Consider the following 144,179-nt stretch of genomic DNA (forward strand, 5'->3'; position numbering starts at 1 on the left):
GTATTGTATTAGTGTAGTTAGCTTGCTTTCTTTACATTTTCATTGTAAGTGACCACTCGCCCTTTTGCATATGCAAGGGCGCCGTTGGCTTTTTGTTCAGAATGCACTATATGGGGATAAGGACTAACCATCATTTCATATCCCGGAGTGTACTCTATATAACCGTTGTTTGTTGCCTATTGCTTTCTAGTCTACTACAATCTTTCTTTCTTTATTCACACCTCACAAATCTTCTTACGAAAACCTTTTCTCCAAACCCGTTTTAAACCGTTTTCCCTAAAACGGGGGTGGAGGTTGCAAGAGGCACTCGGTGTGCCATCGGCAGTCCGTAATCGAGTTGGCTGGCTTGTTCGTGAGCGGGAACAAGTGCCGCACAATCGCTAAGAGAAGCTTCCGAAAGAGCGATTGTGACACCAAGCATATAGACGATGTTGGTATTAACTTGTTTGCCTTGGGGTCTTATATCCACCTTGACTAATTCGATCAAGGAAGGATATACCATCCTCGGATATTGTTTGTTTCTTTTCTATTCATCAGACCTCCACAATTGACACCAACACCACATCATAATTGGTTAGTAATATCAATTGATAATTTTTAGTTAGGATTTTCACACTCTAATATAAATCGATTTCTTTCTTCACAATTATTTAGATAAAGTTTTTATTAGTCCAGCTCTCACTTTTTAAACTAATATTTTGATCTAGAACCAAGAAAAAAATATTGTTACAAAATTTTGGATAAGTTCAACAACGATGTAGATGGTTTGGTTGAGTGATTTTCAATTGCCATATATATCTCATTGGAAATATCGCCAAAAAATTTCAATAGACCTTTTGATGACTACAAAACCTTCATCCGAATTACAGTGTAATTAATTTTTCTTTAACACTAAAATGCTCTCACCTGGATTTTCAAAATTTTGAGTAAAGTGGAGGAAATTATGGTTGCGATGATAGATTCAGAGATAGTGATTCTATTCACGACCACATCAATACATCAATGTTGGCAGATGAGTCGATTCGGAGAGAAAAATGGTGGCAACTTGGTTAGAGAAGAGGTTGGGGCAGTAATTAGAGCCTAGCCTACCGATAGTCTCTAGATGTTAGTTTTAATTACAATATAACTATGAATATTTCTTAATAAGTCAATTGCAATCTCATTTGTATGGTTGAGGGTAGTTTAGACTTTTATAAATTTGTTTATTTTTTATTTGTTTTGCCATTTTTGGTAATGAGATGATGATTTGCTATTTTTACAAATGAAAAGTTAAAATTTATTATTCTTCTCGTTAGCCCTATAATTTAAAGTCACTTAGGTCTATAGCCCACACTCAATTCAAGCTCATGGAAAAAACTTGGGCCAAAGGAAAGACTAGGCCTAATCCCAACAACTTGGGGGAGGGGTTTGAAGCTCTGAAGAAATGAGACCCTAAAGATTAAAAGCTCTGAAGATTGAAGTTTGAAAAATTGAAGCTCGAAGCTCCTAAGGTTTCAAGTTCTAAAGACTCAAGCTTCCTAAGTTCTCAAGCTCCCAAATTCTCAAGCTCCAAAATCTAAAGCTCCCAAGTCTTGAAGACCAAAACTCTTAAGTTCTCAAGTGCTAAAGATTGAAGCTTCTTAAGTTCCAAAGACTGAAGCATTTAAATTCTGGAGATATGAAGAATACAACTTCTCTTAAAGTCTTAATATCTAAATAATACAACTCCCTACAAGCTTTGAAGATTTAAAGAATATAACTCTTTCTCAAGTTCTAAAGACCAAAGCCATGAAACTATCAGATCTTGAAGACTGAAGCTCTCAAGCCTAAAGATTGAAGCTTCAAAGGCTAATGCAAGAAGATCAATATGTTCAAAGGTCAATTCTCCAATAAGATCATCAAGTTCAAAGGTTGGTTCTCTAAGAAGATCATCGAGCTCAAAGGCCGATCCTCTAGTATATCAACAAGCCCAAAGGTTGATCCCTCCACGAAGATCATTAAGCCCAAAGGTCGATCATCCAAGAAGATCAACTAACTTAAAGATTAAAGTTTATCTTTTTTTTTAGAGAAAGCATCGAAGGATAGCGTATTAGAGATTGTACTCACTATATTAAAAAAATTAATACAAATACAAAGTTCCAATTCCATGAATTAAATTTCTCCTAAAATCTCATGTGAACAAATTGACACGCCCGGTGGGACCTCTCTATCTTTCATTTCTTTCTTTCATACAATATCAAATGTTGTCCAAAGGCAATGCTCCCAAAACTTCAGATGATGCTATGAAGGGATTTGATTTCTCGCAACGGAAGCGAGCGATCACTTGTCTTTGAAATACGTTTTACATAAGCTTAAATTAATAGAGCAAACAGAAACAATGATAAATATAAGATCTTAAGCATACTTCTACTAGCATTTGGAGAGGAAAAAGGATAAGATAAATACATACCCTCGAAAAAACAATTTCTTCACTTTTCCTCTCCACAACAATAGATCATGAATTGTGATAGCTCTTCTGCTTCTCCCAAAATCAGCAACACCGAATACCACCACAAAAGAGTCTTCCTTATTATTCTCAAGGAGATAACCAACGACATAGTGGTGGGCTTGCCTATGGACTTTGGTAAGAGAAGAATAATAGAGATCTTGAGAGGGAATTTTTCATAGATGAATGTTATAGAGGAAGAGATCTTACAAAGAGAACCATTCTTCTGCTTTTTCATTTCACATAAAAAACCAACTCATTTGTTTTTCTTCTCTACCACGCATTTAATTGAGAGAATGAAGTTAAAAAATAACTACTTCAATAACTCCCAAGGAGTTATACTTAATTTTAATTTCAAGACATTTAAATTTTAATTATATTACATTAATATAATTAAATACCATATCTTATATCTTATATAATATATAACCTATAGCTTATTATATCATATATAATATAACATATAGTTTATATTCTCTCATATAACTGTAGTATTAATATGAATCATATTCTTATTAGTTTTAACCTATAGTTTCTATATGAATCATATTCATATAATAATATTTGAATCATATTCAAATAATAATCTCTCTCATCAAACTATATAGATTTAATATGAATCATATTCAAATTAATTTTAACATATAGTTTTTATATGGATCTCATTCATGTAATAAATACTTGAATCATATTCAAATACTTATCTCTTTCATATAATGTATCAACATACGTTACATTTTATAATATATCAACATACATTATATTAATTATATCTTATACAATTAATTTCCTTTAATTAATTCAAATTAAACCAAAATTAATTTAATTCTCTTTAGTTCTTATCGAGCTAAGAATGAGACCTTTTGGACCTACAGATTGAAGCTATAATGATACGAGATTAATTGATTAATCTCTTCAATCAAATTAATCAACGTTCATTAACTGTTTATCATTCCACTAAAGACCGGTAGTTGCACTCTCTGCGCCGTAGATATATTTATGTGTATGTTGGATATAACCAATCAATAGTGTGTTGACTCTTCACAAATTGCTCGTAAGTATAGTTTGGTCAAAATTACCATTTTACCTCTGTAGTTACATTTAACTCTTTAAGTACCACGTATCCCTCTAATGAACTAGTCATAGTCCCACTATAACTCGACCTCTCTCTAGCCAGTGAGAGGGTGAGGGCCCTCATTATTCAAGACTCGGAATCAACCTTTAAGGGAGCAATTCATATACTTACCCCAGGGAATGAGTGAATTACATATTGTGTAGCTGAGTTTTCAGCTCCCCACTCAGAAGAATCCCCAAAATGGTAGACATATCGAGTTAGTGAATCTGACCACTCTCACTCATACAAATCAAAGGACCGCCATCATAGGTAAGGGTTTACAACTCACTCAGGATTAAGGTCAAGTCACCTATGGTCATCCTAGTGAAATGTAAGTCTCTTCTAGCAATGGTGTTATAAAGAGAGACTTAACATTTCATGGTTTGGTCTTATACAAACTATTTGTATAGGATACCCCACTCACATGTCTTCACATGAATGACTAGAATCAGATCATTTGTAACACTTTACAACAATGGTAACATTTACAAAGCAGGCCATATCAGTGGTATTACCAGCATAAGGCACCCAATCTTATCCATATACTACAGACCATTTAAGTTACTACTTAAATATGATCCACTTGTATGTCTACCACATACATGTTTAAGTTACATAAAATAACCTTGGATTTTTTCTTCAATAGATTATTGCATATAAAATAATCAACCATTGATTCAATTAACATAAAACTACAAGGCTTTAGGGCATACATTCCAACAACTTACATGGGACCAATTACTCGTGGTCGCTCCAAAGAGATCCAGCAATTTGAAGAGCAACCTGTTGAAAACGTCTTAAAACTCGCAATTCGTATTGTTTAAATATAATATATTTTTTTGTAATAAATGTATTATTGAAACTGTATTCAATAAAAGTGTTATTGAAATTTTATTCTGTTTATAAAATCCAATAAATGAACCCATGGCTATAGTATTAATACTTTAACTTTATGTAGATACATAAAAGAGGATCAAATATTAGTTTATAGCAAAAAAGGTCTATAAGTATATGGATGAGATTGGATACCTCATCCTGGAGACATTACGGATGCGGCCCACTTTGTATTATTGATACAAACGACATGATCCTGAAATTATTTATGTGGAGACATGCGAGTGGGGGACATCTTATACAAAAGACGTTTGCATAAGACCAGACCGCGAAATAGTCTCTTTTTCTTTATAACAATCATATACTGTTAAAACTGACTATTTCAAATCGATAACCCAAGGTAACTTGATCTTAATCCTAAATTAACTATAAACTCTTGTTTATTCGGGATTATCCTTTGATCTGCATAGGTGAGAGTGGTTCAACATCACCGCTCAATAACTCTCCTATTTTGGGGATAAAACCAGATAGATAGTTGGGACATAGTCTTGCAGGAAGGAACTCACTCCTACCCCTCTTAAGGTTAGCAAATAGGTTGTTCCCTTAAGTATTGATTCCTGAAATTGAACAAATGGGCCCCGCCCTCTCGTGACATAGAGGGATATGATTTATTAGTTAAACTACAAACCAATTGTTCAATAGGGGATTAGTGGAGACTTAAGAAACAAGATGTATTTACAAGGGTAAAACAGTAATTTTGACATAGTTGTAAATAAGAACGGCCTATGGTTAAATCAAGTGGACAAAAATATATCTACAGTGAGGAGAGTGCAACTAATGAGTTATAATAGTATGTCTCAGTAGTTAACGAATATTGATTATTTCGGTTTAAAGAGTTTAACCAATTAATCTCAAATCCTTGGAGCTTATGATCTGTTGGTCCAAAGGTCCCTCAATTAGCTCGTAAAAGATTAAACCTTGGATTTAAATATTGAATGAATTTTCAAATTCAATTTTAGGGTTTGGATAATTATATTTAATATAATTAACGTTTAAATTTATTGAAATTGATTGTATTTGGAGAGTTTAATATGTTTAAATAATGATTTAAATATTGATTACATGAATGAGGATTCATATTTGAACTAGGTGTTTTATTAATTTAATATTTGATATTAAATCACGATTAATCAATTAATTAATTGAATTTGTTTAATTAGTTATTTAAATTAAATCAATTTCAAATTGAAAAGTTCAATTTTCTGAAATTGAATTTATTTTTAATTAAATTAAATTAAAGATTAAATTAAATAAAACTTGAAAAAAATGATTCAAAGTGGATTTGTCCCAAATTTTGAATTTGAGTGTATTTTTCCAACATCTTGAAGGAAATCAAACATGAGGATTTCCATGAGCAGCGAAAGAATCGTTCCAAATTCCATTCGAGTTGAACATAAACAATTACAGTACAAGAACGAAAACTAACAGGTCATGCACAACAAGAAATTATAGCATGCTAACAAAAATATCAATGGATAGAGTATGCGCACCTTTGAAGAAATATTCTTCAAACTCCCTCGATCAATCTCCAATAGTCCAAGAACAGCAACACTCGAACACAATGATCGGAACAACACGATCACCAACACGAACGACTCCTCCACGAGACCAATTGAGTCCAACTCGATTCATAAAGTGAGTGAGGACACCACCACAATGATTAGCTTGGTATTCTCAGTGTGAGAATCTAGGAGTTGTGAGCTCTATATGATCTTGGCTCGAGGAAGAGACTGGAGGACAACGATCACGCAGACGATCGAGCAAGTGGAGGGGATAAAAAGCTCTATCGTATAGACGATGTGCTTGATCGTTTAGTAAATGGAAGCCCATCGTATAGACTTAGTCACTCGATCGTTTAGCTACGATCAACTAATGAATTATCGTATAGTTAAAGCTCTATGATCGTTTAGTCTCTGTGAGCTATCGCTTAGTGAAACACTTTCACTTGATAGCTTTCTTCGTGAGTTATTTTTCCGAAAGTGGCAACTCTCTAATTTTTAGGAAAACAATTTTCCTTTTTATCTCACGGTTACCATAAAACCACCAATAACCTCCCACTCAATTTGATAAACAAAAAATAATTAATTATCAAATAATTAATATATTATAAATAAAAATGATAACCAACTTATCATATTATTATTTATAACCTATAGTTTTAATATTTCATCTCATGAAACATACAAACCATAATTCCTTTCTTATTTTATGGTACTTAATGTAAATTATATTTACATTAATCTCCATTTGATGTATCTCATACATCACACCAATTATATCATATATAATTGAATTTCCTTTTGTTAATTTGAACACTTCAAACTAACACCAAGAACTGCAACTTGAATCCATTGAGCTACCAAGGGGACCTTATAGACATGTAGCTTGAAGCTCCAATGGTACGTGAATAATTAACTAAACTCTTTAGTCATAGGATCCACCATCCGTTAAGTGCTGGACACTTCATTAAAGACCAACAGCTACACTCTCCTCACTACAAATATATTTTTGTGTCCATATCAAACAATCAACAGTGTGATAACCCTTCACAGATAGCTCGTAAGTACAACTGAGCCTATATATCATTTTGCCCCTATAGTTACATCTAACTCCTTAAGTACCACTGATTTCTCTAATGAACAATAAGTCATAGTCCTACTATGACTGGGTCCTCTCTTCCAAAGAGAGAATGTGGCCACTATGTTCAAGACCCGGAATCAGCCCTTAAGGAGCAATCTATCTACTTACCCCTGCTTTGGGGAAGGAGTGAATTTCATCTTGTGTAACTGAGTTTTCAGCTCCTCAATCAGACAAATCCCTAAAAATGTAGGCTTGTTGAGTTGGCAATCTGGCCATTCTCACCCATACTAATCAAAGGACCGCCCTCAAAGGCAGGAGTTCCTAAAACACTCAGGATTAAATTCATGTCACCTATGGTCATTTAAGTGAGATATATGTCTCAAGTATCAACGACGTTATATAAAGAGACGAATCATCTCGTGGTCCGGTCTTATATAAACTCTTTGTATAGGACACACCCGCTCACATGTCTTCACATGAATGGTCAGAATCCGACCAATAGTTCACAACACTTGTAAACCTTTACAAAGCGGGTCGTATCCGTAGTGTCATAAAGATAAGCTATCCCTCATTTATCCTTATACTACGACCTTTTTAGGTTATTACTTAAGGCATGATCCATTTGTATATCTCATATACATGCTTAAGTTTATATATAATAACTATAGATCTTTGTTTATTGGATATGAGTAAATGTAAATAAAATAACTCTTATTTTATTAATAACAATGTGTACAAAGTTTACAAATTACGAGACTCCGGGAGAATTATGACACCAATCCCAACACATCTAATACCTAGCCCATTAATTAAGTGTTAGTTGAAGTGTCAAATAGCTGATTGAATTAGTATTTTCATGGTTAAGTTGAATATATACTTCAATTTGATACGTTTGAAGGGCATGTAAACAAAATTTTAGAGAAAATTCTTCAGAAAATTATTTTCCTCTCAAACCCTCTCCAATCCACTTCGATTTCCCTCTCAATTCAAAGTTTTACCACTCAATCCAAGGCTAAGAATAGTAGAGAAGATACTCTTGGTGGTCTACTGAAGAAATTGAAGGTCAATTTCGTGGAGATTGCAAGCGTCAAATGGATTTTTATAAAGGTTGTAAAACTGAAACCCTCTTTATTTTGAAATTTTATTCTTAACATGCTTGTTACTTAAATTAATGTCATTAAAGTACTTAAAGATTCTATTAGCTTCCACCTTTTGCGTGTTTACTACATCAATTGGTATCAGAGCATGATTTAAGCACTCAATTAACGTTAATTTGAGTTTGGTGGGTGAATTTCTTGAGATGCATGTTATGTGACAGATGTGGATGTTCTTACAGTTTTGGCATTAGATTCTTCTTTGATTATGATGTTGTAATTGTAATTGGTTTTTGATTGATGGGTCTTAATGTGTGTTTAAGGGTATGTAATTTTATTGGAGTCAATAGAGTTAAAATTAGGTTGTAATTTAAGATTCAAGCAAGTAAGGTCAGTTGGAGAAAACTAAAAAAGACGCCACTGCCATGCAGCATCGCGACACTGCCCATACAGTGTTGCGATACTGTTCTTTCTGAAGACCGAGGCATTGCAGCATTGGGATGAAGCATCGTAACGCTACTTATCCCAGCCTAATGTGCGCGCAAGAAGTTGGCTCTCAGGTTTGGACCGGTTTGATCGATTCGATTGGCTTGAAGTTCGATTCAACCCGTTTTGGTCTGGTTCAACATCTTTTGGAGCATTGGAGGGTCAGTTCAGGCGATTCGGGTCTGGTTCGGGTTACGTCGAGTGGTCCAGAGGCTTTTTTTTTTTTGTAATATTTTGCCTAATTACTTACTTACGATGCCAAAGTTGGTCCATATCAATGTTGTTTTTTTAAAAATATTTATGCATGCGATGTATGTTATATTTAATTCAAACATGTATGCACATATTGTATGTAATGTTGATTTGAAATCTCACCATAGGAAAGCACATTTCATGCATTAACATATGTTATAAATTAGTTATAATATATATTATGCATGTTTAGAGTTTCATAAGTTTAATATAATTGTTATATTAAAGTATGGGATGCTTAAGTGTATGTTATAGTATGTCTATAGTTTTATAAGTGTTATAAAATGAATTAGACATTTAAAATCTATAACAAAGATAAGATGCATGCTCATTTAAGTTTAATAACAACTTGTTTTAATAGTTATCTTATAAAACACGGTTACAAACTCAATCGGTCTATAATCTTGTCTAAGGCTTGAGGTACTTAAGTTGACGGTTTACATAACACTTGCTACCTGGGGATTATAGCCAAGATATTGAGCGTTGTTAACTGGTTTTATGAGTGTGCATGAGCGGTGTGAGGTAATAAAATGGTTTTATCACTTAGACATCATAGGTTAAATCCAAATATAAACGTTATACTTGGATAAACTACATAGATTTAGGGTGTTTATAAGCCGAAATATACCTAAGTACAAGAAATACCCAAACAATTAGAATACTTCAATGGGAGCTTAATAATATATACTATATTAAATGCATCGTTAGTATGATAGAGTTGACAAACACTAAGTAGCGAAAAAGAGAGCCAATCATCGATTACGTCAATAGATGGAGAGGTCTTGAATATGTGTGTATTCTTATCTCTTGGATGAAAGATTTCGTTTGAGTTGCCTTCTTTCAAGATTTCACTTGAGTTGACGTTTTTCATAAATGAGGTGTTTTTTTGTGGAGAGTTTGAATTGAAGAGAATTGAAGGCACGTACACACAATGGAGAGGTGTGATGAGGGTAAAATGAAAATTCTTTAACAAAAAACTAAGGACTAATTGGGAACCTAAAGATTCTCCTTTATCCTGCCTTTTATATATGGTAAGATAAGATAGTATTTTTTTAAAATAAATCTTTTTAATAGATAAAAAATTACACCTTTGAAGCTTTCTCAATAAATGAATTTGTGTTGTACATTTGAAGAGCACAATGGGAACACGTATACCAATAAAATATAATACTAAAATAAATACAATATGATATAAACATTAAAATAAATTAAATATGATACATAAATTAACAAAATATGAAATAAAGAAATTTCTTTAAATTCTCCACTTTCTCTAATTTTTATGGATTTTGCCCAATGTGTGTCTTCTAAAATCCACCAAATGTCACTATTTATAGACAATTTTGCAAGTAGAAGGTGGATTACATGGACACTAATAATGTGTAATGTTGAGACACATGGACAACATTTTAGGAAATGAGAGCATGACACATAGTTAATGGACACTAAGGATGAGCATCTAATAGGCATCTATTATATATCATAATATTTATAATACTCCCTCTTACATGCCCATTATATATATGAAATATGTCTCGTTAAAACCTTATTAGGAGAAAACTCAATGGGGAAAAAAATCCTGGTGAAAGGAAAAGAATACATATTTCATATAATTTATACTCCTAAAAAGTATATTTACTCCCTTCATGGAAATATCACTTGAGATTTCTGAGTCGCCGCATTTCAATGTTATGCACCAGTTTTTCAAATATTACAGTAGGTAATGCCATTATAAATATGTCTATTAGGTTATCTTTCGAACAAATTTGTTGTGCAATGATGTCACTGTTTTCTTTAAGATCATGAGTGTGGAAAAAGTTTGGTGAAATATGTTTTTTCTATCTTCTTTAATATATCCTCCTTTGATTTGGGATGTGCATGTTGTGTTGTCTTTGTATGATATTGTTGGAAGATTTTTATTATATGACAAATCACATGTTTTATGAATGTGTTGAATCATTGATCTCAGTCATACACGTTCTCGATTAGCCTCGTGTGTTACAAGAATTTCAGCATGATTTGAGAAAGTATCCGTTGTGATCTGTTTCATTGACCGCCATGATATAATAGTTCCTCCGCATGTGAATAGATAACCTATTTGACATCTAGCTTTGTGTGGATCAGATAAATATCCAGAATCTGCATAACCAACTAGATCAAAGTTTGATTTATTTGAATAGAACAAACTCACATCAATCATTCATCGGAGATACGGAGTATATGTTTAATTTCGTTTCAATGTCTTTTTTTATGGAGAAGAACAATATCTTGCTAATAAATTTACTAAAAATACAATATCAGATATTGTATTATTAGCAAGATACACAAGTGCACAAATTGTACTAAGATATGGTACTTCGGGACCAAGAAGTTCTTCATTATCATCTCGAGGTCGAAATATATCTTTCTTCGCATCCAGTGAATGAACTTCCATTGGTATGTTCAATAAATGTGTTTTGTCCATATAAAATCTTTTCAAAACTTTTTCCTGTATAAGTTGATTGATGAACAAATATCTTATCTGCTAAATGTTCAATTTGCAAACCCAAGTAAGACTTTGTTTTTCCAATATCTTTTATCTCAAATTCTTTCTTAAGATATTCTATTGCCTTTGAAACCTCTTCAGGAATCCCAATTATATTTAAGTAATCAACATATACAATTATAATAGCAAATCCTAACCGTGATTTCTTTATAAAAATACATGGACATATTGGATTGTTTTGATATCATTCTTTCAACAAATATCCACTTAGGCGATTGTACCACGTTCTTCCTCATTGTTTCAATCTATATAGTGATCTCTTAACTTTAATGAATACAATTCCTGAGAACTTGATTTATATATTTTAGATAACTTAAATCTTTATGGGATTCTCATATAAATATCATTATCAAGAGATCCATATAAATATGTTGTGACTACATCCATAAGATGCATGTCCAGCTTTTTACATATAGTCAGACCAATTAAATATCTTAGTGTAATTGCATCCACCACCGGATAATACGTTTCCTCATAATTGATACCATGTCTTTATGAAAAACCTCGTGCAACTAGTTTTACTTTATATCTTGTGACCTCATTGTTTTCATCTCTTTTCCTCACGAATACCCATTTGTATCCCACAAGGTTGACACCTTATGGTTTTCGAACTACTGGTAAAAAAAACTTGACGTTTTGAAAGTGAGTTTAATTCTTCCTCGATTGCTTATTTCCACCGAAGCCAATCTTTTCTTTGTCGAAATTTTTCAACAGATTTTGGTTCAGAATCCTCATTTTCGGATATAATATCAAAAGCAACATTATACGCAAAAATATTGTCAATAACTACACAAGTCCAATTCCATCTCTTTCCTGTCATGACATAGTTTATTGAAATCTCATTATTATCTTTATGTATTTCACCTTCCTCGTTAGTTATGTCACGAATTTATTCATGGGTATTTATATCCTCAACCAAGTGTTTTTTTATTTTAATTATATCTTTGGAACCCACTGGTCTACCACGCTTCTAACGTGTTTGAGACTCATTAGTGATATTTATTGTATTGGGATATCAATTTTTTATGGAACATTTGCAACTGGTATATGTAATTTTGTTACTCTCTTTGCATCTATTAAATGCATCTGGTAACTGGTTTGCTATATTTTGCAAATGAATTATCTTCTGAACTTCAAGTTCACATTGATCTGTACGAGAATCTAAATGAGACAATAACGATGCATTCCATGTAATTTTTTTTCCAACTTCTTAATTCCTCTCCCTAATGTTGGAAAATTTGTCTCATTAAAATGACAATCAGAAAATCGTGTAGTAAATACATCACCCGTTAGAGGTTTGAGATATTTGATAATTGACAGGGAATCATATCCAAGATATTTTCCTAACCTCCTTTGAGGACCTATCTTACTATGTTGTGGTAGGACAATTGAAACATATATTGCACATCCAAATTCTTCACTTTCTCCAATTTTCATGGACTTTGCCCAATGTTTGTCTTTTAAAACCCACCAAATGCCACTTTCATGTGTCCCAATATTACACATTATTAATGTCCATGTAATCTACCTCTTACTGTCAAATTGCCTATAAATAAATAGTGACATTTGGTGGGTTTTGAAAGATACGCATTGGGCAAAATAAAAATGGAGAATTTAGAGAAATTTCTTGTTTTATATTTTGTTAATTTACATATTATGTTTAATTTATTTTATTGATATCTATATTCTCAATTGTGCTCAATAAATTATTATTTTTAAGTTTAATGGTAAAAAATCAAATGATTATGGTGCGAAGTTTTTTTCTCTTTTCTTTTTTCCTTTAATTGAAAATTCAAACATGGTCACATGTTTTTGTTTTTCATTTTCGTAATCTAAGGGGATATTTCTGGGCCCAAGGAGAGAGATACCGAAAGCCCAAATGAGGCTTGAAAGACTACACTACACAACTTAAGTCCATGTCAGTTAAAAAAAAAAAAAATCATGTATAATTGTTCACATTAGCTATTAAATTGAGAATATTACCTAATGAACTTTGTCCATCTATAACATTTTGTCTATTTTGTTTTGATCGCGAGACTTTAAAAATATTTTATTTTAGCCCATAATATTTTGATATAAAATTATATCTTAGTTATTGCCAACAAAATTTGTAATTTTAAAACGGCAATAATTTTTGTCGTGTTTAACCCTACTCTCAAACATATAATTGATCACTTAAAACTAACTTAATAATGAATTTCATATTTTTAAATGAAATTTTCACATCATCAATTTTTTTTAAAAAAAGATCATAATAAACATGACTCAATTGACATGTGAATGTGTCAGCGACCAAGAGGTTTTGGTTCAAATCACAGGGAAAAAACAGTCTATAAATGATCAATTTTTTAATAAAAGTTTGAAGACTAAGATAAAATGAACATGGATGAACACATAAAAAAAATTAGGATCATTAGTATGATTTAAACCAAATGTCAAGCAACCACAATATGACTAGTTAAGGTTAGAAGTGTATCAATTAAAACCTAAAATTGTTAATGGTATAAATTTTAAACCCTAAGTTTTTATAAGTGAGTCAATTTAGACCATTCATTAAAATTTCGTTTTAAAAATCACCGATGCATAACTTTCCCATGTGTATGAGCGTTCTTTAAATGCAAGATTAACGTAAATGAGAGAATACTTGAATTAAGTACGTAGATCATAGTGTGACAAAGGACATACTATTGCAACTTTGACATCCTCTCAAAGGTGTTCTTTGATCGAGACTAATATTTTTCCATGTAGTATTCTTCTCTTTATCCTAGATGGAATTTTGAGAAAATAGTAGTTGTTTGTTTGTTTATTTGTTTTTTACTCCCTTACTTTTTAAAAAAAAACAATGATTTTTAATTAAAAAGTTATTAAAGAACTCTATTATCATTTTTTATTATCAAAGTACTAAAAAAAACAACAACATATGTTTATTAAAAAAATAAATGAAACAATACCTACCTTAGAAAAAAATTAATAACCAGAAGCTCCCTTCTTGGTATTCTCAAGTCTTGAAGGTCCACAATCCCACTAAGCAAACATATCTTTAAGTTTCACTTTCTACAACCAAGGTGTCTATGCCAATTGTCTTGCAAGTGGAAGACAAGGGGAAAAGGAGAAAGAGAAGGGAGGATGTATTAAGAATATAGTATAATTATTCTAGTGTTGGTCTCTAAAAGCCACAACCTTGAGAATAATAAAAACCCTAAATCCCCCCTTTTTCTTCCCACTAAAGATGGACACACACCCCATTTCACCCTCAATCTTTCTTTACTATTTCTTTTCATAAACTTTACTTTAACCCTTTGTCTTTTAGGGTTTTATCAAGATTTAGGTTAGAATCTATGTATCTATCTATCCTAAATCCCCTTCTCTCTCACTAATCCTTGTATTAGATTGACTAATATATATATTAAATTACTAAGAAATGTCTTTTTACAATTATATTCTTTATACCATTTATAGATTTGTGAACTAGAGAATCATATATCAAATTGGATACAATGTTTAACTTGATAATATTCTGAATTTTGAAACTTAAGAATAGTGTTAAAAAGTCTTGACATCTCCCATTAGTTGGAAGGCTTGATACGCTAGCCTTACGAAAATGGATTTTATTTTGACTCTTCAAAAAAGTTTAATGTTTCTCTTAATTATATATATTTTTTTTCCAACTTAGTGTCCAAACTATATTTTGGCGTTTAAACTTTCAAATGATCATTTTTATCATTACAACATTCAACGTTCGCTCTTTAAATATCTATTTTTAACTAACATACATAAATAGATACATGCTCATGTTATTACATTAAACTACATATTTGAAACCTTATTATCTATCATTTAAATAAGGAACTAATAGAATGACAATACATAAGCATATCTCAATCGATAAAGACACTTATATAAAGATCCGAATTTAGATTATCCCATCCTAGTTGAAACCCGAAAGAAGAAAGGAAAAAAAGAGCAAACAAACAAGAAAAGAACAACACACATTACTAAAATATTTAAGTTTAAGAGACCGAGAAATTTAAAATTTAAAACTAATCTTTATTTGATTGGTAACTATTTGATTTTTTATTTTAATTTTTGAAAATCAAACATATAAACACCCATTTGGCCACTTCTATTTTTTTTTTCTTTTATTATCTACTTTTACCAATGTTGTAATATCCCAAGTCAAGTTTTAAAAACTATAAAAAAACACTTTTAATTTGTAACTTATAGAAATCGTGTTTGTTTCTCCACAATTTATTTACTATGTTCTCTCCATTTATCAGGAAACATTTGAATTATCACCAAAATTAAAAGAAAACATATTAAAAAAATATCTTTTCATCTCCATTTCCCTTCCACGTTCTTTAAAAATAACCAACGACCTTTTTCTTAAAATTTAAGGGATTAAAAGATTTTATTTTAAAGTCTTAGGCATGTTTGATAATAGAAGTTGAAAGCAACAGTATTACTAACTTCACTTGTTGTTTGGTTCAAGAAGACAATTTAATTCACGATCTTCAATGTCATTCTGAAAGACCAAACATACTAAAATCTTATGGCCTATTCGAAATTTCATAACTTTGAGAAATTTTAACTTAAACGAATTTAAATAAATTCCATTATTTGTGTTACATGAAATACGATGATTTTGAAATCATACAAATTATTTGGACTAAAATGGTTAATTTCACATAATTTAAAAGTAAATTATTTATTTAATCTTATCCTATTTTAATTTAGGACTAATCACAGTTCTTTCGCTAGAACTAACAAAATCACAGCTAAAAAGCATATATTATTAAACTTAATTATTTTTTTACAATTAAAATACAAAAGTTTAAATAAATTTATTTAAATCTTTTTTTGTTCCAAACAAAAAGTAATAATATATAAAATCATCTATCAAATATCAAATCATTTATCAAACTTTCTTGAATGCAAATAGAGTGCTAGGGGCAAAAACGTAACTTCAGCTAATATTTAGTGGCAATTTTCAAAATTATGTCCTCGAGTTTGAAATATAAAATAATATTATTTTAGAAAAAGATTGAATGTGTAGAATTCCAATGGCAGTACAGCTACAGACTACAGAGAGGAGACAGAGAGAAAGAGAAAGAGAGAGAGAGATCCGTGAAGGAGACATGAATCGTGTTGAGATTCAGCTCAAAAGGGAAATTCTTGTCGACAACAATGGAGAACCATGGTGGGTAACTGCTATCACCGGTAGCCGCACTACCAGACATCTGGGTCCCATCATCATCACACCCACCTCCTCCTCTTCCTCACACTCATTCCATCTTCTTCCTCAAACAATCCTTCTTCCTTTCAATCCAACCATTTCTCTATTCCCCCTGTTTTACTCCATCTCCATTCCCTCTCCATGGAACCGCCTCTAGGTTTACTGGGTAGCACCGGCATTGCCAGTGCCGACGGCTCTTCTGGGGCCTCCAACGATGAGAATTCTGTTTCCAAGGCTAAGGAGTTGAACAACCACCAGACGGATTTGTCATCCGAGGAATTTTCTTCCCCTGTTGAGGCTGAGCTCGAATTAGGGTTAGGGCTCAGTCTTGGAAATGGGGTTTCTGCCGGTAAGGGTAAACATGGTGTTTGGGGTGAGCGCGGCCGGATACTGACTGCGAAAGATTTTCCCTCGGCGATCTCTCCTGGTGGGTCGTCTTCTTCTTCTTCTTCTTCGGCTAGATTCTCTGGCAGACCTGTTGCTGTTTCTGGTGTCAAGAGGGCGGCGGAACCTGTTTCCCACGACGGCGGTTCTCCTCCTCCGGCTGTCAAGTTAGTGGGATGCTCTGTTTATAATTGATTGTTGGATGTTTTGGTTGTTGATCAAACAGGATGGGAATGGAACGTGTTAGGTGAATAAGCACTGTGAAGAGCAATGAACTTTTCTCTTTATAGTAATGAGGAATATTTAGAATCTCCGATTCTTAATTCCTCCAGCTGAAATCCTGAACTGTTTGTTAGCTTTGTATATTTAATCCTAATAGTTAACAGTAGAAAAGAGAATGTCTCCTCGTTGCACTGTTAGAGTAGAAATAGTAATCGATGAACTGTTGCCTTTTAATAGGATCTTCCATAACATGCATATGTTACAAGTGTGTGGTGTGTGTGATCCTGTTAAAGTATAAATGGTAATCGATGAACTGTTGGCTTGTAATAGGATCTTCCATAACATGCATATAAGAAAGTTACATTTTGGTTCCTATATTTGGTTAAATCTCACAAAATTCATCTATAGACTGGCTGTGCAAATTCATGGCAGTACCAACTAAGTCTTGATCGTCTTGATGTGGGGAGGTGGGATGTTGATCTAAGCATTCCCTGATGCTTACTCATTAATCATGAAACTGGATACCCCCTTTTTATGTTCATCGAAGCTTGTCTTTCCAATTGATTACCACGACTTATTCTATTGTTCTTTTCAAGTCATATTCTGATGCTTTGCATGTTTTCTATTTGTTTTCTTTTTTACTTTTGGATGAACCGGAAGCAGTCAGGTGGTGGGATGGCCGCCCTTAAGAGCTTACAGAATTAACAGCCTGGTTAACCAAGCTAAAAATCAAAGGGCTGGAGATGAGAAGGAGCTGCTTTCTCTCAAGAACAGGTCCAATGGTGTTTCAGAGAAGATCCATGATGGCAAAAATACAAGTGCCACTGATACTGAAAAGGGGCCTCTAGGTTTTGTGAAAGTGTATATGGACGGAGTTCTAATTGGCAGGAAAGTGGATTTGAATGCCCATTCTTGCTATGAGACCTTGGCACTGATGCTCGAGGATATGTTTTTTAAGTCCCCAGGAAGCATCCCGTCCACTGGTTAGCTGCTTCTAAAGATCATCATGCCCATCTATCTATTCACACACACACGTACACCCATCTATCTATGGATAGTTGATAACTGAGATTGTTTGTGCTGACAAAGAGGTGTCTTTCTTTTATGGTTAGGCTTAAGTGGAGGCCAGGATGAACAATCACCAAAACTCTCAAAACTTCTTACTGGCTCCTCTGAGTTTGTACTCACCTATGAAGATAAAGAGGGAGACTGGTTGTTGGTTGGGGATGTTCCTTGGAGGTATGCACTTACTCATGAAAAAACAAGCGTGTAGTTCATGGTTCCCTTATTTACCTTTTATGTCTGTTTTCATTTTCATTGATTAGGATGTTCCTTGGCTCGGTTAAGAAACTTCGAATCATGAGGACATCAGATGCAAAGGGACTCGGTATGTTTAATCATAATCCAAGCTTGTAGTTGAATTTGATATTGTCGTTTTAGTATCTAGTTACTCCATGTTGTAGTCTAATTAATAAAACCATCCACAGCTCCAAGATGTCAAGGAAGAAGTGAGAGAAATGGAATCAAGCCCATTTAGAACCATTATTTTAACCCTGGCCATGTGAAGATAATGTGAAGTGAAGTTGGTCCACATGAGTAGAGAGAGAAAAAGAAAGAGTGCTTTTTGATGATCTTATTCTTTTTTGCTTGTTTTTTTTGTTTGATTCTCATTTATGGTTCTTGATTTTTTTGAATGGTTTTCTGAACCATTAACAAACCCCTCATCCCAAAGAAAGAAAGAAATCATCTTATACAATGCTACCCTACAGGCTTATGAACTCGGCTATGATTTACGACTCTCTTCGCTTAAATCGACTAAAGTTGTTTTCTTCTCAAGGGAAAGCTGGTATCAGTTTCAAACCTGTGATACTTTACTGTGTTGGTCGACTATCTTTTACAAATATGCATTTCTAATGTTTGTGAATTGAGTCCTAATGTATTTTTCTGTTTCTATGATTAACATGTTAAGAAGGTGAAGATGGTTTCATCTTTTGCTTTATGTTTGTCCTTTTCAATTTAAAACTTCATTTTGGAGTAATGCTAATATGCTCTCTTATACTTTTGAAGACCTTTACCCGTGACCCTGACTTGATTAGTTCTTTCTCATTGATTGTTTAAGTCTGTTGTGCTAACACTTGATGTGATTTGATTCCATTTTGATGACCAGATTAAGATCCAACGATTTGGATCTTATGAACGACTTCACTCAACGTGGTCTTTTTGATCAAAATGGAATGATTTTCATCTTATGAAGTAATACCAACTTGAAAGACTTTGAATGTGTGTTTTGAATGACTTTTCACGTGTTTAACCAAGTTTTGAAAAAATCTTCTGAACTGACGACTGTGTGAGTTGTCAAATAAACTTTTTTTTAAAGGAAAAATGTAATAGGATTTGAGGTGTTTACTTCTGCCAATATCCATAAAATATCAATATGGATCCATATTTCTAGAAACAAATATTATTATTTTTAGTTAAGTCGTTTCTTAGTATATCTATGGATATATCTTGTTATTAGGGTATATCTTTATGTTGAGATTAGTAGATGATTTTCTTTATTATTTTATAGGTATATATAAAAGATATTAGAGATGTCGTTCTATTCTTAATATTGATGTCGAACACCTCTATTTACAAATATAAAACATGAGAGAGATGGATTGCATATTTCTTTAAGTAAATATGTTGAATTCTTAATTAAATTTCAAACACAAAGCATGTTTTTAGCAATTTTTTTTTTTTAAATTTTCAAATTTTGCCTTGGTTTTTTTAAAGTATTAATAAAAATGTTGAATAGATTGATATTTCTTTAAGTAAAAATATTTAATTCTTAATTAAATTTCAGACATAAAGCAAATTTTTAGAAACTTCTTTTTCTAGTTTCAAATTTTTTGGACTCGTTACTAGTATTTATTGGTCAATTTACAACTTAAAATATTAGTACAATAAGTATGGAGATGAATGATTAATCCCAAGACTTCCAGGAAAGAAACTCAAGTTAAGTAGACAAATATTTTATGGTATTCTAATATTTATACTTGATTGCTAACTTAAGTATTAATTCTTTTTAAGTCTTATACTTGATTTTGAATGTGAACATAGTTCTAAGAAAATAATACGTTTTCTTTAGAGGGTGAAATTTTAAATCCATGCATTACATTGTATTAACAAGAATATTTATTTAATTATACTTTATCCCACCATATCCGACGAGAGATTTCATGTTTACTTATTTTTGCTAAACAATAATCACTTTGACGACGTGGCTTCAAGTTAATCCGGGCATGATTCAAGTGGGCTAGACATATATATTCGTTTATAATGTTTTAATTACCCTGACTCCACGTATAGTCGCAGTTAGAGAAAGAAAAAAAATATATATTTTTAATAATAATTATATTTTTTTTCAAGGCTGAATTCAAGGTTTTCGGGACAAAAAAATAAAATAAAATAATAAATAATAAATAATGTCTCAAAATATAAAATAAACTAAATTTTGACCGTAACATGCATTATGAACTCCATAATGTGCACTCATTGGTGTGACACTTTTGTCAACTAAAACAAAGTCTAGTGCTTTTTTAATTTGAGTTTCTACTGAAATCTATATATTCTATGTGGTACCAAAATGAAGGGTTATTCATTTTGATTTAGGGGTATTAATATGCTCTTCAATTCAAGAGGTTGGAGACTCAATCTTTTACCTTGATAATTGTACTAAAAAAGAATGGTTATTCAAAGAAAAAACCATTAACGTGAATGGTCTTCACACGCATACGTTGAAATATCGCTCTAAATCATATGATTAGATATTAGTATTAAGAAAAATTCAACATATTTTATAAATAAAACTACAAATTATACCATATAACAATATCTATCCGATATAGATTAATTTATAAGTAAAACACAACCAAATGTGAACTTAAATAATTTGTTTAAATTTATTTATGATTAAATTACAAAAATCACACATAAAGTATAGTGGTATTTGCAATTGCATCCTTAAACTCGATTATATGGACCTTTAAATTTAAAATAATTATAAAAATTGGATCTACTATCTTAAATTGAATTCAATTCTGAAACTCACATAATTATATATTTATATAAATTTAAGGGCTCAACTTTTAAAATTAAAAATTAAAAATATAATTGCAACTACAACCCGATTTTTGCAATTTACCCTTTATTTATTTATTTATCAAAATTCAAATGAAAATTGAAAATCTCCATCCACGCGGATTAATGCTGGCGTGTACAGTGGTAGCATTGTGGCGGGAAGTATCGGAAACCAGGGTTTTCGGTTCCGGCAACGAGGAGTACAGCTTCCTCATTTGAAACACGAAACGCTACAAGTCTTCCAATTACAACAAGATTGAAGCTCACGAAGCATCATTTTCATCCACAGCCATGTACCGGGTGGCTACACGAAACGTCGTTTCTATCCCTCGGTGGCGTTTTTTGGCTCTTTTGATTGGCTTCCCTCCGCGCAACTTCACCTCATTTACTCACTCACCGACGTTTTTGTAATGCCCCATTTTCTCTTCATCTGGTTATCTCTTCCATACATTCTGGACTCTCATTAATCGTCTTTTGTGTCATTTCTGTTTTGGGTCTCTGTTTCTTCATTTATTTGGTTGTGGTGGGTTTGGTGTGCTGTTCGTAATTTCTGCTCCTGCTTTAATCCATGGAGAGTCTGAAAGTTTCTTGTACCTTGTTTTTTTTTTTTAAGAGATCGAGAAATGTGATATGGCGGTTGTGCATATTTGACATGTTTAGAAATACCCTTTGTCACAGTTTGGAGATTTTTGTTTGGTGGGCGGGGGTGGGGGTTGTTCTACTCCTAAGTAGGACAAGTCTTTTGCAATTTTCAACATTTTATGAGTAGTCGTTGAGCAATGGTGTGAAAACTTTCCTTGGGAGAAGCTCTCTGTTTGCTTTTTGAATTCTTGTTTTGGACGACGTTTGAATTTGTTGAATTGAGAGTCTGAATAAAAGGTTGGGTTGACTATCATCAAAATTTAACATCCCTAGTGGTAACGTTGAAAAATGAGCCCCAGACTCAGTGTTTTCCCAACGTGGTTTCCCCTGGCTGTTTTGGGGTTCCATGTTTGTTTTTGGGCGATAGGGCCTTTTTACTTGAGGAACGTGTGTCTAGAAATTTGGTAAAGCTACTTTTCTGACTGTAAACATCTTCGTGGTGGTATCATTCTATGCGGTGGACTTCTTTGGTTGGTAGAAGTAATTTTGGAATGCCACTGGCACTGAGTGAAGTCACTATGACTTCTACATTGGTTATTCTAATGCGTGGAATTTTTTCATACGTGAAAACAGTGAAAGGCAACAGCTTGAAAAGTTGCACATTGGGAAAGTGAGAAAATATTCGGGAGGAACCATCAATGCTGCTAAGAAGGTTAAGGATATTAATAATGTCCAAGACGATAAGTTCCTTTCTCACATTTTATGGTGGAAAGAGGTGAACCACTAGCCTATATTAAGAACTATCTTTTGCCATTATCTTGATGCATTAATTATCATTCAGATGCTGTGTCTCATGGTACTTCGTTCCTTGAATTTGCAGATGGTAGAATCATGCAAGAAGCCGTCATCTGTCCAGCTGGTTAAGAGGCTTGACTTTTCCAATTTGCTAGGTTTAGATATTAACCTGAAAAATGGGAGGTGAGCTTGTATGATAAGCTTTTCTTTGTTGTAGCATGTGCATACTGAGAATCAATTTTCTGTTGGTGGGCTTAAAGGCCGTCGTTTGATTATATGGACTTATGGAAATATTATGTCATATTATTTAGATAATTAGCAGCTATGATTACTGTTTTGCAGTCTTAAAGAAGGAACTCTTAACTGTGAGATTCTACAGTTCAAGGCAAAGTTTCCTCGAGAAGTTTTGCTCTGTAGAGTATGATATTTCCCTTCTTGATTCTTGATTTTATCATGTCAATTGCCTATTTAGATGTTTATTCTAACTAGAATTATCTTATAATCATTTTGAACTTGTGGTCGGCAGTTAATGACTATGCTATTTGTTTCTCTCTTTCTCTACAGGTAGGAGACTTTTATGAAGCAATTGGAATAGATGCTTGCATACTTGTGGAATATGCTGGTTTAAATCCTTTTGGAGGTCAGCGTATGGATAGTATTCCAAAAGCTGGTTGCCCCGTTGTGGTATTGGATTTCTTCCCATTTGATCTTTCTGTGTTTAAATAATTGAAAGCATCAGTATTCTTTTCTTTAGCAACGTGTTTTCAGTGTCTGCATTGTTGTGTACTTTTCAACACTGTCAAATTGATGAAAGCATTATTATGATTGACACTCGCACATGGCCATATATTTTCAGCGTTTATGTTCCTTTCTTTAGCTAATTGAAATCATTATATTGCCAATTTCCATTTTTCTTTTGACAATGAAATGATGCAAGTGTGGGATTAATATCCTTTTTTTGAGTTTACATACTTGCAACGAGTCAATGACTGTACTGTGGTACAGTCTGCAAGACTACAGTCTTTTCTCTTTCCCCTTTTTTGATTCATTAGGTTTCAAACATCTGCTCGTGTTTAAGTTTCAGCATCAGGTTCCTTTTGAGCTTGGTAATGATGTGTTTCATTTCTGGCTGTTAAGCTGGGAATCTTGTCCGGCGATCCTTCATTAAAAATATGGAAGTTAAATGTCAATGGGTGCATTTTCATGCCTCTCCGGGATCCATTTCACCACCCACCCCCCCACACCCCCCCCTTTTCATTTGTTTGCGTTGATCTTACTTTTCCAAGTTACCCACACTACAAGCGGGGTGCCTAATAATAATATTGTTTTTTCTGACCCCTTTTAGTGCCTTTTTTGTGGTCACATTTTGTGCTGCCAATTGTTTTATTTGTGACCTCATTCATTGATAACAAAATTTTCATGATTTTTAATCTTGGACATTGAAATCTAATCCTTGTTGTTCTAATAAAGAATTACTTTGCAGAATCTTCGTCAAACCTTGGATGATCTGACAAATAATGGGTTCTCAGTGGTGAGCAACTATGATGATTTGATACTTATCTTCTGGTATTTTTTTGGAAAAATTATAGCATATGATTGTGCTTTTTCCATAGGGTGATTTTTTTTACCTAATGGCATAAGTCAATGTGGATAACCCACCGAGTATACTCAAGAATAATAATTCATGTTGCAGATCAACAAGCCAGTAGGGAAGACAACTGTCTTCTATTTTTCCAATCATGAAATATATGGCCTTATTTTTATCTGATTATACCAGTGACATTCGCCATTAGAGGCCGTTTTCACAATTTGTGTTTTGGACCTTTTTTTCCTAAAAGATGAAGCTCACAATCTGTGGGAAATATTGTGACACTAAGACCAGGGATTTTCCTACCTTTTTCTTTCTCGGGACTCCATGAAGTTTGCTTTGTATCTTTTGAGAAGTATATCTTTTAGTTATTCTTAACAGAAGTATATCTTTTAGTTATTCATAATAGTTTGTTTAATTTGGTCATGTAGTGCATAGTGGAAGAAGTTCAGGGCCCAATGCAAGCTCGTTCTCGCAAAGGACGCTTTATATCTGGGTAAATTCATGTAATAACTTGGTATCGTTTACCAAGACTTCATATTTTATGATCTAATGGTTTGTGCAATCCAGTAATTGTTGTAAAATGGTGTTCAAGCACCTGTTCATAAGGAAGTTTCAATTGTGAATGAAAGAGGAAGAAGAATAAGAAGATTTAATGACTGAGTTCGTCTGTATGTGCAGGCATGCACACCCAGGCAGTCCTTATGTCTTTGGGCTTGTTGGGGTTGATCACGATCTTGACTTTCCAGAACCAATGCCTGTGGTTGGTAGGTGATTTAGTACATTCAATTGTTATTTAGTAAGATATTTTGTATGTATCAATATTCTTTCCTGTGATTAATATGATGTACTCGTTCATATGTTATTTTGTGATTTATTTTTTCTTGTATGGTCAGTACTTCCTGATGTATATATTCTCGCTTTTGGATTTTTAATAATTTGACTCTTCTCAGCTTATTGTTACTTACAATATTGAATGGAACATGTGTAGGAATATCTCGATCTGCAAGGGGCTATTGCATAAACCTCGTCATAGAGACCATGAAGACATATTCGTCAGAGGATGGTTTGACAGAAGAGGCCTTGGTTACTAAATTGCGCACTTGTCGGTACCATCATTTATTTCTTCACACTTCATTGAGGAACAACTCCTCAGGTTTGTATGGTTTGATTGTTTGAATATGTAGAACTTTTTTATCTTTTTTTTTTTTTTTATAAGAACAACAACTTTCATTGAGAAAAAAATGAAAGAATATACGGGCATACAAAAAACAAGCTCACGAACAAGGGGAATCCCTCTACAAGAAGCGACTCCAACTATACAAGATCAAGTTCATAGGATAATTACAAAAAACTTTAGAAACCGAAGCCCAATGAGAAACGTGAAAACGAATAAGAGACCACAAATCTCTAGCATCCCTCTCAATTCCCCTAAACACCCTTCTTTTCCTCTCATCCCACAACACCCATACAATGGCACAAACACTAGCCAACCAGAGAAAACGACCTCTCTCCCTAAACGGTGGATTGAGGATGGCCTCCTCGACCATATCTCTAACGACTTGTTGACAAGCACACATCAAATCAATGTTTGGAAAAAAGAATCCTAGATAAAGCTCACAAACTCGCAGTGACAAACAATATTGTCCAAGTCTTCCTTCGCCTTCCTGTAAAGAATGCAACAAAAAGGACCAACCAACGACGACATCCTCCTAACAAGCCTATTCAGTGTGCTAATATGGTCGTGGAGAACCTGCCATATGAAGAAGCTCACCTTTTTAGGAATCTTGATCCTTCACAATGAGGAGAAGATAGACTCACCCACAAGAGCAGGGTTAATCAAACAGTAAAAAAAGGATTTACACGAGAATCCTTCCGAAGAATTAGGGCTCCAAACTCTCACATCTCTCCTCCCAAGGTGAAAGGGATAACTCTCAAGAATAGAAAGGAGGCAACTACATCCATCGTTTCCCTATCGGACAAAGCACGACGGAACCCGAAGGAGAAAGAGCAAGAGCTCCCTGTCCAAACAAGAAAATCTGTCACAAAATGATTTTTAAGAGAAGACAAATGATACAATCGGGGGAAAGAACCACAAAGAGGTCTCTCCCCACCCAGTGATCTTCTAAAAAATACGTCTCTCTCCCCTCCCTCACCATACAACGGACCCAAGGAACAAAAGCAAGGAGCTCTTTCACGATATCTTTCCAAAGATTCCGGTAAGTGCCATTACTCCCTTCAACCAATCACTCGAAAGGATGGGGACCATATTTACGAGCAATAACCCTACGCCACAGGGAATTGGGTTTAGGGGAAAAGCACCACAACCATTTGGCTAAAAGGGCTTTGTTTCGAGTCCTTAGGTTCCCAATTTCAAGACCAACCCCCCAAAAGACACTGGTTTCACAATGATCTCCCAATCAATAATATGCAAATCAATACCTTTCCCTTTATCAACCCCTTCCCAGAGGAAGTCTTGCATTAACCTCTCCAAACAATTACACACCTCTCTCGGAGCTCTAGAGAGAGAAAAAAAATAAATCGGAATGCCACTCAAGACGAACTTAATGAAAGTAAGATGACCCATTTTAGAAAAGGAACTCTTTTTCCAAGAGGTTAACCTAATTCGAACTTTGTCAATCACATGGTCCCATAATGAAATACACTTCGGACTATTCCCAAGAGGTAGACCAAGATAAGAAGAGGGAAGACTTTTCACCTCACAACCAATCCACTCTGCCCACCTTTTAATCTTATCATTCTCGCTATTGATACCCATGATACAACACTTACCCCTATTTATCTTCATGCTCGACATCTCCTCAAAGGTAATTCAACATCGAAAAGGAATTAACACTACCCGAGCAGAAGAAAAGGGTGTCATATGCAAATTGAAGATGAGAGAGGGGAGCCCTATCCTTGCCCACCTCAAAGGGCTCAATAAGGTTACCATCGACACATTTAGTCACCGATCTGTTAAGCACATCCACAACAAGAAGGCAAAGAAAAGGAGAGAGAGGGTTACCCTAATTCCTGTCTCTTATACACATCTAGATGTGTATAAGAGACAGTCTCGACGCCGTCACATTACCTCTAGGACTCCCATTGATAAGAAAGGATTAGCTGACATTCTTCAAGCAACCCCAGATCCACGTACTTCACTTATAACCAAACCCTTTCTTATCCAGAATCTTATCCAGAAAGTTCCAGTCCACATGGTCATAAGCTTTTTCAAAATCGATCTTAAACAACACCTTTTCTTTTTTTCTAGCTCTGTAGTTCTCAATTGCCTTGTTGGCAACAAGGGCTTGATCCAGAATTTGCCTCCCTGTCATGAAGGCCCCTTGCTCATCAGATATAGTCGATGAGAGCACCCTCTTCAGACGATTCGCCCGAACCTTCGCCAAAATTTTATACACACTTGTGATGAGACTAATTGGACGTAAGTTTTTGACATGGATCTATTTAAAATCCCCCTTTCATAAAACTCTTGGAACACTTTGACCAGGTCCTCCTTCACAAGGGACCAATTCTCTTGATAAAAAGTCATTGTATACCCGTCCGGCCTTGGGGATTTTGAACTATCGCTTCCAAAAACCGCTCTTTTGATCACCTCGACAGTAAAAGGCTCGGACAAATTGTCCTTGTTTTCATCAGAAATAGGATTCCACTTAATCCTTTGAACAAAGGGTTTGGCTGACACCTCCGGACCATATAACCTAGAGAAGAAGCTAATAACTTCCTCCTCGATCTTCTTATCCTCCATAATGACCTCCCTTGAATCAGAGACCAGGGGGCCAATTCTATTCCTACTCTTTCGGCCACTCGCCACCCGGCGGAAAAGAGGGGAGTTGCAATTCCCAACCTTAGCCCACTCCGACTTCACTTTTTGCCTCCAATTACAAGTCTCCTTACAGATCACCTCCGCAAAAAGGCCTTTAGAGCGTCCCCTTCCGTTTTAATGCCCTTATCCAAGAGGCCCTCTAATTTCCAAGTCATCAAACCCCTTAATCTTAGCCAAAAGCTCCCGTTTCTGAACTCTAATGTCACCAAAGACCTCTTTGTTCCACTTTCTTAGCTTCCTTACAACGCCCTCAACTTGCCCATCCTTCCCAACACCCCACAACTGGCTCAGGCCACCGGCTAGGTACCTGGGACTTAAAAAAAGAAGGGTGGTGCAGCCACATGTTCTCAAACCTAAAAGGACACAACCCCCATTTTTGACAACCCGACGTCAGGATAACAGGCCAGTGATCGAAGTGACTCTAGGCTCCACCACCTGCCTATACTCCCTGAACAAACGGATCCAATCCAAAGAAAGCAAGACTCTATCGATCCTACTTCTAGCTCTTCTATTAGCCCAAGTGAACAACCCATTCAAGAGAGGAGGATCAACCCACTGCCCACCTTTGTTGTCAAAGGGAATATTTTTTGTTAATAATCCTCATTTCGAACCTCTTTTTACTGTTTTCTGGTCAATATGCTTTATGTTTTCACCCTCCCAGATTCTTGTGTTTAAAGGAAAATTGATGTGAGGATGAAAAAAATGTGTTGTTATTTCATCTTATCAATGAAATTATAGTTGTATCTCTCTCTCAAAAAAGAAAAGAAAAATAAATAAATAAATAACTAACTAAAAAGGTATTGATGAAAAAAGATGCATGGGGAGAAGGAAGGGACATGAAAAGGAAGATTATCTCATACCAGAATAGCTGCTTTTCTTGTCCCAAAAAGTTCGTACAACTGTTCCTTAATCATTACAGAATTGGAACATTAAAGAAAAGTTTAAGAATTCCACGTTGTTACTTTGTTACAATGTTAACGATTGTCAACTTAAACCTGCTTGGGATTGTTTCCAAGGGCAAATAACGAATGAGGATACTTTAACTATGAAATGTGGTGGTTTGATTTGTGTATTAAATGTTCAGGACATGCAAACTCTCACAAGGAGAGAGAGAAAAGATACAATCAACATATATAACCAAATAGAGATAAACTATCAAACAACTTTGACCTGCAAACCTCTTTTAGCTATTGAAAAAATGAAAGCTACTACAAAACTACCAAAGAATCTCAAAAACAAACACCAACCAACAATAGACCAACAGAGAGCAAACTGAGAATTCTTTAACAATGCGCAAACTAAAAATCTGATGAAAGAAGCTTTTGATGAACCAACACCAACAGACTTGAAAAGAAAACCTTCTCCTAATGCTCTAAAATCTTCCAACAGAAGAACAGAACAGACAGACAACGATTTGATTTGTGTAATTATTTGATGAAATAACCTCAAATTAGTTTTTCAATTAAGAAAATTATTATGGAGACATGAATAAGAAACAATGGAAAATGTCATATAAGAAATTTATTGACTGTGTACTTTGTAGCATAATTTTGATTAAAGGTTCTTGGTTATTGATGTTTGGAAGAAGTATGCTGCTATATCTGTGCCATTTGAAGATTTTTTTCCCTTCCTTTTGATGCCATGCGCAAACTTATCACTTCATGAGAGGCTTCTTTTAGGCACTTGTCGCTGGGGTGAATTTGGTGAGGGTGGCCGGCTATGGGGGGAATGTAATTCCAGACATTTTGAGTGGTTCGATGGAAATCCGCTTGATAATCTTTTGTTTAAGGTCTGTGTTGCACCTGCATCTCTTCTATTTCTATCGATAGCATAGCCTGACTTTTTATTTGTATTGATGTCAGTTTATTTATTTTCTGATCATTCCCAGGTTAAAGAGCTTTATGGTCTTGATGATGAAGTTAAATTTAGGAATGTAACAATATCGTCAGAGAATAAGCCACAGCCATTAACATTAGGAACTGCAACACAGATTGGTTAGTTTTATTTCACTTGGATCCCATAGAAATAAAAGCAATTTTAAATGATATTAAGCTGCATTTTCATCCATCAAATGCATATAGGTGCCATACCAACAGAGGGAATACCTTGTTTATTGAAGGTGTTGCTTCCATCAAATTGTGCTGGCCTTCCTGCATTGTGAGTCGGAATGATTTTTAATTGATGTTGAGATAGTTGTCTTCTATTAACTTTGCTAGATTGCTTCTTCGTTGTTTTTTGAACATTTGAAGTTGCAACTGATATTTTTTTTCCTCTCTAATTTCTTGTCTGTTAATTCTGAGACATTATCAACCATAATCACTGTCACCATTTCATTCTTTGGAACCGTGATTTCATGCACACTTATGCACCTATATTTTCATGACAAACATGGTTTTTTATTTTTTATTTTATTATTATAAGAAACATAAGTTACATAACTTTCATTATCAAAGAGAGATTCAAAAAGAGGGGAAGATGAGATATCTCCACAGAAAAACAACTTACAAAAAAGGAGCCTCACTAGTATAAATTTAGGTTAGGCTATAATTACAAAAGAATTTAGGCTTAGTTTGAGATCGTTGTAGCTTTTAAACTAATTGCTAGTAGTTGTGCTTTCAGAAAAATCAACTGTGAAGAGGAAGTAAAATAGTGTTTGGTGATTTTTAATTTAAATTAGAAAAAAACTAGTTAAGGTGGTTGGTAAGTTAACACTAAATTTGTGTAATTTAGTTATATGAACTAAACTAGATTGTCATTTCAGTTATTTTTTTATAGTGATATTCAATTTATAATTTTATTATAATATAATTATTTAAAAATCTATATGATCTGAATTGCAACTAAGTTTGTTTGATCTAAATTGTTTGATAGAAGTTTCTTAAAAAATAATTGTCATAAGAAATTGAATCAATTAAAATTTGAGATTAGATGTGAGAAAATAAATTAATATGGAATGATAAATTTGATATTAGTAAACGGTTAAAGTTGGTATCCAATAGCTTTTGCACGCTAGAGCAAATTAAAAAGTGATTTTGCGTAGATTAATAAATAATTTATTTTACCAAACAGCCTATACGATTGAGATTTTCCTATAGTTGGTGTTTGCAAACACAATCCCAAACGGGGCCTTAGAAGTAGAGGACCAACTAGAATAAAAAAGAGATCAAATTCCAAAAAAAAGTCACTATTAGTTTCTTGACCACAAAAGATTCTAGAGTTTCTTTCAAGCCACAACCTCCAAAGGAGGGTGAAGATCCCATTGGACCAAGGAATTTTGCCGTAGCATTTACTGAGGACCTTCTACTAACGGTAGAAGGGCATTTGGAGCTTTTCTTTGGCCAACACCACAATATTTTGAACAAGCTAAATGGTCTCCCTCGACAATCAGCAACAAAGGGACAATAGAAACAAAGGTGCATCAAAGATTCTTCACTGTTTTTACAAAGAACACACAAATTAGAAAATAAAGCATAATTTTGAAGGAATTTTTAGATTCTACAGTAGGTGTTTAGCCTTTTGAAAGTGAAGATCCTCAAGAAAACTGTGACTTTTTAAGACAATAAGCCTTCCAAATAAGATGAGATTTTTGCATTTCCAAAGCTATTTGTTTCACAATGAGCTTGGGGGAGATGACAAACATGGATTTAACTCGGGGTATGCTGAAGTGGTGATATAATTTAATTTACCATAACCTATCAGCTTAAGCTTTTGGGTCAATTGGTGTTTTGACATGATATCAGAGTAGGAGGTATTCTGTGTTCGAATCCCTGCAATATCATTTCCTCCCTAATTAATTAATATTGGTTTCCGCTTGTTGGGTCTTCTACAAATTTTCAAGTCCACGAGTGAGAGGGAGTGTTATTTAACTCATCTACTTAAACTTTTGGATCAATTGGTGAATTAACAAGAGAGGAAGAACAAAGTTTTGTATATCTCAAGAGATCACGAGAGGAAGTGTGGTTGCTGGCTAGGTTTACATTTGGGCGTCTGTTTCTAATTCTAATGACTTTTGTAATCATCCACTAGGTATTATTATTTTGGACTGTAGGTCTTTTTTGAATACTTAGTCTTGCTCTCTTCGGGAGGGTTGTTCTTTTTATGCCTTTTGTATTCTTTCATTTTTTTAAAATACTGGATTTGTATGTAGCCAGTCCATTTATTTTATCAAAAGGTATAATTTCTTCTAGAGAGTTGATTCCATTTATCATCACATTCGTAATGGATGATTTTATTCTTGTTTTAAGCAATCCGTGATAGAGATTTCTTTTATTTATGAGTTCTATAATCCCATAATGTTAATTTTATGAGAGCTAGAATAAGTTCACTAGTTGCAAATCATGTAACTTTTGGTTTATGATCGTCATGTTCTAGGTGCACTTGTTGAGTCTGAGTTCTTGCTTGTTGTAAGAGGTGCTTGTTATGTTGAATGTACCGAGCTATTACAATTATTTTCATCTGGCGTCTCCATATTTATGGTTATTTTCCATACAAAAGAAATTGCAATTTTAGTAGCTAGTTTTTTTTGCAGGTATATTAGGGATCTTCTTCTCAATCCTCCTGCTTATGAAACTGCGACCACTATTCAAGGTGATTCTCCTTCCCTTTCTTTTTTTCTTGTTTTTTCTGTGGTCTGTCGCTGAGGTGAGTGGACTATATTTCCTGCTCTGACATCTTTCTGTCCTCCCATTCATTTCTTACTCTGGTTTTCAGCTATCTGCTGATACTGTCATATGACTTTGTTACCATGTCAAAAGAAAGAAAAAAGAAATGCCATTATGTACTTGTTTAGTTGTTCCCAGGATCGAGCTCAAATAAAATTCTTGTTGATTCTCTTTTAGGATTGTACAACCATTTTATACTCCTATGTTGGATTTAGTTTATATCTGTCAATGGACCTTGAAAAACATATGATTTTGATCGTCTTAGTGAGAGATTTTTTCTGCATTTCTTTCATCTTGAGCTATTCCATGAACTATTTAACAACAGTGATAAAGGAATTCATTATTATATTTTTCGTCAGAAAAGCTGGGATTTTGCAGTTCTGCAGTCTTTACACTGAGACAAACTGTAAATCAGTTTTTCATGTAAAAACACAAATTTCTTTGAAGATAAGCAAATGTGTCTGTGAGTGGTCGGATTCCTGGTATTTTCTACATTTCTGCAAATTTTATTTCATGTCTATTGATTCTAGATGAAAAGTAAAAGATACAATTTCTGTTTATTGACTGATAGTCGTATGTACTTGATATAAGTGCTATCTTCCTCCCTTTTTTAATCTGTTTATTTGGTCCATGTTTGACAAATGACAGATTCTACATTAATGTTTGGGGGTGCTGAGGTGCAAGATTGGGAATATCTTGGAAATTGTGAAATTAGTTTCCACCAAGTTTATGTAGTTATGGATGGAATTATACATGGATAAAAAATTTTCCTGCTGCTATTCTAGCGTTAGCAAAATCTTCATGGAATATGCTAGCTGACATGAGTTTGTAGAATCACATTTTCTGTTTCTTTTACAACGCTTCTCGGTTATTTGTCTGAAATCCCTAGAAACATTTTCTTAATCCTATTCTTTTGGCCAGCAACATGCAGACTTATGAGCAATGTCACATGTGCAATTCCAGACTTCACTTGCTTTCCGCCAGCCAAGGTTTAATCAAATTTTATTGTGAATATTGAAGCTTTTGACTAAAATATATTTGACATGCTGGCAGCAGTCTTTTTCTGGCTTTTATAAGATATTTTTCGCACATTATTCAATCTGATTTTTTATGTATGGGCTCGTATATATGTTTTGCAGCTTGTGAAGTTATTGGAAATGAGGGAGGCCAATCATATTGAATTCTGTAGAATGAAGAATGTACTTGACGAAATACTACACATGCATAAAAATTGTGAGTTAAACAATATCCTGAAATTGTTGATGGGTCCTGCATCTGTGGCAACTGGGTTGAAAATTGACTATGATACGTTTGTAAGTATTAAGTAGCAATTCATTGTTCTATTTATTTTCCCACCATTCTTGACTGGTATTCTTTGCTGGTAGTTACTTTTTAACTATAATCTTAATGAAATAATTTGCCTACGCATGCTGGGAAAGATTGCTGTCCTGCTTAATCAGTAGTTATCATGAAATTATGTCATCTGTTTGTTAGAAATAAGGGGCTTTATTGATAGTTTATAGTCCTAAGGGTATTTTAGTATTTTATTTTACCTTAGGTTTATTTCCTTTTTTATTTTAAGGCTTGCAAGAGCCTATAAATATGACTTCTATTATAACTTTCATGGTATGTTAAAAATAACAAAAAGAGACTCTATCATGGTTTTTTCTCCTTATTCTAGGGTTTTCCACGTAAACCTAGTGTCCTTTATTTTCTATCTTTTAACATGGTATTAGAGCGTAGTGACAAAACCCTAGCCGCCATCGGCGAAAACCAACCGGTGTAAGATAATCATAGTTCTGCACCAGCCCAACTACTGTCGATTCTAACTGCCAACGCTACTACTGTCGTCGCTACCAATACCATCACTGTTATTGCTGCCCAAGCCGTGGTTAATCGGTACCTTCAGTCCTTACATATCCGTCCAATTCTAGCGCTGCCGCAACCCTTTGATGGAAACCCTAGCGCCGCCGCCTTTTTTCACAATGCCGCCAACATTCCTCCTTTGTTATTGAGAGCTGCCACTGCCTATCCCTCCAACCTCATTGCCAGTAGTCGATATCTACACCTTGAAGTCGAGATTGGTGAGTTGTTCGCCTACCACAGAGGTAAATCCTTTTCTGCGGCAACGTCGGGAATCCCCTACTCCTTTTCCTTTCAGCCGCAAGTAACCTATCTGTAGCCGCCTTCCTCATCTTGAGTTGCCGAGTTATGAACATCAAGGTTCGATTGGTTTATCTCTGGTAATGGTTCAACAAAAGTTGGCTAATCTTCAGACAAGTTTTCAGCAGCAAATCGCTGCTCTTGGGGCAACCCTAGGTGCTTCCACAAACTTAAATTCTAGTATAGTGAATTTTGATATTCCTTCCGGTCTATCGATGTATCTAGAGAATCCGATAACCTCTTCCCCTGCTTTAACTACTGCAAACTATTTATCTGGATCTATAGGGAATTCCCAGGAGAAAAGTTGAATGGTCAGAATTATTTCTCTCGGTCTTAGTCCATTAAAATGATTTTTAAGGGGCGTCACAAGTTTGGGTATCTAACTGGTGAGATACCAAGACCTAGGCTAGGGGATCCTCAAGAGTGCATTTGGAAAGGAGAAGACTCCCTGCTTCGATCACTGCTGATTAATAGTATGAAACCTCAGATAGGGACACCGTTGTTGTATGCTGTGACTACTCGAAATATCTGGGATGCAGTTAAGAAATTATATTCTAAGAGGCAGAATGTGTTTTGTCTTTACACTCTACGTAAACAGGCTCACGAGTGCAAACAGGAGATGATGAATGTCACTTCATACTTTAACAAATTGTCCTTAATATGGCAGGAGATGGACCTGTGTCGTGAAATTATCTGGGATTGTCCTTGTGGTGGTGTTTAGTATTCCAAGATTGAGGAAGTCGATTGTGTCTATGATTTCTTAGCTGGTTCGATGTAGTGCGAGGTCGTATATTTGGACATAGGCCTATACTTTCTCTTATGGAAGTGTATTCTGAGGTTTGTTTAGAGAAAGATAGAGTCAGTGCTATGAACATCATGACGATATCTACTACTGATTTTACTGCTTTCAGTACTAAATTATTTGGTTTTGATAGTGACAAGCAGAATGGGAAACAGACCCCGGTGTGTGAACATTGCAAGAAACCCGATATATGAAAGATCAGTGCTGGAAGTTACATGGTAGATCACTGAATCGTAGAAGACGTCCTCCAAATGACAGGTCCAATCTTGGTCGAGCTCTCATGAGTGAATCTGCGAGTGCCCCCAGTCACAACCTCAGGTGAATTGCCAAAGTGACCTTGGTGTCTCTTCCCTTGGGGTTGTTGCTCAATCAAGTACCTCTCAATCCTTAAGTCTCCTCAGCATAAATGGTAAGAAATCATGGATACTTGATTTAGGGACTATAAATCATTTGATTGGATCTTTTGATAATTTTCTATCATATCTTCCAAGTGCTGGTAATGAAAAGATTCAGATTGCAGATGGTTCCTTTGCTCCTCTTGTGGGCAAAGGTCATATTTCTCCTTTTGAGGGTTTAACTTTACAGAATGTGCTGCATGTATCCAAAATATCTTACATTTTACTATCTATTAGTAAGATAACTAGAGATTTGAATTGTCAAGTTGCTTTCTCACCAGATAATGTTTTCTTTCAAGACTTGAGCTCGGGGAAGACGATTGGCACTGCCCGACACAATAGGGGACTCAATGTCCTTGATGATGATGCTTTCTCTAGGAACTGTTATAGGACTAGTTTGTTGTCATCTTATTTTTCAACTTCAGAAAAAGATTGTATGTTGTGGTATTTTCGCCTTGGTCATCCAAATTTCAAATATATGAAATATCTATTTCTTCATTTATTCAATAAAGTTGATGTCTCTTCTCTATCTTGTGATGTGTGCATTCGTGCAAAACAACATAGAGTCACCTTTCTGTCTCAACCTTACAAACCTTCTCAGCCCTTCACCCTTATTCATAGTGATGTTTGGGGTCCCTCGAGTATTACCACCTCTTCTGGGAAACGGTGGTTTGTGATCTTTATTGATGATCATACCCGTCTTACATGGGTTTTTCTCCTCACTGATAAATATGAGGTTTCATCGGTATTTCAACAATTTTACACTTTTGTTGAAACTCAATTCAACACCAAAATTGCTATTCTTCGTAGTGATAATGGTCGTGAGTTCCTTAATAATACTCTTCGTGATTTTCTGTCTTCTAAAGGCATTGTCCACCAAAGCTCGTGTGTCTATACACCTCAATAGAATATGGTGGTTGAAAGGAAAAATCGTCACCTTCTTAAGGTTGCATGGTCTCTCATGCTGTCTACTTCACTTCCATCTTACTTATTGGAAGATGCAGTTTTGACTGCAACTCATCTTATTAATCGAATGCCTTCCTGTGTCCTTTAATTCCAAACCCCTTTTGAATGCTTCAAGGAGTCATACCCTACCACGTGGCTTATTCCTTATGTTCCTATTTGAGTTTTTGGGTGCATTGCCTTTGTCCATAATTATGACCCTAATCAAACTAAGTTTTCCTCTCGTGCTCAGAGATGTGTCTTTGTTGGGCATCCCCTTCACCAGCGAGGTTATAAATGCTTCCACCCTTCTTCTCGAAAATACTTCATCTCCATGGATGTAACGTTCCTTGAGGATAAACCTTTCTTTCTCGTTAGTCATCATCAGGGGGAGAGTATTAGTGAAGAGACTAATTGGTCCACATCTTCAGTCTCTTCTGACCTTCCTAAACTCCTTCCTGAACCCATCCTGATTGCCCATGACACCGTTGTACCCACTAAACAAGTCCCTTGGATAACCTACTACAAGAAGAATCTCAGAAAGAAAATGGTGTCCCATATTGCTCTGCCAGCTCTGGTCCATGAATCTGAACCAACGCAGGGATAATACTAACTTGTGTGTTGAGGATGATATTGTTGATTTGGCTGAAAATGACGGGAATGATATGTTAGTTCTAGAGAATAACAGGGTTGCAATCAGTGACGAGACTTCGACAGAAACACGAGGGTGAGATTCTTCATCAGGCTAGAAAATGTAATCAAAATCCCGTTACAGATGATGAATCAAACAAACCAGAAGATTATGATATCTCTCTTGACATGCCCATTGCATTGAGAAAGGGCACCAAATCCTGTACCAAGTACCCTATGTATGTCTTACAGTAATATGTCTTCTAGTTTTAGGGCATCCATTGCCAATCTTGATACAGTAACAATACTGAAAAACGTACATATGGCTATGGAAATTCCTGAGTGGAAGATTGTGTTATAATTCTATAGTTAGGGTTTTTCATTCTTGTAAATATTTTGTAATATTTTCCTTTTCTATGCTTTGTACACTTATATATATTCATATCTTTGGTGAATGAATAAAGCATTCTGATTCTCTTAAATCTAAGAGTTTTACAGCCGTCATGGAAGAAATGAGAGCTCTTGAAAAGAATAATACGTGGGACCTTGTTGCTGTTGGTGTTGACAATCAACAAGCGAAAGCAATTTGAATCTTAACCACTCTAATTCTATTAATTTTAGCAATCAAGCAAGCATGTTCATATTAAGGAAATAGGGTTTCTGAAATATACTTTTGATGACCTCTTCAAATCTTCAATTACAACTCAAATTTCCTTTGCAACACCTTGTAGACCATCACTTTATCTTCCCTACTATCCTCTAGGACCTTTGATTGGATGGTGGAATCCAAAATGAAGATGAATTTTAGAGAAAATTGGAGGAAAAACAAATTTTGTGTCATTTGGTAGAGAAAACCCTTCACCTCCCAAATTCTCAATCTTCCATCAACAAATCTAAACCAATTGATTTTTTTTTCTTCATTTTTATTCATGTGTTCAGAATGCATGAATAAATGACACCAAAACATGTAATATTGAGCGGAAACTATGGTGTCAAATGTGGGAATAACCCACTATGGGTATTTTCTTCAATTAAATTGAACAAAAGAAATTCAATTTTCTTATTTTTAAATTGAATCCAAAATTCAATTATAAATTTTGAAATCATAATTTCAAAATTAAAAAGAAAATACAATTTTATACAATATTGATACAATAATTAATATTACATAAATTTCATTAATTTTTAAACAAAATTAATTTCATAACTAATTTTGTATAAAATTAATTCCTAATAAATAATTAAACAATTTAATTAATTAAATATTAAATATTAAATTAATTAAACATCAATTTCTCAAACACGAATCCCTATTCATGTAATTAATATTTAAATCATATTTAAATATTTTTTAACTTCCCAAATTTCGTTTAATTCGATGATTAAACGTTTAATTACATCACATATAATTAATATTTCCCTTAAATTGAAATTGAACGTTTCAAATTTGCTCATCATGCTATTCTAAGATTTAATCCGTTTGTGAGCTAGTAGGGGTACCTAATAGACCTACAGATCGTGAGCTCTAATGATCCAAGATTAATTGGCGAAACTCTTTAAATCGAATTAATCAGCATTCGTTAACTATTGGGTCACTCCATTAAAGCCCAGTAGCTGCACTGTCTTCACTGTAGATATATTTCTATCCACTTGATTTAACCACGATTAGTAAGTCGATCATTCACAGGTCGTTTGTATTAACTGTTGAGTCAAAATTACTATTTTACCCCTATAGTACATCTTGCTCCTGAAGTCTTTACTGATCCTCTAATGAACAATTGGTTTATAGTTCTACTAATAAATCGAGTCTCTCTCAGCCATAGAGAGGGTGGGACCCCTTATTTAAGATCAGAAGTCAGTACTTAAGGGAACAATCTATCTATTAACCCTGAAACGGGTAGGAGTGAGTTTCATCTTCCAAGATTATGTCCCCAGCTGTCTACTCGGTCTTACCCCTAAAATGGGAGGCTTATTGAGCGGTGCTGTTGAGTCACTCTCACCCATGCAGATTAAAGGATAATCCCGAATAAACAGGAGTTCATAGTTAGCTCAAGATTGAGATCGAATTACCTTAGGTCATCAATTTGAAATAGTCAGTTTTAGTAGTAAACAGTAATTATAAAGAAAAAGTGACTATTTTGTGGTTCGGTCTTATGCAAACATCTCTTGTATAAGATGCCCCCACTCACATATTTCCACATGAGCGATTTTGGGATCACATCGTTCATATCAAATACAAAGTAGGCCGCATCCATAGTGTCTCCAAGATAAGGTACCCAACCCTATTCTTGTACTTATAAACCGTTTTGGCTATATATCCAAACCTGATCCACTTTTATGTCTCCACATAAGGTTCAAGTATTCATGCTATGGCTAGAGGTTTGTTAGTTTATTGAATTTAATTTTTACAAGTGCAATTTACATATTCAATAACAATTTTATTGAATAAACTTTAATAATATCTTTGTTGCAAATAAAATATGTTTAATTTTACAAACTGCGAATTTTAAGACATACAACCCAACAGTTGCTCTTCCTAAAAGGCATAAAACAGTTGGGTGCAAATGGGTGTTCACTCTGAAGTATAAATCAGATGAAACTCTAGACAGGTACAAGGCCAGATTTGTAGCAAAAGGGTTTACTTGAAAACTTATGGGATAGATTATTCAGAGACTTTCTCCTCTATAGCAAAGTTAAACATGGTCCGGGTCCTTCTTTCTGTTGTAGTTAATAAAGACTGGTCTTTCCATCAACTTGATGTGAAAAATACATTTCTAAATGGTGAATTAGAAGAAGAGGCATATATAAGTCCCCAGGTTTTGAAGCTCAGTTTGATCATCAGGTTTGTAAACTCGGGAAGTCTTTGCATGGTTTGAAACAATCCCGAGAGCATGGTTCGACAAGTTTACTACCTTTGTTAAGTTCCAACGTTTCACTAGGGACACTCTGATTACACGTTGCTTACAAAAAGGTCAGTATTTGGGAAAATTACTTTTCTAATAGTGTATGTTGATGATATTGTCCTGTCAGGAGATGATGCTGCTGAGATCACCAGGCTGAAAAAGAAAATGGCTTATGAGTTTGAGATCAAAGATCTAGGGAATCTAAAGTATTTCCATAGAATGAAGGTGGCAAGATTAAGGGAAGGAATCTCTGTCTCACAGCAGAAATACATTCTTGACTTGTTAAAAGAAATAGATGACTGGATGTAGATCTGCTGGCACTCCTATTGAATTCAATGCGAAACTGGGAGATTCTGTTGACAAAGTTCTTGTTGATAAAGAGAGATATCAGCGTCTAGTGGGAAAACTGATTTACTTATATTACACTAGACCAAATATTTCTTGTGCTTTCAATGTTGTTAGTCAGTTTATGCAAGCACCCTACGAAGAACATATGGAAGCTATGAATCGGATTCTGAGATATTTGAAAAGTTCATCAGGTAAAGGTCTGATGTTCAGAAAAACTGATAGGAAATGCATTGAGGCTTATACCGACTCTGATTGTGCAGGATCAGTTATTGACAGAAAGTCTACCTCTGGATATTGTACGTTTGTGTGGGGTAACCTAGTTACTTGGAGAAGTAAGAAGCAAAGTGTTGTTGCTAGAAGTAGTGCTGAAGCTGAATACTGTTCTACTTATGAAGCTCTATTGTGATAATAAAGCGGCTATAAGCATAGTCAATAATCTTGTACAACGTGATAGAACGAAATATGTGGAGATTGACAGACACTTTATAAAAGAGAAACTGGACAATGGCAGTGTCTGTATTCCGTATATTCCACCTAGTCAACAAGTTGCTGATGTTCTCACCAAAGGGTAACTCGAGCAAAGTTTTGACTCATGTGTTGGGTTTAATTGATATCTATACCCGAACTTGAGAGGGAGTGTTGGAAATAAAGGGCTTTTTTGATAGTTTATGGCCCAAGGGTATTTTAGTATTTTATTTGACCCTAGGTTTATTTCCTTTTTTATTTTAGGGTTTGCTAGAGCCTATAAATATGACTTCTACTGTAACTTTCATGGTGTGTTAAAAATAATAAAAAGAGTCTCTATCGTGGTTTTTTCTTCCTGTTCTAGAGTTTTTTCACGTGAACCTACTGTTCTCTATTTTCTATCTTTTAACACTCTTTATTTACATTTGTATGCCTAGATGGAAATTTGTGTTGTATTATTGCATGGTTCCCCTTTTAAATAATTGTCATTAGTCCTAAATAGAAAAGTGACTAGGGTAAAATGCTCAAGCATTTCATATTACTTCCTTTGTTCACCTTTTATGTAGTCTATTGTTTGTCAACTATGTTTAATTTTTCTAATCCACAACGGGTATCTGAAAAATCATCATAGCTATCTTAGCTGACATTTTGAATCAGTACGGTCTATGGGTGCATGAAAATCATTTATTCGCCTAACTGGAAGTGTTCTACATTCGAACTTTAGGTTATGCTTTATTAGAATATTTCACTCTTATCAGGAAGCAAAATTGGTATTGCTAATACAAGAGTCATTCTTTAGTCCGTTACATCTGTTTTCCTTGTTTTCATTTAGGTCAACGAATGTGAATGGGCTTCCAGTAGAGTTGACGAAATGATTTTTCTTGGTAGTGAAAGTGAAAGTGATCAGAAAATCACTTCTTATCCTATCATTCCTAATGATTTTTTCGAGGATATGGAATCTTCTTGGAAAGGGCGTGTGAAGAGGATTCACATTGAAGAATCGTGTACAGAAGTTGAAAGGGCAGCTGAAGCACTCTCCCTTGCAGTATGCTTCCAAATTCCAAGCTTCGATTTGTCATTTGTTATGGGATAATTTCAACTTTCTTTTCTTTCTTTTTCTTTTTTTTTTTTCCAGTTCTTTTCTTTCTAAAAGTTGATATCTGTACTTGTGTTGTAGTTCCTCAGCATATTTGCCATGTTTAATATTATGTAATTGTGATGTCTGTTTGGGGGTGTTCGGCCTAAGGAGTTGGGAGGTGTGGAGTCTTGTTTGGCCCAATGAGTTTGTGGGCTCCACAATTAAAAAAAAAAACATTAATGTTATGCCTTTTTAACTCGTCTTTACATTATGGGGCCCAAGACTTCATAATTTTCCAGATTTCACAACTCCTTGGAGTTCACTACTTCACTCCTTGCTCCAAACATCCCCTCATGGTTAGTTTTTTTTCCTTCTCAATTTTAGTTTTTATATCATTATAGAAAAGTTTATTTAATCAAGGATATTTGATAAGGAATATTTAAATTTTTGGGGCCTATGGTATCAATAGATTTTCAAGTATAACGAGTTTAGAATTCTTTGTAGGCAATCAAGTTGGAATCCCAGCTTCAGCATGATATGAATTACAATTTACCCTTTTTTCTAGGCGAAATTTATTGTGTTTGCTGCCTGACTTTCTCATGCTTCTCTCTCCTCTTTTGTTGAGTAAATGTATCCAATCATTCAGTTTAGGATTTTTTTTTTGGTAAATAATCTGAGTCTGGGCTTATGTTTTGAATCCTATTACTATTGGTGTCTAGCCATGCCAAAATGCTTGCTTAAGTTATGTTTACGTAGATGTGGGTCTGTGTTTTCTGAGAGGGTTGAGCATTTCTGGTGGGCCTTCGTTGAGAGTGAAATTGAGTTGAATGTGAGGAAGCATAATGGTGTCAAAGCACTGGTTTCTGGGTTGGGTAACCACTGTCGGGCATTGTCTTCTCTTTTGAAGGCCTTATCGTTTTACTTTATTTTTCTTCCAGATGATAAAAAATTGGGAGTTGTGTTGAATACATGGGATTGGTTTTCTTCACCAAAGCTTAACATTTTGACCCAAATAATGCATTGGACATAGGCTTTAAACTTTTTCTGTTTTTTCATAAACAATTTGGATTGAGCCACTCTACGAAGGATTCTGGCTTGCTTCTTCGGTGTTTTGTTGAGAAGCATAGTTTAGTTGACCTGGACAGGTTCCTTATCTTCTGACTATGTTGAGCTTTGGAGATTGATTTGTTGTTGTGGGGGGAGTGTTCGATTGTGCCAACTTAACTGGTCTTCATTGCGTGGTTTCCCCTAACCTGCAACTATAGTCCTTCCCAGTTAACTAGCAATTGGAAGATCCTTTTCAGGAAGGGAGAAGAGAAAAAAAAAAAAAAAAAGCAATTGGAAGATGTTTCGTAATCTCTTGGTTGTTACTAGATGTCTGTCCACCTTTCTTACTTTCTGGTGATTACTGGATAATTTTTCCAATTGATCATCTACATAAGCTGCTGTAAAGAAATATCTTTCTATTGGTCATCCAGAGTCTTCCCATAAGTATCTTTTGAGTGCATGATGGGTACTGGGTACAATAGTGGTAATAGCCAATTTTCCTGTTCTTTAACATTATATTTATTAAAGAAGTAAGCATTATTTTCTTTGGATTTACTCAATTATATTGATTTTATGAAGTAGCTATGACCAGCATTCTAGTGTTTTATTTCAGTCTGACCAAAACTAAGGTCGCACCATTCTGCATTCAGTGCCTCATTGTAAATTTTAAGATATATCACTTGAGCTTTGACTATTCTTGCACGATGCATCATGTCTAAATAGTGATAAGACCATCATTCTCCTTCCCGGATCATTCTTGAAATTTGAAGTCTATCAGTTATTATCCTTATTATTTTGTTCTCCCAGAGTTTTACTTTCTGCAAAGTACCAACTTCTGTTTATTGCATGTCTTTTCTAACTGGCGTTGGTCTTTATTTTATACATGCATAGTGTGACCATTTATTTAATACAGGTTATTGAAGATTTTATCCCAATCATTTTAAGAATCAAGGCTATGACTGCACCACTAGGAGGTCCAAAGGGAGAAATATTGTATGCTCGGGAGCATCAATCTGTCTGGTTCAAAGGAAGACGGTTTGCACCAGCTGTATGGGCTGGAAGCCCCGGAGAAGAAGAAATTAAACAATTGAAACCTGCTCTTGATTCAAAGGGGAAAAAGGTTGGGGAGGAGTGGTTTACCACGAAAAAAGTGGAGGATGCTCTAACAAGGCATGTGGTTTGTTTATAGTAGTACCCGTCTTGAAAGTTCTTTCTCATCATGTTTTCATCTTTTGTTGAATAAATAGTGACCAAATTTATTTTGCTCCAGGTACCAAGAGGCCAATACCAAGGCAAAAGCAAAAGTAGTGGATCTGCTGAGGCAACTTTCTTCCGAATTGCTAGCTAAAATTAACGTCCTAATCTTTGCTTCCATGTTACTCATAATCGCCAAGGCATTATTTGCTCATGTGAGGTTGAATCTATACACNCCCCAACACACACACACACACACAAATTGTTCAGAGAAATTAGAACCCTTGTGTACTATTTCAAAGATGGGTGCATACAGTATGAACAAACAAAGTTGAAAAAAGAAAAGGAAAAAAAGAACCTGGAATTTTCTTGGAAGCTGAATAAGCTGTATGCTAATTTAACTCTGTAATACAATGTCTTGTTACGTGATATTAAGATGAGGTGAAACCAAGTTTACTAATCTTTAAAAGTATGTGATTATATCTGTGTGTAGGCTTTGTAACGTGGTCCATCAGAAGCTCTGAGCAAGTTAATTTGTCAACGGCCTTCAAATGTGTTAATTGTCATTTCAAATTTCATGCCAAATTCATTTGATACTTTGACTGCTTGGAAATAGAATTAGTAACTTAGTTTATAATATTATATATATATATTGAAAAGATCGAGTATATCTCATCAATTTAGAAATCTTAGTCCATTGATTAGATTTTTCTCCGTGTCATTACATGAGATTTCTATGTTATCTGTTTACTATTCCATAAATATTGATGATGTTGGGTTTTCTTTGGTTCAGATAATATACTTTCTTGGTGATGATTTCTCTCTTTGTATAATGCCTTCTGGTTATTAGTTAGTGTGAATTAATAAAATAATGGAGAGTGTAGTCGATATTTATTTTTTGCAGTGTAGTGAGCAATTACCGTTATGTTATTGATACCTATTCTGTAAAAACTTCCATCTTAATATACTTCTGGAACCTTTTTTTTTTCTGTTAATGAAGTGTATTAATTTCAATGAGTCCCGACTCCTGCTGATTAATGTTTTTGCTTTTAAATATTTTGAAGTGAAGGGAGGAGGAGGAAATGGGTTTTTCCCACCCTTGCTGCACCCAGTGATAGGTCCAAGGTATTCTTTAGCTACCAATGTTCCAGCTTTACATATGTTCATACAGTCAACTCTCCATATTTTGAATAAAAATAGAAATACTGCTATTCCTTTGCGTCTTTGGGAACCATTATTAGTAGCTGATGTGATTTAGGGTCCTAGAAGTCTTGCCTTCTGGATTTCCCGGTGCAAAGGTTTATCAGTTTTTGCTTTATTGTTAGGCTAGGTCGTGTTCATGCCCAACAAAGCAGCCGACTATTTGGTGAAGTCCTTGGGGATTTCCTATGGTAAGGAACAAAGATTAACAACAGATGCCATTTGGTTGACTGCAAAGAAACAGTCCTACATTTTTTTGAGGGAAACTGATTGCATTAATGTTATGAAATTTACAAAAAGCTAAAGAACGTTGCAGAAATCCCTTTCAATTAGCAAATCTCACTAATGGAGTAATTACTTAAAGATTTGTCTTGCTTGCACCAAGTGGCTGCTGTGTGCGTAATAAGGTCAAAGACTCAAAAGGGTAAGTGGAGCTCCTCTCCTTTCCGTTGAAAGCTATGCCATTCCTCTCGAGCCAAGTTATCTAAAGAAAACTTCTGATCAAGTTCAGCACGCAATATTTTAGATTCCTTTTTGAAGGGGTGAGCCACCAATACTGTGTAGAGGTTATTGACAGTGTTGGTGTGAAGAGGGTTCCATCGAAAAAGCTGCTAACAGCATCCCAGAATATAGAGGCAAAACGACAGCTCAGAATAATATGGTTTAGAGACTCACCTGCCCATCTTACAAAGGCTGCACATATTAGGAGAGAGAGCGGCAGAAGTCCTGCCTTATTTCATATAATCCACAGTGATGATCTTGCCCAGATCACCTCCTAGGGAAATAGAGATTCTTCGTAGCCAAGAAATGGTGGAGAGAACTCCAAGAAAAGGAGTCCGTTGGTATAGGATGCCACGTCCATTAGTTGGGTTGGGTCCCAAGAAAACAGCCCTCTGTTTTATTAATCAAAAGGAGCTATTCCTCAATTTTCTCATTTCTTAAATTCCTGTCAACAAGCCCAAACAAAACAACTTAAGAGACAAGAGGATGAGGCATCCCCTCCCATGAGGAAGGGTTTCAAAAGGACCTTCCAATATAAGTTGATGGTCCCTATACTGTAACGACAAAACAACCTATGGTGAGCACTCCAATTAGAGGCTGTAAACTGTACAAAGTTACAAAACGAAGATAGAGGAGTCAACTTATCTAAAAAAACTCTTTTCTTTCCTTCCAAAGGAGCCACAGAAGCCTTAGCAAGATTCTTTCAAAGCACTGTAGATTTATCTTTTAAAAACCACCCTGAGACAATTTGAGCCATCCAATGATCCATGGACCTTGGTTTGCACTCCTACAGGCCAAACATCTTATGAAAGAAGTTCCAAACGGTTTCAGCAAACTCACAATGAAGCCGCAAGTGAGTGAGAGATTCCTCACTTTTACAGCAAATTACACACATTGGGGGAAATGTGCAAACTAAGAAGTCTCCTTTGAACCATATCCATAGCGTTAATGCTATGGGCCACATTCCATAAAATAAAACAACATACTTGTCCTGATGTTTGTATAGATATTCAAATTACCATATAACGATCTCTATGCTGCCCAAACTCATCATTTATCATATTTTCTTGGAACAAATTCAATGGCATGAAGTATTTTCTCTTGAGGTATCTCAACCATCATTTAGCCTGTTAGAATTCATGTCTTCTCTTTTCTTTTTTCATTTACTATTCCTAAGCTGAAAGCATGTTTGATTCCATAAACAATGAGATTATATTCAGTTATTGGGTTGTATCACTGCGTTGGGCACATTATTGAGATCTTAAAGAAAGATTAGTAGTAGTCACAAATGTTGGATAAAATAGAGTGGAGTCGGCCAAGTTAATCAAACGTTTTTGGGGGAAGATCAACGGAGGTCAATCTCAGTTCTCACCTTATTAATCAAAGGATGTAAAAAAAACTGAATTCTATGTTTTTGCTTCCTGGGTAGACCAAGAAACTGCGAAGGTTGATTTACCAAACTGGAATTCATCACACTAGCTTTGACTTCCACCTCGTTCTGGTTGCAAATAATGGCTGTCCTCACAGATTTGCTTAAATTAACATTGGGCTCCGAACTAGGTGCATGGTAAAGACATTTGAATCACGTAGGTTATCCAACTTATTCTTTAGGCTCTATGGAATAGGCACTTGGGATCAATTTTAACCCAATTTGGGGCAGGTGGTTTGTTCTTAACGAAACAAGATTGGATAACATATTTTGGTCGACTGAGAGGTGTGGAGTTATACAGTTGAATATTACTCTTGCCTAATATTTTTTGACCGTCTAGAAATAGTAATTTCTTTACTATCATTGACCATTGGAAATCGCAAGACAACCTGAAACTTCTGAATGTGCAAGAATAACTTAATAGCTTGGAAGTCAAATATGAGTTTTTTACTTCTTCAATGTATCGATCAACTCAACTATCCTTGTCTTTGAATTTTCACATAAATAGAGGCTAAATAAAGAGAGGATCCATTTTGTTTGTTTTTTTTATTTCTTTTTCTTTTTCTTTTTCTTTTTTTAGTTTTTGATCACATGGGATGCTTTTAGTTTTTTGAGCCAGTATCAAAATTCTTTGAGGAAGTCTGTTTCATTTGTTTATTCTATTATCGGCAGAAATATTTGTTTATATATATATGTGTGTGTGTATGCGCACGTGTATTTTCTGAATAAGTTTTAAAATAAAAGCAGGGCATAAAATCAGTGGAGGGGAAAGTTGGGATGAAGCTGGTTGGACTATCTCCCTATTGGTTTGATGTCGTAGAAGGCAAAGCTGTGCAAAATACTATTGAGATGGAATTGTTATTTCTTTTGACTGGTCCAAATGGGGGTGGAAAATCTAGTTTGCTTCGATCCATTTGTGCTGCTGCTTTGCTTGGGATATGTGGATTTATGGTGCCAGCAGAGTCCGCCGTGATTCCCCACTTCGACTCAATTATGCTTCATATGAAATCTTTTGATAGTCCTGCTGATGGAAAAAGTTCATTTCAGGTAAGCAGCCATTCGAATGTTATACATATGAAGAAACTGTGTTTCATTAAAGAGTGATAATTTATAACAATTGGATTAGGAGACGAGAAATTAAGTCATAAGCAACCTATGAACAAAAATATATGATTCCTTTGAGCTATCCTGTTGTCCTTGAAGCTAAGAACTTAATGTTGTGTTTCCCAAGTGTATGGTCAGCTTGGTATCGTGTTTCCGAACGTCAGGACATTTTTTTAAGATTAAACAAGTTCAAGATGTCCATTTCTTAAATCAGTCTTTGGAATCTTTTGTCATTTGCTGCATGTGATGAGAAAAGGGTATGGAGAACTTCTGCTGTTTGCGACTCTAAAATCCCCTTTTAGACAGGGTGTAGAGAATTTAGGGTGGTGATTATTTCGGGTTTGCTTAAGTGAAAGAAAATACAATGGTCATTTGATTCATTTTAAATGTGTCAAATTCATAGATGTCAATTTCTTGGAGTTGACATGATCCGTTTGATTAGAGTTTTCTCAGTCCTGGCTTATCTTTATAATGTCAAGCTTAAAGAGTTCAGCAAGAGTTGTTTCTGAGATTATGTATCATGTTCGGTAAAAGGGACTCATCTTTGCAGTTCTAAATATTCCTTTGTTTCAATGAATATCTCTCAGGTGGAAATGTCGGAGATGAGATCTATCATTGGTAGAGTAACGGAAAGAAGTCTTGTACTTGTAGATGAAATCTGTCGTGGAACAGAAACAGCAAAAGGAACTTGTATTGCTGGGAGCATTATTGAAGCTCTTGATAAAGTAGGCTGTCTTGGTATCGTCTCCACTCACTTGCATGGAATATTCAATTTGCCTTTAGATACCAAAAACACTGTGTACAAAGCAATGGGAACCATTTCTGCTGATGGACGAACGGTTCCCACTTGGAAGTTGATTAGTGGAATATGTAGAGAGAGCCTTGCATTTGAAACAGCAAAGAATGAAGGAATCTCTGAAGCTATAATTCAGAGGGCCGAAGATTTGTATCTCTCAAATTATGCTAAAGAAGGCATTTCAGGAAAAGAGAAAACAGATTTGAACTTTTTTGTTTCTTCTCATGCAAGCCTTAACGGTAATGGAAAATCCCATCTCAAGTCAAATGGTGTTATAGTAGAAGCTGATCAGCCAAAAACAGAGGCAACTAGCAAAACAGGTGTCTTGTGGAAGAAAATTGAGGCGGCTATCACTGCAATATGCCAAAAGAAGCTGATAGAGTTTCACAAAGATAAAAACACATTGAAACCTGCAGAAATTCAATGTGTTCTAATTGATGCCAGAGAGAAGCCACCTCCATCAACAATAGGTGCTTCGAGCGTGTACGTGATTCTTAGACCAGATGGTAAATTCTATGTTGGACAGGTATGCCGTTGGACTAGTTATTTTTATTTTTCAACCGTGTTATGAGTGTCGGATGCATTGCTGTGAGTCATTTTGACAAATTTGAATGTGCCCTTTTTTGTTTCATTTCTTTCAAAGTCAAATACATTGTTCAGTCCTATTTGAATTTAGGGCCTGTTTGGAATTGATTTGAAAAAAAAAAAAGTTTTTTCAAAAAATTCATTTTTAAATACTTATGATAAAAACTGATTAAAATACACTTGAAAAGCAATTTTAAGTGGTTGCCAAACTCTAATTTCTTCCAAAATGACATTTGTTAAATTAAATTCTCGAAACACACCCTTATACTCATATTGAACTTTCATCACCCTCCTTTGTCGTAGACGGATGATCTGGAGGGTAGAGTCCATTCACATCGTTTAAAGGAAGGAATGCGGGACACTGCATTCCTTTATTTTATGGTTCCTGGGAAGAGCTTAGCTTGCCAACTCGAAACTCTTCTCATCAATCGACTTCCTGATCATGGGTTCCAGCTAACTAATGTTGCTGATGGAAAGCATCGGAATTTTGGCACGTCCAATCTCTTATCAGATAATGTGACTGTTTGTTCATAATTCAACAGCCTTTTGTTTTCCCATGTACATGGAATTGATGAGAGCAAAAAATCAGTCGATCTTCCCGAGGGATTTATATTATATAGATTGAAGAAATGTGTTGTTGTAGGTGATGAACACAGGCTGCAGTTGTAACTTTATAGTTTTACACCAGCAGATGAGATCAAATTTTTGATGCAGGAAGTGTTTAGGCATTGTACATCTTACATCAATTTTATTAGATGCAGTCTCTGTTCCTTGCTTGATTTGGTTCAATATTATTTTGGTAACTTGGTAAGACGAGAAATAATCAAGTAATGTGCATTCATTTAGTCTGGAAGGAAAATGCACATTCCTGTAATAAGCAACCTATGGAGTCGTTCTCTTTTTCAATATTCATTTTTTATCACTCTAAGATCATCCAATCATTCTTTCAGTTCAGAATGTCAAATTATGTGTTCAGACTATGAACCTGTAAAACTTTGAAACTCTACGAAACTTTGAAATTAATCATTCTTTCAGTTCAGAAGAATGTCAAATTATGTCTCAACTAGTTGAGCACGCTCAGTTTCTGTGAAACTTTGAAATTCTACGAAACTTTGAAATTTTACACAATGACGAAGCAACAAAAAAGAGAGCTTTTTACTTCTATCCTTTTTGTACTTTTGATGAACTTGAATAAAATGGTAAAAAAGATACCTTCAGGCCATGTAGCTTGTGGTATTTTGATCCTTAAGATCAGAAGTGGGCATTTTTGTTACTTGGTGAGAGTGGGCTTTATGGTAGTTGGGTTTCTCTTTCTTGTTCCATTTGGACTACTTGACTGGGTAGTGTTGTGGATCTAAAACATTTTCACAGTTGGGTTTTGGATTTGTCAAATTACAGGGTGACTAGGTTGGCTTTTGAACAATTCTCTAGCTTTCGTCTTGAGGAGAGTACTAATTTCACAATTTCACAATTTCACAATTTCACAACTTTTGCAACAGATTCAAGCTCGATCGAATAAAATTACAATTTTCAAAAGATAAAACCAAATGGCTCAAATCAAGCACATGGTTAACAAATGAATCCTTTGAAGCAAAAGAAAATAAAAAAGAAAGCAATAAAGAAAAAAGGGAGAATGGATTAACTCATTTTCAGTTGGTTAATTTCTGTGGGTCCAAAAGTTATGTACAAATAAATGTTGATGCACTGCCTGGAAAGAAAGAAAAAGAGGGTGGAGACCAATCCAAGCCAAGCCTAGAGATGATGATGATGAATGAATCAACAAATTCAAATGGGAGAACTTGCAATTGATCTCAATGGGGGAAAGAGAACCAAATAGAAAGACAATGTGTTTGATTTTGAAAGTGAAAGGGAAAGCGAGGGAGTGATGAAAATTGAAAACAGTGGTAGATTGTGGAGAATGGAAAATGGTGAAAGAGAGTTGATTATCAAGCCAAAAGCCAGAAGTTTCTGTGGGTTTTGGTGTTCAAAAGATAGCCTGCATTTTGACCCTTCTTTTGTACAGCAACACAAGTGCATTTGCTGTTCTCAATCAAATACTCTGCTGTGTCCAACATTTTTGCCGCTTTCATTGGCCCTCCTGACCGTCTATATCTGCATTTAATAAATAATGCCAACTTCAGAATAACTTAACTGATTGAGACAATAAACCAACCAATAGAGGTTAGTGATTTCTCATTCTAACTCGAACAATTTATGATATTTTTGTTTTGAACAATCAAATTATCTATTTCCATCTATGACTATTTAAGAAACATCCAATTTTCCCATTGTCTTTATTTAGTCATCATTTTTTGCTCCGTCTAACCTTGCATCTCTCAAGTCTTTAACCAACTTAACCTACTCAACTCCAAATCTCCAATACATACTCAAGTCAACAAGGTTGCCCACATATTATCTCAATCAACCGTATATTTGACTTTATAACATGCTCTAAATTAATTTTTACATCCTTATGAAACCTTGGTTGTTTATTTATATATTTATAATAATAATACTAATAATTATTGTTATTATTTATATTTGTGAGTGTTCTCGCTAACTTAACCCTACAACATTTAGATGTTAAAGAAACTTATAAAATATTACATCCTAAGTAACCACCATAAATTGTCCTCAATCCCTCTAAATCCTTTATCAAATCCGATCTTTATCAAAGTTTGGTTTCCTATAAAATAGTAATTAAAATGGAACATGCACTAGATTAATACACATACATAGTATCTTAACCAACCAAGAACCAACTTGACTTGGGATGCATGCTCATACATATTCAAAACTCTATCAATCAATCTCAGGTAGTGGAAAATGAAAGGATATGAATAGAGGAAAATGAATTTGATGAAGGGAAGAAGAAGACAAACCCTAAGATTGCTGTGGAGAGACTTCGCCTCTGCCCTATGACTAGCAGATCAATACCGAGAGCCTTGGTTTGAGCCATAATCATGGAGGCTTTGTCTTTGCCTTCCAATTCAACCCTCAGCGTCCCCACTTTCAGTTTCGGATGAGCAGTCTTGCAGGCTTTCTTCATCTCCTCAAGAAAATCGACCTCCGCCGTCGGTCCTCCTCCTTGTCCACCGTCGGAGGCAGCGGTGGCAGCGGCAGCGGCAGTGGCATTTGCATTATTATGATTATAATTATTGTTACTATTATTATTATTATTATTAGCAGATCCACCATTAGGCCTCTTGAGGAACGTAGTAATAGCGTTCTTCCAGGAATTAGGGTTATCGACATGGAGGAGAATTACCTGGTCATTATCAATGACAGCATGCGAAAGCGCATATTGGAGTGCAGCGGCGGACTCTCGGGTCGGATCTACCACCACCATAACCTTTCTGGAAGGTGCCGTCGACGTCCGCCCTCCTCCCATGGGTTCCGTCCGGCGATGCTACCATCAACAGAAACAGCAGTCGCCGCTGCCGCTGAACCCAGAAGAGGAAAGGAGATTTGGATCAAGATATGTTGTTGTATGTGAGGGAAAAGCAAAATCAAAAGTGAGAAGGAGAGAGCAATATGAGGTGGTCATTTTGGTTTTAGTCCGTTTCAAAACTCCAACTATATCAACAAATTCGCCTTTCTTTTCCGTTTCCATTACACAAACCTCACCTTCCTCCTCTGGCATCTCTGCCTATTCTTGGGACCGACCTCAATCCCACATTTTTGCTTCCTTCTGATTCGGTCAATGCCTTCTTCTCCTCCATTCTTTTACTTTCTTTTGCCCTAATTTTTCTTCAATTCGGCTTTCTCTTCCTCTGTAATTTCATCACTTGTGGGCGTGCCGGAGTGGTTATCGGGCATGACTAGAAATCATGTGGGCTCTGCCCGCGCAGGTTCGAATCCTGCCGCTCACGTTTTTTATTTTTTAATTTAAGGAAAATCTTAGGCTTTAGGTTTAATTTTAGTTTAATCTTGAGATTTTAAAAGGTTATATTTTCACATTCAAGTTGTGAGTTTTTTTTCTTTTCAATTTAGTTATTATGTTTTCAATATTTATATTTTTACTTAATTGTATTATTAATATCATTGATTAATTTAAAAGAAATATCCCATTAAGGAAAATTACTTCAAATGGTAAAAATGTTGAAAATATTTACAAAATATAATAAAATCTTAAAACTATCAATGATAAACGTTGATAGACACTGATAAAGTCTATCTGTATCTATCAACGCACTCTATCAGTGTCTATCAACGTCTATCATTGATAGTTTTAAGATTTTGTTATATTTTGTAAATATTTTAGTTCATTTTTCTATATTTAAAAACAACCATATAATTAATTAGTTTTCATTAATTTTCGTTAATATTAATTTTAGAATTTAATTTCATAATTATTTTAAATTAATTAATTAAAAAAATTAGCAGTCAAGATCAAAGTGATCATTAGTGAAAATTCAAGGTAAAAGTGTAAAATTTGGAAGTCTAGAACCAAATTAAAACTACAAAATTTAGGGATAAAAGAGTAATGTTTTAAAATCCGAGAACTAAATTAAAACTAGATTCAAAACCTAAAGAGAAAAAAGGGTATATTTTCCTTTCCTTCTTTAATGAAATTACATTTTGTTAACTTACAGTTTTGTTCATGAGCTTTTCAAGTTAAATTAAATTTTATAGAGGACATATTAAACACAAAATTGAAAAGTTCATGAATTAAACTTATAGTTATTGTATAATGGTCAAATTTACTTCTATAACCAGTATTATTAATATGGAAAGACAAATGTATGTCACTCATATAAATCTATTATTATAAAAAAAAAATTAATCTTTAATGAAATTAAATTTAGTTAAACTATAAGTTTAATCCTTTCAAGTTTTGTATATAGTGATAGAAAATAAAAGTTTGTGGAAGACCAATTGAACATAAAACTAAAAGTAGGAGACTAAACTTATCATTTAACTATTAAATTTACTTGTATGTTAATATATTTAGATAAGTGGATTTGTCACCCACAAAAATATATTATAAACAAAATGTTAAAAAGTATTATTTTGGACTCCATATATCAATTTCTTTGTATTTTAGTCTATGAAATTTCAAATATCAAATTTCAGTAATTGTATTTTCAATAAATCTTAAAAGTAGTTTTTCTTGTTAGTTTTTTTTTAATTGTTATTTTTAAAATCAAACTTGTTAATTATTATAATAAAATCTTTAACTTTTTTTTTTTTTAAAAAAAAGACACAATGTGAAATGCTTATTGTTATGCGTGGATTTTGGAATTACGGGTAAAACAGCCAAAGAGAGCAAGAGAAGAATGAAAGAGTGGGCTCGAGAAAAAATTGGGTCTGGTCAGCCTGTTGAATCCAAGCCACTTATGTAAGCCCAAAGGCCAAAAGCCCAACATAGCTAGGCCTAAAAGGGATGAGACCTTAGCGCACTTAGCAAGGATGTTGGGCCGGTCGGCCTTTGGTCGAGAGTGATCTACACGCAACCTATCAATAAAAAATCCTGGTCACATAAGGACTAAGAGAAGGGTCGAAGCCTATAAATAAGACAAGGAGAAGCAAACATAAGACAAGTAAGTTCAAGACTTTGAGTTAGATTAATTGGACCTTCAACTTTCCTGACTTAGGCATCAGAGTGCTTGTAGCTTGCAACATATGGGTGTGCAGATTTTCTCTTTGCTTGCAGGCGAGTTCTCCTCCTTGAAATACAAATTTACCATTGTTGTCACGTGAAGGCCAGATGTGTTTTCCCTTGGCCAAAATTTGGCATCAACAGTTGACGTCTTCTGTGGGGAAGAAAGAAATTCCTGCATCAAAATTTGCCACCAGACTCACAAAATAAATAAATAAGGGAATGGAAGGGATCAACCAATGCAATGACAATTGTCGATCAAAATCATCGCCCGTTGAAGATCTAAGGTGATAAATTGTCTTGGTCTCAGCTAAATAAGGGTCAACATGAGGAGACATTTAAAACCTAAGAACAAGGGATAGGCGAATTAGATCCCCCACGATCCCAAATCAGAAAAATGGAAGGTTTTGAAGCTATGTGCAGAAGTAACGAAAAAAAAAGACAGTAAAGGGAACAAAGTGGAGTTAAAATAGGTTTGTTTGGTCGAGGCCAAGGGCGAGGTTGACACTTTGAGTTTTAAGAGGGGAAAACTCGGTCAAAAGGGATTTTAGATTCTAGATTCTGTGAAAGAAAATAGCAAAGGCCAGTCTCTCAGCCAAGGAAGAAAGTCCGAGGTCGAGGTCGAGGCCGACCTTTCGAGTTTTAAGAGGGGAAAACCCGGATCAAAAGGGATTCTTGATTCTTCAAGAAAAAAAGGAGAGACAACTAGTTTACCAATCGAAGGAACAAGGCCAAGGCTAATGTCGAGGCCGACCCTTGGAGTTTTGAGGAAGGAGAGCCCAAATCAAATGGGATTCTAGATTCTTTGAAAGAAAGAAAAATGGTCGGTCTCCCAGCTAAGGAAGGAAGTCCAAGGCCAAGGCCGAGGTCGACCCTTGAAGCTTTAAGAGGGGAGAACCCGGATCAAAAGGGATTCTAGATTCTTAAAGAGAAAAGGGAAACAACCAGTTTCCCAATCGAGGGAACAAGGCCGAGGCTAATGCCGAGGTTGGCCCTAGGAGTTTCGAGGAAAGAGAGCCCAAATCGAAAGGGATTCTCAATTCCTCAAAAGAGAGAGGTAAAGATCAATTCCCCAACCTCCCTAACTGAAGGGAAGAACCCAAGGCCAACGCTAAAGCCAACTAAGGAAGCCAACCGGTAGAAACTTTGGAATCAATCTCATTCACCATAGAGGATACGGGGGTAAATATCGAAACTAGAATGAGAGTAGAATAAAGAGAGAGCTTGATCAGGTTTCTGAGGCAGAATGTAGTATTTGCTTGTTGCATGAGGATATGCTTGGAATTGATCCCAGTATAATAGCGCATCACCTTAATGTAGATAAGGATTTCAAACCGATAAAGCAAAAATGGTGAATGTTTAATCAAGATCGAAACAAAAATCAAAGCAAGCCAGGTAGATGATTTACTAAAAGCCAAGTTCATTAGAGAGGTCTATTACCCTCAGTGGTTATCTAATGTAGTTTTGGTGAAGAAAACAAACGGTAAGTGACGAATGTGTATAGAACGAATGTGTATAGACTTTATTGACCTTAGTAAAGCTTGTCCAAAGGACAGATTTCCTCGTTTCATGATAGATCAGTTAGTAGATGCAATAGTTGACCACAAGATGTGAGTTTCATGGATGCATATTCAGGCTATAAACAAACTAAGATGAATGAATCTGACCAAAAGAAGACTTTCTTCATTACATATAAAGGTATATATTGTTATACGGTCATACCATTCGGGCTTAAAAATGCAGGAACTACATATTGAAGCTTGGAAAATAACATGTTTGCTCTACTTATTAGAAAAAACATGGAAGTATACATAGATGATATGTTAGTAAAGAGTGTTAAAGCTAGTCAACATGAAGTTGACCTTGAAGAAGTGTTCTAGATCCTTCGTAAGTATAATATGAAGTTAAACCTTACCAAGTGTACTTTTGGGGTCGCATATGGAAGTTCTTAGGCTTTATGGTTCATTAGAGAGGAATAGAAGCCAACCCGGACAAAATTCAAGCAATCCTTGACATGTCTGCTCCAACCAATCTCAAACAACTCCAAAACCTTAATGGCAAGTGATATGAAATCCATAGCAAATTGGAATTAGAAACCCTTTTTGATGAAGAACCCCTAATTCTAAATCACCAAAACTCTCAAATCAATATGATTTCAACCTTAAGGATTAGGTTAGACATGGATTGCCTTAAGATCAAATATCTTAGTCAAAGAACAAATTCCTCACCTAAGATTCGAACACTCCACAAGAAAGATGATCAATCTCACTTGAGTGTTCTTGGCATGCAACTTAAATGAATTGCAAATTCAAGAAGCTCTCTGGCTAACCTTGAAAACAAGCACAAAGGTCAAAACTTAATTCATCGTAATCTCCTTAAAATAACCTAATAGCAAGGCTTAGATAGCCTTCTAATAAAAACTCTATTTCAACATAAAAAGACTAAATCACCCCTATTTAAATGTCATAAAAAGGATAAAATTGGAAAATGCTAAAATTACATCAAAATTATTAGATAAAATATAAATAATAATTTGATGTCTGAGCGATTCATATCATCGTCTCCTTCTTTTGAAGGTTTCATCCTCAAATCCAAGTCAAAGCCTTGTAAAGCAGTTTTGAAGTCATGGGAAGAAGATGATGTCAATTTCTTAGCATTCCTCTTGGATGGTCTCCCTTGTAAAGCAACCTTGTAGTCATGAAATGTCAGAGGTTGACGTCGTCTTGGATTTTTTCTGTTCTAGAAAGGATAATGATCCTTCCAACCTTTACTCCAATTGTGGCCATAAAAAAAAATAGGCACAATCATTGAGCTTGGTTCATAGTCAAAGTTTAACATTCTACAAAATCTCAAAGAATAAATTAGGCAAACTGGTGAAAGTTTGCTTATCAAAAAGCAAACTCTTTTGTTAACCTAACAAATTTTCAAACTCTTTTGTTAACCTAACAACTTTTCAAACTCATATTTTTTGCTTTTCTCTCATTTTTTTCTATAGACTGAGTATTCACTCACATGCTTTTCTTCATCATACATTTCTATTACTTTTGTCTCAGTCTCGTGCCTTTTATTTTTCAACTCACATACATCAAGTTTTATTTCTCTTGGAAGTAATGATACAACAATAGGACCAAAAGTTACTTTGGGCTCTAATGTACTTGCAATGTCAGCACAAAGTATCCTAGCTTCAAGTTCACTTCCACCGACTTTCTCTACTCCACTACTACTAACACATGCTTCTGATCTAGACATAGGTGATTCAACAATGTTAGTAAGATCACAATCAAGTAATTCCTTGCAATCTAACAACTTACTAGACAAAATATCATTATCATGCATAGGCACAACATTATCAAGTTTCTCCTTACTACTTTCCACCTTATCAAAAAGCTCAGACACAACATAAAACTAACTTTTTCCACTAATGTATTGGCATTGAATTTAGACTTAGATTTTGTGTATCTTGAAGATCTTTTGAAGTTGTTTTTCCATCTTGATGACAACATGCACCATCTCTTCCAAATTTTCACAAGGTCGAATTTTTTCTCGATCAGCAAGCATATCGACAATCTCCTCATTAAGTCCGTTGTAGAATCGATCCATGGCAGCTTCCTCATCCTCAAATATGTTAAATTATTAAATTACTCCTATTTAAATGGCATAAAAAAGATAAAATTGGAAAATGCTAGAATTGCATAAAAATTATTAAATAAAATATAAATAATAATTTGATGTCTGAGCAGTTCATCAGCAAGATAGCAACATTAAATAGATTTTTCAGTAGAGCAACCGATAGGTGTCTCCTCTTCGTTAAGATTTTAAAGAAGGGATCTCAGTTTGAATGGACAGAAGACTGTGACAAAGCCTTTTTAGAATTGAAGGCATACTTAAGTAAAAGTTTCACTTCTTGCCAAGCCTGTTCCAGGGGACAAACTACTTCTCTATTTAGTAACATCTAATACAGTAGTGAGCTCAATTCTGATCAAAGAGGAGAATGGGAATCAATGTCCACTTTACTATACAAGGTAGCCAATAGTGGGGGCTGAAACAGGGTATCCACAGGTAGAAAAGCTTGTATTTGAACTAATCGTCTCAGCAAGAAGACTACGCCCCTACTTTCAAGCACATAGAACGGTTTTGACTAATTTTCCTTTAAAGCAATACTTGCAAAAACCCGAGATGTCAGGGCGATTAATGAAATGGGCAATAGAATTAAGTGAACATGACATTCATTGCAAGCCAATGACTTTAATAAAAGGACAAGTAGTGGTAGACTTCCTAATAGAATTTACTATGGATGATGCCGAGGCTGAGGCTGATCGAGTGAAAGCAAGTACTGAGGTCTATTTACATTCAATGGGTTTAGACTTTCAATGGACCATTCTTGTTGATGGATCATCCAACATGAAAAGGGTGTGGTGCAAGATCTTACTAATGTCTCTCGATGGTGAACAATATAAGTACGTTTTTAGATTCCATTTTTTAGCATCAAATAATAAGGTAGAATATGAAGCATTGATTGGAGGATTAAAAGTTTCCAAAAAGATATAGGTATTTTTGACCTTCTAATTTTGAGTGATTCATAATTAGTGGTAAAGCAAGTAACAACAAAATACCAAGCAAGTAACAGCAAAGATATATCGATAGTGAACGATATAAGTATGTCTTTAGATTCAATTTTCGAGTGTCAAATAATAGGGCAGAATATGAAGCATTGATTGCGGTTGCCAAAAAGATATAAGTATTTCTGACCTTCTAATTTTGAGTGATTCACAATTAGTGGTAAAGCAAGTAATAGCAAAATACCAAGCCAAAGAACGAAGAATGAAACTTATTTAACCAAGGTTAGAGAGTTACTCACTTCATTGCCAAAATATGAAATCAAGCAGGTTCTTGAAGGAACCGGTGAAGGTCCTTGAGCAAAAATGGGGATCAGACCTAAATCCCAAGTTTTACGAAATTCTCAATTTTACAGAAAATATAAACCATTATGCATTCGATAAAAATTACAGAATGCTGAAAAATAAGAGAAAAGAGAATAAGGAGATGAAAATTAACCCTTGAAGATCAAATTTTATTTATGTGAATCATCTTCTCCAAAAATGTCTCGAACTGCAACGTGCTCGAAACCCTAAATGGCTACCACCACTTGGTTTTCTCTGTATTCTCTGGGATGAGAATCCAAGAGTTTTATGGACTCTATGTTTTTGGAGAGGGAATGAGAATTAGAGATGAGAGGAGAGCAAATTGGGAAGACTGGGATCTCAGAATCTTTCTGTAAAAACTCCCTGTGTCAAAATGAAGAAGAAGAAGATCTCCCTCATCCAACCACCAAGACAATATGTGGGTCGAGAGAGAATAGGGGAGGGAAGTTATTTCCCTCCCTTAATTTCAGATATTAAAATTAAAAATAATTTTAATTTTAATATATATATATATATATATGTGTGTGTGTGTGTGTGTGTGTGTGTGTGTGTATAACTATATATCATATCATATATAACATATAACCTATTGTTTAATATCTGTCTCTTATACACATCTAGATGTGTATAAGAGACAGCCCTAAATTTCAAAATTAAAATTAAAAATAATTTTAATTTAAATAAATATACTATTCTCTCAATTAATTTAAACAATACAAAATCTAATATCTGTCTCTTATACACATCTAGATGTGTATAAGAGACAGGTTGTGTTTCCAAGCTCTCCAATCAGATGAATTCCCAAAATGGTAGGCTTGTTGAGTCGACGATCTGGCCACTCTCACCCATATAAATCAAAGGACCGCCCTCATAGGCAGAAGTTCACAATTCACTCAGGATTCAGGTCATTTCACATATGGTCATCTCGGTGAAATGTAAATCTCTATTATGAACGGTGTTATATAATGAGACTAGTCATTTCGTGGCCTGGTCTTATACATACTTCTTTGTATAGAATACCCCCACTCACATGTCTCCATATGAATGATCAGGATCAAATCATTTGTAACATTTTACAAAAATTGTAACATCTACAAAGCGAGTCGTACTCGTAGTGTCACCAAGATAAGGTATCCAGTCTTATCCATCTACTATAGACCATTTAAGTTATCACTTAAACATGATCCACTTGTATGTCTCTGAAGGAACTCTTATCAAAGAGTACCTCTGAACGGAAGCGAGATCGTTCCAAACTCATTGTGATAGAATTAACGCATTCATAATCTAACAGACTAGTTATGCAATATACAACAAATTACCGACATGCTTTGAAACTTAAACAACAAGAGAACAAGAATTGTACCAGTTGAAGAACCCTTCTTCACAGAAAAACTCGTTCTCACCAAGGACTACTCCTCTCGCTCTCGTTGAGAACGTCCACTTCAATCGTTCACCAAATCACGATCGTCTACCCACGAGCGGCCTCCACACAAACACATCAACAGGGAGGACACTACCACTTAAAACCCTCGGTATTCTCGGTGTGAGAATCCAAGAGGTGTGGGCTCTATTGGATTTGGCAGAGGGAAGGAGGAAGAGAAGATCGTATACCACGACCAAGCAAGTGGGAAAATGTTGGGTCTATCTTATAGACGATGCTTGATCGTTTAGGAAGAGGTACACGATCGTTTAGTAATAGGCCACGACCGTATAGACGATCGTTTAGTAAATGCTCGGGCGCGCGATCATTTAGGAAAAAGCTAGACGATTATTTAGCAAATCCTATGCGACCGTTTAGTAAGCTACGTGCATGTATACGATCGTTTAGAAAAGTTGAGCTTCTGTTTAGGCTCTCGGTTTGCTATGTGATAAGCAGTATACACTAAACGTGAGCGAATGGCTGATCTCTTTGCAAAATGAAAACGATTTTCATTTTATTCTTTAATTACAAAAACTGAATGAAAACTCCTACTATCACACTGTTACGAAGAAAATGCAGGCACAATTATCCTATAATTGTCCAAAAAAAATAATAAATACAATCATATTATATTCATTAACGTATGGTTTCATATCACATCAAATGCAACATGACCATAGTCTTTTCTCCTCCATAGATATAAATCATATTTATATCCATTTTTCCTCCAATTAATTTATCTCATACATAAAGTCAATCATATCGTATATAATTAACTAGTTCAATCATATTATATATAATCGAACTCGCTCTTGTCAATTTGAACATTTTAAACTGACCAAAAAACTGATTCTCAACTTAAATCCATTGAGCTACCAAGGGGATCTTATGAACCTATGGCTAGAAGCTCCAACGGTACATGAATAGCTGACTAAACTCTTTAGCCACGAGATCCACCATCCGTTAACTACCAGGCATTCCACTAAAGACTGACAGGTGCACTCTTCTTACCACAGATATGTTTCTGTGTCCATCGGATATAACCAATCAACAATACGATAACCCTTCATAGATGCTCGTAAATACAGTTGGGCCAATTTAACGTTTTGCCTCTGTAGTTACATCTAACTCCTTAAGTACCACTGATCCTTCTAATGAACAATACAACATAGTCCTACTATGTGTGGACACCTCTTGAGCCATGAGAAGGTGTGTGACGCCACATCGTTCAAGCCCCAGAATCAATCTTTAAAGGAGCAATCTATCTCCTTACCCCTACTTCGGGGAATGAGTGAATTCCATCTTGTGTAGCTGAGTTCCCAGCTTTCAAATCAAACGAATCCCCAAAGTGGTGGGTTTGAGTTGGCGATTTGGCTACTTGCACCCATGCAAATCAAATGACTACCCTCAAAGGCAGGAGTTCCCAACTCACTCAGGATTAAGGTAATGTTACCTATGATGATCTTAGTGAAGTGAAATCTCTGTCATGAACGACGTTATATAACAAAATTATAACACTCTGTGGTCTGGTCTTATACAAACTCCTTTGTATAGGACGTCCCCACTCGTATGTCCCCACGTGAATGATCAGGATTAGTCCATCTATAGCAAGTCATAACATTTGTAACTATTCTACAAAGCAGACCACATCCGTAGCGTTACTAGGATAAGGTATCTCTCTTATATCCATATACTACAGACCATTTTGGTTATCACTTAAGACATGATCTACCTGTATGTCTCTACATACATGCTTAAGTTACAAAAGATAACCAAGGATCTTAGTTTATTGGTTTGTGGTAAAACAAATAAAACATCCAATGTTCATAGACAAAAGTGAAGAAAATATCATATATTATACATCACAAGCGTTTGTTCAAAATTGTGTTTACAAACTACAGGACACGAGAGTTTAATGCATCATCCCCAACAGTCTTTACATACATGTTTAAGCTACTCATTATAACCTTGGATGTTAGTGAAGGAAATCTAAATAGACATCCTTTGAGTGGAAGCGGATCGTTCCAAATTCCATTGAGATTGAACACAAATAATTATAGTCTTACACGGAAATGAAAATGCATAAGCTATAAATTACAACATGCTTCTTTTAAAGGAACAAATAGGGATAAAGTATGCAAACCTTTGAAGAACCTTTCTTCAAGTATCCCTCGATTTTTAAGTAAATCATTCAATCAACACGAACTCAAATGCAACGATCAGAACTTGATCTCAACGAACGTCTGAATGAACCTTGATCCCAATCGAGTCCAACTCGATCCTCGAATGGAACTAGAACACCACCACAATGGTTACTTGGTATTCTCAGTGTGAGAATCCAGGAGTTGTGGGCTCTGTATGATTTTGGATTGAGGAAAGTAGGAGATAAACGATCAAGTAAGTGGGAGATGAATAATGTCTATTGTATAGACGAAATACTTGATCGTTTTGAAAATGAGGCCTATCGTATAGACTTTGCCACTCGATCGTGTAGCAACGTGTAAACAAGTAACTATCGTATAGTAAACTCGTAACTCAATCGTGTATTCTCTCTATGCTATCATTTAGTTAAACACTTTTACTTGTGGGATTATTTCGAATGAATCATCAACTGAATTTTGAAAACCATTTTTCCTTTTATCTCACAGTTACCATAAAACTTCCAATAACCTCCCACTCAATTCGGTTATTAGAGAAAAAGAATAATTAATTATCATATAATTAATATGTTATAAATAAATATAATAACCAACTTGTCATATTATATTTATAACCTATAGTTTTAATATTTCATTATATGAAGCAGATAAACCATAGTTCTTTTTATGGTATTTAGTAAATCATATTTATATTAATTCCTCCAATTAATGTATGTAATACATGATATTAATTATATCACATATGATTGAATTTCCTCTTGTTAATTTGAACACTTCAAATTAACCCAAAATCTGATTCTCAAATTGAACCCATTATGCTACCAAGGGGACCTTATGGACCTGTAGCTTAAAGCTCCAACGGTACTTGTATAACTGATTAAACTCTTTAATCACGAGATCCACCATCCGTTAACTCTTGGTCACTCCACTAAAGACCGATAGCTGCACTCTTCGCACTACAAATATATTTCTGTGTCTATATGACCAATTAACAGTGCGATGACCCTTCACAAATCGCTCATAAGTACAACTGGGTCAATTCACCGTTTTGCCACGTGTAGTTACATCTAACTCCTTAAGTACCATCGATTCCTCTAATGAACAATAAGTCATAGTCCTACTATGACTAAGTCCTCTCGGGCCAGGAGAAGGTGTGGCCACTATGTTCAAGACCCAAAATCATCCCTTAAGGGAGCAATTTATCTACTTACCCCTGCTTTGGGGAGGAGTGAATTCCGTCTTGTGTAGCTGAGTTCCCAAATCCCCAATCAGATAAATCCATAAAATAGTAGGCTTGTTGAGTTGGCAATCTAGCCACTCTCACCCACAAAAATCAAAGGACCGCCCTCAAAGGTAGAAGTTCCCAATTTACTCAGGATTAAGGTCATATCACCTATGGTCATTTTAGTGAAATGTAAGTTTCAATTATCAACGACTTTATATAAAGAGACTAATCATCTCATGGTCCAGTCTTATACAAACTCTTTATATAGGATACCCCCGCTTGCATGTCTCCACATGAATGGTCAGGATCAAACCAGTTGTAGCACTTTATAACACTTGTAACATCTACAAAGCGGGTCGTATCCGTAGTGTCATCAAGATAAGGTATCCCTCCTTTATCCATCTCCTACAGACCATTTAGGTTATTACTTAAGGCATGATCCACTTGTATGTCTCCACATACATGCTTAAGTTACATGAAATAACCATGGGTCTTAGTTTATTGGATTTGAGTAAATGCTTATAAAATAACATTTATTTTATTAATAACAATATGTTCACAAAATGTTTACAAACTACGAGACCATCGAGAGAATTAGGACACCAATTCAACAGTTAATTTATTGGTTTGTGGGTTTAATGTTACTAAATGTCAAATAAAATATCTCATATTTTATTAAATAAATAAAACGTTTGTACAATACAATTACAAAATATAGAACTTTACAAGATTTAGGGTACCAACCCCAACAATCTCTGACTTATCCTAAAGCTAGTGGGGTGTACAATATACAAGTCATACTAATTACAAGTACACAAATCAATAAACTAGGGCATAAAACACACCCAATACAAAATCTCCTACTTGCTATTGACTAAATGTGGCATGTCCTGTAGACCCATACTCTGCAGGTGACCTCAAACACCTTAGTCGTGAGAGCCTTTGTAAATGCTTCAACGACGTTGTGCTCCGAAGCTATCTGCATGACGATCAAGTCCCCTCGATGCATAATCTCTCGGATGAGATGATACTTCCGCTCTATTCCCGCATTTGTGACTTCGAGGCTCTAAAAAATTAGCCACAACACCAGTATTATCACAATAAAAGGTGATGGGCTTTGACATGTATGGAACCACTTCCAGATTAGTCAGGGATTTCCTGAGCCATACAGCTTCTTTAGCAGCTTCACGAGCCGCTGCATACTCAGCCTCCATGGTGAAGTTAGCATTGCAACCTTGCTTGGTGATCCTCCAGACTACTGCTCATCTGTTTAGATTAAACACCGATCCTGATGTGAATTTCTTAAAATCCTTTCAGTCTGGAAATCGGAGTCTGTGTATCCTGTAAGGATCAAATCCTTCAAACCATACATGAGCTTATAGTCCCTCGTTCTCCGTAAATACTTGAGGATGTTCTTAATGACATTTTAGTGATGAAATCCTGGATTAGACTGATATCTACTGACTATCCTCACTGTATACTAGATGTCAAGTCTAGTACATAACATCACATATATCAGGCTGCCAACAGCCGATGCATAGGGGGATCTATCTCATTTCCTCAACTTCTTGAGGTTTCTTAGGACATTATTCCTTAGATTATAATTTCGTGTCTAAAAGATAGTAAACCTCTCTTGTTATTATGCATAAAAAATTTGACAAACATTTTGTCAATATATGATGCTTGAGACAGGGTTCTTTTGATTTCTAAAGATCTGAATGTCCATAACAAACTGTACCTTTCCCAAATCTTTCATTTGGATTTGGGTCGCTAGCCAATTCTTAATTTCAATCAATAGACATACATCATTCCCAATGAGTAGGATATCGTCTACATACAACACTAGAAAAACTACTAAACTGTTGATGATCCTCTTGTATACACGAGGCTTATCAACATTTTGATCAAAGCCATAAGATTTAATCGTTATCAAATATTATGCTCCAAGATCGAAAAGCTTGATTCAACTCATAAATGGATCGATTAAGCCTGCAAACCTTTTACTCTTGACTTTGCGTTATGAGTCGCTCAGGCTACTCCACATAAATGGTCTCCTCAAGATTACCATTCAGAAAGGCTGTTTTTTACGTCCATTTGCCAAATCTCATAGTCATAATATGAGGCAATGGACAGGAGGATCTAGATAGACTTCAACATGGCAACAAGTGAGAAATTTTCCTCATAACCGACTCATTCAACTTGGGTATAACCCTTTGCCACAGGCCTAGCCTTGAAGGTTTGCACCTTCCCATTAGCACCCCGTTTTCTCTGATAGATCCATTTACAACCTATAGGTTTTACCCCATCAGGTTGATCTACAAGATCCCAAACAGAATCGAAGTACATAAACTCCATTTCAAGATCCATAGCTTTGATTTACTCATCTTTATCAACGTCCTCCATTTCCTTCTTGTAAGGCAATGGATCCTTAACATCACTGTCAGCTACCATAGCTAGGATTTCTGTTAAACCCATGTAACGAACAGACGGTTTCCCAACCCTCCCACTACGTCGAGGCTTCCTCAATACTTGAGGTGGATTTGACCTGCTAGATGATCCAACTTCAACAACTCTTGTTGCGATGTTGGGCTCTTCAACAACTCTTGTTGAAGGTTCAGTGGTACCTTAGAAATTTCATTCAACACAATCTGACTGTGGGGATTATGCTCCCTAATGTGGTCCTCCTCCATAATTGTAGCGTTTGTCGATACAAACACTTTATTTTCTTTAGGATCATAAAAGAAATCACCTCTCGTTCCTTTAGGGTAGCCTACAAATAGGCACAATTTTGAACGAGGTTCCAGTTTCTTAGGATTTGCCTCAAGCACATGTGCCGGGCAACCCTAGATCCTAAATCGTAAACTATCTTTACGACTATTCCATAATTCCAAAGTAGTTCTGGTAACACTTTTGGGTGGAACACAGTTCAAAATATATGTTGCAATCTGTACTGCATAACCCAAAACGAGTCCGGTAGGAATGCATAACCCATCATAGACCGAATCATGTCCAACAGGGTTTGATTTCTCCTTTATGATACACCATTCTGCTGAGGTGTACCAGGCGCTGAGAGCTAGGATACAATTTCATGTATTATCAAATAGTTCTAAAATGTAAAATCCAAAAACTCTCCACCTCGATTTGATCGAAATGTTTTAATCGTTTTATTTAATGCATTTTCAACTTTAGCCTTAAATTCTTTTAACTTTTCAAAGGCTTCAGACTTCTATTGCATTAAATAAACATAACCATATCTAGAATAATCATCAGTAAAAGTGATGAAATATTCAAACCCTCCTCTTGCTTTAACATACATCGAACCACGGAGGTCTAAATGTATAAGCTTTAAGGGTTCTTTGGCCCTATGACCTTTTCCAGTAAAAAAATATTTTAGTCATTTAGTCTTCAAGGCATGACTCACACACTGGTAAAGAATTTTCTTCTAACTCGCTTAGAAGTCCATTCTTAACCAATCTCTCAATCCTATTGAGATTAATATGTCCTAACCTTAGGTGCCAAATACGGGAATTTTCTTTATGAGAAATTTTAAGTCTGTTAAGGAGAGCTTTAGTTGCTAACGGTCTTAGCACATACAAATTATCTTCAAGTTTAGCACAATAAATTAATACTCCATTCTTGTAAATAAATAATTTATTTATTCAAAAATTAAGAGAATAATGTTGTTCAAGGAGACATTTTATAGAAATCAGAATCCTTTTCAAACCTGGAACCATATATACATTATCTAATAAAATATAGGACTTTCGTAAGTAGAGTCTTAACCCTCCCACTGCCATAGATGAGACGACGTGCCCAGTTCCAACACGCATCGTCATCTCCTCAGCTTCCAGATGCCGTCAGGAACTAATTCCCTGAAATGAAGAAGAAACATGGATTAGTTGCGCCTGAATCCATTATCCAGGCAGAATCATCATTCTCCATTAAACAAGTCTCCAATACAAGTAAATCATATTTACTTTGCTTGGCCTTCTTCTTTTCTGCCAAGTATTTTGGATAGTTCCTCTTCTAATGTCTCTCGTGGTTGCAATGAAAACAAATTTTCTTTGAAGCCTTGGCCTTCTTGCCCTTCTGAGCAGTAGCTGGTGGGTTACCTTTTCCTTTTCCACCTTTCTTCTTCTTCCACTTTTTGGTAAGAAGAAGGCACAAACTTAGTTCCAGAGGACGATCCTTTATAGAACTTCTTTGAGGACAAGGCAACATTTGTCTCTCCCTTTTGTTCATTATTTTTCATCAAGGATTGAAAATTCTAAAGCTCATTGAGCAACATGGTCGGGTTGTAGTTAACTCTGTTCATAACTGCATTGCTACGGAACTGTAGGAAACTTTCAGGTAAAGATTCCAAAATGAAGCTAACCTGACTGGCTTCATCAATGACAAACCTATTCATCTCCGCCACGTTAATGTGGACCTTCATGTTGAGAACATGTTCTCTAACAGATGTCTCTTCTTGCATATGGATATTGAAGATCTGTTTTAGAGCATCGTGCCTGAGTTGTGTGGACGGTTGTTCGAACATTCCATGCAGGGACTCCATGATCTCATGAGTAGTGATCATGGGCTCATGCTTCTTGGCCAAGACTTTTGAAAGGCTTGAAAAGATATAAGCTCGGGCTTTCTCGTTTGCTCGTCTAGCGTTGTATGCCTCTCGAACATTTCGAGTGGCATTTGGAGCAGGAATAAGAGGACAATCCTCCATAAGACAAAACAGAGGTCATTGATGATTTAAATTGTGTTGATTGTGTGTTTTTCAGGTTGTATAATTTTCAACCGTAAGTTTGTCAGGAGCAAATTAAGTATCGTGATAGTCATAGTTAATAAATCACTGAAACCATACAAATTATTTATATTAGTAATCTTTGCAATAACCCATTTTGAAAAACCAATCAAATTTAGCAAAATAATCTAATGCACCCTAAGTGACATCTATTTTGCAATGATGTTTCAGTAAGACAGGAAAAAAGCCACTGTAGGGTGATCGGATGCCCTTTCACTGAAATAAAACTATCTCAAACAATAGACAGAACAACTCTTATTACTGTAACTATCAGTCACCATTGTTCGTTTCAGAAATTGTTAAACTCGCTTAAAATTTCTTGTAAGTGTAACTTCTCATTTTAAATTCTAGAGTTCCGACCCAATGAGCCAATCGTAGGGAAAAAATCTTTGGAGTTTGAGGTAAAGAATCATGCAAATGCCATCCGTAGGGGGACACAAGCAAAGGTGCCTCGAGGCCGAGCATGAAACTTTACTACCAACTAATGAGAGAGACCCTGGGATATGTTGGCATACGTCTTACTCCCACTTACTATAAACACTCTCTCCATTCACCTTGATATTGATCTATATAAATACCATCTGTAGGAGGACACAAGCAAAGGTGTCTCGAGGCCGAGTATAGATCTCATGGTGTGAAATTTTAGGGAGAAAAGTGAAAAGGTAAAATGAAGTATCATATACCCCATTTTCCTCTCACCAAGTGTTATACCTAAGGTTATTTAACCTAGGAAAATTCAGCTACTGATTTTAAACTATGTGTTTGTTTAATTTGCCCAAAAGTAACACTTAGTTTGGATAGTTAAACAACTTTGAATTATGTTTATTAAACACTTTAATAAACTTTAATCAACCATTGCATGCTTGTAACAAATCTATCTAATTCAGCTTTCCAGGTAAGTTCCCAGAAAAGGGTGTTACGCTTCCGTCAACTTAAATACCCCAGCCTCGATAGAACTAACCTTAGACGAAAAGTCCCTTATAGATACATTTGTTACAAATTTAATTTTTTAATTAAGAATTAATTTAATCCTATTAAACTGATTAAAAGATTAAACTTAATTTCTAATTTTATTGGAAATGTGATCTTAGGTCTATGTGAGTCATATTTTAAAACTATTTTAATTAGGTCCCTTAGGTCTATGTAATTTAGAATTATTGATTTTAATTTCTAATTTCATTTAATTATAAAATTTATAAGTAAATGAAATAAATTAAAACCAATCAATTGCATTCAATGATATACTTAGTAAATTATAACAATTATAAATTACCTAAGGTAGTGTCATGCTTCATGCAATTTTATTTCATTACTAACTATATATAACATTTATATAATAAGGTAATGAACTAATTAATAACATTCATCCATACATACACAAAACTATATATTAGAACATTTATAATATAAATGATGCATGACAATGTTATTAATGCATGCAAACATATAATATAACACTTATATTATATGATGCATGAGCATGCTATAAAAATAGAACCATGCAATCATATATTATAATATTTATAATATAAATGATGCATGAAATTAAATGCATAACCTATGGTGAGAATTTCATAATATATGACGTACAATATGACATATATTTATAAATTAAAATCATACATCAAATGCATAATTAATAAAAAATTATTGGATCGGGATTGGACATGGAAATAGTTAATTAAATTAATATAACATTTATATTAATTTAATTAATCAAAGTAACTATCTATTATAAAAAAAGTCAACCAGTTCAAAACAAGCGAACCAGGCCTCGAGCCGCTCAAACAGAATCATCCAGCTTTTGAACCGGACTCGAACCACACAAACTGACTGAATCGCAAGCGAGGCAAGCAAGCCACGAACTGAACTGTCCGCGAACCAGATAATTCTTTCCATCTGGCAGCGTTGCAACACTATGACCTAGCGTTGCAATGCTATGGATAGAACAATCCGTTTGCCTAATCGCAGCGTTGCAACGCTAGGGCACAACGTTACAACGCTACTGTACAAAATGCACTGTACAATTGCGATTTTCTTCGAATCTCCTTCAGTTTTGGCCCCATCTTCTCTAGAAAACGACCAGAAAAGCCACGAACAAATCAAGAACATAAAATTACAGACTCGATCGCAATAATATGCCCCAAAACACGAGCCCTTATAAATAAAATTGTACAATCAAAGCGATAAAACTAAACAGACCAATCCCAAAAACATCCAATAATCTTAACCAATCACATTCATTAACATTCATCACATGAACATATAGAATGCTAAAATCTCATCATTAAACTATAAAATTAACTCTGAAAATTTGGAAAAATTTTGGGCAAAAACCTAGCTCTGATACCAATTGAAGGAACCGATGAAGGTCCTTGAGCGGAAACGGGGATCAGACCCAAATCCACAGAATTCCTAATTTTACAGAAAATATACAAAACCATTATGCATTCGATAAAAAATACAACATGCTGAAAAATAAGGGAAAAGAGAAGAAGGAGATAAAAACTAACCCTTAAAGATCAATTTTTCTTCCTGTGAATCCTTTTCTCCAAAATGTCTCGAACTGCAATGTGCTCGAAACCCTAAATGACCACCATAACTTGGTTTCCTCTGTATTCTCTGGGATGAGAATCCAGGAGTTTTGTGGACTCTGTATTTTTGGAGAGGGAATGAGAATTAGAGATGAGAGGAAAGCAAATTGGGAAGACTGGAATCTCAAAACCTTTCTGTAAAAACTCCCTCAGCCAAAATGAAGAAGAAGAAGATCTCCCTCATCCAACCACCCCACAATATGTGGGTTGACAGAGAATGGGGAAGGGAAGTTATTTCCCTCCCTTAATTTCACATTTAAAATTTAAAATAAATTTAATCTTAATATATATGTATATGTATATATATATATATGTATATGTATAACATATAACCTATGGTTTAATATTGTATCATATACAATATAATCTATAGTTTTAATTCACTCATCAACAATATTTAATATAAATCCCATTTATATTAAATTTAATTATATGAAACCAATTCACATAATTAATATTTGAATCATATTTAAATATTTATTATATATCTATCTATCTATCTATCTACTGTCTCTTATACACATCTAGATGTGTATAAGAGACAGAATCAAACCAATTCACATAATTAATATTTGAATCATATTTAAATATTTATTTTCTCTCAAATAAACTTTATATTATAATGTATCAAATACATTATAGTAATTATATCATATATAATTAAATTAAATTAATTATATCACATATAATTAATTCCTTAAATTAATTTGAATTTGAATTATATTATTAAAAAATCATTAACTATCGGGCACTCTATTAAAGACTAGCTGCACTCTTCGCATTACAGATATATTTATGTGTCCATTGGATATAACCAGTCAACAGTGCGATGACCCTTCACAAATTGCTTGTACGTACAACTAGGCCAAAATTACCATTTTGCCCCTGTAGTTACATCTAACTCCTTAAGCACCATTGATTCATCTAATGAATAATAAATCATAGTCCAACTATAACTAAACCTCCTCGGGGCAGGAGAGAGTGTGGTGCCATATTGTTCAAGCCCCAAAATCAGTCCTTAAGATAACAATTTATCTACTTACCTCGACCTTAGGGAATGAGTGAATTTTGTCTTATGTAGCTGTATTCCCAGCTCCCCAATCAGACGAATCTCCAAAATGGTAAGCTGGTGAAATGTAAGTTTCTATTATGAACGGTGTTATATAATGAGACTAGTCATTTCGTGGTTCGGTCTTATACAAACTCCTTTGTATAGAATACCCCCGCTCACATGTCTCCACAATAATTGTAACACTTTACAACAACTGTAACATCTACAAATTGGGTTGTACTGGTAGTGTCGCAAGGATAAAGTATCCAACCTTATCCATCTACAACAGATCATTTAGGTTATCACTTAAACATGATCCACCTGTATGTCTCTACAGGTTTAAGCTACAGAAGATAGCTTGGACATTAGTTTATTGGCTTGTGATTTTAATGCTATTAAAGGTCAAATAAAACATCTCATATTTTATTAAATAAATAATATGTTTTTATAATAAAATTACAAATTACTGGATCCTACAAGATTTAGGACACCAAACACAATAGTTCCAGGGTTACAAAATACGAATGCAGATTCATTAGCTCGATTAGCAGCAACATGTGAGAAAACTTAGCCGGTTAGTATTGGTAGAAATCTTGTTTGCCCAATATACAGAAGAAAGATGTTATGGATATTGGAGAACCAGATTTTTTTGAATCGATGGCTTTTGAGGCCAAGTCTGTGACCGACCCTACTAGGGACGAGGTTGAGGCTGAGGCTATGGATGTGGAAGACCCAAGTTTCTCCAAGGTCGAGACCATGGATATTAAAGAGTCAGATTCCTCCAAGTCCGATGTTGCTAAAACCAGGTCCGAGGTCAACCCTGATGGTTTATGAAAACTCGCAATGGAAGCAAGATCATTCCCCATTTTTCAATTTTACACAAAATAATAAAAATCACCTTATTATGCATTCTACAAAGATAAATTATAGCATGTTCTAGAACACAACAGAGAGGAAGAAAATAGGATTCAAGGATACTAACCTTTGAAGACAATGAAATCTTCACTAGTTCCTTCTCCAATTGGTCACGAACACTTCAAGTTTCCTTGGATCACAAACTCCCAAAGATATCGAAACAATTTTCTGGGCATCACAACAAGATAATCCTCTGTATTCTCCTTAGGGTTTGAGAATTATAGGAGTTTTTTTGGGTTAGGTTGATTCTGGGAGAGGAAAAAAGATTTAGAAGAGATGAATTATTTTCTGGGAGAGACCTTTACTGAAATCACAGACAGTCTGTGGCTTTTTGGAAGAATGAATATCTACCGTAACCTCAATTAAATTAAAAAAGATAATTTAATAGATTATATATATATATATATGATAACCAACTTATCATATAGTATATATTAAACTATATGTTATATCGAATAACACATAACTTATAGTTTGAATTCTCACAATAATATATGAAATTTAATATAAAACAAATTTATATTAAATATATAAATCCAATTCCTATAATTAATATTTTAATCAAATTCAAATATTTATATCCTCTTAAATAAACTTTATATTATAATGTGTCAGACATATTATATTAATTATATCACATATAATTAATTCTAATTAATTATATCATATATAATTAATCCCTCAATTAATTTGAAAAATTCAAATTAATCCAAAATTAATTCTAAATAATCCCTATTGAGCTATAGAGGGGACCTTATGAACCTATAGATTGAAGCTCCAATGGTACTTGGATAATTAATTAGACTCCTTTAAATTGCCCAACTCCCATTAACTGTCGGTCACTCCACTAAAGACCGACAACTGCATTCTTCACACTACATATATATTTCTATGTCCATTGGATATAACCAGTCAACAATGTGATGACCCTTCACAAATTGCTCGTAAGTACAGGTACACCAAAATTACCATTTTGCCCATGTAGCTACATCTAATTCTTTAAGTACCATTGATCCCTCTAATGAACAATAAGTCATAGTCGAACTATGACCAAACCCCAATCAAGCCAAGAAAGGGTGTGGCGCTACATTGTTCAAGCCCCAGAATCAGCCCTTAAAGGAGAAATTTATCTACTTACCCTGATATTAGGGAATGAGTGAATTCCATATTGTGTGGTCGTGTTCCCAGCTCTCTAATCAAACGAGTCCCCAAAATGGTAGGCATATTGAGTCGGCGACTGCCCACTCTCACCTATGAAAATCAAAGGACCGTCTTCAAAAGAAGGAGTTCACAACTCACTCAGGATTCAGGTCATGTCACTTGTGGTCATTCTAGTGAAATGTAAGTCTCTACTATTAATGGTGTTATATAATGAGACTATTCATTTCATGGTCTGGTCTGTTACAAACCCTTTTGTATAGAACACCCTCGTTCAAATGTCTTTATATGAATGATCGGGATCAAATCATTTGTAGAACTTTACAAGATTGTAACATTTACAAAACAAGCTGTATCCGTAGTGTCACCAGGATAAGGTACCCAACCTTATCCATATACTATAAACCCTTCAGGTTATCACTTAAACACAATCCACCTGTATGTCTCTTCATACATGTTTAAGCTTCAGAAGATAACCTTGGATGTTTTTTTTATTGGTTTTGTGGATTATTGTTACTAAATGCGAATAAAATACCTCAAATTTTATTAAATAAATAAACTGTTTGTACAATACATTTACAAACTACATGACCCACGAGATATAGAGAATCAACCCCAACAAAACCTACCAAGAATGAGGCTGAGGCCAAAATTGAAGAAAGATATGATGATAAAATTGATAGAAATTTAACTTGGATGGATCCGATAATTGAATATTTGAAAAACGGAGAGTTACCTTCAAGAAAGACAGAGGCCAAGCAACTATAGAGGAAAGCAACATATTATGTTCTAAGGGATGACAAGCTCTATAAACAAAGTTATCCATTGTCCCTGCTAAAATGCCTCACACCTAGTGAGGTAGAATATGTGATGAGAGAGGCTCATGAGGGGATATGAGGAAATCATTATGGAGCAAGATCTTTATGCCAAAAAATTGTTAAGCAAGGTTATTATTGGCCAAGCATGCTTCGAGATGCACGAGACTTTGTGAGAGTATGTGACCAATGCTAACGATATGCACCAATCCCAAGGCAACCACCTGAACCACTAACCAATACTGTGAATCCTTGGCCTTTTGCACAATGGGAAGTAGACATTATTAGGCCACTCCTTCAAGGCAAAGGGCAAAGTTTGCAATGGTAGCAGTGGATTACTTTACAAAATGGGCCGAGGCCGGGGCACTTACAACTATTACAGAATAGAACGTTACAAACTTCATTTGGAGAAACATTGTGTGTCGATTTGGATCCCCAACACCATTATAACAGACAATGGAAAGCAATTCGATAATTCAACGTTTAGTAGATTTTGCTCATATCTCAACATCACACATCGATATTTCTCCCCAACTCAATACCCAAAAAAAAAAAAAAAAAATAGACAGGTGGAGGTAGTAAATAAAATCATTAAAAAAAATTTAAAGACAAAGCTTGAAGGATTAAAAAGACTAGGGGTGGAAGAACTACCAAGCATATTGTAGGCATATAGACCGACAATAAGAACCTCTACAAGAGAAACCTCTTTATCTCTTTCTTTTAGGGTTGAAGCAGTGGTCTTATAGAGAGTGGAATACTATCACCAAGAGTGGAACAGTTTGATCTTCAAGGAAATTAAATTTCAATGAGGTTAGGCTTAGACATGTCGGATGAGCACTGCGAGACAACACATTTACATGTAGCAAGAGTGTAAGAATAGGATTGCTATATTCACCATAGTGAAAAGGAGAAACTTTAAAAAGGGAGATCTAGTGTTAAGAAAATGATGCAGAACACCTGAGATCTAGATGCAGGAGCGCATGGGCAACATGGAAGGGTCAATATCAAGTAATTAGAGTGATCATACCTGGCACGTACACATTAGTCGATCAGGATGGGAAGGCTCTTCCTCATCCATGGAACGTCAACCACTAGAAAATTTATTATCATTATATTGGGATTGGTGCCTTAAATCTTGTGGGTCTCATAGTTTATAATTTTTATACACGTATTCTTTATTTAATAAAATAAGAAGTTATTTTATTTTACATTTAGTCTACATTAATCCAATCCAATAAATTAAGATCCACGGTTATTTTATGTAACTTAAACATATATGTGGTTAACATACAAGTAGATCATGTTTAAATAATAACCTAAATGGTTTGTAGTATATGGATAAGATTAGGTATCTTATCCTGGTGACACTACGGGTACAATCCACTTTGTAATTGTTACAATAATTGTAGAGTGTTACAAACGATTTGATCCTAATCGTTCATATGGAGATATGTGAGTGGAAGTATCCTATACAAAGAGTTTGTATAAGACCAACCGCAAAATGTTTAATCTTTTTTTATAACACCGTTACTTGAAGAGATTAGCATTTCAATAAGATGATCATAGATGACTCGACTTTAATCCTGAGTGAGTTGTGAACTCCTGTCTATGAGAGCAATCCTTTGATCCGTATGAGTAGCCTACCATTTTGGGGATTTGTTCGAGTAGGGAGTTGGAAATAAGCCACACAAGATGGAATTCACTTATTCCTATAGTTAGGAAAAGTAGATGAATTTCTTCCTTGATAGCTGATTTTGGGTCTTGAACATTGAGGTCTCACCCTCTCATTGACCCAAGAGGGATTAGTTTATAGTTGGACTATAAACTATTTGTTCATTAAAGAGATTAGTGGTACTTAAAGAGTTAGATGTAACTACAGGGGTAAAACGATAATTTGATCCAGCTATAGTTAAGGACAATTCGTGATGGGTCGGCTCACCGTTGATTGGTTATATCCATGGACACAGAAATATATCTATAGTGCGAAGAGTATTGTGGTCTTTAGTGGAGTGACCTGCAATCCATGAATGTAGATTAATTTAATTAAAGAGCTTAATGAATTAACCTTGTATCATTGGAGCTTTTAATCTGTTGGTCCATAAGGTCCTATCGCTGACTCGTTAAGGTTACAACAAGAATCATTTGTTTTTAGATTAATTTGAATTGTTCAAATTAAATAAGGAAAATAGTTGTATAAGATACAATTAATATAATGTATATAGATACATTATTACAATATAATGTATAGATACATTATAGATACATTATAATATATTGAAGGAATCGTGAAGTTCAGATGCGGAAACAAGATCATCCCAATTTCATTTTCACAGTAAATAAAATTACAGAGAACATAAGATATGCATAAACATTAAAAATTACAGCATGCTTCTTAATAAAACAGAGAGAAAAAGGTTAGGTAAAACTTACCCTTGAAGAACCAAAAGGCTTCATGTATTCTCTTAAATCGGTCACGAACAATTCGATGAGGACACCACCAAACGGAGCCTTTTGTATTCTTTTTTGGGTAGAGAATTAACAAGAGGTGTGGGCTCTGCTTCTTTTGGAAGAGGGAGAGAATTTTTTAGAAGGATATTTTTCTTCTCTGTGAGTGTGTTCTTGGGAGAAAATCTCAGAGAGACAATCTTCCACAATGAAGAAAATGAAGACCACCAAAAAAACAAAAACTGACCATACATGATTGATGAGAAAAAATTAAGGGGACGGAGTTGTAACTTCCTCCATTTAATTTTGAAATTAATTTAATTTAATTGATAATTATATATATATATATATATATATATATATATAATAACCAAGTTAGTATATGTATATATAACTATATGTTATATCAAATATAACACATAGTCTATAGTTTTCATATTGTATCAAATATAATATAACCTGTAGTTTTATCTCTCTTAATAATGCATGGTATTTAATATAAATCACATTTATACTAAATTTAATTATATGAATCTCATCCATATAATTAGTATTTGAATCATATTCAAATACTTAATTCCTCTCAAACTAAACTTTATTTTATAATGTATCAAATACATTATATTAATTATATCACATATAATTAATTTAAATTAATTATATCATATATAATTAATTCTCTCAATTAATTTGAATAATTCAAATTAATCCAAAATTAATTCTCAATAATCCCTATTGAGCTACATAGGGGACCTTATGGACTTGTAGATTGAAGCTCCAATGGTACTCGGATAATTAATTAAACTTCTTAATTAAATTATCCAACATCCATTAACTGTCGGTCACTCTACTAAAGACCGATAGCTGCAGTCTTCGCACTACAGATATATTTATGTGTCCATTGGATATAATTAGCCAACAGTGCAATGAACCCTTCACAAATTGCTCGTAAGTACAACTGGACTAAAATTACCGTTTTGCCCCAGTTACATATAACTTCTTAAGTATCCTTGATCTCTCTAATAAACAATAAGTCATAGTCCAACTATGACCAAACCCCTCTCGGGCCAAGAAAGAGTGTGGTGTCACATTGTTCAAGCCTTAGAATTCGTCCTTAAGGGAGCAATTTATCTACTTGCCCCAACATTAGAAAATGAGTGAATTTCGTCTTGTGTAGCTGTGTTCCTAACTCTCCAATAAGACGAATCCGTAAATGGTAGGCTTATTGAGTCAACAATCTGGTCACTCTCACCAATACAAATCAAAAGGCCGCCTTCATAGGCAGGAATCCATAACTCACTTAGGATTCAGGTCATATCACCTATGGTTATCCTGGTGAAATATAAGTCTCTATTATTAACAGTGTTATATAAAGAGACTATTCATTTTGTGGTTCGATCTTATACAAACCCATCTATATAGAACACCCCCACTCACATATCTCTACATCAATGATCACGATCAGATCATTTGTAGCACTTCACAACAATTGTGACATCTACAAAGCGGGTCATATTCGTAGTGTCACCGTGATAAGGTATCCAGCCTTATCCATATACTACAAACTATTTAGGTTATTATTAAAAACATGATCCACCTGTATGTCTCTACACACATGTTTAAGCTACAAAAGATAACCTTGGATGTTAGTTTATTGGTTTTGTGGGTTAATGCTACCAAATGTCGAATAAAATATCTCATATTTTATTAAATAAATAAATAGTTTGTACATTACAATTAAAACTACAGGACCCACGAGATTTAGGGCATCAACCCCAACAATCTCCCACTTGTCCTAAAGCTAGCGGAGTATACATCATAAAAGTCAAACTAACATAAAAGTACAAGAAACACTAAATTGGGGCATAATATGCACCCGATACAAAATCTCCCACTTGCCCTAGACTAGATGTGGCATGTTCTGTAGACTCATACTCTACAGGTGACCCTCAAACATCTTAGCCATGTGGGCCTTTGTAAATGGATTAACAACCTTATGCGTTGAAGCTATCTACGTGACAATCATATCCCCTCGATGCACAATCTCTCGAATGAGATGATACTTCCGCTCTATGTGCTTCTCGCGCTTGTGACTCCTAGGCTCTCGAGAACTAGCCATAACACCACTATTATCATAACAAAGGGTGATGGGCCTAGACATATCTGGAGCCACTTCCACATCAGTCAAGAACTTTCTGAGCCATACAGCTTCTTTAGCAGCTTCATAAGCCAACATGTACTCAGCCTCCATAGTGGAGTCAGCAATGCACCCCTACATGGTGCTTTTCCAAACTATTGTCCCTTTGTTAAGAGAACATTGATCCTGATGTGGATTTCCTAAAATCCTTATCAGTCTAAAAATTAGAGTTCAAATCCTTAGCACTATACACAAGCATGTAGTCCCCCGTTCTCCAAAGATACTTAAGGATAACAGTGGTCTACTGATAAAATCCTGGATTAGATTGATATCTACTGACTATCCTCACTGCATAGCAGATGTCAAATTTAGTACATAAAATTGCATACATCAGGCTACCAACAGTCGTTGCATAAAGGATCCATCTTATTTTCTTCAACTTCTTGAGGTGTCTTAGGACGTTGTTCCTTAGACAAAATAACTCCATGCCTGAAAGAGAGTAAACCCCTCTTGAAGTTTTGCATCAAAAACTTGACAAGCATCTTGTCAATGTATGATGCCTGAGATAGGGCTAGCATTTTGAATTGTTAGAGTTAAAAAACATGTCGTGGAAGAAAATCGGGTCATTAAGCATTCTAATTCATTAATTTTTTCTCAAATCTAAGCATGCTCATAAAATACAAAATGGGTTTCATGATATACCTTTGAAGAACACCTTGAATCACGATTCTCGGCTGCAATTTTCTTGGATTCAGCATGAGAACCACCACAAGGTTTTTCCTACTATCCTCTTAGAGCCTTGGATTGAGTTATGGGACTCGAAATAAGCTAGATTTAAGGGAACAATGAAGAGGAGGTCTCTAGTTTTTCACTTGGAAGAACCCTTCTTCCAACTTCAAATCTCAGCTTAAATTATGATTTTGTATGCCTTAATTCCACTCAGAAATGAAGTATATATCGCATGACATTCATGCAAAGAGAAGCCATGCAGGTATTACTCCTCCTACTATGAATTTGATTGAGAATTTGAAGTGGTGATTAAGTTAGTTGGAAATGGAAATGGAAAATTCCAACTTTTCCATTTCCAATTTCCTTCTACTTTTCTTTTAATTTGAACATTTTCAAAAAACTTAATTTTAGTTTTTAATTCAATAATTAAAACTGAAATTATGTTTAATTTTACAAAAGTTAATTTAAAATTAATTTTCTAATAAAATTAATAATTAATAATTAATCAAACAATTTAATTAATTTAATTAATTTAATATCAAAATATTTAACACTAATTCCATCATCATAAATCCCTATTCATGAAATTAATATTTAAATCATATTTAAATATTAATTAATTCTCCAATTTTGTTTAATTCTAAAATTAAACGTGTAATTATATCACATATAATTACTAATTCCCTTAATTTTAATTCGAACATTTCAAATCAACTCATCCCGCTACTCTAAGGCTAATCCATTTATGAGCTAGTAGGGGGAACTCGTGAACCTACAGATCATGGGCTCCAACAATCCAAGATTAATTATCTAAACTCTTCGAATTAACCCCCATTCGTTAACTAATGGGTCATTCCACTAAAGCCCATAGTTGCACTCCCCTCACTGTAGTAAGTTAACCCTTCACAAGTTACTCATAATAATGATTGGGTCAAATGCCTGTTTTACCCCCGAGATTACCTCTTGTTCCTTAAGTTCCACTAATCCTCTAATGAACAATTGATTTATGATTCGATCAACAAACCGAGTCCTTCTCAGGCTAATGAGAGGGTGGGCCCCATGTTCAAAACCCGGAGTCAACACTTAAGGAAACAACCTCTCTACTATCCTTGAAAACGGGTAGGAGCGAATTCCATCTTACACTCTATGTCCCCAGCTATCTACCCGGTCTTACCCCTGAAATGGAGATTTATTGAGTCATCGTTGTTGAGCCAACCCTCACTATGCAAATCTAAGGATAATCTTGAATAAATAGGAGTTGATAATTAGCTCAGGATTAAGGTCAAGTTACCCAGGTCATCGCTTTGAAATAATCAGTTTTAAATAGTAAACAACGTTATAAAATAAGAGTGACTAATTTCGTGGTCCGAATATGTACAAAACTCATTGCACAGGATGCCCCCATTCCTCATTTCATAACATGTACAAATTAGGATCACATCGTCAGTAGCACTTTATAACTACAGAATGGGCCGCTTCCAATAATGTTACTAGAATAAGGCACCCAACCTCATTCATATACTATAGATTATTTTGACTATTTACTCGAATCTGATCCACTTTTATATCTCCACATAAAGTTCAAGTACTCATGTAATAGTTATGGAACTTTTAGTTTATTAGATTTATTTCTGAAATGAAATAAGCAATACATATTTTCAATAACAACTTATTAAATTTTTAGAAATAAGTTTTATTGTTTACAAACTACGAGTTTTAGGATATAAAACTCAATATTTTGTTCTTTCGATCTCTAAAGATTTGAATGCTAAAATAAATTGCGCCTCTCCCAAATCTTTCATTTAGAATTGGGTCTCTAGACAATTCTTAATTTCAGTCGGCATACTTACATCATACCCAATGAGTAGGATATCGTCTACATACAACGTAAAAAAGATACTAAATTGTTGATGATTTTCTTGACACAAGGCTCATTAGCATTCTGATCAATGCCATAAGATTTGAGTACAGTATCAAATCTTATATTTCAAGATCAAAAAGCTTGCTTCAATCCATAAATAGACCGATTAAGCTTGCAAACCTTTTGCTCTTGACCTTGAGTTATGAATCCTTCAGGCTGCTCTATATAAATGGTCTCCTCAAGATTGCCATTCAGAAAAGTAGTCTTGACATCCATTTGCCAGATCTCATAGTCATAATATGAGGAAATAGACAGAAGAATCTGAGACTTCAACATAGCAATAGGTGAGAAAGTCTCCTCATAGTCGACTCCTTCAACTTGGGTATAACCCTTTGCCACAAGCCTAGCCTTGAAGGTTTGCACTTTCCCATCAACACCCTGTTTACTCTTGTAGATCCATTTGCGACCTATAGGTTTTACCCCATCAGATTGATCTATAAGATCCCAAATTTAATTGAAATACATAAACTCCATTTCTAGATCCATAACATTGATCCATCCATCTTTGTCAACATCCTCTATTGCCTTCTTGTAAGACAATTGATCCTCAACATCTCTGTTAGCTACGATAGCTAGGGTTCTTGTTAAACCCATATAGGTTTGCAACCCTCCCACTACGTCAAGGCTCCCTCAACGCTTGAGGTGGATGTGTGACCTACTAGATGAACCAACTTAAAAAACTCTTGTTAAGAAGTTGGGCTCTTCAACAACTCTTGTTGAAGGTTTATTAGTTTCACTGGAAAACTCATTCAACATGATTTTAATGCGGGGCTTACGCTGCCTTATGTGGTCCTCTTCTAAAAAGGTAGAGTTTATCGGTACAAACACATTATTATCCTAAGGATCATGGAAGTAACCATCTCTCGTTCCTTTAGGGTAACTTACAAATAGGCACAATTTTGAACGAGGTTCCAATTTCTTAGGATTTGCCTCAAGCACATGTGTTGGGTAACCCCAGATCCTAAAATGTCGTAAACTACCTTTACGACTATTCCATAATTCCAAAGGTGTTCCAGCAACACTCTTGGAAGGAATGCAGTTTAAAATGTATGCTGCAATGTATACTGCATAACCTCAAAACGAGTTAGGTAAGGAATAACTCATCATAGATCGAACCATGTCCAACAGGGTTTGATTTCTCCTTTCTGATATACCATTCTATTGAGGTGTTCCAAGTGCTGAGAATTGGGATACAATTCCATGTTCTATCTGTTGGGTTTTATGTCCTAAAACTCGTGGTTTGTAAACAATAAAACTTATTTATGAAAATTCAATAAGTTGTTATTGAAAATGTAATGCTTATTTCGTTTTAGAAATAAATCTAATAAATTAAAATGATCTATTAACTATTACATGAGTACTTGAACTTTATACGGAGATATAAAAGTGGATCAGGTTCGAGAAAATAGTCAAAATGATCTATAATGAGGTTGGTTGTTTTATTCTGGTAAAACTATTGGATGTGACTCATTCTGTAGTTGTTACAAGGAGTTGTAAAGTGCTACAAACGATGTGATCCTAATTCGTACATGTTATGACATGAGGAGTGGAGGCGTCTTGTGCAATGGCTTTGTACAAGATCGGACCACGAAATCAGTCACTCTGTTTACTGTTTAAGATTGACTATTTCAAAGCAATAACCTAGATAATTTGACCTTAATCCTGAGCTAACTATGATCTTCTGTTTATATGGGATTATCTTTAGATTTGTATAGGTGAGGGTTGGCTCAACAGCGCCGGCTCAATAAACCTCCATTTCAGGGATAAGATCGGGTAAATAGTTGGGGACATAGGGTGCAAGATGGAATTCACTCCTACCCACTTTCAAGGATAGTAGAGAGGTTGTTCTCTCAAGTGCTGACTCCGAATATTGAACAAAGGGGTCTGATAACGGGCAGAAATGCACGTTATCATAGTGCTAAGTTATTAAACAATGTTGAATTGTGTTGATAAAATATGTTAAATTGCATCCATTAAGCATAAATTCTATAATATTGCGGTCGCATGCGTCCAACGCATTAGAACTATTGATTTTTGTATTTTTGTACAGAATATGCGTTAACGCAATACAAGATTGCGATCATAGGAAATTATTGGTCGAGCGCAACTTCACCGCAAGACTTTGCGTTGATCGTGCTCGCAAACATTCGCCCGAAAAGGATCGCCGCAACTTGGTCAGCGCAACATGGTGGGCGCATCTGGGTGAAAGGCCAATTAAGAGCGATGAGACAGAAAGCTGATGACAATCGAATCCAAATTAAATTGACAGCCAATAATGGTCACAAAGTACATTCAGCTTTATCGGTAACAATCATTTGGCGCGTCAACTCAGAATTAAAGCTGTCCCATCTGTACAACCGGGAGAGAGAAGCCGCCTTTCACCATTGATACCCTATAAATACCAAGTGTATTCTTCAGAAAAGGGGTTGATCGGTTGACGAGTTAACCAATTGCTTCTATTCATAGTTTTCTTTTCCATTTTTACGGCGGAGCAAGAGAAAGTGCTGGCGCCGGAAATCGCCCAGGGCAACTTGAGAAAGAACCTTGGGACATAAGAGAAGAAGGCAAGCCGACTCTCGCGAGAGCGAGAATATCTTTAAAGCACAAGTAGAAATAGTGTAAACGCCTGGCAGCAAGAAATTGTTACCAGGCTCTTTATTATACTTGCATTGTTATTTGTACTTCATCTTCGTATCCATTCAATGGAAGTTCTATTTCTACATCTACTCACTCTCTTAATACGCATGAGTAGCTAAACTAGTTGAATGGTTGAGAAAAACTAAGCTAACATGACCTAGGAAGTTCATGGCTTACGATTGTCTTGTTTTATGCTGTGCCAAAATACCCTTTAGAGTTACTCGAGAGAGAGTCTAAAGAAAGAACTTAATGTCTCGAGAGAGCTAGGTTAGAATCTGGACTCGAAAGAGCAAGATTAGGCTTGCATAAACAAGAGATAGGGATTTAGAGATAAGCTCTGTTTGTCAACTTGCATCGCATGCATCCTAGGAATATGAATGATATTATGTGGTTGCATATTTGTGTGGATGTCATCTTGTCATCGCATAAATAGGAATAGAGGTTTATGTGTAAACCCTGTAGACTTATCGCATATTTATCACATGTGTTCTAACCTTAAAAGCCATGGTATTCGCACCGAGAGGTGGTTTACTGTTGTATGCATGTTGCATGATCGCAAGTATGAATGCATTCTAGGGAGTGTTAGCCGAAATCTTTCTCAACCCGTTCACCGCATATTCATCGTATTTCCTGTTTACCAACTCTTTTCAAACTTTGCCACATTTGTTATTTATTTTTAATCAACGCAATCAACAACCAAAAACTTTATTTATTTTTCCCGTTACCGCAAGGTTTTCATAAAAATTACCAACGCAATCTATTTTTACAAGTCCTTGTGTTTGACCCTGGACTTACCAGGAAACTCAGAGGAATTTACACTTGAATTCCGCTGGGGAAACTTGAGTGCACAATGCAATTCCATCAACGCATATCATCCATATTTCCACTTAATAAAATAACGCATCAGGGTTCCACCCTCTCATTGGCTTAAGAGGGACTCAATTTGTTGATTGGATCACAAACCAATTGTTCATTAGAGGATCAGTAGAACTTAAGAAACAAGAGGTAAACTCGAGGGTAAAACAGACTTTTGGCATAGCCGTTATTACGAACAACCTATGAAGGGTTAACTTACTAATCATAGTTATATCGAGTGGACATAATATGTCTACAGTGAGGGAAGTGCAACTATGAGCTTTAGTGAAGTGACCCAACAGTTAATGAATGAGGGTTAATTTGGTGTAAAGAGTTTAGCCAATTAATCTCGGATCATTAGAGCCCATGATCTGTAGGTCCATGAGGTCTCCCTACTAGTTCGTAAATAGATTAGTCTTAGAGTAGCGTGATAAGTTGATTTGAAACGTTTGAATTAGAATTAAGGGAATTAGTAATTATATGAGATATAATTACACATTTAAATTTTGGAATTAAACGAAATTGGAGAATAGATTAATATTTAAATATGATTTAAATATTAAATTCATGATAGTGGAATTAGTGTTAAATTAATTTAATATTTGATATTAAATTGATTGAATTAATTAAATTATTTAATTAATTAATAATTATTATTTTTATTAGAAAATTAATTTTAAATTAATTTTTGTAAAACTAAATAAAATTTCAGTTTTAATTATTGAATTAAAAACTGAAATTATGTTTTAATTTTAGAAATTATAAATTAAAAGAAAAAGAAGAAGAAAATTGGAAATGGAAAAGTTGGGATTTTCCCACTTCCATAACTTGCTTACACACAATCCACTTCAAATTTTTCAGTCAAATCCAAGCATGAGCTGCAATACATGCAACATTCCTTCTTGCATGATGATCATGCAATATATACTGAGAGACTTGAGTGGAAAAATTCATGCAAGAGTTGCGTTTTGACTGAAAAAGGCTGAAGAAATCAAGTTCTTCAAAATTGTGAAAAACCAGAAAGTTAGTCTTATTCTCCATAAAATTCCCTTAGTCCAAACTTATTTTGAGTCCCACAACTCAATCCATGGCACCAAGAGGATAGCAGAGAAGGCCTTGAGGTGGTCACAAGTTGAATTCAAGAAGATTGCAGCTGAGAATCGTGATTCAAGGTGTTCTTCAAAGGTATGTCATGAAACCTACTTTGTATTTTATGAGCATGCTTAAATTTGAGTCAAAATTAATGAATTAGAATGCTTAATGATCTGTTTTTCTTCTATTGCATTGTTTTCTAACTCTAATACTATCAAATAGTCTTGGAATTTTAGATCCAAATACTCTCCACCTTAATCAGATCAAAATGTTTTAACCGTTTTATTTCAAGAATTTTCAACTTAGTCTTGTAGTCCTTGAACTTTTCAAGGGCTTCAGACGTATGTTGTATTAAATAAACATACCCATATCTAGAATAATCATCAGTAAAAGTGATGAAATATTCAAACTTTCCTCTTGCCTCAACATTCATCAGACCATAGAGGTCTGAATGTACAAATTCTAAGGGTTATTTGGCTCTATGGTCTTTTCCAGTAAAAGATCTTTTAGTCATTTTGCATTCAATACATGACTCACATATAGGTAAAGGATTTTTTTAAAACTCGCTTAGGAGTCCTTGACTAGTCTCTCAATCTTATTGAGGTTTATGTATCCTAATCTTAGGTGCCAAAGATAGGCATTTTCCTTAGGAGAAATTTTCTGTCTTTTATTTTGAGTTATCACAGTTTTAAACAGTTCAGTATTAAAAAGAGCTTTAGTTGCTAACGGTCTTAGCATATAAAGATTATCTTCGAGATTTACAGCACAAATATATACTTCATTTTGTAAACAAACACTTTATTTACATTAAATGATACAAAGTAGTTCTGTTTAAGCAAGCATCTTACAGAAATAAGGTTCCTTTCCAAACTTAGAACCACATATACATTATCTAATATAATATATGATTTTTGTAAACAAATTCGAAGTCCTCCCATTGCAGTAGTTGAGAGAACATGGCCAGTTCCAACAACCATAGTCATCTCCCTAGCATTCAATTGTCGTCAAGAACTAATTCCTTGAAATGAAGAACAAACATGGTTAGTGGCGCCTGAATCTGTTATCCAGGCTGAATTATCATTCTCCACTAAACAAGTCTCCAAAACAAGTAGATCATAATTACCTCGTTTGGCCTTTTTCTTTTCTGCCAAGTACTTGGGATAATTCCTCTTCCAATGTCCCTTCTAGTTGCTATGGAAACAAATTCCCTTTGCAACCTTGGCCTTCTTGCGCTTCTGGACAATAGTTGGTGGGTTAGCTTTCCCATTTCCACCTTTCTTCTTTTTCCACTTTTTGGTGTCGGAAGAGGAATGCACAAACTTAGTTCCAGAGGTCAAAACTCTAAAGAACTTCTTAAAGGATGAGGCAACATTTTCCTTTCCCTTATGTTCCTTGACTTTCATCAAGAACTGGAAAGTCTACAACTCATTAAGCAAAATGGTCAGATTGTAGTCAATCTTATTCATAACAACATTACTATGAAACTACAAGAAACTTTCAGGTAAAGTTTCCAGGATGAAGCTAACCTGACTGGCCTCATCGATGACAGACTCATTCATCTCTACCATGTTAAAGTGGACCATCATGTTGAGAACGTGTTCTCAAACAGATGCCTCTTCTTGCATACGGGTATTGAAGATGAACTTAATAGCGTTATGCCTGAGTTAAGAAGACTATTGTCCGAACATTCCTCACAGGGACTCCATGATCTCACAGACAGTGAGCATCGACTCATGCTTCTTGGCTAATACTTCAGAAAGGCTTGCCAAGATATATGCTCGGGCCTTTTCATTTGTTCGTACCTAATGCTCGTATGCCTCTCGAACGTTTCAAGCGACATTTGGAGCTGGGACTGGAGGACATTCCTTCACCAGGACAAATCTCAGGTCATCAATGATTAGAACTGTGTTAATCGTGTTTTTCCAAGTGCTGTAATTATCGCCTGTTAGCTTATCAGCGGCGAGCATGTTTAATGTAGCAGAAGTCATTTTGTAAATTTTGCTTAAACATATAATTTATTTATATTAATATTCAAGTATTACCCAATTGAAGAACCAATCAAGTTTAGCAAAATAACTTAATGCACCCTTTGTGACATCTATTTTACAATGATGTTTCAGTGAGGCAGGGTAAAAGCCATCGTAGGGTGATCAGGTACCCCTTCACTAAAATGAGACAATCTCAACCAATATATAGAACAACTCCTTATTCCTACAAATATCAGTCACCATTGTTCAGTCTAGAAATTGTTAACTAGCTTAACCGATTGTTCAGTCATAATATAATGATTATATTAATTTAATTAATAAAAAAAATTAACTATCTATCACAAAATTAATGGTCTACCGGTTCGAAACAAGCAAGTCAAGCCTTGAACTGCACAAACTGGACCGCCCAACCCCGAACCGACCAAGAATCACTCAAACCAACCGAATCGGACACGAACCACTCGAGCCACGAACCGAACCGAGCATGAACCGAATTGTTCTTTCCATCTCGCAGCGTTGTAACGCTATAGATAGAAGGTTCCATTTGCCTAATCGTAACATTGCAACACTAGGGCACAACGTTGCAACGCTATTGTGTAGAAGGCACTTTATAGTTGTGATCTCATTCGATTGTCCTATGATTTTGGCGTCGTTTTCTCTAAAATTCGACCGGAATTGCCACGAACAACTCAATAAACATCAAATACAGACTCTATAACATAAATTATTCCCAAAACACGGATCCTTACAAATTCAATTTGTAAAAATAGAGGTTGTAAATACTAGATCCAATCCCGTAAACATCCATAATTGTAAACAATCATTCCACACTGATAGTTGTTCGGTGTAAAGTATGTGTCATTAATTCTATCCAAACAAAAAAATGAAATTTATAAAACTCTAACTACGACTAGAACTAACATGTAGTAATAGTGGAAGTAAGAGGTCGATCCCAAGAGAACCGCAATTAGTCGACCTAAAAGTAGACTATTTGAATTCCAAAATGCAAAGGATTAAATGGGGGGGATTGTTTGTTTTAAGAACTAAGAAAAACTAACTAAGCAAAAAGACAAGAATTAATATAGGAAATTTATTGATGAGAGAAATAAGGAAGAAATTGTGAGATAAGATCCAATGGAAATGAAATCTTGGGGATGTTATGTAACTAAGCAACTCTATCATTGACTTAATAATAAATCATGCAATTAGATTATTCAATAGTTCGTTAAGAATAAATTCATAATGCTTTAATTAGTTAATTTCACAATTAACCTTAAACTAGGTCTTAAATGCTTCCTAAAGACATTTCACAATTAATTCCTAAATTGCATTAAACTCATGGGTTTTCTTAACTATTCCAATCTTGAAATCAAAAGACCGAAAATTCAAAATTGTTTACATGAATGTTTTGAATTAATAGATTCTTTAAAGAAAAGAGGAAAAGAAGTCCACATTTTCTATCAAGACTACTAATTCTTGCAACTACAATTACAATTTTGTTATAGAACCATGTAAACTTTGCTTATAAAAATTGATTAATCATGAGTCGTCAATTCAATCTTAATCAATTTTATTTTAAATCTCAGCAAGAATATTTAAAAGAAAGTAATTACATGAAATAAAATTCAAGAAAAGCCTCAAGAAAATACTTAATTACATAGTTCCCCAAGAAAAAGATTTACCTATTTATGGAGGATGAAATTCTTTAAGCAATCCATTGATAATTGCATATTGATACAAGTCTAAGTACCAATCGACTTAATCTAAAAAAAAATTACAAGAATCGCTCTTGGAAATTGAAGTCTCTCTCTAAAAAAAATGGGTTTCTCTTCTTTGAAATTTTTCGCTTTCGTGAATATGGGTTTTCTAAGAAAAAAATGATATCTCTTTATATGAATGATGTTTTGCTGAAGAACTAAACTCATTTATACCAGTAGCAAAGTGTCGCGAGGCGCACGGATGAATCACGTCAAAATTCAGAAAGAAGAACAAATGCATCGAGTTTTCTATTTCATACTCGATCCTCGACGCTCGACGGTCAATACTCGATGCTCGACTCTGGATGTTCTTTACTTGATTGCTTTAACTCGATGGAAAATGAATTAGAAGAAACTCGATAGATCAATAGTTGATGACTCGATGGAAAATGGTTGAATACTCGATAGTCTTTATTCGATGGTATTTGAGAATATTCTGCTAAATACTCTATGGTTGATGATCCAACAGCCTTACTCGATCCTCTTCTGGGTGTTTACTCGATTCTCTTTAATTTGTTGAAATTCTTGGTCATTTTGGATCTTTTTGGCACAATTTTCTTGTAATGACTCCAAAATTCTTCAAGGATTATTTAATCCTACAAAATTAGCAATTAAAGCAAATAATAAACACAATTTTGGGGGAATTAACATAGAAAATATACATCCTTTAAAAATCTAACAATGGGCTATTATTCCCAACTTAATTCGGGCTCGTTATCGAATTTTACGTGTTTATTTTCCTATTTTTTAGGTACTGAGCAACCAAGAGGTAAAATCAGCAATTTGGAGCTGATCGGGGTTAATTTGAAGCAATTTGGAGGTGATTTGAACATTCGGGCTTTAAAGGAGTCAAAAAGACCAAAATGCCCATGTTTCAGCATCGCAACGCTCGTGGGTTGGCTTAGCCTGACGCTCGCCTAACACTGTAAGATAGAATGGGTAGTGTTGCAATGCTACCCATTTGCATTACAACGCTACGAGCTTTGACGGACGAGGAGCCTCGCGCGCGTGCAAGTGAGTGTCAGGACAGTGTTGGACTTCTTCACCTTGACGCTCTTGATTAGCTGCCTCAGCGTTGCAACGCTAGTTCTAGCATTGTGATGTTGTCTCGTTTTCTATGAATAATCTCCTTCGACTTTAGGTAAAAAAATGTTGAAAATTTTATTGAATCTCAATAGAAGCCGAGGAGAGGTTGAAACTTCTTCCTTTTTCTTTATGTTTTCAGTATCATTAGGATAGTTTTTTTTTCGTTTTACTTCGTGAACGTGTATTTGGACACATCTCATTGGTTTGTCTATAAACCAATGAGGTAATTCTTTATCTAGTTTTTGGATCAAACAATTTGTGTAGTTCAATGAATTTTCTGTCCATCTTTGTGTTTTAATTTAGAATTGTGTTTTCTTTGAATCTTGCTTGATTTTAATTTGTTTTTGTGTGTTGGATTGACGCCCTTATCATAATTGTATGTCCCCGCTAGTTAAATTCAAGCTCGCACGTATCCTTGTAATCGTACATGCTTTGAATTTACCCTTGTAGCATCGATTAGATGAGCATGCTTAGGTGTATGGGTTGACTTTGAATCTTTGCATCACACGTTTAATCTAGATTTAAAGAATAAATTGATTATTTGAAAAAGGCTTTTCCTGACACTTAATCAACATAGTTGAATCCTAAATCTTAATGCATGTGGTTTTAGTTCTTTATGGCCGCTAAGGACCCAATTGCATCTAGGAGCATGTAGGTTAGTTAGGGCACAATCTTTCCAGCCTTAATTATGAATTAGGATGCTTTATTATTTTCGAATTAATTGATTGTCGGCCTTTGTAGAAATTAGTTAATTCACATCAATTGGGTAGCTATACATGCATAATTCGAAGACATGATCCTTTGGTGGAAAACAATTATTTAAATTATATTGAATTATTACTTGATTTGAGAACTAGATAAACCAATTACCGTTTCATTTATCCCTAGCAATTTATCTTTCTTGCATTTTATTCAAATTACAACTAAAAATCAAAATCCCTTTTTTTACTATTTTTCCAAGGTCAATTTTAATTTAAAAGAAATTAATTCAACACTTCTCTGTGGTTCGAATCCACACTTACCACTGTTGCTACGCTTTAGTAGTAATAGGAGTAGTTCGGGTATATACAAATTTTTCTTTTGACCAAGTTTGAGGCTTATTAATGACGTAGGTCTCGGGCTCTATCACACACATCCATAAACATATAGAATGATAAATCCCACCATGCAACTATAAAAATAATTCTGATAAATTGAAAAAATTTGGGCAAAAAAACCCACTCTCACACCAATTGAAAGGAATCGACGAAGATCTTGAGCAGAAGTAGGGATCGGTCCCAAATCCCAATTTTTATAGAACATGAATTTTACATAAATAAAACAGAAACATTATGCATTAATTTAATTTACAGCATGACAATTATAAAATTGAGAAAATAGAAGATTGAGAATAAAGAAACTCACCCTTGAAGATTTAATCTTCTTCGCGTAATCCTTTTCTCCAAGAATGCAACGAACTCAAAATCCTAATTGGCCACTACCACGAAGGTTTAGTGTATATTCTCTAGGATGAGAATCCAGGGGCTTTTGGTATTTTGGAAGAAAACTGAGAGGAAGGAGAAGGTGGGATCAGAGAACTTTTTCTCTGGGAGTTCTTTTGTGTATATTGTATTTTTTTTTTTTTTCTCTCAGAGTTTTTCTATAGAAACTCAAGATGAAGAAGGAGGTTGCAACTCCTCTACACACCACTCACACACGTACATAGTAGACAAAAAAAGGGGGAGGGGAGTTACAACTCCCTCCCAAAATCATTTTTCAAAATTTAAATTAATTAAAAAAGATTTTAATAAAATATTAATATATATTTATATGATAACCATTCTATCATATAATATATATTAAACTTTATGTTATATCAAATATAACATATAACCTATAGTTTTCATTCTCTCCTTAATGCATGGTATTTAATATAAATCTCATTTATATTAAATTTAATTATATGAATCTAATTCACATAATTAATATTTGAATCATATTCAAATATTTATTTTATCTCAAATAAACGTTATATTATAATGTATCAAATACATTATAGTAATTATATCATATATAATTAAATTAAATTAATCATGTCACATATAATTAATTCTCTCAATTAATTTGAACAATTCAAATTAATCTAAAATTGATTCTCATTTAATTCTTATTGAGCTACAGATGAGACCTCATGGACCTATAGCTTGAAGCTCCAATGATACTTGAATAATTAATTAAACTTCTTTAATTAAATTATTCAACATCTATCGAGCACTCTACTAAAGACTGATAACTACACTCTTTACACTATAGATATATTTCTGTGTCTATTGGATATAACTAGTCAACAGTGCGATGACCCTTCACAAATTGATCGTAAGTACAGTTGGACTAAAATTACCGTTTTGCCCTTGTAGTTACATCTAACTCCTTAAATACTACTGATCTCTCTAGTGAACAATAAGTCATAGTTCAATTATGATCAAACTTCTTTCGAGCCAGGAGAGGGTGTAACACCACATTGTTCAAACCACGAGATCAGCCCTTAAGGGAGCAATTTATCTACTTATCCCGACCTCGGGGAAGAAGTGAATTTTGTCTTGTGTATCTGTGTTCCCAGCTCCCTAATCAGACGAATCCCTAAAACAGTAGGCTTGTTAAGTCAGCGATCTGGCCACTCTCACCTAAGATTCAGGTTATATCACCTATGGTCATCCTGGTGAAATGTAAGTCTTAATTATGAATGGCGTTATATAATGAGACTAGTCATTTTGTGGTCTGGTCTTATACAAACTTCTTTGTGTAGAATACCCCGCTCATATGTCTCCACATGAACGATTAGGATCAGATCATTTGTAGCACTTTACAACAATTGTAACATCTACAAAACGGGTCATACTCGTAGTGTCACCATGATAAAGTATCCAGCCTTATCCATCTACTACAAACCATTTAGGTTATCACTTAAACATGATCTACCCGTATGTCTCTACATACATGTTTAAGCTACAAAAGATAACCTTGGATATTAGTTTATTGGTTTGTAGGTTTAATGCTATTAAATGTCAAATGAAAAATCTCATATTTCATTGAATAAGTAAAATGTTTGTATAATACAATTACAAACTACAGAACCCTATGAGATTTAGGGCATCAACCTTAAGAAGATTATGCTCCCAAGATAGGTTCCTAGAAGTAAAACCCATGACACATGGCTTGGAAAACCACAAACCCTAATGTGGGAGTGGAGGCTAATGTTATGGGCGGATTCTGGAATCAAGGGTAAAATGGTCAAATGAGAGCAAGAGAAGAATGAAAGAGTGAGCCCTATAAAATACTGGGCTTGGCATAGGTCATGCTCCTTATGTTAGCCAAAAGGCCAAAGGCCAACATAACTAGGCCTAAAAGGGATGAAACCCTAGTGCACCTGGTAAGGATATTGGATCAATCGACCTCGGCTTGAGAGAGATCCACACGCAATTTGCCCAATCAAAAACCTAATCATATAAGGAATAGGATAACGGTCGAAGCCTACAAATAAGACAAGGAGAGGCAGGCATAAGACAAGTAAGTTATGGACTTTGAGTTAGATTAGTTTGAGCCTTCGACTTTTCTAACTTAGGCATTGGAGTGTGTGTGGCTGGTACCACATCAGTGTGCAGATTTTCTCTTTGCTTGTAGGTGAATACTCTTCCTCGGAATACAAATCTACTGCTATTGTCACGTGGAGATCAAATTTTCTCTTTGCTTGTAGGTGAGCACTTTTCCCCATAATACAAATCTACCGCTATTGTCACGTGGAGATCAGATGCATTTTTTTTTAGTCAAAATTTGACATTAACACTTCCAAAATTTATATAAGGAGAATATTCAATGTAAATTAATGTAAATGATATTTTAACCTTAACATAATTTATTTTCTTACCAATTTGAGTATATCTCAAAACTAGTAATGCATATCATTTGAAAACCAAAATTAAGGAATATACTTTGAAGTTTGAATGACTGAACATTTTCTTAAAAGTGGCGTCTACATATATTAAATAAAATAATAATTTAATGATAGTTTAAGAATGAGATGGATTTAATTAAGAATTCTTTCATTAGTTCCCTTGTACCAAAAAAAAACATGATTGTTCTTACACAAACCAAAACTAATTCATTAGTTAAAAGGACAAAAATATCATTTTAATGTTTGAGAACACAGCTTATTAATCTATTAGATATTTTTTAAATTTAAAATCAAAATAACATAAACTTAAGAATTAAACTTATAATTTAACCGAAAAATAATGATAAGATACGATAGGAAAGAAAGACGACAACCAAATCTAATTAAGATAAGGAAAGGGTTAAATAGAAAAAGAATAAAAGGTAGAATTCGAAAATAAAGGAAGAGAAGGAAGGATAACCCAAAAAAAATTTCTTTTTTTTTAAAAAAGAAAACAAAAAGATAGCCTTGGAAATAAGGAAGGAGAGAGAAAAGGATTAGTGAAGAATCTAATGATTTTGAATTCAAAATTTAAAGAAATAAAGGCAAAAGGGTAATTAAAGAAGAATAATACGAGTCAAGCGGATGAGACACAATCCTGATCATCAATCGCCCAAAATGAGTATAATTGAATTGTCATAAAGTTTATGTATAGATTTCGTTGATAGAGGTTTGATTCTCTCCATTTCACATGTAAAAAAAAAAAAAAAAAAAGGCACAACTTCAATCTCTTTAATTATTAAACAAAAAAGGGACAATTTTAATAAAATAATCCCATCGCAATGTAAGTGTAAGCATTTGAATTATAAAAGTGTTTAATGTATTATCAACTTTCAATTTTTTATTTAATCGGCTATAAACTTCAAAAAAATGTTTAATAAAATCTTAAATTTTTACTTTTTGTTTAGTAGGTCATTGAATTTTCAATTTGATACCTAATATGTTATTGACATATTCATCCTTTTTAAAAAAAAAAAATAAAAAAAATTGCTGATCTATTAAATACAAAACAAAAAAGTTTACCATCAAGTTGAGCACAATTCAATTTGATGTTTAATAGACAAGTTAATTTTCAAAATTTAAGGGATTTATTGAATAATAATTAAAAGTTTAAAGACTTATTAGATACGTCTAAAGTTCAAAGATGAAATAGGCACAAGCCTAAGATTAAATATATAATTTAACAAAAAAAATTCTATGATTCAAAATGTGATGTAAATATTTGGGAAATTGTCAAACTCAAATGTTTTCAACTTTCACAATTAATACACTTTTAAAAAAAATAGATGAAATAGTTTTTCTTGGTCATTCCCGATCAAGATCGACTACTAAGACTTGAATTTAAAAAAATAATAATAACTTTTTCATCTTATATCCAAACTATCGATTTTTTTTTTTTTTTTTTTTGCTTTTTCAGTAAAATCTTGCTAACATTCTGATTCTCCATAAATTTTTCAAATATTATGTAATCTTTACAAATTTTATACCTTTACAAATTTTCTTTTGAGTTTTGTATTCTCCCCCAAATCTTATATCAAATGTTACAGGATCTTTCAAATCTTATGCCCAATTTCCGTTTCTAGAACTATACAAATTTCCAAATGAATCTTGGGTGATTGCCGTGTGAATTCTAGAATTTGGAAAATATTTGGAGAAGTTGTAAGATTTAGAAAAAAAAATAGTTAAAATCTCAATGTTCATCTTAGCTGAGATTCTAATGAGAAAGCCCAAAAGAATCGATAGCTTGGATATAAGAAAAAAAACTTAATTTTTTAGTCAAATCTCTAGGCTTGATCTCGGCCAAGAAGCACCAAAAAAAACCTATTTGAACAATTTTTCAAAAAGTGTGCTAGTTGTGAAATGGAGAACCGACCTTTTTTTTTTTTTTTTTTTTTTTTTTTTTTTTTTTTTTTTTTTTTTTTGACAATTTCCCTAAATCTTTCTTTTTATTCGGCATGTCATTCTTGGCTTGAAAAGGAGCTCCCCTTCTAGCTATCATTTTCTCTACCTACTTTAATATTGGTATCACTTCCTTTTTCTTTTCCTTACTTTCTTTGGTTGTTTAAATCTCATTTTAGTTGTTATTTTTAAAAAATTATTATTTTATAGGATTGCTTTCAATATAGTAAAATGAGCTAATTTATTTACAAATCTAGTAAAATGTCACTGTCTATCACTGACACTAATAAATGTCTATCACTTTCTATCACGGATAGATAATGACATTTTATTATATTTAAAAATATTTCTAGCAGTTTTGTCATTTAAAAGAAGTGTCCTAGTTTTATATTTGATTTTTTTTTTCCTTTCAAAGTTTCATTTTTTCATTGTAATTTAATTTACCCAGGTAGATGGATATATTAATGAACATACATATTATCCAAATAGGAGATAGATCAAATTGTGTAAGCTTACTTAAGAAAGGCCAAAAAATCAATACCTAACTAGACTCTTGATAGGAACTCTAAAGTTAAATGTAAGAAGACGGTTATTTAAGTCACATGAAGTGTAGGAACATGTCGACTATAAATGTGTCAAATTTTGATTCTAAATCTTCATTTAAGTTATGGATTGAACATTACAATGTATTTTTGAAATAGTTACTCTAAAAAAGTAAAAGACCAAAATAAACATACTTGAAAGTTTTAAGCACGAAGATAGAATAAATGTTAAAGTAAAAAAATCCAGATAAACTTTTAAATTTTTTTTTCCTTTCACTTTTTTTTTCGTGTTTTATTCTCACTTGATTTTCACATCCAATCTGTCTTTTCCTTTCACTCCAATAAGAAAAGGAAAAGGAAAAAAGAAAACAATAAATAAAATTTCCATATTTGACTTGACCCAATATTTTATAAACTTTCTTGTAAATATTCCTAGACAAAATTAAATTGGACCACAAAATAATTTTTAAGCACAATACTTTTAAATCTAACCGTACTTTCAAGTCATTTTCAAAATTTTTATGAAATTATTCTAATAAATCTAAAGTAACTTTAGTAAATTAAAAAGCACTGCCAAGTGCCAAACACACTAAAGTGATATATTTTATGAGAACGAGAAGTAATAAGAATAAAACAATTTATCATTTATGTCAAAAAGAAAAATAAATAAAACAAATTACCAATAGAAATATATTTCTAATATTCCTTTTTACTAAAATGTTTTTCTTTTTAAATCGAAATAAGCAAAACGTAATATGGAATTAAATTGTCCATATGAGTATAGTTCAACTCAACGAACATATAATATGTGTTAACTAAAATGTCAGTGGTTCGAATAGCATGTTCCTATTGTACTAAAAAAATGTATAATCAAATTAAATTACATATAAAGTTCATCATAAAACTCAAAGGCAAAAAGAGAATAAAATATTTTTTTAAAAGACGAGTACAAATTTGGATAATGAAATGAACTTTTATTGTTATTTTTTGTAATAATCTAAAATAATAATATATTTATCACTTTTTCCCCATTTCTAGTGTAATTATATGTTTTCAATTTTTACCATTAAAATTTTGGATAAAAAAAAAAAATGTTTTTAGAATTTTTATTTATAGAACACAAAATCCAAAAATTAGTTGAAACAAATATTTGGACTATTCAAGTCAATCTCAAAACAAAAAACAGAATTTAATTGACATTCCAAATAATTTGGAATATATTCTCATGATACATAAAAATAGTCTTAAACTCAACTCTTATCGGGAATCATCCATTAGTAAACAACTTTAATCCAATAAGTAAATTTTAATTCAATTATATTCTCTCTTTAAAATAGCCTTAAACTCAACTCTTATCGGGAATCATCCATTAGTAAACAACTTTAATCTAATAAGTAAATTTTAATTCAATTATATTCTCTCTTTTTTAAGTTTAACGCAAGATTTGAAGGTTAGACGATTCAAACCTCTAACACAAGTCCAAATCATTAGGAAAGGAAGAAAAAAAATTGACACCTCATTTTTCAACTAACGGGTAACTTTTAACTCATTGACAATTTAAAACATTTCTTAAAATCATGAGCACCTAGATGTTGCCTGCAACTTTTTTAAAACAATGTTTCGCAAATAAAATTGCTTTTCCTATAAGCATATTTGAAAGAATTGTTAAACATATATTTAAGAAATTTTGGAATGGTTGATGTCACTTTTATCAGGTCTAAAAGATACCTTTATTCTTTTAAAATCAATTTTAATTGAAGGAATATGACTTATAACTACGGAAAATATTTTAAATGACAAAATCGTTGAGAATAATCTATCTTAATCTATAATAAATAAACAATGAAATTTTGTTATATTCATAAATATTTTGATTATTTTTTTTATATTGAAAACAATCCCCTAACTAATTTGATTATGCTCAACTTAGCATTGATATACCAATATAAATTACTTCTCATCTATGTACATTGAAGTAAAAGTTCTATTTGTCAATTTTAATAAATATTTTATTATTTAGGCCAAGTCTACTATTAGCTCAAAACCCCTTTTAAAAAACAGCATTTCAATTACTCCAAGTACAAGAACCATACAATTAAAAATCAATAAAATAAAAATAATAAAAAACCCAACTTTCCCACGGCCTGAGTAAAAAGAAAAAAAAGAAAAGAAAAACCTTCCCCTTCTTTGAGGTTGGAGGGTCCATCTCCCACCACAAATTTGTCGAACTGAAAAAAAAAAAAAGGTATGAATAAAGTACAAAAAAAAAATCCCAAGCATTTGAAGTGAAAGGAAAACCAGATACCCACAAGCAAAGAAATTTTAAAAACTCAAACATCAAAATCTAATATACATCTCATTCACAAACAAACAGATAAACAGAGCCCATTAATTAGATTAAATGCATGCATTGAAGGGGCCATACTGATAGCCCTTACTCAAAAGGCTAAACACTTTGAATGTCATCTGCTCAAGAAAAATAATCATTTTATTAGTAAATTAGACTCAACACTATGAACCTTTTACACTTATTAATGCATACCTTTATAGAGTGCACTGCTGATGATGCCCATAACACCATGATTACAGATGAAACCAGCTTCCTTCTAACAAAATAATAGCCAGACCCAGACAGGATCACCCAGCAATGAGCTGCTGATTCAAAAATATGAGAAAGAAAAGGGATATATATAGAGAGAGAGAGTTCAGAAGGAACAAAAGAACCGAGACTTCATCTGTACATCTGAAAGAAATAACTGTACAGAGAGTACAATTTTTTAGCCGATTATGGGCTTTGTAAATTACAAGCTATAAAAGTACAAAAAATTTTCAATTTCATGCTTACAACCTCGGGAAACGGTTTTTCGCCTCAAGTTTCCTCGTGAAAATTCTGTATCTAAAGGCTTGATCCAAAAGCCCAAAATCTGTAGAGTATTAATGCACTGCCATGGTCTGTGTTCAGTTGCAGAAATTCATTCTCTTTTTCTCTTCTTCACCCATTGAAAAACTTGGCAGTGCCCCATTTTTTTAATATCTCTGAGCCAACAAACATTGAATACAACAACGACAATACAGTATTTAAGTTTAAGTCAAAAAAGGTTATGAATTACTTGATATGGAAGCTGAAACAAGTTTGCAGTCTACTCCTCTCTCCAGAAAAAGGGTGGTGCGACAGCCGACAGCTAGGAAAGTCCTAGACCGTGACTTCAAAAAAATATTTAAGACAAACAACATTCCAACTCTCATCTGCATAGTCATTTGAGGTATTGGTATTAGTAAAGAGAACAGAATCAACACCTAACTTAATTGTGGAAAAAGAAAAAATGGCTTCATGAGGCTTCAATTCAAATATGCAGTCAAGCTAATCAGTACTATTCTGCTATTAAGGAATAGCACTGAAACTCGGACTATTCAATCATCCAAGTAAAATCAATGATGGTGCATAAGAATGGCTATCAATCTGATGTATATAGACAATCCTAACTGATAAAATGTTTTCAAAGTTTTACCATCCTATTAGCTCCAAAGCTTAAAACATAACCAAAGAAGTCATTGACATCAAGATTCACCTTCTGCACACAGAACAAATCTTGGAAAAATAAATTCTCAGTATGCCATAATCTTAATCTATTTTCCATCAAAAGCTCAAAGAACCTATCATTCTATCAAATTTTAACCAAATAACCATTATGAAATTAGCCAACAAAAGAATAGTCTCGAAAGAAGGGGATAGGATATATCTATATAGACAATTGGTTGCATTTCCCAAAACAGGATCAAGATCACAGTAGCAAATAATTCAGATATTGATTGATTGACTAGTGCCAAATTGATGATTGAAGGCTTTTGTATTACCTAGGTATTCTGAACTTGGCAAGTTAAAATTTTGGTATGGTTTACCTCTAAATGAATTTTGCTGTCATAGAAAATCACAACTATAAGTCTTGGTAAATTATTGGCAATAATAGAACTTTTACACATTCCTTTGGGAATCTTCCTCATCATTATTATCATCGTTAGATCTTCTAAACATCACAAACTTCTTAGTCCTTTTTAAAAAAATAATAGAAATAATAAATAACATTCAATTCCTTTGACCTTCAACTCTGTTGATCATTGCCTAAATAATAACAGAATCAGATTAAAGTTACCGAGTACTTGGCCAGCTAGTTCTTGAAGACATCAAATCTCCAAATGGCATGGAAACATGATGAAAAATTATGGGTTTTCCTCCCACTCCCCATCCTCCCCCTCCCCCTCCCCACACTCAAGTAGCAAATCACCAATGCACAAAAATGAATGGCATTATAAATTTAGTAATGAGAACGTTTCATGGAAGCATTTTCACTTCAGAATCTGAGACTGTCCTAAGAGAAGCAAACTCAACAAGCACAGATATAAAAGAAAATCATAAGAAAATCAATCATGTAATTGAGTATTATAATCAGGTAAATTAAGTGAACTTCAACAAGATATGTCAATTATGAATAGAAAGGTGTTCGATATAATATTAATCAATTAGATAAAATGGCTAACACTAGAAAAGAACAATCGGACTTTATACTGCAAGGAGGGTAGAATGGAAGAATGACACATAATGCGACCAACTACCTAAAAGCTCCAGCCAATTAGAACAAGTAAATTTACAGACCGCAGACCAAAGAAATCAGCAGGAGATCCATAGCCCCTACCATAAAATGGGTTCATATCAAATTTTATGGATGCATTACTATAATAACATAAACGGTAACTAGAAAGAGAAATATATGTACAAAATAGCACTCTGAATAAAAGTTACATAGCTGATGCCAAAAAAATCTCATGAGCCCTTTCACACGCACAAAAACAAAGTGCAGAAGCAACCACAATTAGAGAACAGTAGGGAAATAAGTATAAAATGATCCGGGAGTCTCCATTAACTATGTTAATAAGAAATTGTACGAAGTAGGGAAGAGTTAGGTTACCTTGGTTCATTGATCTCAGCATTCGAAGCTGCTCTTACTCAAAATTAATAACCTTTTCAAAGTTAGTTACAGATAGCAAGTTTCCCTGACCATTCATCAGCCACACCATAGTCAATGCTAAGCTCCCTCAGAGGAGGGATATTTTCCATTGCAAACAACATAAGGTGAGGAAACATTAAATTATTATGATCATATAACACGAACTGCACCAACACGTTTGGAGATGTACTATGGCTTATATAACAAGCAACATTCCTCATTCTGGATACATCCATCGCAAAATCGAGAGGAGGAACAGAGGGGTAAGATGGCCGCACATAATTAGAATATATTTGAGATAGATCACCCCATTCTGCCCATCTATCTGAAAAACGATTTGGATATATTAATGTATCGCCATTCATAGAAAGAACTTGAGCTTGTTCCCTCGTGAGCACAACTCCTGCATATTCACATATAAAAGCACCAGCGTGTATTAAGTCCAAAGATCTAACTCCCCAACCTGTTTCCCTGGACCTAAACACTTCAAGTCTGTGCCTCAAGCCCTTCTGTGAAACACGATTCCGACATTGAGGAGGGCACTGACAGAATGGTCCGCATTCAAAAATTATAGGCTTTCCTCTAACTAGAAATCCATTTTGATCATAACCAAACTCCCCGCCATTTTTCATAGAACAAAAGCAATCATTAACGCAACCTGAAACGCAACTACACCCAGTACCGCTTCCTGATTGGTGAAAGGCGAAAGGTGGAAACACGGTCCTAACAAGATACTCATAATACAATGGTTCTTGATCATTATCAATATCATTGAACAGGAGAACTGGAACTGCCTCCTTCTTCAGTGAAATGTCAAGACTGAGATAACCAGAAGGCCTCAAAGATAATGGTCTAGTCCTGAGGTTCTCCGCAAACTTCAAAACGGAGCTACCCATTTCCGCTTGACCATCAATTCTTAACAGCTTATACTTGTAGACACCAAAACCCGATTTCCCCACATCAAACCAACAATCAAGAATTCTATACAGACCATCGTATACATAAATCTTACTTGCTACACTGCCCGCGTACTTCATACCTCGAATAACCCTCACTTCAATCCCGTAGTGCATACTTCTCTCCAGTGCAAGATTCCCACCTTCAAGTTTCTGGTGCATACATTGTTTTGAAAATTTGTCTTGCCCACCATGACCCGTGTAGATTATCATGTCCCCCGCATCCTCATCGTCCTCATATCCACCAGAAACAATTATACTAGTGGCAATTGGCTCGCCATTGGAGCTTTGACTCGCAGGAACATAGTCAATTCCAGCTTGAGCCTGACCATGCAACCCCACAACACACAATTCCATCCTAAAGAAGAATAGATCGCCAATGTGCACCCCTGGTATGGAACCAACGATCCGTTTGTCGCGATTCAGCCACAGACCGCGCTCTCTCATCAAGGACGAAGCCCTCAAATCACCCCTAAGTCGCCGGATTAGTCCGGGATTCTTCTCCTCCTCCGCCGTTGATAACACACGCAGCGAATCGAAAATCATCCTGGTCCGTCTCACCACATCTCGGAAGTACCTCTGGTCCTCAACCCCAAGATCAGTGACTCTAACGAGTTCAGAAGACCTTTTATCATACCTCCTCTTAGAGACGACCATAGTAGAAATCTGATTCTCCTCCGGAACAGGGATAATTGCTTGAGCATCAGGATCCACAACTTCAACATCGCCATAGCTCTGAAGTCCTTTACCAAAAGCAGACCTAAACAGCTGAGAAATGCGGTAAAATTCGGAGTAAACATTGTCTTTATCAGAGGAAATGGATGTAGACTGAGAAAGCGGGGTATGATTTTGGTCTGAAAAAGGGGTCTGAGCGAAGTCAGAGTTAGAGAAGAGGTTAGAGGAAGGGCTCGACAAGAAGGGTTGCTGAACTTGTTGGGGTTGTTGAGTCTCCCGAGTCTCGAAAAGATCGTCGAAGGGCTCGAGCTTAGGTTCAAGTTTGGGGGTCAGCAACTTTCCGGTCTCAACAAATTTGTTGAGAGATGAGTTGATTGTGGTGGCTGTTTTGGGGGAAGTTGTGGCCGCCATTACAGCAGTGGATGGGTCGGGAAGAAGATTAAGGTCTTGGAAGGGGATAGGAGAATCCATTGGCTAATAACGTCCGAATCTTTCCAAGCACTATAATTACGGAGGTCTGGACATGGAAGATCGATTCCGGTCAGGTTCTGCTAGGGTTTTTCGGAGAGGTCAGTTGGAGCTTCCATGGCGTAATTTGAAGGCATAAGCAAAATTCGAGCACAATTTGCAAGAACGCTGCGCTTGAATTTTTTTTTTTCCTCTTTTTTTATTTTTAATTTTGTTCAATTTACATTTTCAAGGCTCAATTGCACATTTCTTACTTCTATTTCTCGCGCGATATTTTGGTTTCACTTATCCTTATCGATTCATCATTTCTACCGAAAGATTAGAGGTTCGAATTTTAAATTTTAAATGATAATTTTTATAAATAATAATTCAAGTTGTCATATTTTAAAATAAAGTAAAATTGGGATGTAGCTGGGCTGCAACAAACCTTTTGCAACTCATCTATATTGTCCAATCCTATAATGCCACGTTTCATACCATTTTGTTCCTTTGAAACGTTTTTACCGTTTTTTCCTTCCCTTCTTTCATGTTAAAGTTTTTGTTTAGTTTTTTTCCTTTTTCTTTTTTCATTTAAGGAATATTTTTATTAAGCTCTTTCGTTTTTAATTTTCTAATTTTTATTTTAATTTTCTTTTTCCTTTTCACCAATTATACAATACTACTTATTTCAATTAATCAATTAAAATTTATGAATTTAAAAGAACAAGTGAGAATTATGTTTCATTTCGAAAATATATGTGGGAATCATGTTTCATAAACGAAAAGCTAATGACGGCTTCATTATCAATTTCACTTTTTGTATTATAATTTTTATTTATTTTTATGTTATTTTTTTCATCCACACAATATCATTTATTTTTTATATACATAATACCATTTATTTTGTAAATATTTAATTAGGACAATTATTTAAAATGGTAAAATTATTGAAAATATTTTTAAATATAGTAAAATGTTCCCGTGATATTTGCTATATTTGTAAATACATTGACTCATTTTTCATGATAGAATTGAATATTTAAAAATTTAGTTCGAGAATATAATAGATTTTTAGAAAATTTGCCTTTAAAAGCTTATAGATGCTTGATTTTGTGTGTAAGATAAAATTAAAGAGTGGTTGTGATTCGGCCTTTTGACTCAATAACTGCAGCTTAAAATAGTGTTTGGTAAATTTTAATTTAAAATTAAAAAATTAGCGAAGACTACATTTGGTTGTTGGGAGATAAAAAGTGATTAAAAGTAAACCTTAACCATTATTCCCGTCAACTTTTAGATTCTTCTAAAATTAATTTTTAATTTTTAATTTTATTCTTTAAAATTAAAAATATCATAGGCATATTTTTCTCACCTAATCAAATCTATATCTTCTAATTTTAAAACAATTACCTCATACTTATTTTTTTAATAAAATATTTTCCTTAATATCTAAAAATTAATTTAGAGTAAACAAAATATATATTCTAAACAATTATTTAAAATTATATTTTATAAAAAGAAACAATTTTAGTTACCCATCTATTTTAGTTATTATAACTAGAATAAGATAATTTAATATTTATTTACCAAATACTATACTTATTTTTTTAGGCTTTAAGGTTAAATATAAATTGTTATGGTTTAGTTATATGGACAAAATAGATTTATTATTTCAATTATTTTCATATAAGACTTAATTTATAACTTATTTCGATGTAAATAGGCTTTAATTTGAATCTAATTTTGTTCCATTTGAAATATGTAAGAAAAACAGGGCAAAAATTTTTTATACAAAATTGAATCTATGAAAATTTTATGAGAGAATAGAGGTGAAAAATATATAAATATGAAAGTATAAATTTGAGATTCAAAACTATTAGGGACAGTGGCAGATTTTCAGGAAAACTAGAGTTAAAAGCAAGTATCTATCTACAGTTAGAAAAGGTGATAATTTTTTTTTAAAAAAAAAAAGATAAATAAATAAATTGGCGTAAAAAATTAATGAAAACATCTTAACCGCTTACCTTGTTAGATAAAGCAAGTTATTTATTAATGAATCATTGTTAAATTTTTCATATTTATATATTTTCTCACTTCTATTTTTAAAATTTAATTGAATATAAAAATTACTTTTTCTAAATTCTTATTAAATAATTTTAGATTAAATAAAATTAATTGTGGCAAACTGCAAAAATCAATTTTGAAGTAAGGTGATAGTTGCAATTACACACTCAAATTTTGAATGGTAAAATCTGGACCCCTCAAACTTCGTGTCAGAATTAGGCCTTAAACTTAGACTTCCAAATCATGAAAATTTAACTCTTGAACGTCTACAACTATTACAACTTGTACAATTAATGAATCAATTTATAGTCCATTCATTAAGATTTTATTTGAAAACCATCATTGCATCTCGTGTAAATATCACTAAATTCAAATACTATATCAACAAAATGAAGAATTGATAAATGGCAAATGAAATCTTAATTGAAAGTCCAAATCAATTTTAAATGATTAGAATTATTAACTCAAAGCTTTAATTGATATTTATTCCTAAAATATGTGAATAAATGTGTTACCATTTTCTTTTTGACAAAAAAAATATGTTACAATTTTTAATTTAAATACATTATATTTATTTATTTTTAAAAAAATTCTTAGAAATATAAAAATCTAAAAAATATTTATATTTTATAGTAAAAAGTTTCAAAATGAGCCATTTTAGAACTTTATGCTATAAAGTATAAATATTTTTAAATATTTTTTTATTTAAAAAGATCCCTTATTTTTAGTGAGATTGAGATTCAAATATCTCAAAACTTTGTATAATATCTCTAATTTTCTAATCGAATTGCAAGAATTAAAGTATCGATGTCGATATTGATATTTCAATTTTATGGATATATCGACAAATGTATCGATAAAATATCTCTGTAAGTTACAAAATTTATAAAATTTGTTTACATTCATAATTAAGTGGTTTTAATCCCAAACAAAGTTATAAATATTATTATTATATTCCTATTCATATGATGATATTTTTCATGTTCTAAGATGAGTTTTTATAAAAGATATTGGAATTATCTATATATTTAATATTGATGTCGAACTTTTCGATTTGTGGATATATCAACATATCGATGAATATTTTCATCGGATTGAATTGTGATTAATATTTAATAAAAACAATAAACATTTAAATAAAAAGTTGCATATTTTTATTTAAACACGCTAGATTTTAATGTGTATATATATATAGTGCCTTCCACAAGTAAATTATTCCATACATTTAATTTCAAATTATATTTATCGATAGTGTGAAGAATAGAAGAGATTGGCGATTAGAGCATGGTTTTATTTTATTTTATTTTATTTTTCTCTCTCTCTCTCTCCTTTTTTTGGACTACCATTGGATTTTTTTTTCTTTTTTAAAGGATGGGATGAAAATGAAGTTAGCTCCCCTATAAGAAAAAAAGGGTAGGCCTCCAATAAAAGATACATTTAAACTTAGAATGAATGAGGTATGTTGTAGTCTTGCATTTTCCACAAAATTATTGAGGAAAGCAAAGAAAATTACAAAGAAGAAACTAAAATGAGCGAATTCAATCGGTAAAGTTTGATATCAATTCGACTATCTTTAATACAATGATCAATTCTATTGTTTTTAATTATATTAGATATGATGATGCCTTTCGATTTTTTGATAATCCTATAACATAGGGGGACTTGAAGTCCAAATGCATTTGGGTTGATTTTGGGAGATAAAAGTGATTATAAAATAATCTTAACTATTATTTGGGTTCATATTATAATTAAATATATTAAAACTATTACTAAAGTTCATTTCACGCCCTTTTAAAATCAGTTATTTACTAACTTTGAGATTCTCTTAAAATAGATGCAATTTTTAATTTTGTCCTTTTAACATTAAGATTTATTATATATATATATATATATATATATATATATATATATGTTTTAAACAATTATTTAATAATTATAAATTATAAAACATAATATTATGTCTATTTTAGTTTTTATATCTAAATTATGATAATTTAGTATTTATTTATGATCAATTATAAAGCTAAAATTTCCCAAATACGTTTCATAAAGAGCACAGTTACAACCAACTATTTTGAAAGCTAGAAAGAATACATCTCTTTAGTCGATTACATATCATATGTAGTTGAGTTATATTAGTTAGAATCTAGAACACAACATATATGGTCTAGTTATATTCGCTGGAATCTAGTTATTCAAAATCTTGTATATATTCTCTTTTTATTAAATCTATTCATTTAAATTACTATTTCCAAATCATTAATTAAATAGTCTCACATTTTCCTTCTCAATTTTTATAGATTGGGTAGAAACAATCCATTCTCATTAATAAAGACTACTCAAACATTAATTTTCTTTTATTTTAATAACGGTTTTAAAACATAGTTTAAAAATAACAAATATATTATTATAAATATTATAATATGATGCCTAGTAGGTCAAGACTTGGTGTCTTAGAAGACCAAATGGCATTCTTTTACTATGTGTCTTTGAACATGTAGTCCATGTCTTATGAGTACACATTAGGGTTGGCAAAATTTCCCGCGGGGACTCACTCCAATCGAGGCGGAGAATCCTCGGTTTGATCGGGGATGGGGTCAAACCGGGACGGGGCAGGGATGGAGAGGGTATCCCGTCCCGTCCCCAACCCACCTCGATTAGGTTTTTAAAATATTTTTTCTATATATATAATTAGATTTTTAAATATTTTTCTCTCTCTATATTATTAGGTATTTAACTTTTTACCTTTAATTTGGTTTTTAATTTAGTCAAATCTAAGCTCAAAGTGTCCAAGCCAAACCAAAGATAATTTTACAAAAAAAAAAAAAAAAAATTATAAAAAAAGTTCCCATAGGGAAATAAAGGGGAAAATGGAGAAGTGGGTCTCCATGGGGACCGTTTCCTCGATAGGGAATCCCCATCCCCGTCCCCGCCTTGAAATGGCGGGGATGGGGAAAAAATTCGTCCACCCTAGCCCTGTTACCAACCATAGTACACATCCTTCATGTCCAACTAATTCCATCTCCTAACTTGTCAATTGGTCATTTTATGGACTTTGTAAAATAGTGATGATTGGTAAGCAATCCAAAAGATTGGGAATTAGTGGAGAATCTTGAGAAAATTTCATGATTTCATGATTTTTCTTATTTTCTTTATTTCTTTATTTTATTTAAGTTATTTATTTTATATATATATACAGTCATATTATTTTATATTATTTTACTATTTATTTATTTTATATATTATATTATATTTTATTAGCATCCTGTTCTCGTTATACTCCTCAAATTCATAACACGTTGTCAGCATGAGCTCCTATTATTTTTCTTACTAAAAGTAGGTCCTAAAGATATGTTTTTCCCTCTTCATTATAATTAATAAATTAAATGTTATTTTACATATTTGATATATTAAATTTCTAATATAAATATAATATTTTGTAATAGTGTTACTATGAAAAATATCACAAAGTTAGAATTTATAGCATTTGATATAAATGGTAATAACTATTTGTCATGGGGGCTTGATGCCGAAGTCCACCTGGATGCCATATAAATGTGATAATAAAAAATAAATTTTCTTCCTAAAGCTCATCGTAAATGGATAAATTTGAGACTCCAAAATTTTAATATGTTAGAGAAAACATTTTTCTACATTCCAAATATGCTCCTGCAATAGCAATATCAAGAGAAATATTTTAAAAGTGTTCTGCACTCATCTAATATCTTCTCGTGGCTGAATGAAATAACGATTAAAAAAAATATAAATCTCGTCTAACTAGAAGCAACAACATTCCCTAAAGCGAATGTTGTAAATTTTAATAATCGTGGATGAAATATCATGAATCTCGATCAATTGAAACCACAACATTCCCTAAAGTGACTGTGAATTTTAATAATCATGATCAAGATTGTGGTCATGGTCGAGGTTGTGACCGTGGCAAAGGAAGAAATAATTATTATTTTCGTAGTGGTCGTTTTAATCATTCAAATTTCAAAAAAACCACGCTAAATGATGATCACAAAGGAAAAGCTCCACAAGATAAGAGTTCAAAAAGTGTTGAAAATAAATACTTTTGATGCATAATGACTGGATATTGGTCACGTACCTATCATATGTCAAAACACTTAGTTGATCTCTATCAAGCATCCCTAGAGGAAAAGGAGAAAAACGTGGAAGTAAATTTTGCATACCAAGATAATGACATATTTGACTCATCCCACATGACAAATTTGAATGTCGCAGATTTCTTTGAAAGAAAATTGGTAGAATTGATGGAACATCAAATGTTTACTTTAACTTTGAAAATATCTAGATTTAATGTTGTTTTTTTTTCATCTCCATGTTTTTCTTTCTTCTCTTAATAGATATTAAATTTTATATATTTCAAGTGTTATTTTTCTTATTGTAATTATTTTCTTTTAATGAAGAAACCTGGATCATTTTCATATGTTGGGTGACTAAAAAAATGAGTAAAGAAGATCTATGTCTGGTAATAGTGCAATATACATACAATACTTATAAGTAGAAAATATAATTCTAAACTAACAATGCTTGAAGCAAAAGTCAATATAATAATATCATGTTCTGCAAATCTAATTGAATGATTTGGAAAAGCAAATTTATTTTGCCTAGAAAAACAAAATTTACTATTGACAATGAATTGTTCTCTAGTTAATCAAAGAGAAATCTACTTAGTTTTAAAGATATATGTTGTAATGGTTCTCATATCGAGACTAATAGAAATAATGATATAGAGTATCTTTATACCATATCTACTGTCTCATAGGAAACGTATACTGGAATAGTTGTTGCTTTATTTTTTGGATTATATTATATTAGGGGTGTTCACGATTCGGTTTGATTCGATTTCAGACTCAAATCGAACCGAACTGCAAATTTTAGAAATTGATTTTTTTGAAATCGAACTGAATCGTATGCTTGGTTCGGTTTCACATTTATTTTAAAGATTTCTTTTTATTGTTTTTCATGTCTTCTAAATTTCTATGATTTGAACACAATTAGAGATGTCCACGGAGTGGGGCGGGGTCGGGGATGCCATTCTCTATCCCCGTCCCCGCTCCCCATTTCATTCCCCATCCCCATGAAATTTTCCACGGGTATCAAGGCAGGGATTCCTCGCGGAGAATTCGCGAGAATCAGGTTCTCCGCGGGAAATTTTTACCCGTTACCTTTTTTTAAAAAAAAATTAATTAATTAATTTAAATCACTAATGTGAACAAATTTTAATTAAATAATTAACTTTATTACTAAATTGTTTATTATGTTAGTTTTACATGACAATTTGAATTTAAAGATAAATTACTCAAATTTTAGCCTAAAAAAGCTAATTAATTTCTTTTAGTAGAAAGAAATAAATATAAATCAAATTATTCACATATATAATCTAAATTTAAATATTCAATTTAAACATATTCATTATCTTTCCCAATAAATAATCAAATTTGAAATTTAAATGTAATATTTATATGATAATAATAATAACATAACATTAGATAACTATACTAAATAATATGTAGAAACTAATTGGGGTGAGGATGGGGAACAGGACAGGGGCGAGGACGGGGACGGGGATAGGGAATGCATTCCCTGTCCCCATCCCTGATAAGTTCACGGAGAATTTTTTTCCCTACTCCCTCCCCCATTCCCCGCCCCATCCGGGGCAGGGGCTGCGGGTCCCCCTCATCGTGGGAAAATTTGACATCTCTAAACACAATGTATTTAAAATTATAGTTCAATAACACTAGAAGTTCAACAACAAATTTAAAAATATAGTTATTGTTTAGTATTACTAGTCTAGATTACTAATAACACTACAAGTTCAACAACAAATTTAAAAATGATTCTAAAGTTTAAAAATATAAGTATTACAAATATAAAAAATTCTTGTTCCACAAACAATAACATAAAAGTTTCAAAGTGCACATCACTAAATATAAATACAAGTCATACAAATATAAAAGTTCCAAAGTCCACCACAATAAATATTAAATAGTAAATACAAGTCCTACAAATATAAAAGTTCCAATGTCCATCAAACATAAATACAAATACTACAATACAAACATAAAAGTTCCAAAGTCCATCAAACATAAATAAAATTACTACAAACATTAAAGTTCCAAAGTCCACCAAATGCAAAAGTTACAAACTTGTTCAAGCCACCTTCTCCTTCACAATCTTCTCCTTCTCGTTCCCCTCCTTGATTTTCGCCTCTAAACTTGCTTTGAAGTCTACAAAAAAAATTCTTATTAAAATACTAATTATATAAATAATATATTTTACGTACAGAAAGAATGTTTTAAAGATATGAACCTTCTTCAACAATTACAATATCTTCCGAATACCTTTAAAGATCACGTTAATTGCTTTTGAACATAACCAATTTTGTACACATACAAGTGCCTCAACGATGGTTGGAGCTAACGTGGAATGAAAAGGATTAATTACTCTCCCACTGGTACTGAATGCAGACTCAGAAGCAACTGTGGATACCAAAATTACTAAAAGATCTCGTGCAATTTGGTTAAGAACCTTATATCTAGAAGAATTTCCTTTCCACCAATCTAAGATATCAAATTTCTCCTCACATTTAATATGAAGCTCCAATAAGTAAATATTAACTTTTGTATCCACACTTGGTGTATCCTCTTCCTCCATATCTTCAAAATCAAAATGAAAAATGTCTGAAATAGTACTAACAGTAGAAGTAGTAGTTCTAGATGAAGATGTGTTGGAATACAAAAATAAGTAGCGGAAGAAAAACAGGATCATTAAGCATTCTAATTACTTAATTTGATATTAAAATAAGCATGTTCATAGGGTAATAAGATGGTTTCATGAAACACATACCTTTGAAAAATTCCTCTCTGACTAAGCTGCTCTTCACGTATTCTTAGCTCCAAATCTACAGTGAACCACCAAGAGATCTTCTCTACTATTCTCAGCCTTGAATTTGAGTGGAGGAACTCAAGATTGAAGTGAATTTGGTGATGAAATTTGGAGGGTTTTGAGAGAAGATGAAGAACATAGCAGAAAACTAATTTTCTGTCATTCAAAATCCCTTAATCCTCTCAAATTGAAGAGTTTATTAACTCTATTCATGCAAGCACATCTGAACATTGTCAATAATAGCTACAAATTGATGTTGAAGTGGGCTAGGTGGTGAATTGAATTGGAAACACCTCCTACTTGATGGAAGTTGGAAATTTCCACTTCAAAGAACTTTAATTAATTCTAAAATTAATTAAAACTTAATTAATTCTAAAATTAATTAAAACTTAATTAAATTAATTCACAATTAAGTAAATCCAAAATTTTCAAAAACCAATTCCTCAAATTAAATTGAAATTGAAAATTAATTTGATTTTAATTAATTAAATAATAATTTAATATGAAATATTAAATTAATCACACACCTAATTTTAAACATGAATCTTATTCATGTAATTAATATTTAAATCAATATTTAAATATTATTAACTCTCCAATTTCGTTTAATTTCGATAAATTAAACGCTTAATTATATCCAATATAATTTGTTCAAAATCCTAAATTCAATTTGAACACTTCAAATTGATATAATTCCAAATTCATTCAATTTATTAATTCAAGGTGTTCATGGTTTACGAGCTAGTAGAGGGACCTTGGACCTACAGATCATGAGCTCCAACGATTTGAGACTAATTGGCTAAAACTCTTTAGACCGAATTAATCAATATTCGTTAACTACCGAGTCACACCACTATAGCTTGATAGTTGCACTCTTCTCACTGTAGATATATTTGTGTTCACTTGATTTAACCATAATTAGTAAGTCGACCCTTCACATGTTGTGCGTAATAACAGTTGGGTCAAATGTTGTTTTACCCTCGAAATTACGTCTTGCTCCTTAAGTTCCACTGATCCTCTAATGAATAATTGGTTTGTAATCCAATCACTAAACTGGACCTCTCTTGGGCCAATGAGAGGGTGGGGCCCCTTGTTCAAGACTTGGATTCAGCACTTAAGAGAACGGCCTTTCTCCTATGCCTTATTTGGGTAGGCGTGAATTTCGTCTTGCACCCTATGTCCCCAGCTATCTACCCAGTTTTACCACTGAAATGAGAGTGAGCCGGCGCTGTTGAACCAACCCTCAACTATGAAAATCTAAGGATAATCCCGAATAAACAAAAGTTCATAGTTAGCTCAAGATTATGAGTTACCTAGGTTATCTAAGTGAAATAGTTAGTCTTAAATAGTAAATAGCGTTATAAAGTAAGAGTGACTTATTTTTTTATCTGATCTTACTCAAACTCATTGCATAGGACACCCCACTCCTCATGTCAATATATGAACGAATCAGGATCACTTCATTTGTAGCACCTTACAACAAATCGTAACAACTACAGAGTGGGTCGAATCTGATAATGTTACCAGAATAAGGCACCCAACCTTATTTGTATACTATAGATTATTTTGACTATTTACTCGAACCTGATCCACTTTTATGTCTCCAAATAAAGTTCCAGTATTCATATAATAGCCATGGATCTTAGTTTATTGGATTTAGTCTCTACAAGTTCAATTTACAAATTCAATAACAACTTTATTGAAAAACTGTTGAATAACATTTTTATCGATAATAGAAAATGTTTAACTCTACAAACTGCGAGTTTTAGGACCAACAAGATGTAGTACTCAAAGAGCTATGACTATTACTATCACTATGAACTGAAGTTTGACTCATACTTACACAATCCTTGAACACTTGAGATGATGGAATTGAACATAAAGATGAACCAGAGGTAAGCAATGACAAAGTATATTCAACAAACAATTTTCTCAAAACATACTCCACTTTGTTTCCCACTTCTTTTGTTGTATCCATATCAAATAATTGATTCAGACAATAAATAAGAGATTTCATCTTATAACATGGGTACAAAATAAAAGCAACATACAAAAAGAAATTTTTTTTCTCACTTTTCCCCCAATACTTATCATACTTCTCTTGCATTTTCAAAGTCATGTCACGCAAAAGCAAATTATCAAGACCAACTACACTTGAATATTTTTTATGCAATTCTGAATAATACTAATCTAATGGAAGACTGTGTTGGAAGTAACATAAAAGAGACCTTGAAAGCCTAACAGTTACTTCATAGAATACATACAAGAATTTAGTAAAAATTTTAGCACTTTCCCAATCTTTGGTGGTTGGTTTACTCTCTTCATTCATGTAGAATATGTCATAGTCTTCCAACCTCTCAAATGCTTTTTCAAACTTTTCAGCTATATCAAGCATCAAGTATGTAGAATTACATCTAGTTTGAACATCAAGGCACAATATACTCTTTGTAGATATGCTCTCCTCTTCAATACACTTCTTAAAATTAGCAAGTCTAGCAGGAGAAGATCTAACAAACCTCACAACATCTGAATTCGAATCAATGAATCATTCACATCTTTTTTACCATCACAGATAATCAAGTTCAATATATGTGCACAACACCTAACATACAAGAAGTCCCCATTCAACACAAACCCATGTTTAAAGCTCTTCTTTAGATAAGCAACGGTTGTATCATTTGATAAGCATTATCAACAGTTAATATGAAAACCCTGTCAATACCCCACTGTCTCAAACATTTCCCCACCTCTTTTCCTATTGTCTCTCTCTATGATTCTCAATCTGAGAGAAACTAATAATTCTCTTATGTAGCTTCTATTTTCTATCAATAAAGTACGCAGTCAAAACCATGTAATTAATATTTTAAATCGATGTCCAAGTATCAATCGTAAGTGAAACTCTATATCCTTTCTCCACAAAAATGTCTCTCAACTTTTCTCTCAAGCTAGCATATATTCCTAAAATATCTCTAGCAATTGTAGTTCGAGAAGGAATAACAAAATTTGGTTCTACTAACGTCAAGCTCCCTTCCACAAACCTCCTAAATCCTTCATTCTCCACAAATTTAAAGGACAACTCATCAATTATGATCATCTCAACACTTCGTCTTCGAGCATTCTCAATAGTAAACATTTTATAGTTCACTATTTTTATTTTACCGCCTTCATTATTATCTTTATTCTTAAATACCAACTTTGTTTAAGTTATATCTACTTATTGTCTTTTATCTAGTAAGGATTTTTTTACAGTAATGTTCAAGATGCATTCTCATAGTTGAATTTCCATTCCTTCTTGGGTGACATGCATATACCATACCACAATAATTAAATTTGGCTCGTGGATCATCATCACTACATTCATAGCATTTAGTAAAATGATCTCATACCATAGACATATTTTTCCTCTTCTTTCGAGCTGGTTGTAGTTCTGGTGGAGGCATGCTAATCTCAACAAAGTCATCATTTTCGTTCACATTAGAACAGTTATGGCTCTTGGTAGCAGTAGTATTACTATCGCTATTAGTCAAGCTTGTCGACATCGTGCCTACTACCTACAATATACAAAGCAAAACCAATATAAGAACAATCAAATAGAAGCTTTATTAAACACAAAAGTTTAACCTTTTTTAAAAAGGAAAAAACATAAAAGCTCAACTTCTCACTAAATTGAAAGTTTGAAGATTGGTAACTTGCAAAAATACTATGGATGTAGTTGCACAAGGTTTTTCATAAAGACATGGTATTGATTATGAGGAGACGTATTCTCTAATGGTGGATGTAATTACATTAAGATATTTAATTGGTCTGACTGTGTATAAAAATCTAGACATGCATCTTATGGATGTAGTCACAACATATTTATATTGATCTCTTGATAATGATATTTATATGAGAATCCCAAAAGAATTTAAGGTACCTGAAACATATAAATCAAATTCTCGAGAATTGTACTCAATAAATTTACAGAGATCACTATATGGATTGAAACAATCAGGACAAATGTGGTACAATCACCTGAGTGGATATTTGTTGAAAGAAGGATATCAAAACAATCCAATATGTCCATGTGTTTTTTTTTATAAAGAAATCACACTCAGGATTTGCTATTATAACTATATATGTTGATGACTTAAATATAATTGGAACTCCTGAAGAGCTTTCAAAGACAATAGAATATCTTAAGAAAGAATTTAGGATGAAAGATCTCGGAAGAATAAAATTTTGCCTTGGCTTACAAATTGAGCATTTAGCATATGAGATATTTGTTCGTCAGTCAACTTATATAGGAAAAATTTTGAAAAGATTCTATATGGACAAAGCACATCCCTTGAATATTCCAATGGAAGTTTGTTCACTAGATGTGAAGAAAGATATATTTCGACCTCGAGATGATAATGAAGAACTTCTTGGTCTTAAAGTACCATATTTTAGTGTAATTGGTGCACTTATGTATATTGCTGATAATACGAGACCAGATATTGCATTTTTAGAAAATTTATTAGCAAGATATAGTTCTTCTCCAACAAAAAGACATTAGAATGAAATTAAGCATATACTCCGTTATCTCTGAGGAACGATTGATATGGGTTTGTTTTATTAAAATAAATCAAATTTTGATCTAGTTGGTTATGTGGATTCTGGATATTTATCTGATCCACACAAAGCTAGATCTCAAACACGTTATCTATTCACATGTAGAGGAACCGCTATATCATGGTGATCGGTAAATTATACCATACATACACTTCCTCAAATCATACTGAAATTCTTGAAATTCACGAGGTTAGTCGAGAATGTGTATGGCTAAGATCAATGACTCAGCACATTCGTGGAACATGTGGTTTGTCTTCTAGTAAAAATCTTCCAACGATATTATACAAAGACAACACAACATGCATATCCTAAATTAAAGGAGGATATATTAAAGGAGATAGAACAAAGCATATTTCACCAAAGCTTTTCTACACTCATGATCTTGAAAAAAAATGGTAACATCATTGTACAACAAATTTATTTGAAGGATAACCTAGTAGACTTATTTACAACATCATTACCAACCACAACCTTTGAAAAATTGGTACACAACATTAGAATGCAGCGACTGAGAGATCTTAAGTGATGTTTTCATGAGAGGGAATAAATATATTGTATTCTTTTAGGAGTATATATTATATGAAATATATACTCTTTTTCCTTCACTAGGGTTTTTTTTTCCCATTGGATTTTTCCTAGTAAGGTTTTTGTTAGGTTGTATATCCTAAAACTCATAGTTTGTAAACAGTAAACATATATGAAGTTTATTCAGACAAATATTGTTAAATGAAAATGAATTGATTGTTTAATAACTCTAAATCCAATAAACTACAAACCCTTGGCTATTGTCATGAATACTTGGACTTTATATGAAGACATAAACTGGATCAAGTTCGAGTAAAATAGCCTAAATAGTCTATAGTACTTAAATTAGGTTGGGTACCTATTTTTGGAGATACTATTGAATACGACCCGCTTTATGATTGTTACAAATGTTGAATACTTGGACTTTATGTGAAGACATAAACTGGATCAAGTTCGAGTAAAATAGCCTAAATAGTCTATGGTACTTGGATTAGGTTAGGTACCTATTTTTGGAGATACTATTGAATACGACCCGTTTTATGATTGTTACAAATGTTGAAACTTGGACTTTATGTGAAGACATAAACTGGATCAAGTTCGAGTAAAATAGCCTAAATAGTCTATGGTACTTGGATTAGGTTGGGTACCTATTTTTAGAGATATATTGAATACGACCCGCTTTATGATCGTTAAAAATGTTGTAAAGTGTCATAAACGATGTGATCAGTTCGTTCATGTAGAGATATGTGAGTGGGGATGTTCTACACGATGAGTTTGTGTAAGACTAACCACAAAATAATCATACGTATTAACAATGTTTACTATTAACACGGATTAATTTCACTTATTGATGACTTAGATAACTTGATCTGAATCCTGAGCTATTTATGAACTCCTGTTCATTTGAGATTGTCCCTTGATCTGCATAGGTGAGGGTAAGCTCAACAACGCTGCTCTATATGCCTCCCATTTCAGGGATAAGATCGGGTAGATAACTGGGGACATAGAATTTGCAAGATGAAATTCGCTCCTACCCATTTTAGGGATAGTAGAAAGGTTGTTCCCTTAAAAGTTAATCCTGGGTCTTAAACAAGAGGCCTCATCCTGTTGCTGACATGAAAGGGAATGGATTTAGTGATTAAGATCCTAAATAAATTGTTCATTAGAGGGACAGTGGTACTTAAGGAGAAAAACAACTCAGGGGTAAAATGATAATTGACCTAGCTGAAGTTATGAACAACCTGTGAAGGAACAACTTATCAATGATGGTTATATCAAATAGACACAAAATATATCTACAGTGGGAGGAGTGCAACAACAGGCTATAGTGGACAATCTTGTTAATTAACGAATGTTGATTAACTAGGTTAAAAATTTTGACCGGTTAGTTGATGATGGAAAATTAGATGTCAATTACTCGACAACTAAAATTCCGTGGATGCAATATGTGATGCATGTTCTTAAGGTATGCGTTGATTATCATGCGTTGTGGTCATGCAATGGAATGACTTTGCATTATCAAATGTATGCGATGACCATGAGTTCCTATCACAAGTTTTCTTGCGCTCATGCCAAGTATAACGCGAACGCAAGTTTCTCGGGTGTTCTGATGACATGCAGAAATGCATATCATCTTAAGCCTTTTACTTAGAATTATGAAGGCTATTAGGCAGTATATGCAGCAATCATGATAGGAATTCATGAGAAAGTGAGCTTGCGTCGATCAGCATGTTGAATTTCAGCTAACCCATTATTTTGTGTTAATTATGCGTTCAATGTTCTATTTTTGTAGCTAATGCAGGAAATGGATGCAAATGCGGAAACTGGACCACCGCATAGATGACCGCATCCAGAGAAACTCTCCATCGCAAAGGCAAACACATCAATCAATGCATGGATGTTGTGGTAGTTAGCCGTGTGCGTCCATTGCATGGGAGTTGCGGTAATTAGCCGTATGCGTCCATCGCATGGGAGTTGCGCTCGTCAAGCGATTGCGGTCATCATGTAGAGTTGCGGTATTAAGTGAATACGCTCATTGAATGATTGCAGTTATTCGAAAACGCATACTAATAGGATCAATGTAAGGTAGGTGAAATGAATGCATCAACGCATCTACCTCAAGAAAATCCAAAGCTGATGCTGACATTTCATCTACCACGCCGTTAGTGGCAGAGGTTTAGAAAGGACTAACGCGTCGAACGTCAGACTCAGAGCAGTCCAATTAATGCTGTCGGTAACCCAAGCTCTATAAATAGAAGCCGATGAACAGAAATTCAAGTTATCCAAGGTTTTCGCCTGAGGTTCGCCTAAGGTGGATCCTTGCGGTCTAGACAAACGCGTGAGAAGAAGTTTGAGAGTTCTTCACTTCCTTCATCCATTCCAATTGACGACCAGAGCTAGATCTCGAGACAGTCAGCTCTTCCGCACATCCATGGCACCACCGACAGCCTTGATGCATGTCCGCTGGAAGCAAGTCTTTGCTTCCAGCTGGTCGTTTCATTTTTCCTTCCTTTTCTTATATTGTATTGTATAATATTTTGTGATTAAGGAATTAATACAATTTATTTTCAATGCATTTCTCTGTTCCTTCGCCTCCATCTCCATTTTCTTTGCTTAGCATCTTTACTTTCATTGCAACACTTAGTGGGATTGCTTGGGTGTCACATACTTAGTCATGTGGATTAGAGACATGAAGCATGTAGCAACCCATCGAGAGGTGTGCGTTGCGTGAATGTGTGAGTAATCTTATTTGCTTAGTGTGAAGCTGCTGCAATGGCTATCTATAGGCTAACGCATTGCTTGTCTATGAGTAAAGTAAGCAACAATCAACTGCCCGGGAGGGTTAGTGATTGAATGCATTAAGCAATGCATGCATTGTTCACTAGAGATAGTCTTGCATCAACAAAGTTCATGTGTTTATCTTGTTTTATGTTGTGCCCAACACCCCTTTAGAGCTACTCGAGAGAGAGTCTAAATAAAGAACCTAATGACTCGAGAGAGCTAGGTTAGAATCTAAACTCGAGAGAGCGAGATTAGATCGGCATAAGCAAGAGATAGGGATTTAGAGATAACCTCTGTTTGTCAACACTGCATCGCATGCACCCTAGGAATAGGTATAATATTATGTGGTCGCTTTATTTGTGTGTGTGTCACTCTGTCATCGCATAAATGAGAACAGAGGCTTATGTGTAGGTCCTATAGACTTATCGCATATATCGCATGCATTCTAGCATTAGAAGTCATAGCATTCGCACCGAGAGGTGGTTTACTATTGTATGTGTGTTGCATGATCGCCTGGCTTGCGTTGATTAAGGTTGCCCTTGTGGTCACTCTCAAGGGTTACAATGAAATCATCTCCGCATTTTATCTATTTTCCCACACATTTATTTCATGTCAAGGTTTGTTGTATCTCTACCTTTCATGCATATTCTCATTGCATTGTCTGTTAGATAGGAGTAGGAGTAGGATTAACTTAGCAACATCCCTTCCATTCTTTTATTCAAACCGCTGCATGCACATTACCGCATACATATAGCTACAAGTCCCTGTGTTCGACCTCGGATTATCCGAGAAACTTGCGTTCGCGTTATACTTGGCGTGAGCACAAGAAAACTTGTGGCAGGATGCTTGGTCATCGCATACATTCATTAACGCATTATCTGTCTTATGCATGACCATCGACGCATGACTATCGACGCATATCTTAGGAACATGCATCACATACCGCGTCCACGGGATTTTAGTTGTTGAGTAAAATTGAATTCTAATTTCCCACCATCATGATCCGAGGTCGAACTCAGGGACTTGTAGCTGGATGAATGCGATAATGTGCATGCGACGGTTGAATAAAAGAATGGATGAGAGGTTTCTATGCTAACACTACTCCTACTTCTAAGTAACAGACAACACAATGAGAATATGAAATAGAGGTAAATACACGACAACTCTTGACATGAAACAAATAAATGGGAAAATAGATAAAATGTGTAGATGTCTTCATTGCAACCTTTAAGAGTGACCGCAGGGCAACCTTAGTCAACACAAGTTATGCGATCATGCTACATACACTTGAGCCTAACTCTAGGACGTATGCGATGTATATGCAAAACTGTCGAGAAGCCTATGCCAGCCTAAACCCTTATAACCCGCTCACATGATTTCGCCGCATGAGCGTGATATCACCACCATATCCTACTTCCTGGACGCATGCAATATCCTATCCGTAAGGTGCATATGCTGTGTGATGGCAAATAGAGCTTATCCTAAGTCTCCATTCTTGCTTATGCGCAAACCTAATCTAGCTCTTCCGAGCATCGATTCTAACCTAGCTCTCTCGAGTCTTAGTTATTTCTTTAGACTTCTCTCCCGAGTAGCTCTAAAGGTGCAATGGACGCATACAATAAGACAAGGTAACCGCATAAACTTGGCTGACGTGAGATTATTCCTATCTCTAGTGAATACTGGCTTACACTGCTTAATGCGACCAACCACTTACCATTCGGGCAGTTAGTTGTTGCTGACTCTACTCATGGACAAGCGGGCTTCAACTTCACACTAAGCAAATAAGGTTTTCTCACACACTCGCATAACGCACACACTATCAATGGTTTGCTACATGCTTTATATCTCTAATCCACATGACTAAGTTGCGATACTCTAGCAATCTCACTAAGTGATGCAATAAAGTTAAGGGTGCTAAGTAAAGAAAGATGGAGATAGAATTGAGAAGAACACGAAATACATTGAACACATAATGTTTTAATTCCTTAATCACAAATTTAATACAATTAATATAAGAAAAGAAGAGAAAATGATATATATCGGCTAGAAGCAAAACTTGCTTCCAACGGATGTGCATTAAGGCTACCGGTGGTGCCATGGATGGGTGGTAGAGCTAACTCTCCGGAGATCTAACTTCAGTTGAAGGCTTCGATCATCACTCGGAATGGAGGAAGGAGATGAAGAACTCTCAAGCTTTCTTCTCACGCATTAGTCTGGATCGTAGGGGAAACCCTGGATTGGAAGTTAAAATTCTGCTCATCGGCTTCTTTATATAGAGTTTGGATCGCCGACAACATTAATGGACTGCTCTGATTCTGACATTTGAGGCGCGTTTAGTCCTTTCTGAATCTCTGCTGCTAACAGCGTGGTAGGTGAAATGTCAACATCATCTTTTGATTTTTCCGAGATATGCGTTGATGCGTTCATTCTACCAACCTTGCGTTGATCCCATTAGTATGCATTATCGTGTAGCAGCAATCATGCAGTGACCGCATTCGCTTAATATCGCAACTCTACATGATGATTGCAATTGCTTGACGAGCGCAACTCCCATGTGATGGACGCATGCGGCTGATTACCGCAACACCCATGCGTTGATCGAACTCGTTCGCCTTTGCGATGGAGAGTTTCTCCGCATGCGGTTGTCTATGCGGTGGTCCGGCTTCCGTGTTTGCATCCACTTCCTGCATTAGCTACAAAATAGAACATTGAATGCATAATAACGCATAATAATGGGTTAGTCGAGATTCATCATGCTGAACGACGCAAGCTCATTTTCTCATGAATTCCTAACATAGTTATCGCATATTCTGCTTAACAACCCTCATAATTCTAAATAAAAGGCCTAAGATGACATGCATTTCTGCATGTCATCATTAGTCTTGGATCGTTGGAGCCCATGATCGGTAGATCCATCGGGTCTCCTTACTAACTCACTACGGACGAAATTGAAAAACTAGGTGAAGTGAGAATTTGTAATGTTCAAATTCGACTTTTAGAGAAAATTATATTTTATATAAGATATAATTTACAATTAAATAATTAATTATTTTTGGAGAGCATATTTTATATTAAATAAAATTTTAGCATGAAAGTGTTTTAAAAATTGATTAATGTGATTAATCAAAATTAGGTGTCAAAGGCTTTTTAATATGTGATATTAAATTATTTATTTTATTTAATTAAAATTGTTTTAATTAAATAATTTCTAAAATATGAAAAATGTCTTTCATATTTTGTCAAAAAAAATTGATTTTTTATAATTTTTTAATAAAAAATTAGTTAGTAGAAAAATCTAATCCTTGAATTTTTCCACTAACTAAGTGGGTTTTGATGTGGCTTATGCAAAACTTGACATCTAAATTTTTCATGCTAATAGAGTTTGAGGTGGAGGCCATGCAAGAAGGGTTTTTGTATGTTTTTTTTTATTTATAAATATGTTTTAATTTTCAATTGTTAAAATCTAATGTTTCCTTGTTTTTAAACCTTAATCTTCAACAAAATTCTCTTTGACTCTCTAAATTAATTAGTAAAATTTCCCATCTTTCACTAAAAAATTTGGTCCCACTATCATGTTCTTCAACCGGAGAATAGCAAGGATTTACCGTTGGTGGTGCCGATTGCTCACGGAGAGGAATATTCTTGTGGAAACTACAAAGATTGTATCTCTAACTCGTTTGCATGCTTAATCCTGGTTTATTTAATGTAATTAGAGCGTTATTGATCAATTACTTCCCCTGTACATGCTTCTTTTTATCCAACAGTTTTAATGAGACATATTTCATATATATAATGAGCATCTAAGGTGGAGTATTATAAATGTTATAATAATAATAGATGCCCATTAATATTAGTTTCAAGACTTGGTGTCCTAGAAGACCAAATGACTTTCTCTTACTACCTTATGTGTCTTTGAACATATAGTCCATATGTCTTATGAGTACACATCCTTAATGTCCAAATAATTCCACCAATTACTTGCAAATTCTCCTATAAATAGTGGTCATTTTATGGACTTTGATCAGTTAACAATCCAAAAGATTGGGAATTAGTGAAGAATCTTGAGAAAATTTCATGATTTTTTTTATTTTCTTTATTTCTTTATTTTATTTAAGTTATTTATTTTATATCTATATATTCATATTATTTTATTATTTATTTATTTTATATATTATATTATATTAATTTATTTTAATATTATATTTTATTGACATCCATATTATCATTATGCTCTTTGCAGCATATATATATATATATATATTCTCATTCAACTTTACATTTTTCAAGAGAAATGCCTTTAAAATTGAATATTTTTTAAACTAAATTTTCCGGTATATAAATGATATAGTTCTATAAATATTTATGAGATGTTATGTATATTTCGTTAATTAGTATATATCTAATAATGAAACATTTAAATTGTTTATTAATAATATAAATAATCTTTTGAGTTGCAAAGAAAAATAGAAATTTGCGCATGTACTCAACTAATTTAAACTCATATTGGAAAAAAAATCTTTAAAGATAATGTCTTTTTTTCTTTTTTTCTTTTTTGAAAAGAAGTATTATAAGCTAAACAAAGTCGGAATACAAGCCTCCCCACAGATAGCATGGGAGAACCAAATAGGCAACTCAAAGAATCTCCAACAATTTCTTCATAAAAGGGAGAAGAGATATTTATAAAACACACCCCAAATTTATCGAAAGACACTATCGCACAAGCAAGACAGTGTGTTGCCCCATTTGTTACTCTCGGACACCAAAAGAAAGAAATGACTTGGACAGCCTTCGACAAAGCGACTGTTGGGTTATTTCACTTTTTAAGTGAAGCCCAATAAAGACCCACTTGAGCATTAGGTTGTTTTTTTAAATAACTAAAGCAGCAGCCAGTTATGTACAAACACACAGACTGAGAGAATTAGTGAACTACAATGAAGAAAATTTAAAAGAAATTTGTCTTCCGTTCAACATCATTTTTTAGCCATTAAAGAGCCGTTCCACGATCCAATTTTGATAGTGTGTTCCTGGCACGAGGATCCTCAATCTGGACAGTGGAGATTTCGTTTGGAGCTACCTATATTCAGATACTATGGGCAATTGGTTGCCACTTCAAGTGAGACGTTTCTAATTTTACTCTTCTCTATTTGTTGCCGTTTGTTGCCAAGATTGCTAATCTTGAGATATTTACTGTGTATGTCTCTGTGACTAAGGAGAACTCGTTGTAACCCATTATTGATTGTAGTGGAGATTTGAACTTCGGTCCGTGGTTTTTTACTCCTCACATTGAGGGAGTTTTTCTACGTTAAAATTCCTTATGTCCTTACTTGATTACTATTGTTGTTGCTAGTTGAATATTATTTTATTAGATTCACACAAGAGTGGGATAACTGATCTGAAAGATATAGTGTTTATCCCAACAAAGTGGTATAATAACATTGGTTAAGTTAATTAGGTTTGCCTTGTGTTGAATATGGATACTAGTTCAGCTGAGATGGTTGCCTTTAATGGGTCAAATTATCAAGTTTGGAAAAGAAAGATGGAAGATGTTTTATATGTGAATAATTTTCATCTTCAAGTTTTTTCTGAAGAGAAGCCTGACGATAAAACTAATAAAGAATGGGAATTGTGTCATAGAAAAATGTGTGGGATTATGAGACTATGGGTAGAAGATAATTTTCTAAACTATATTGGTGAAGAAACTCATGCACGAACTATGTGGAACAAGCTTGAGTCTCTATGTGCCCCTAAAACTGGTATTAATAAATTGTTTATGATCAAACAAATGATGGCGTTGAAGTATCAAGATGGAACAACCATGATAGATCACTCGAATACATTCCAAGGTACCATCGATCAATTATCTAGGATGACTATCAAGTTTGAGGATGAGATACATGGGTTATGAGTCATTGGTACATTGTCGGACTCGTGGGAGACATTTAGAACTTTCTTATCGAACTCAACCTCAAATGATGTACTAAGTATGGACTTGGTAAAAAGTAGCGTATTGAATGAGGAGATGAGAAGAAAGTCACAGGGCTCTTCTTCATAATCAGATGTTCTTGTTACTAAAAGAAAGGGGAGGAGTAAGAGCAAAGGTCCGACAGATAAAGATAGAAGCAAAAGTAAGAGTGACCGATTTGTAAATGTTAAGTGCCATAATTGTCATGTGAAAGGGCATATAACGATGCATTGTTGAAAATTTAAAAAGGACAATAAAAATGATAAAGGCAAAGAAAAGAAGAATGATGATGACAGTGATATAGACATAATTACTGTAGCCATGGAAGATTTTTACATCTTATTCAACGATGATGTTATAAATCTTGTTACACAACAAAGAAATTAGGTGATTAACAATGGTGCTTTAGTTCATGCTACATCAAAGAGGGATTTCTTTGCATCTTATACACCTGGTGATTTCGATAGTGTTAGGATGAATAATGATGGATCAACAAAAGCAGTTGGCATTGGAGATGTACACTTGGAGAACAAAAATGGTTCTAAGCTGATTTTTGAAGAATGTGAAGCATATTCCTGATATTTGTATGAATTTGATTTCTACAGGTAAGCTTGATGATGAAGGTTTCTGCAATACCTTCAATGATGATAAATGAAAGCTTACTAAAGGCTCTATGGTGGTAGCTAAGGGAGAGAAATATTCCTCATTGTATTATATGGAGGCTAAGATAACTGATTGTGATATAAATACAGTGAATGAAGAAGCGAGTGTTAAGCTTAGGCATAAAAGGCTCAGTCACATGAGTGAGAAGGACTCGAATATATTAACCAAGAAAAACCATCTTCTTGGTTTGAAGATATTAGCCAAGAAAAATCATCTTCCTCAATAAAAGAGTGCACCCCTAAAAAGATGTCCTCATTGTTTGGCAGGAAAGCAAGCTAGAGTTACTTTTAAGTCATCTCAACATTCAAGTAAACCAAATGTACTAGATTTGGTACATTCTGATGTGTGTGGTCCAATGAAAATAAAAACACTTGAAGGTACGTCATATTTTGTGACGTTTATTGATGATTATTCAAGGAAAACATGGGTATATATCTTGAAGACTAAAGATCAGGTGTTACATGTGTTTAAACAGTTTCATGTCTTTGTTGAGAAAGAAATTGGTAAAAAGTTGAAGTGTATTAGGACTGATAATGGAGGTGAGTATTGTGGACCTTTTAATGAGTATTGCAGAAATCATGGTATTCGACATCAAAAGACACCTCCTAAGACTCCTCAGTTAAATGGGATAACTGAGAGAATGAACAAAACACTAGTTGAGAGAATGGGATGCTTGCTTTCAGAGTCACAGTGATCACAATTATTTTGAGGTGAAGCATTGAATACAGTTGTACACATGTTTCAAATTTCACGCCATGTGTTCCTTTGGGATCAGAAGTTTCGAACATAATATGGTCAAATAAGGATATATCTTATGATCACTTGCGTGTCTCTGGTTATAAAGCTTTTCTTCATGTTTCTAAAGATGAGAGATCGAAGCTTGATGCAAAGACTAGACCATGTGTGTTTCTTGGCTATGGGCAATATGAGTTCGGTTATAGACTATATGATCTGATACAAAAAAAGCTTATAAGAAGTCGAGATGTTGTGTTTGTAGAAGACCAAATAATACTAGACATTGAGAAGACAGATAAAACATAGTTTGAGCACAGTGATAATCTGATTGATTTGAGTTTAGTTTCTTTGACATAACCTTCTACACAGATAGAAAATGAGATTCATGATGATCAGTTTGTTGATACAGATGAGGGTTCTGAACAGGTTAAGGCAGATAACAACGTTCAGGAACAATTGCCATAGGTTCCTATAGATGTTTCACTCAAGAGAACTATCAGAGATCGACGTCCGTCAACAAGATATTCAACTAATGAATATTTATTATTGACTGATGAGGGAGAGCCTGAGAGTTATGTAGAAGCCATAGAAGATGAGCACAAAAGAGAGTGGATTGATGCTTTGGAAGATGAGATGAAGTCTTTACATGAAAACCACACTTTTGAGCTTGTGAAATTGCCTAAAGGAAAAAACGCACTGAAAAATAAGTGGGTTTATAGAGTGAAACAGGAAGAACATGTTGGGTTTTATGCTCTAAAACTCATAGATAGTAAATGTCGTTAATTGACTGTCATCATTAAAGAGTTATGGATGTTGAACCAATAAATGTTATTGTTTGTATTTTTGTCTATTTTGTCTCAATAACCCTAAATCCAATAAACTAATATCGAAGGTTGCCTTATTAGTCTTGAACTATATGAGGATACATACAGGGATCAATGTTCAAGATATAACCTAAAGGGTCTATAGTATAGGGATAAAGCTTGGTTACCTTATCCTGATAACACTATGGATACGACCCACTTTGTATTTGATACAAACGTAATGATCCAACGCGTTCTTATAGGTGACATGCAAGTGGGAGTATCCTATACAATGATTTTACATAAGATTGGACCGTAAAATAGTAACCTCTAGATGTAACACCGTTGACTAGCTAGGTTTCTATTTCAATAGGATGACTTAGCGACTTATTCTTAATCCTAAGTATATTATGAATTCATGTTCATGAAGGATTGTTCTTTGATTTGTATGGATGAGGGTGGCCAGTTCACCGACCCAATAAGCCTACCATTTTGAGGATAAGACCGAGTGGGAAGCTGGAAACATAATAATACAAAATAGAATTCACTCTTTCTCGCCTTAAGGGTAAGTAAATGAGTGTTCCTTTAAGTGGTGTCTTTGAACTTGAACAAAGGACCCTACCCTTTCGTTGGCCTGAGAGGGGTTCATTTATTGGTTAGACTATAAACATGTTGTTCTTTAAAGGAGTACTAGTACTTAAGGAGTCAGAGGTATCCTAAGGGTAAAACGATAATTTGACTCAGTTGGAGTTACGAACACTCGTGAAGGACTAACTTGCTGGTATTGGTCTATATTCGTGGACAAAGAAATATATCTGTAGTAAGAAGAGTGCAACTGTGAATCTTTAATGAAGTGTACCCACAGTTAACGAATATCGATTAATTTGGTTAATGAGTTTAGTCAATTAATCTCATATCATTGGAGCTTCTGATCTATAGGTCCACTAGGTCCCTCGTTAGCTCATTAGAAGATACTTAAGCGGGATAATTTGAATTGTTCAAATGAATTTGAGAAAACTATATATTAATGTGATTAATATATAATTATGGATATGGTCTATAACTAAATTGGAAAGTGATATTTGAATAAGATTCAAATTAATTAATTCAAGTGAATTAGATTCACAAAGAATTAATTAATAGAGAGGTTTTGCACATATACATGGGATATATATGATAATTAAATATATACATTAAATTGAGTTTAATGTATAAATAGTACTTTAATTATTGTGTAAATTAAAATTAAATAAGTTTTTATTTAATTAAACTAATTAATTAAATAAGTGTTATTTAATTAAATGGGTTAATTAATTAAATAAATGTTATTTAATCAATTATGGAAAAGGACTTGGTCATTCTCTCTATAAAGGCCTCCTTATAGCCCTTTGGGAACACACTAAAATACACATAACATAATAAACAACACCATAGTGTTATTGTGTAAAATTTTCTCTAAACCATAAAGAAAATCCTATCTACTCTCTAAAATCCTTTTCTCTTCTCCCTCTCCCAATAATTGGATACCACCTATCCCTCTATTGGAATCCCATAAAATAATAAGGTTACTCTCATGTAGTGTTCAAGATTGTTCAAGAAATTGTTCGTGATCAAGATCGTTGGAGATCCGTTCGTTGGGACTAGGAGAGGATTGTTCGTGGCACTTGGGAATCTACAAAGGTAAGAATAGTTCTAATATTTTCCCTAAAACATGCTAATTTACATGTTTATATTATGATTTAATTCAATGATTATGTTTATGTAAAAATCAAATTGGGGGATGCAATGCATTCTGACAAAACAATTCTGCTACGAGATTCGATCCCTATTCAAAACATACCTCAAAGCCGCATTACAAAGCAAGATTGGTTGTTAAAGGGTTTAGTCAGAAGAAAGATGTCGACTTTGATGAATTTTTTGCTCCAGTCGTCAAGATGTCTTCTATACGTGTAATTTGAGTTTGGCAGCTAGTCTCGATTTAGAGGTTGAGCAGATGGATGTTAAGACTGTATTTCTTCATGGGAACTTAGATAAAGAAATCTACATGAAACAACCAGAGGGTTTTGAGCAGAAAGGCAAAGAGGATTTGGTGTAAATTGAAGAAAAGTCTTTATGGGTTGAAACAGGCACCGAGACAGTGGTATAAGAAGTTTGAGTCAGATATGAGAGAACAAGGCTACAAAAAAACTACTTCTGATCATTGCGTTTTTGTTCAAAAGTTTTCTGATGATGATTTTATTATATTATTGCTTTATGTTGATGACATTTTGATTGTTGGTAGAAATGTTTCGAGAATTGACAGGTCGAAGAAACAATTGAATAAATCCTTTGCCATGAAGGATTTGAGGCCAACAAAGAAAACTCTTGGTATTCGAATAGTTTGAGACAGAGCTTCCAAGAAGTTATATATGTCACAAGAGCAATACTTGGATAAGGTGCTTGAGCATTTCAACATGAAAAAAGTGAAACTGGTCAGTTTTCCTATATCTAGTCACTTTTAACCGAGTAGCAAACAAAGTCCTTTTACAGATAAAGAGAAGGAGGATATATGCAAGATCCCTTAAGCTTCAGCAGTTGGGAGCTTGATGTGTTCCATGGTATATACTAGACCTGATATTGCTCACATTGTTGGTGTTGTTAGCCGTTTTATGTCCGATCCAAGAAAACAACATCGGGAGGTAGTCAAGTGTATCATGAGATATTTGAGAGGCACTTCCAGTTTGAAGCTCACATTTGGAGGTGGGAAGCTAGTACTTGCTGGGTACACTGATTTAGATATGGCAGGAGATCTATACGACATAAAGTCTACTTCCGGTTACTTGATGACATTTGCAGGTGGTGCAGTGTCTTAGCAGTCAAGGTTGCAAAAGTATGTTGCACTTTCTACAACTGGAGCAGAGTATATTGCAGTAACAGAGGCTTGCAAAGAGATGTTGTGGATGAAGCACTTTATACAGGAGCTTGGCTTCAAGCAATAAAGATACGTGATATACTGCGATAATCAGAATGCTATTCATCTTGGTAAGAATGCTACATTTCATTCTAGAACAAAGCATATAGATGTGAGGTATCATTGGTTGAGAGATGCTTTGAATGATGAATTGTTTGAGCTAGAGAAGGTACATACTAATCATATTGGATCTGATATGTTGACAAAGAATCTACCAAGAGAGAAGTTTGAGTTTTGTCGTTCCGCCGTGAGAATGACAAGTTCCTCCATCAAGTGAAATAGGGGGAGATTTGTTGGGTTATTTCACTTTTTTAGTGAAGCCCAATAAAGACCCACTTGAGCATTAGGTTATTTTTTAAAAATAACCAAAGCAATCGTCGGTTATGTATAAGTATGTAGATAGAGAAAATTAGTGAACGATAGTGAAGAAAATTTAGAAGAAACTCGTCTTCCGTTCAGCATTGTTTTTCAGTCGTTTGAGGGTCGATTTGCGGTTCGATCGAGCTGAAATTTTGACAGCGTGTTTTTGACACAAGGATCTTCAATCTAGACGGTGGAGATTTCATTTGAAGCTACCTATATTTAGATACTATGGGTAATTGGTTGCCACTTCATGTGAGACGTTTATAATTTTATTCTTCTCTATTGGATGTTGTTTGTTGTCAAGATTGTTAATCTTGAGATATTTACTGTGTATGTCTCTAGTTGTGACTAGGAAGAAATCATTGTAACCCATTATTGATTATAGTGGAAATTTTGACTTCGGTCCGTAGTATTTTACTCATCACATTGAGGGGGGTTTTCCACGTTGAAATTCCTTGTGTCCTTACTTGATTATTATTGTAGTTATTAGTGGATTAGTTAGATTCACACGAGAGTGAGATAATTGATCCAAAAAATATAGTATTTATCCCAACAGTGACAATCTCCTCCACCAAATTACACAATTTAAACCTATCACACAATCTACATGATTAACGACATTAATAAGTTTATGAACTCAGATGATATATGAGGTTCATAAACTTTCAATTTTTCTATTCAACATATCTTTAAGAACAATAATATAATCACAACCTTTTCACTTAAAAGAAAATAAATATTTGTCTTTATAATTTTTCTCAAGATTTTTTTTTCTTTCTATAGGTGAATAATAGATATAGTTTATCTAATAAAACTACATTTGAACGGACCATATATATATATATTAGTCTGTATAATTATGTTGTTTGTTCAGCTTTCATATTCAAATCATTGTATATATATGTATCAATTCATTATAATCATATTCATAACAGTTGTCTTTAAACTTTGTATTAAAAAATGTGTTTAATCTTTGTTAAAAATAAGTCTAATTAGCGATGAAATTTTTTAGAGGTGTAAAACAGTTTTATAATCAATATTTGTCGTGTCATTCCCCTCATTGTTTTTTATCTTCACTCCCTATATTAAACTCGTAAAGCAAATATATCACTCTTTAATAAATATCTATTAGATACAGAGTTCAAGAACATAAATTATTATTTTTAAGTTATAATCTTGATAAGTAATTTTTTATTAATCATTAATCACACTCAGGAGAAAATTGGAAAAAGAAAAAAAAATGTTTCCAATATTTATATGCAACCTTTTCAGGAGATGATTATACACATAACTTCAAATATTGACTTAGCTCAGGTACAATAAATTAAAAATAAATTTGTCTTAAGTAATTTTATTTAAAATTTTAGAAATTAACTAAAACAATTTTTATACAAAATTGACTTGTTATAACATAATATTTTAAATCCTATGTACATAACTTTATTAAAACAAGTATGTTTGAGGATAGAACCTTGTTAAAATTTTATTGCTGACTCAAACTGTTATTGAAGTAGACTAAACAATGTTGGCCACTTAGATGAAGGAAAATAAATCTAACATAAAAAAAAACTGTGAATATTGCAACAAAGCCAAAATAAGTATAATCTCTCCACTTCCACGTAATATTGAACTAAAAAAAAATACACTTAAATTTATGAAGATTATTATCGTGGATAAATCCACTACCTTGAAAGCAAGAACGATGACCTCAGTACTATGTCGCAAGAAACCGGTTGCTCCCTAAGGTTCACACAACACTTAAATTCTGATGTGCAGACGTCAGAAAACAATTGGGAATCTATCGAAAAATTAGTTCAGAATTGTCAACGACAATAGAAAGCAGAGAAGATCTGTAAAGATGAGAAATTAGGGTTTTTTTTGTGTATACAAAAAACTTTTTTAAGAAGAAGAAGAAAAAACGTTTTTAGATCCGAAATTAATTCCAAGAAGTAATGAAATAAAAATTTTAACGGTCATAAAATAGTATTCTTTTTTATAAAAATTTAAAAATGATATAGAGTAAAAGTATTTTTTTCGCACAGATGGTGAAGGAGTTATATTTTTTGGAGTATTTATATACATACCGACTTGTTAAGTCTAAATCTTTCAATGTGGGACAGTTTCTACCTCTTTTCTCTTAAAACTATTTTTTTTCTTTTACCATAGACCAAAAGCTTAAAGTCATTCCAAACAAATATCGGTAAAGAAACACAAATTTTGGTTTACTTTAAAGAGATTAGTGCAATTTGAATTATGTGGTAGTAAGCTTTTTTCAGTAGTCCCAACTTCTGAAGTAAATCAGAATGAATTTCATTGTTTATAATTTTATCATTTATTTTTCTTGAAGCGAAGATCTTTTTTTTTTTTTTTTTCTTTTCTTTTCTTTTTTGTTATGATAAAAGAGTTGAATTGTTTGTGAAATCGTCTAATAACATTTTTTTTTGGGCTTATAATAATTTACAAGTCATAACGATGTCTTATTGTGAAAATGCTAATATTTTTTTTTAATACTTGTTGACTATAATTGTGCCTTTTTCAAAGGTTTGGTAGGCAAAAACAATATTATTGGTCAAATTTTCATTATCATTGGTCAAATCCAAATTCTTGTTGACTATAATTGTGCCTTTTACCACCTTCTTCTCATTTACAAATAGTGCCTTGATTTTATAATTTTACTTGCATGTTTTTCTTATCAAATGATACAAATTTCTCTTGGATTCTTCTCTTTTATAATTTTATTTTAAACTCTTAGATCCGTTAGGTAACTTTGTTAAGTCTATTTCCTCTCAATTTTTTACAATAATTTACATCATGCTTAAGTTCAATTGTTGAATTCTTAATCAAATTTCAAAAGTCAAAACAAAATTTTTAAAGTTACTTTTTTATGTCCCGTTTGGTAATAATTTGATTTTTTATTGTTGTTTTTTAAAATTAAGCTTATTTCATCAACATTTCTTACAAGAATTTGCATATTTATTTAAGTACAATGGTTGAATTCTTAGCCAAATTCAAAAAATAAAAACAACTTTTTGAAAGCTACTTTCTTTAGTTATCAAAATTTGGCTTTGGTTTTCTAAACTATGGATGAAAAGTATATAACAAATGAAGAAATTTGGAGGTGGAACGTTCATAAACTTAATTTTCAAAAACAAAAACAAAATGGTTACCAAACGGGACCTTAGTTTTTAAAATTTGACTTGATTTTTTAAATTATTGATAAAAAGTAGATAATAAAGAAAGAAATTTGGAGGTGAGAGTAATGTCTGAGAGTAGTATCTATATGCTTAATTTTCAAAAACAAAGATCCAATTTGATAATTATTTGGTTTTAGTTTTTTGTTTTTGAAAATTAAGCCTATAAATATTACGTCCACTTCCAAATTCTTTCTTTTGTTATCTACTTTTTAACAATAGTTTAAAAAACAAGCCAAAATTTAAAAATTAAAAAAAAAAAACTTTTAAAACATTATTTTTGTTTTTAGAATTTACTAAAAATTCAACTAATGAACTTAAGAAATATTCAAATTATAGTAAAAAATGGAAAGGAAATAGGTTTGATTTTCAAAAACAAAAAACGAAAAACAAAATAGTTACCAAATGGAGTCCAATAATTACTGAGTAGGACTTTAAATTTTGAAATTATTCAACATACCTCGGATTAAAATTAGAATTTGTGTACATCACATGTATACATAGTGGCTTAATATGAACTCATATGAACCAAAAAAAAAAAAAAAAAAAAAATCCTTTAAAGATTGTCTTTAAGGTTCATACTAACTTATTTTTATTTTTATTTATTTTATTATTTTTATTAATATAACTAATCTGAACATAATAGAATCACATATATATATATATATATATATATATATATATATATTAATTTTTTGTTTTTTACTTGTTGGTATTAATGTGCCTTTTTACCACATTAAATTTTGATAGGCGAACAATGTCGTTGGCCAATTTTTTCATTATCTTGAAACAAAACATCACTCATGTATCAAATTAAACGTTTATACCTGTTAGATCATTTTTAACACCGTGGGTTAAAAAACATTTTTAATTTTTAAATATTCACGAAACTAATCATTTAATCCATGAAATTTAATTTGTAACGATTTAGTCCCCGAATTTTAATTTTGTAACAATTTAGTCCTTGAACTTTAATACGTAATAATTTAGTTTTTGTACTTTTAATTTTTGTAACCATTTAGCCCATTACTTTAAAAAATTCTTCAATATTAGATCCCACTTTTATTATTTTATGATGCAAACTTTACATTTGTAAAATATTGATTATCTAATTAGTTTATCAATTTATTTATGCAAAAATAGAGACTAAATCATTACCAATTTTAAAGTACAAGAGCTAAATTGTTACTTAACAAAGTCGAGTTGACTAAATTGTTACAAAATTGAAAACATAAAGATTAAATCATTAAAAATAAAGTTGGGAGACTAATTTATTCTTCTACGAAAGTTTAGGAAGTAAAAATATTCTTAACCAAAACTAAATGGTAATTTAATTACCATTAACAGTTAAAATAAATAAAAAAAAACAAAAATTAGGAAAAAAAAACAAGTTTCAAATGAAGGTTCTTAAAAAGGGCAAGTACTAAGTTGAGTTGTAACCTATTAAAATACGGACTAGAATGATAAGTGGGCCTAATTGAAAAAGCTTGTGTCTCATCATTCAAAGGGTTAGGTATGTCCATGCTCGTAACTTTGTAAATTGTTGGTGATTCGAGCATTGTTTTTAAGGATAGTTTAATCTTTCAATTTTTAAAATATCCGATTGATTTTTGAATTTTTAATTTTGTGTCTAACACGTCATTTAATATATTAAAAATTTCGTTAATTTATTAGATATAGATTTTAAATTATGTTTAAGGTTCATTTGGTAATCATTTGGTTTTTAGTTTTTGAAAATTAAGTCATATATACATTATTTTCACTTCAATTTCTTCATTTATTATCTACCTTTTTATTAATAGTTTAAAAACCAAGCCAAAATTTGAAAACTAAAAAATAGCTTTAAAAACTTGTTTTTGCTTTTGCAATTTAGCTAAGAATTTAACCATTATATTTAAGAAAGATGCAAATCATGGTAAACAAATGGAGAGGAATAGACTTAATTTTCAAAAATAAAAAACAAAAATGCATTGATTACCAAATTGGACTTGAACTTTCAAATTTGTGTCAAGTAAATTTGTAAATTTTAAAAACTTATTAGATATTTATTTAATTTAGGGACTAATTAAACACGAAATTTGAAAGTTTAGAATTTATATACTATAATTCACAAACTAATTTATAATTTTATTATTTTTTTTCGCAAAATATATCATTTTCTGCCGTTTTCAATTGATCAATATTTGTTTACTAAAATATGGTTTATGTACAATTAAAATTACTTTGTTCAAAATCCAATAGTTTGTTTTGGTTCTTCTAAAAGAAAAAAAAAAAAATAATAATTTCAATTGTTGACAGATAAATCTCTTTCTGAAATTAATATGTAATCATTTAATTTTTTAGTATATCTCTTAAAAAAAAGGAGAATATATCATTTTAAATTATACAAAATTCTGGAAGTTTTAATTACGTTGGTAGGCTTTAAAATTTTTGTTGTTTAGCTCTTAAATTTTGAAATTGTCTTTGGCATGTAATAATTTAATATTTATATTTTAAATTTTATAACGATCTAATCCTTTAGCTCTTAAATTTTGAAATTGTCTTTGGCATGTAATAATTTAATATTTATATTTTAAATTTTATAACGATCTAATCCTAACATGAAAATTATTGTAGAAGTTTATGAGATTTATTGCATAGGTAAATCAATAAATTAATTTAATTTAATATTTATATTTTAAATTTTATAACGATCTAACCAAAATTATCGTAAAAATTGATGGGATTTATTGCATAAGTAAATTGATAAACTAATTAAAAATTCGATAGGTTTATAAACTACCATATTTACAAAACTGGCCTCACAATTTTTAATGTATTGCACAATACTCAATAACAGCGTCAAAGTACTTTTTGTAGAAAACAAATAAATAAATAATAAAGTAATGCAAGTTGAATATTTCTTGTCACGAGAAATTTATTTCTTTTTATACATGAAAAAGAAGCTTTTCTTTTTCTCGAAAAGTACACTTTTAAATTTTGATTAAAAAAATATTTTCGATGTCTAAATTTTCATAAAAATAATAATTTAGTCTCTAAATTTTGGTTTCTAATGATTTAATCTATATATTTTCAATTTGGTAATAATTTAATAAATAACTTTTTGTATGTAATAATTTAGTCTTTGTGCTTTCAAAATAGTAACAATTTGATCACTAACATAAAAAAATCATCAAAATTAGATGTCAATTTTTAGTAATTTATTATGTGAATTCTATATTTTGTAAAAATATCAAATCTTACCAACAAGAACATAGCTCAACTGGCATACGGTTCATTCTATTAACCTTCTGGTTTGAGGTTTGATTCTCTTACCCCACACTTTAATTATAATATCTTTCAAAAAAAAAAAAAATATCAAATCTCTAATTAGTTTAACGGTTTATTTATGCCTAAAGTTTCATTAAACCTTAACATTAATTTTTATGATAGGGATTAAATTGTTACATAGTTAATTTTAAGGATTAAATTGTTAAAAAATTGAAAGTATAAAGACTCAATCTTTATAAACCAACGTTACTAAATTATTGCTTATATGAAAATGTAGGAATTAAAAATGATTTTTTTTAACCTAAACTTTATATCAATTTTATACATTTATCTATCATGAGATTTTGTTTCTTGAACTAATATTATTCAGATTTGTATTTCCGTTATTTATACAAATTTTATTTGTTGAATAATGGTTATGTCTGAGCCAAGCTCAAATAAACTTTGGGCTAAATAAGCTTACTATAGTTGAAAATGTTCCTAATAAAATACATATGATAGCCAACTAAACAAATTGGTAACTTCCTTTAAAATAGATAGATATTAATTTATTTGGGTGGATAAGATACCTTCTTTTGGGTAACTATTTAATTTTAGTTTTGATTTTTAAAAATTCAACTATATTTATCTCATTTTTTAACCATTTGTTTGTATCTTTTTTAAATAAAATAGTTGAATTTTTAACCAAATTCTAATAACAAAAACGAATCTTTTTAGTTTTTTTAGTTTTTAAAATTTGCCTTGGTTTTTAAAAATACAGACAAAAAGTAGATAACAAAACAAAAAATTTAATGATGAAAAAGCTGTTTATGGACTTGGTTTTCAAAAACTAAAATCTAAAATTCAAATTGTTTCCAACCAAACCTTAATTATTTTCAATTTAAAGATGGATAGTTTGATCTATACTCTTGCAATCCTTGATTTTTTTTTCTTGACCCTTTCTACTCTAAAGTAATTTGTTCTTTTATAATGGGACCTACTATAAAATCATGATTTTATTTTTAAAGAATGGTACTATATTTAAAGAGTAGGGAATACTATTCTTATTTTCTCTGCCAGTTTGTAGGCCCTATTATTTATGTGCTTTAACTTTTTCTCCACCCTCTACTATAAATGTACACTCTTTCACTAAATGTAAACCAATAAATACTGTCAATATTTTTTTTTTAAAGAAAACTTTTTATGGTAATACAATACCAAAATAGAATATGCTTCTTATTCTTTAATTATTACTCTCAATTAACTTATATGCAGATTCCTTTTTTTAGGAACAACTTTTTTTTTTTTTTTTTTTTTTTTTTTTTTTTTTAAGATTTTTGGACTTAGGCCCATAGCAAAAGTTAAAAAGATATAGGTAAAAATTATCCCACATTGAACCATTAAGCGATGTCTAAAAGGTATAAATATGAAGCCATGCTAAAGGTGCTTCCAAAGTGCGGTGGTGGTGGAAGTATAATCCTTTCACCACAAACATACATTATTGTTGTTGCGTTGGTGGGTTTGAGTTTTATGCTTGAGTGAAAAGGAAAGAACTTTTTAATACTTATTCGTTTAATTTTTTAATCCGTTTTTATTACAAAATTAAACCATTTGAATATTAAATGAGATTCATTATTTTTTGAAGTTTTCTTCCGTTATGCTTGTTTTTCTTCTCAGTCAATCATAGTCGTTTTGTATCAACTTCTTCATAAACCTAGACTAACAGATCTATAGGATCAATCCGTAATTTGCATCATATTCTGATATTCTCTTCATCTGTTTTGAGCATTCTTTTTCTTGATTCCAATCCATTTTTCCGACAAGTGCATGTTTGAAATTGGAAGTTGAGTTGAATTTGGGAAGCAACCGACACTAGTGATTAACACCGAGGTCGGGTCGTATTTGTTTTCAGGGCAGTGGTTCTTCCACGGCGCAACTACTTTCTAACATTTGTAATTTACAATCTGAAAGCAAATAGTTTTCTCCAAATGTCGATCAAGAACGGTAAGGTCCTTCCCATTCTGTCCAAACTTGAATCACTCGACGGAGCAAATTACTATCGCTGGTCCCAGAAGTTGTTGATCTTATTTGAGCAGCAGGAGGTAGATTATATCCTTACCATAGAAGGTCCTGTTGTTACCAAGAAGTTGCCTA

At 33.5% G+C, this 144,179-nt stretch overlaps 4 protein-coding genes and 1 non-coding gene across 9 annotated transcripts; 3 read left to right on the forward strand and 2 right to left on the reverse strand.

The window, feature by feature from the left end:
• The first annotated feature begins 16,472 nt into the window (after positions 1 to 16,472).
• On the forward strand, positions 16,473 to 19,330 carry LOC120070229 (auxin-responsive protein IAA13-like). Of its 2 annotated transcripts, none has more exons than XM_039022113.1 (5): positions 16,473 to 17,213; positions 17,932 to 18,251; positions 18,381 to 18,507; positions 18,594 to 18,655; positions 19,038 to 19,330. In XM_039022113.1, the coding sequence occupies exons 1-5, from the start codon at positions 16,804 to 16,806 to the stop codon at positions 19,043 to 19,045; spliced, it is 927 nt and encodes a 308-aa protein (XP_038878041.1). In that variant the 5' UTR covers positions 16,473 to 16,803; the 3' UTR covers positions 19,046 to 19,330. The 2 variants fall into 2 exon arrangements, with proteins under 2 accessions (XP_038878041.1, XP_038878040.1); XM_039022112.1 differs by having other exon boundaries at positions 16,474 to 17,213; positions 18,756 to 19,330.
• Positions 19,331 to 21,511: 2,181 nt separating this feature from the next.
• Positions 21,512 to 51,218, forward strand: LOC120073174 (DNA mismatch repair protein MSH1, mitochondrial). Of its 3 annotated transcripts, none has more exons than XM_039025841.1 (22): positions 21,512 to 21,797; positions 22,606 to 22,747; positions 22,853 to 22,950; positions 23,110 to 23,185; positions 23,332 to 23,451; positions 24,251 to 24,298; positions 24,787 to 24,851; positions 25,037 to 25,122; positions 25,347 to 25,511; positions 29,879 to 29,988; positions 30,088 to 30,193; positions 30,281 to 30,356; positions 32,728 to 32,786; positions 33,782 to 33,849; positions 34,000 to 34,173; positions 42,341 to 42,553; positions 44,547 to 44,803; positions 44,904 to 45,047; positions 45,892 to 45,952; positions 48,702 to 49,004; positions 49,649 to 50,383; positions 50,746 to 51,218. In XM_039025841.1, the coding sequence occupies exons 1-22, from the start codon at positions 21,682 to 21,684 to the stop codon at positions 50,974 to 50,976; spliced, it is 3,453 nt and encodes a 1,150-aa protein (XP_038881769.1). In that variant the 5' UTR covers positions 21,512 to 21,681; the 3' UTR covers positions 50,977 to 51,218. The 3 variants fall into 3 exon arrangements, with proteins under 3 accessions (XP_038881769.1, XP_038881777.1, XP_038881785.1); XM_039025849.1 differs by having other exon boundaries at positions 48,705 to 49,004; XM_039025857.1 differs by lacking the exon at positions 42,341 to 42,553.
• Positions 51,219 to 51,897: 679 nt separating this feature from the next.
• On the reverse strand, positions 51,898 to 54,241 carry LOC120073188 (homeobox protein 5). Its single transcript, XM_039025865.1, has 3 exons — positions 54,070 to 54,241; positions 53,325 to 53,885; positions 51,898 to 52,554 (listed from the first exon to the last, which is right to left on the reverse strand). Exons 2-3 carry the CDS (start codon positions 53,831 to 53,833, stop codon positions 52,389 to 52,391), a joined length of 675 nt encoding a protein of 224 aa, XP_038881793.1. The 5' UTR covers positions 53,834 to 53,885; positions 54,070 to 54,241; the 3' UTR covers positions 51,898 to 52,388.
• Positions 54,233 to 54,314, forward strand: TRNAS-AGA. Its single transcript has one exon. It is a non-coding gene; the product is annotated as a tRNA-Ser (tRNA).
• Positions 54,315 to 102,860: 48,546 nt separating this feature from the next.
• Positions 102,861 to 107,478, reverse strand: LOC120078619 (histone-lysine N-methyltransferase family member SUVH9). 2 transcript variants are annotated; one of them, XM_039032917.1, is made up of 3 exons: positions 105,121 to 107,478; positions 104,768 to 104,843; positions 102,861 to 103,402 (listed from the first exon to the last, which is right to left on the reverse strand). In XM_039032917.1, exon 1 carries the CDS (start codon positions 107,259 to 107,261, stop codon positions 105,183 to 105,185), a length of 2,079 nt encoding a protein of 692 aa, XP_038888845.1. In that variant the 5' UTR covers positions 107,262 to 107,478; the 3' UTR covers positions 102,861 to 103,402; positions 104,768 to 104,843; positions 105,121 to 105,182. The 2 variants fall into 2 exon arrangements, with proteins under 2 accessions (XP_038888845.1, XP_038888838.1); XM_039032910.1 differs by lacking the exon at positions 104,768 to 104,843 and having other exon boundaries at positions 105,121 to 107,477.
• Between the last annotated feature and the right edge of the window lie 36,701 nt (positions 107,479 to 144,179).

Source organism: Benincasa hispida, chromosome 1 (genome assembly GCF_009727055.1).
Source record: "Benincasa hispida cultivar B227 chromosome 1, ASM972705v1, whole genome shotgun sequence".
Lineage (NCBI taxonomy): Eukaryota > Viridiplantae > Streptophyta > Magnoliopsida > Cucurbitales > Cucurbitaceae > Benincasa > Benincasa hispida.

Excerpts from the sequence above, each read along its gene's own strand:
- LOC120073188 (XM_039025865.1), bottom strand. The coding sequence starts at position 53,833 with ATGGGAGGAGGGCGGACGTCGACGGCACCTTCCAGAAAGGTTATGGTG. Across the intron at positions 52,555-53,324 it reads CTCTCCACAGCAATCTTAGG|ATATAGACGGTCAGGAGGGC; the intron begins GTTTGTCTTCTT and ends TATTAAATGCAG.
- LOC120070229 (XM_039022112.1), top strand. The coding sequence starts at position 16,804 with ATGGAACCGCCTCTAGGTTTACTGGGTAGCACCGGCATTGCCAGTGCC. Across the intron at positions 18,252-18,380 it reads AGGAAGCATCCCGTCCACTG|GCTTAAGTGGAGGCCAGGAT; the intron begins GTTAGCTGCTTC and ends TTTTATGGTTAG. Across the intron at positions 18,656-18,755 it reads ATCAGATGCAAAGGGACTCG|CTCCAAGATGTCAAGGAAGA; the intron begins GTATGTTTAATC and ends AACCATCCACAG.
- LOC120078619 (XM_039032917.1), bottom strand. The coding sequence starts at position 107,261 with ATGGATTCTCCTATCCCCTTCCAAGACCTTAATCTTCTTCCCGACCCA.
- LOC120073174 (XM_039025841.1), top strand. The coding sequence starts at position 21,682 with ATGTACCGGGTGGCTACACGAAACGTCGTTTCTATCCCTCGGTGGCGT. Across the intron at positions 21,798-22,605 it reads ACTCACTCACCGACGTTTTT|TGAAAGGCAACAGCTTGAAA; the intron begins GTAATGCCCCAT and ends ACGTGAAAACAG. Across the intron at positions 23,452-24,250 it reads AAGCTGGTTGCCCCGTTGTG|AATCTTCGTCAAACCTTGGA; the intron begins GTATTGGATTTC and ends ATTACTTTGCAG.